The following is a 106,175-nucleotide window of genomic DNA, read 5'->3' as shown; positions in this document are numbered from 1 at the left end:
GTGAGGCTACTAATTAAAGCAGACGTGTATATGTATATATGTATTGTACTCCTATTATACGTATATATTATATGCATATATGTATGCACAATCTCTGCATTATTGTCTTTCATTGTGCTTTAGGAGGTTTATTTTCTTATTCCACTTTAAATTTCCTATTCATAGAAAGACAATACTGTAAGAACAACATCAATAGTTTCACCTCTAAAGTTGAGACACAGAGAAGCTGACTTGGCCAAGGTCACACACAGAAAATCAAGTCGTGAAGAGCATACAAGTAAAATATTTGAAATGGTTTTCATTTAAGCCTGAGGTTCCAGTTTCTTCCAGGACAGAAAAGTGGTCGGTACTATGAAACAACCTGAAAAATTTTGTACGTCTAGTACAATAAATTGGTACAGCAGAACATCAGTCTTGAAAAGATGACCTTGCAGACTTAACAGACTTTGTATAACTCTTTGGTTTACTTAACTTTTTGCATGCATTTACATTGGTTTTCCTGTAAACCTAGACCTTCATAACAAGACATTCTTAAGGATAAATTTTCTGTATCCAAGCTTTAGGGGGCAAATGACCATACTCACTTACGGTTTTGGCAAAAGCATTGTCTCAGTGGGTGTAACTCAGAGGGTGTAACTGTCTTCTGCTAAAATGGCTGCAGCTGGCTTTTCTCTGGGCAGATTAATAGACATTTCTTTTCTGAATGCTCTATAAAAATGTGGTCTTATGTCTATAAGAGAGAGGGGAAAAAAATCACTCTGTTCTGTACCGTTTTCTCCCCTGGTGTCATGCTCTGGCTGAAAGACAGTCTCAGTGAAGACTGGAGACATGTCTCATGGCAGATCTTGCTCATGAGAGCTGCAAAACTAGGTTTCTCTGTATTGCTGTAACTATTTCATTGAGGATCCCTCCTGCGTGCTTTATGGAAACTGAGCTCTGGCAGACGAGCTGCTCATAATTAGCATTTCAGAAGGGAAGGCTTATGGTATCTTTCCAAGTCTCCTCAAGAAGTCAAAATATTTTATGTTTGCCACCACTATTTTATGTTTCTAGGGAAGAAAATCTCAAAACCGCTGATGAAACAAATTTAGTTGCAGACCTTTTAAAAATCTGATGAAAACTCAGGGATGAAGAGAAATCTGTAATTACTACGTGTACCACTCAGAAATGGAGAGTTCTGGGAAACTCTGGTTTACAGAGAAGACATTTCTGTGTCTAGTTGCCCTGGAAACTGTTAAAAATCCACAGAGAAGATTATTAAAGAGAGCTGAGGATGAGGTAGTTAGCTACATGCTTCTTCCTTGGCGTTGTTCTGCCAAGCAGCCATAAAACAGTAATTGCTTAGCAGAGTTTATAATCATTTAAGGAACAGATTTCTCCCATTACCTGTTCAGCTCCTTACATTTAGATGCCCAAAAGCACCCCATGGCTCTCTGACACACCTATACAACTGGATGGAATACATACCTAGTAGGAGTTTCACTATGAAGTAGAAAACTCTTAGTAGATGGGTATCACGTCTAAGGAGGTTGGTCAATGGGTCATGGTATGTAATGCTGTCATGTAGGGCTGAACAATGCTCCCCCTGTAGAGCACTGGTAAAGAAAATTACTAAATACATTTCCACAGACCATCCTTCTTTTTTTGATGCATGACTGAAGATGACCAGGGAGAGGAATCACATCCTCCACTAGCTATCATTTTCCTCTCCAAAATACTAGTGCACATCAATGTTACTCCTGAACTGTCCATGCTGGGAAAATGCAGTGTTAACATTTTATTAAAACAGCCTTTAAAGTAACAATATTAACCATGGTTTTACATGCAGATGATAGGGAAGAAAAACAAAAAAGCAAAAAGCTCTGTTTACCCTTTGTGGGTTGGAGATATATGGATGGCTAGGCATGTAACATTTTGTTCATATTGATCTTGTCATGATGTCAAGTTATCTCATGTGAAGTGACTGGAAATACTGCCTGACAGAACTCTTAGTAAAGCTAAGATACATACCATGTGGTTTCTTAATTAGCAGTTACAGTGAAAGCTTAGTATCTTAAAATCCACATAGTACTAGCCATTCTTCATCAGGAATTTGAACTGGGCTTTCATTTTGTAGCTATTAATATAGAAAAGTTATTAGCTCAGCTAATCTAAACCTTAGAGAAGTGTCTTTCACTTTAATGATTACTAAAGAAAGAGCTGTCTGGTTTGATGACTGACAAACTTCAAAGACATAAGTACTCAAATGAGAGTACTCAAACGAGAGATTGAACAGCCTTATTCTTTCAATTACAAGCAGTGAAGCAGCCAACAAGCCAAACTAGGCTCTCCTTATATATTGTTGTGGAGACAAACAGGAGAGTGCTGCTGAATACACTCCAAAGAATTTTCAGTAAAAAGCCAAGCTTGTCACCATACCTTGTCTAAAAGTTAACATCTAGACTTCCACTAGGTTATATTGGTTTCCTAATTGTATAATTCTAGGTCAAAATCACTTGACATGGATTACCTGACACTTATAACAGTCCCTCAATGCTTCTGTCATGTAAGTATCCTGGAACACTAATGCAAGGCTGAACTCATAATTTCAGGCACACTGTGCAGACAGTGAAACAATTGGAAATCATTTTTATGTCAGGTATGAGTTTCCGTGCTTCATGTTAAACAAGAATTGAGCTTTAAAGATAGTTATGCCTTCTTGTAAATAAGATGGAAGAAAATGGTTTGAAGTAGTGGATGCCCACAGGGTGATACACTGATTGCACTCAATATGTGATGACTAATTACCACAACAGTACTTGTGATACTTCAATTGCATCCTCCAACAGGATGGTGTCACTCTGAGAAAAATGGAATAAAATAGTGAATACACAGCTGTAAGTAACATTGTTAGCAACTGATTGAGCAGAGTAATTTTTCATTGTTGTTTTCCTAAGCTTTTTTCTGCTGATACTTTGCTACGCAACATATTTTATTTACGAAAAGCCAAACACAAGGACCTATGAGTTTCCACAGACCTGTGCACTTTTGTCACAGGCTGGCACTGCACATACTTTGCATTAAGAGAATTAATCTCATTACATTTATTAATCAAGACTTTAGGTGTCATTCTGAGATAGTACACTGACATTTATTACACAGTAGTAGACAGTCCTCTTTTTGATGGGATTATCTTAAAAAGTATTTCAGTTGGCTTTGGTGTAATTATTCTGTGGCTTCCCAGCTTGCTGCTGTTAGTGTACCTGGAGAAAGATACATCTCTGCATTCTTGTTTGAGTAAAAATAACTACTTAACAATGTATACAATTTTAATGCAAAACTACATTATAAAAAAGACTGTATTTGTTCTTTCTGGTTTGTTTTAGATTTTGACTATTCACTACAAAACCAATTTAAATAGTTATCTAAAGGATTCTCTTTCTCCAGCAATTCAGAACAATTTTTTTATTATTTATTCCCCAAGATAAATCAACATCTGAAATAGCTCAGATGTACTACAGCTTTCATATATAAAACTGTTATCATCTCAAAAAAGTTCGCTTTCTTTGGAGAACAAATAAATAATACCAATTTCCAAGGTGAAAAGAAAAAAAAAAAGCCCTCTGCAGAACTAGAAAGAATTTTTAAGGTGTTGTGTGAATAATCACAAAACAAGCTGGAGACTATTTACATCAAGTAAAATCTCTTATGAGCTATTTCATAAAGTAACATAAATACCCTTTAATATAGTCACTTGGAAATAGCATACCAAAATAACTCCGGGTACTTAAGCAAAACAGATGAAATATAATGAGCAACTCCAAATCAAAATATGTTGATGTTATCTCAAAAACTCAGTGTGTCTCTGGAAGATATTATGCTGCATACAAAATGAATTCTTAATGCTAACAGAGACAGAGGAAAACTAACTTTGGAATATTAGCCCACACTTGGATGCAGTTTGTGCATTTTTTCCGAATTCTTATAGAAAAAAGTTTTAGTGTCTGGAGTTTGTCATGCTGCTCCCACGTATTTACAAGTGAATGAGGACAGTCACTGCTTTCTGCTTTTATTGTGCTACATAGCTTAGAGTACTGCATGTCTCTCCAAAATCCTGTGCTTTTTCTCGAAATCCTGCCTTAATCATCCTGGTTATTATTCAGTGCTTAGATAAGAATATGGACAAAGGCAAATTTTCACCAATAACACCACCACAAGCAGGAAGGCTCAAGATTCTCTTTCCTCTGTTCATTCCTGAAAAGGATGCCCCACGAGTCACTGCAAAAATCTCCCCAGCCTGCAAGCGTGGGTCTCTCCGGGGAGATCCACCATCTCATGTAAAAGTGTCAATTTCTGTACAACCGTCAATAATCCTTAAAGCCATTCCTATCTTGTATGGGTAGATTTTTCAAGACACGCCCAACTTAGTAACACGAGTCCCATCAGCTTCCCCATGCAATTGTTCTCCACATCATGCTGGTGCTTGTGAAAGTTCTACCCCAGCTACTGGAAGGCCAGCTTTACAGCACAGCTTAACCTCTCTCGGGACTCTTGGTACAGGACACATTCAGCTCTGCTGTGTTCTTTTTCTCCTCAGAGATGACAATGAAGCACCTAGTAAAATAGATTAAATTTTGCAGCAGTTCTGCTGCTGTGTTTCTAATCATGAGAGTTGTTTTGTGCCTTGGCTGGATGCTGGATAGAATGAAAGTATTTTCAACTTCCTGTAAGACAACCAGCCTCTGCCAGGGTGGCTCACAATCCCAGACTTGTATTAGATGGGTGATTATTGTTGAGTTTCCAGTTGAATAGCACAGCACAGTCTCTTGTATCATTATAGCTACACAGGGACTGGGAAATATTACTCTTCAATACTACTGTGATCAACATCCATACAGGTACAGGTGCAGATACAGGATTTAATATAAAATTCTGCTTAGAGCTACCTTTGTTTAGCGCGCTCTCACACTCTCAGTATGAAACCACAAATACTTTACAGTTCACACAAACCACAAATGCAACTCTCTGTGAAAAGTGGGGTGCACATGAGAAATTATAAAGCTCTAAACCCATAACGTTGAACCTGGGACATTCCAGCAGACTGCCCTGCAACCCACCTCAGACAGAAAGAGCAGAGTCATGTATGATTTTTCAATGTTGGGACATTTGTGAAAGCCAGAATGGTAAATATCTTTACACTTGATATTTCAGGGCCCTGATAATACCTATTTTCATAACTAAGTATGGGGTTTTGAGATAACAGTATTAATATTTGTTTAAATTATTACAGCGTGAGGTTGCCAAGCAAGGAAGCACTGGGCATTATCACAAATCCTTAAAAAAGAGAGCGATTAAGTGTACTTGCTTTTTCTTTTTGCAATAGAAAAATAAAGCCTCTCTAGCTGTCAGCAGTGCTATTTTCTGATGCCAAAGCTATCTCTCCAAAATCCTTTCAATATGCAAAAGCAAACCTCTCCTCTCTCTATTAAAACATATGAATATGTGAGTGTCTCAGATCTCAGATTACAACTCAGTGAGTGGCTTCAGATCATGAACACACTCAGAACTTAACTGAGGACAAAACTATAGGTTTGCCATTTGTGCAAGCAAACTATTTGCTCCGTTGCTCATGGACTGCCCTAGTAGTAAACACTGTAATTTATTTGAATTGCACATTTAGAAATTAGTTGAGATTTTGTCCTTTTCCATTTACGTTGCCCTTTTTCTGCCTTTGTATGGATCTGACAACATTCTTTTGTCTGAAGATCCTATTATTTCTGAGCTTGATTCTGCCTCCCATAATACTCATTATAAAATTTAAGACAGTACACAAAAGTTCAGGTGAGTACACAGTTCATACATTCTGCCTGTATGCATTAAGAAACAACTCAGTTTGCATTAAAAAAAGATGCGTTGCCTTTAATAACTCTCATTTGTTTTAGAGTATTTAACAATACTTTTGTCAAATGACTATATTCACACCACAAATTCAACTAATAAAAATAAAAGACAGTTTGCTATTCTGAGAGGTAAGACCTAGAAGGTAGTGTCATCTTTGGAGAAAGTAAGCTAAAATTTATCTTAAAAGATGGCTAAAGCTAAGAAAAGCTAGGGAAAAAACCTAAAAGCAATGGAAACAAAACCTAAATGTCCTTTTCTGTATGATTCCTAAAGGCCCCATTCTAAAGACTAACCACGTACCTATCCAGATAAGAAACTGAGACAAAAAATAGTGAATGAAAACCAGACATCTTCTGTAGTTTGGAGAAAGACAATGTTGTTATTCAGCATCAATTATGCAGACAGAACTATAATCCAAATAAATAGTTTGATATTTTCAGATATAATGGTAAAATGTAACTGCTGAAATTTTGCAGGTATAAGAAGAGCTGTGCTACAGCATATTCAAAAGTAATCTAGAGCACCCTCATCTCTAACAGGAGGTGTGTGCCAAGAGCAGACTTGCACCCTGGCCCCTGAAAATGGGATACGTACCTGTAATTCATGCCTACTATAAAAGGCAGTATGTGCCTATGTAATTCTGTGAACATGTATGTGAGAGTGTGCAGGCGAATTCAAACTTCTGAGATTAACAGGTGCTTAGAAATTTGCAGGTACTTACTAACATTTTATGGATGTCTAGTGTTGTTGTTCCCTGCTGTATTGTCACTCTTATCTTGAACACGTAGTTGGCTGATTGCTGTTTAACTGTTACTAATAAATCAATAAACCACCTCCAACTTGATTTGATTTAAACCACATAGCTGAAGAGTTTTTTCCATGTGTGTTGGGTTTGTGTGGCAAGGTTTTGGTAGCGGGGGGGGCTACAGGGGTGGCTTCTGTGAGAAGCTGCTAGAAGCTCCCCCTGTGTCTGACAGAGCCAATGCCAGCCGGCTCCAAGACGGACCCGCCGCTGGCCAAGGCCAAGCCAATCAGCGCCTCTGTGATAACATATTTAAGAAGGAAAAAAAAAAAACAAGAGAGAGCTTTTGCAGCCAGAGAGAGGAGTGAGAAGATGTAAGAAACTTTGCAGACACCAAGGTCAGTGCAGAAGGAGGGGGAGGAGGAGCTCCAGGCGCCGGAGCAGAGATCCCCCTGCAGCCCATGGTGAAGGCCATGGTGAAGCAGGCTGTCCCCCTGCAGCCCGTGGAGGAAGGATGAGGGGGTGTAGAGATTCCACCTGCAGCCTGTGGAGGACCCCACGCCAGAGCAGGTGGAGGCACCTGAAGGAGGCTGTGGCCCGTGGGAAGCCCACGTTGGAGCAAGTTCCTGGCCGGACCGGTGGACCTGTGAAGAGGGGAGCCCACGCCAGGGCAGGTTTGCTGGCAGGACTTGTGACCTCGTGGGGGAGCCACGCTGGAGCAGTTTGCTCCTGGAGGTCTGCACCCCGTGAGAGGGACTCCATGCTGGAGCAGGGGAACGATGAGAGGAGTCCTTCCCCTGAGGATGAAGAAGCGGCAGAAACACCGTGAGATGAACTGACCGTAACCCCCATTCCCCGTCCCCCTGTGCCGCTGAGGGGGGAAGGTTGAAACCGGGAGTGAAGTTGAGCCTGGGAAGATGGGAGGGGTGGGGGGAGGTGTTTTAAGAGTTGATTTTATTTTCCATTCCTCTACTCTGTTTTGCCTAGTAATAAATTAGATTAATTCCCTCTCTAAGTTCAGTCTGTTTTGCTCATGACGATAATTAGTGAGTGATCTCTCCCTGTCCTTATCTCGACCCACAAGCATTTCGTTATGCCTTTTCTCCCCTGTTTAGTGAATGAGGGGAGTGAGAGAGCGGCTCTGGTGGGCACCTCGCCTCCAGCCAGGGTCAACCCACCACACCATGTGACAATCATGAGGGAATAAATCACAAAGAGGGAATAAATGCTCTTTTTTCTAATACAAGAATACAGAGATATCAAATGAAGGTACCAAAAGACAGAGTCAAGACAAAAAAAGGAGTTACTTCTTCAAACATTGTGTAAAGTCATCTAAGAACTATTTGCCAAAACATGTACTGGATGCTAAATGGGTTAAAAACTGATTGAAAGAAATTTATGGGAAAAAATGGCTATTAAATACAATAGATGCATCTTCTGAACTACAGATTATTGAATATACTGAATATATTCGGTATACTGAATTATCACACAGGAGAAGTAACACTACATGCTTGCTCTGATTTTGGGGTTTTTTGCCAGGCATTCACCAGTAGCCACTTGTAGGAAAAAAGATATTGGACTAGATAGACCTTTGGTCTGAGCAGTTATCTGTTGTTTCTCTCTCTATTGAAGGATTTTTTTTTTCTCTACTAAAAACTAGTTCAGGATTACTTCTGCCATGTTGCTTAAGTACTGCACATAAATCTTTTTGTATCCCATAATAAATACCAAGGACACACTGAATTTCCACAAAACCGCAAGTACCAAACTTTATAAACCAGTATGAGTCAAACTAAATAAAATTCCACTCGTTACTCTAATGGAGTTCCAAAGTCCCCCCAAAGCCCAGAAACATTGGCACAGTGTACAATTTATGTAACGATTCTGTGGAAAACCCTTAGAAGTGCTGGAGTAATGTTCTATTTTTCCCGTACCACAGGAATGATCCACAAAACAATATAAAATCAATTCTCAAGTCAATGAATTTTTATCCAGACAAAACAAAGAAGAGGAGATGCCCATAACTTGGCTTCCTTTACTCTCCTGGGAAGTCTTATACTATCAGCGCACGTTAAGAGAGGAACAAGAAATGGCCCCCATTTGCCTAAGGATTTAGATTAAAAGCTACAGCCAAGCAGTACATGAGACCCATTCCTATGTGGAATTGGAAATCACTTGCTTCAAAGTCCTCTCCCTTTTCCCCCTCTCTCTAGCAAATATTTTTCATAAGAAATAACAGATTTTTTCACAGCACAGTTTTCTTCCAAAGCTGAACTTTAGAATCACAAATAAGTAGACATCATATCCAAGAAACACAGTTTTAGGCCTATAAAAAAAACTTTTCAATATTACTCTAAGCTAAATCACGGCAACATCCTAATCTTTCCTAAGAAAGATATAATAACACAGCTCAACTCCACTTCAAAAGCAAGTATTTACAGAGCAGTTCAGTGATAACGCAGCACTTCTGCAAAATAACTGAGGACTCCATTGCGAGCTTTTTTCTTGGGAACTGCAATTAACTGTTAAAATACTCCACTCTATCAGAATGTGAGGATATTTACCCTCTTCCAAAGACTTACACATGCTGATGTCAAGACCATGTATTCTAGAAAATCTCAGAGCTTGAAATAAATTTCACAGGGAGATAATACTGTCACCGGACTAACTTTTTGTTACAGTGAGGGCATACGGCAAGTGACTGAAAGTGATCTTACCTTCACATGCGGTATATGGAAGGGGTGATTGAGGTAAGAAGGATCGAACTGGACTAGAATCTACTGGCAATATCTATTAATCTACCACCATCTTTTTAGAAAATAAATTCTGGAGACATTGTGTCAAAGATAGTTTAATGCCAGTATCTTACAAAACAACATTAAAAACATTTTTAAATCTCAACATAAGTATTGATTCTATTCACATTTTTATTGAATGACATTTATTCATTTTGATTCCTTTCTCCTCCTGTCCTCATTTTCAAATAGGATTTAAACAGTCATTTTTCTAGAGAATGTCAATATGAGATCCGTTTACAAAAGTTTCTCGGATCACCCACAGTATTTAAGTAGTAATGCTGTATGATGAGTTCCTATCCCTTCTTTTGCCAGTTTGACCACTAATAGTTGAAACAGTAATGCAGTACCTTATAAAGTCACAAAAATAATTTGCAGGATTTTTTTGTGTATTTTAAGGAAACTCCAGAAGTATTAACGTACTTTGTCTTTTCCAAAAAGAATTCAGCCTTTCATGCCATTTTCTCTACTATTCCATCTGGACTCTTGGTTTATTACATCATCGTCTTTTTGGAGATCACAGATGTGATTTTTAGGAGGGAAAACAATTCTCCAATGAAGAGAAGCTGAGGCTCTGATCCTGAAAACATATATACACTTCATACCGCAACCAAGAATGTTCCCCTCCTTGAGAACCTTAGATGACTAACGTAATGTAGTCTTTTGTAGGCAGCTATTGAATCTTTTGTTTACTGCACAGTATACACAAGTAAATAATGTTTTACAGGTGTGTATTTTCAAATTCTTAATTATGTCTAGTCACTAAATGTGATAGTCAAAAATTATCCCTGAACAGATGCATTCTGACTCTAATGCAATCTAGGCCAGATTCTGAGACTTGTATTGCCCTTTTTTCACATAACTGTGTGCTGACACCAAAATAACAAGTGAACCTTAAGGCCTTCAAAAAAGCCCAGGCCACCATTTACCCACGCTTGTATTGCCATTAACCTCTCATCTGCTGACCCATGTAAATTTGGCAACTTGTCTTTTCTTTAACTTACGCTGAGTACTCAAACATTTTACCTGTATATGTATGAACAGAAGAAAAGTAGGGGGAATGAATACGGAGTGATACTAAAATTTAAAAATATGTATCTTTGATGATTTACTGACACTCCTTTCATATAAGTGTGCTGGTTTTGGCTGGGACAGAGTTAGTTTTCTTCATACTAGCTGGTACAGGGATACATTTTGGATTTGCGCAGAGAACAGTGTTGCTAACACAGGGATGTTTTTGTTATCCCTGAGCAGTGCTCACACAGAGCCAAGGCCTTTGCTGCCTCTCACCCCACCCCACCAGCGAGAGGCTGGGGGTGCACAAGGAGTTGGGAGGGGACACAGCCGGGACAGCTGACCCCAACTGACCCAAGGGATATTCCATACCATATGACGTCATGCTCAGCATGTAAAGCTGGGGGAAGAAGAGGGAAGGGGGGGGACATTCGGAGTGATGGCGTTTGTCTTCCCAAGTCCCCGTCAGGCGTGATGGAGCCCTGCTTTCCTGGGGATGGCTGAACACCTGCCTGCCCATGGGAAGTGGGGAATAAATCCCTTGCTTTGCTTTGCTGGTGTGCGCGGCTTTTGCTTTACCTATTAAACTGCCTGTATCTCAAGCCACGAGTTTTCTCACTTTTACTCTTCTGATTCTCTCGCCTGTCCCCTTGGTGGGGAGGAGTGAGAGAGTGGCTGCGTGGGGCTTATTTGCCGTCTGGGGTTAAACCACGACAATAAGGCACATTAACAAGTAAGCTGTACTGCCACTAAAACTGATGCATTACCTTAAGAAATCTGATTCAAAGGCAAAGAAGATTACACTGTTACAATGTATACTTCATGTTGTCAGCATGACATTATAATTTAATTAACAGGCAAACATATTTTGCCTCCTCAGCAATTATTTTTTAAAATCTGTGTCATACATGATAAAGATGATTGTGTGAATGACTTTATCAACAATTTATATAAAAGCTTCCCAAATCTAAACATTTCCTTCAGACCTTTTCAAGAAATTGGCACTTAAAGTATATGCATAATAATACATTTTGACTACATTAAAAAAATATTAAGTAATAAAAGTCAATCTGCCATAGTTCCAAAGTTTCCTGAATAGGCTTAAAATGCATCTCCAGTAGTCTGTGCTACTTTAGTGTTAAATAATGAGGTAGCACATTGTTCCAAAATTGTTCTGAATTATGTAAACCATTTGCTACGTGCTGTTTGGATTTCATTTTTTGTTTAGAGCTGTTTGGTAAAGCAGTACTTTCCATCTTCCCTGGCCTCCTGGTTTTGCTCTTCTTTTGTGGAAGCTTATTACTATCAGGTTTTCTTTTACCTTTTGCTTTTTCCTCTTCCTCTTGTTCTTCCTCCTCTCCTTCATCCTCTTCTTCCTCCTCTCCCACATCCCCTTCCTCCTCTTCTCCTTCTTCTCCCTCTTCCCCTTCGTGTTCCTCCTCTCCCTCTTCCCCTTTTTCTTCTTCTCCCTCTTCCCCTTCTTCTTCCTCCCCTCCCTCTTCCTCCTCTCCCTCTTCTTCCTCCACTCTCTCTTCTCCCTCTTCTTCCTCCACTCCCTCTTCTCCCTCCACTTCCTCTTCTCCCTCTCCTTCTTCCGCTCCCTCTTCTCCCTCTTCTTCGTCCACTCCCTCTTCTTCTTCCTCCCCTTCTCCCTCATCGTCTTCCACCTCTTCTCCCTCTTCTTCTTCCTCCCCTTCTCCCTCATCGTCTTCCACCTCTTCTCCCTCTTCTTCTTCCTCCCCCTCTCCCTCATCTTCTTCCACCTCTTCTCCCTCTTCTTCATCTTCTCCTTCTTCTTCCCCTTCCTCTTCTTCATTTTCCCACTCCTCTTCCTCGTTTTCATCTTCTTCCCCCTCCTCCCCTTTTGCTTCTGCCTCTGCTCCTTCCTCTCCCTCCTCCTCATCCTCTCTTTCCTCTTTCACTTCATCCTCCCCCTCTTCTCCTTCTTCTTCCACTCCACACTCTCCCACCTTCCTAGGCCTATTGGCATCTTCCTCTTCCCGTTCTTCAGATACCTCATCTTCTTCCATTCCTGCCAATGATTCTTCTAACTCCTCCTCTTCACCTTCGTCTTTTTCATTCTCCCTTTCTTTGTTTCCTTCTTCACTTTCTTTTTCATCTTCTCCTTCCTCTTCTGCCTCTATCTCTTTTTCTTCCTCCCCCTCTCTATCTTCACCTCCTTCCTCATTCTCATCTCTTCCCTCACTTTTAACCTGTTCCTCCTTTTCTTTTTCAGTGTCTTCCTCTTTCACATACTCCTCCTCCTCCATATCCTTGTCTTCTCCCTCACTCAGCATTTCTTCTTCCTCCATCAACCTGCCTTCCTCATCTCCTTGCTCTTTGCCATCTTCCTGATTAATCTCTTCAATCTCTTCTGCACCCTCATTCTCACCATCTTGTTCAGCCTGTGATTTCTCTCTTTCATTTTCTTCCTCATTATCTTTTTCCTCTTCGTCTTCATCTTGTTCTACTGAACCTTCATATCTGTCTTTTTTAACCTCACTCTCTTCTTCTTCCTTCCCTAGTTCACCTTCACTGTCAACTGTTTCATCTAGTTTTTCTTTTCCACTTTCACCCTTTCCACTGCCTTCACTCTCCTGCTCTTGAATAGATGCCTCCTCATTCTTAATTTCTAACTGCCTGTCTTCATCAGATTTGGCTTCAGAGTTTGTTTCTTCCTCATTCAGACTTTTTATATCAGTCTCTTCTACACATTCTTTCTCGCTGTTTGTAGCTTCCTCAGTCTCACTGTCTTCTTTTTCTAAGTCCAAATCTTCCACGTTTTCTGCTGTTTTCATTGCCTTCTGGACTTCTCTGCCTTCACAGTAGTCCTCCTCTTTTTCCCTACTCTTACGTCCATATTTTGCAAGACCATTACTGCTTTCCTCAGATGAAGATGATGACATAGTTACAGCTATTTGTTTTAAAAATTGATCCTTTTTTTTAAAAACCCTTTGCTTGTCACTACTTTCTTTTCCTCTGATGCATATTCTTTCACATTTATCAGATTTTTCAACAACATCCTCTATTTTGTTTCGACCTTCTACTGCTTCTTGACTTCTTTGCTTTTTAACAGGATTGTATTTTTGTACAATTAATGAATCAGTCTTGGGCCTGGATGCAGAAGGAAGTACATCTATTTTAAGGGATTGCTTTGATTTAACAGCTTTTGACTTTTTATTGGAAGAATTTGTTTTTTCAGTCAGAACTTGTTTTTCAGCAGGAAGATTATAAGGTACCTCCTCTCTGACAAATTCAGGATTTTCCACATATTCTTTTTCCCTTTTCACTAATCTGCATTTGTCCCTAGTAATTTGTTGAACATCACTTTTGAAAGTACTAACACTTTGTACATTCTCAGATTTACCTTTCATTGTATTTTTTTTGGCCACAGGCTTCCCTACAAAGGCACTACTTTTTTCTAAATCTTGTCCCGGTGATTCTGAAAGTGAAGACAGCTTTTGTAAAGAGCCAGAGTCTAATTTTGAGCCCTCCTTCATGAAATCAGAATCCTTGTTTTTCAGCCCACCCTTACCATCTCTTTTCAGTTTCACATTTTTTTTGTTCTTCTATTCCACATGAGAAGCAGAAAATTAAAGAGAAAGAAGGAAAGCATTAAGAACAAATGACAGCAAAAGAAAAAGGTTACAAAAACATCTGAACAAGAAAAGAAGCAATTTGTATGAGAGGTCTGAAAGACAGCATAAAAGGTAGAGTCTTTCACATGAAATGAATTTACAAATGCACATATTAGAAGAAGGAAACATTCTGTTGATAAATGTACTACTACTCCTTTTTCACTATCCAAGCACACAAAGTGAATGCAAGAAGAACTGTGCAGCCAGTATCTGTCCCATAAGCAAGAGCACATGCAATGTGTGAGGCTGTATGAATGGAAGGAAAGAACTGCAGTTCTCTTACACCTTCCTCCATCTTTCCCCTTAGGAAATCATCTGATGCACTCACTGTTATGCTTTTTCTAAGAAGTCTGAAAATCTGTTGTCTTTCTGCTTTAAATTTTACACTTATTAAACAAATTCTGTAGAATATTTTTTAAAATATAAAATTATAATGAAATATACCAAAATGCTGAAATGCTGGGATCACTTTAGGAGTGAAATAGAAAAATAATACAAAAGTATTTTAATTTCATAATTAAAAACAGTATTATTGCTCCTTTATATATACTCCATGGTGAATTTCTGTAAATAAAATATTTACTTACATTGTGTCCCAAAAGTCAATTAAAATATTTCAATATCAACAAACCAGTAGAAATGTGTGTTACCAGCATAAGTTACAAAGTATATATGATAGTCTTTTGTTCTTTAAACTGGTGAAGTATTATATGCTCTCATCTCCAGCTATGCTGGCTATGGGGAGTTCTATGTGCATGCACAAACTCTCTCTGACTTCCGTCAGCTTCTTAGAATTTTACCTCGAGGATAATGAGAAAATTAGCAGGAGGAGGCCTATAAAATTTGCTTAGCTTTTTTAAAACTCAAAGCAAAACAATGAAGTACAAGGATAATAAAGAATTATAGAACATTTAAACATCAGTATTAATTATACATGTGTGTGTGTATATATATAATTAGTTACAGTACCTTTTGTTTCTGGAGTGGTGATAACTGTAAGGACTGGTCACTGGGATTCAATTTCATTGCATGTGTCTGCAAAGAATAAGATCTGTATTAAAAAAAAATAAATATAACTAGTAGTGAAAGCAGCATCAAAGCCCAGTTCTACCAAACAGAGCTATTATAAGTTATATGAACATTTTAATACCATTGCACAGTCAGGTTGAGACAAATCTTTATGATCACTCGACTCACCTATTTCACTTCCACTCCCTCTAAACTGTCTGCAGAGACTGAAAGGTACGTGCCCTCTCTTACAGCCCGCAAGCGCATTTTAGATCCACCTTCCACTCACCGTGAAGCTGTGGCTACAAATGTTAACACCCTACTCCCTTAGCATCACACCCTTCAACTTAACATTCAGTTTGATACCACAGCCTTGAAAGAACATTATCAAGGAAACGTTATACAGCCAAAATTTTCATTGGAATCTAATGCCTTTATCTCTTCTACATAAAACAAAAAAAAAAGAAAAGGCAAGGCAATGTAGAATACTACGAGTTTGGCAAGTATAGTCAGATTTTGGTTATTCCTTCCCTTATACTTGAAATAACAAGATAATGTTCTCTGCTGGTGTTTGTTAACTGCTTATGGTTTAACCACCATATTCTTTTTCAACACAGTGAGCAAGGACAGCTCTGGTTTCTGACTCCCAAGAATATGTATCATCAATATGATATTAAAGGTTTTTCCTCCTCTTGTCACACTTGTCAATAAGATGTATGTTGCCACAGTTTAGAAAAATTGAAACAACTATGCTGTAACAGATTACTCTCATTCAGATTCAAGAAGAGCAATCATTTTTCTTTGTATTTTGACAAGTCTGCCTGACAGACTTTTTTGAAATTTACTGTTTCATTGTGACAAATGTTTTAAAATTGATTCACAATGGGTACAAAAAAAAAAGGAGAAGGAAGTCTAGCACAAAAAGTGTGCAATATATTATAAATAATGCCTCAATAAATTAATGAAGGCCATGTTGTGCATCATATCTAAAACAATTTTTTTCCTTGTATATGAAAACAAAGTTTTATAACTGTTAAATAAATGGTATGGACAAACAGATTGTTAAATTACTAAGTACTGTTAAGTACAAACAAGTAATAATTCCTGTAAAATGTGCAATCCCTCCAGCATAACTGACAACATATCCTGAGCTGAGTCCACAGTGAGTTGCTCATTTGTTTCCATTCCACTGAAGTTAAAAAAAGACAAAAACCAACTCTCTTTCCAGTGCACTGCGTTAAGGCCAGGACATTGACCTATCTGCTGAGAGAGAGAACAAAATGTTTTGAAAAGGTGCACAAGTGACATGGTGAACATATTTTTTAAATAAAAGAAAAACAGAGGAACTTGCTTGGGGATCACCAAAAAATCAAAATGTCTGCATTTTGGTCTTCCCTTTAAATGATCGACCTGTACTAAAAAAGCTCTTCTAGGAACAGGAAAAGACAGGTCTCCGCTTCATTTCCTGAAGTTCTCTCTCTTGGAAATCATCAAGATGAGGAAGGTCAGAGATAGAGATGACGATGTAGTATCCTTTCCCTTCTGATATTTTCATATATATATGCTAAAGCATGCAGAGGGGCTGTGCTACTTGGACTGTTTCAATCTCATACTACGTTACTTGGAAAATGTAAACAAACTTTAGCACTGGATAATGATGACATGAAATGCATGCTCATTTAACAGTACGTCAGTATTTCTTGATGCCACATACGATGTTCTTGGCTAGCCAGGAGTTCTGTACTAGAACTTGAAACATGGTTTAGCTGCTTTGTTCTTCCCCTCCATAAAAATGATTGAATCACAGATTTATTAGTGGAATATATTACCATATTTAGGATGTCACTTGTATCTCCAAGGTTTCTGTCATTATTTTCATCATCTGAATCTTCTTCTGCAGAGCCTTCACCAGGTTTATCTTTCTGATGATTCTTTTCTTTAAGGTAAAATACGGGAAGGTAAACAAATACCATAGGAAAAAGCAATATATAGCAAACAGAACACTCCACTCTTGTAAAACAGATTATCTCTATTTTGCTGACATAGTAGTGAAGTCCTGAGAGTCCTCATTCCCCCAGCCTAAGACACAGCAGAAACACTTCCACCCCCTTTTCATCAGCATTAACAAGCTGAGCAATCTGACCTTAGTGCACTGTAGATCTCTGACCATTTTTGCAGGTTTTCAAAGCATAAATATTACATGGAGCAAAACTTCTTTTGGATAATATCTTTAATAATAGTGTACCAATTAGACTAAATTAGCTGCAGTCATATTATCTACATTGCACATTATCTGTGTAATGGATGGAGAGACAGTGAGTTTAACTTCAATGCAGCATCATTAAAATGTACCTACATCATTTTCAGGTTCACATCACGTTCATCAGGTATATGACTACTTTCATATGGCACAAAACCTGAGGTTTTAGGCCTCAGAAGACTCCAAAGGCAATTGAAATTTCACTGCATTGCCTTCCTGGAACCAGAAATGCTAATGGACATGCTGGCAGCTTTACAAATAATCATCTTAATTCTAACTGAATTAATTACTTTCAAATTGGATTTAACTGTCAAATAAATCTGAGCTAACTTTTACACAGATCACTGCATTTTGTACTCTTCAGCATTGCTCTGCCCAGGAAATCACTCATGCTCAGGAACCCAGATGAAGTCCAGAACTGCTCTAGAGAAACTGTGCAAACGTCCAGCACTGTATCAGTATCATTTTTATCCAGGCTTCTGCATTAGCTGGAATATTGCAAATCCTTGTTATCTTAGATAACAGAGTGAAGAGTACTTTTGCATTTCCAAGTGAAGAAGAAAGTTCCTATAAGAATTAGTAGAGCTCTTTTCTTATCCAAGGTCTGTTGTAGGCCTGTCTCTTTATGACTGTTCCTAATCAACATTTTTTCTGTAATTCTCTTTTTTTGTGAAAATGGAGAAAGTGGTTACTAATCTTATGGTATTTTTGTGAAGTCATATTTCTACAGGCTCGAGGAACCTCTGGTACAATTCAGAAGTTGTTTTTCTTTTACTCAACCCTCCTCTAAATATTTAAGCCTGTTTTCCAAACATGAACCAAATGTGAGGCAATTTCTCGTACACGCTTCTCAACTTTCACGTCTGTATTCTGCTAGACCTTCTTGAGGTAAGACTGAACTTAAACCTTCTTTTATGTTCAAACTGAGCATTTGTTTATGAACGATCAGAGCCAAATTACATAATTCTCAGAAAACAGCAACAAAATGTGGGGACACTTCACCTTTTTCATGGTGTCTATCCTTCATAGGTTCAGCTTTAGGAAGACTTCTTGCAGAAAAACAAAGTGGGCTAGTGTTGCTTGTCACAGGCAATGAAGATCTTAGGAAGCCTTCTCCCAGTGGAGGTAGGGTTCGCGCCATTCGAATAAACTGTTCTGGTGACTTTTCCTTTAGAAGATTAAGAACAAAATATTGAGAATAAGAGTAGAAGAATAAATTGCAAGCAACCTCTCATACTTAACAGTGGCACTTTCCTTTAGCTGATGATACAGTGTTGTAACACTGTATGCAAAGCATAAAAAAAATTTCTTGAATATTTTAATAATTTATACAAAATGGAAAGATACAGTGGGATATTTTAGGTAGTTTCTACACAATAATCTCAAGCAGTCTTAAAATATAGACAAAGGAGTGAGTCCAGAGAAGGGCCACGAAGCTGATCAGAGGGCTGGAGCACCTCTCCTGTGAGGACAGGCTGAGAGAGCTGGGGTTGTTCAGCCTGGAGAAGAGAAGGCTCCGGGGGAGACCTTACAGCAGCCTTCCAGTACCTGAAGGGGCCTACAGGAAAGCTGGAGAGGGACTGGTTACAAGGGCATGGAGTGATAGGACAAGGGGCAATGGCCTTAACCTGAAAGAGTGGAGATTTAGATTAGATATCAGGAAGAAATTCTTCCCTGTGAGGGTGGTGAGGCACTGGCACAGGTTGCCCAGAGAACTTGTGGATGCCCCATCCCTGGAAGTGTTCAAGGCCAGGTTGGATGGGGCTTTGGGCAACCTGGTCTAGTGGAGGGTGTCCCTGCCCATAGCAGGGGGTTAGAACTACATGGTCTTTAAGGTCCCTTCCAACCCAAACTGTTCTATGATTCTAAGATTCTATGATAAAAAGAATTTTGATTTTTATTTAAAATGAAAATACTAGTTCCTCAAATAACATTGAGTTACTTAATCCACAGCATCAATATATTTTTACAAAATAAACGTGGTTTTGTGGTACAGTTAGTTTTCAGACAGATAAGTGAAATGATCCAACTCATTGTGTTGCTAAAGAAATCACATGGAATGTGTAGTGGAGATAAAGGGGAAGAAACTACTATTTTTAGTAGCTACAGGGTCTTAGGATCATTTTAAGCTGATTGTGAAACTTTCCCCTTTGACATTTTATAAACTGTGAACTTGTTTAATCTACTGAAGGACTCAAAGGGAACACCGTAGAGTCAGGTTCTTTCTCTTAATATTTCTAATATATTTTTAAAGATAAAAGGAACATTTAAGAATTAAAAAAATACAAAACCAATTTGAGTCTTTCTCATAGAAATAAGCAAGTAAAATACCTATCTTTTACCTCCATCAATTTTGCGACCAGATTAGACATTCATTCTTCTTTTTTAATACATTAAAACAAAAGACACATTTTAAGGAGATATATTTATCTGCTGGGTATATGCTTTGATTTTAGTTTAAAAAGTTATGTTGTTTCCTAAAACAAGTATGGCAACTCTAAACAGCTCTGAATTTACCCTCTCTCGACGTCGCATGCGTGCAGATGTTAGTTGTAAGGTGTTTGTTAGTAGTGAGTCTCCACTCATTTTAGAGATAGTAGTAGTCAAACGGCTCTCATATAAATCTTCTAAGACTATTTCTTCAGATCCTTTAGGTCTTGGAGCAGCAAAAACTAGCATGTGACAACCACCACAAGCAACCTATGGCACCAAAAAAAGGTCTGCTTATTTCATTTGTAAATATCAATACAAGGATCTGATTTTCTTACAAGCATCTCTAGGGACTTAGATTATAAGAAAAACATAATAAAAGAGTCATTAAATTGCTTCAAATTTAGCTCCTAATGACAACAGCAAGATAAAAATACATAATTACAATTATTAATGACTAGTGATCTATGTTCATTTCTGCTTACTTAAATACAACATACTTGAACAGAACAAAAGATAGCTCTATCAAATTATTGATACAGAAGAAAGCAAAGATATGTCCCACTGATTTTGAAGGGACTGGAGCTAATTATTTTGATGCAAGTCAAAATGTGGGCAATATTGATAACTTCAGTGATAAAAAACCTAGATATTTTATCGCAAAATCCACAAAATGTAATGCAAAGTCCTACACCCACCAATAGACAAAGTATAATTGCATAAAGATCAGAGGTTTCACTTTCTAAAAAGTTTAAATCCATTACCACTTCTGCTAAAACTTCCTGAAACTCTAAATCCAGTAAACAAACAGAAATGAGCCACAGACTTTTGTCCCAAATTTTGCTCAATCCTGAGTCATGTTTGCATTTTTGATGCTGGCAATTTGTGGTATTTATTTCTTAAACACCTCAGGAAATATATGAAAACAATGACCTTAAAAGAAAACAGTATTTCTCCATTCTCATCCCATTTGGATTCAAAATGGCAAGTCCTCAAATTTTCTTAAGATTTAACAAATATCCCACTGTACAAATAGTAGTTAAAATTAAAAAGATGTCACTCTGGTGTTTTCAGAACAGATATTAGTTTCTCCCCTACTGCCAACAATCTAAGAGCAACAAATATTTAATTTTATAGGCTACTATCAGCTCTAAGGACCAAAACACTATAGCATAACACTACTGAATAAAGCCCTAAAAAGCAGTCTATATGTGTAGTCCAAGTCAAGTACATTCCAAACTAAATGAACAGCGTGATAAGTAAATATAATTTCCTTTTTCTTTCAATTTGTCTTGCCCACTAATTAAATGTTGTAGAAAAAAAAAATTCTATAATGAGATTTCAACTCTCATTAATAACATGTTTCATAAAAATATAAACATTTTGATGTCTAAGAAGGATGAACAAAAGTTTTACCAAAAGGACCGTGAACCTCAAGAAATTATAACACAGAGTGGGATCAAACTGATTTGTAAAATTCTCTTCTCCAAGTCCTAACTTGCCATGTCGCCCATCTCCAAAAGTAAACATGAGTCCATTCTCTGTATATAGAAAAAAAAGGAAGGATGTTATTAATAACAAAGATTCAGTACAAAAACAGGACAAAACCATTACAAACAAAGTAACAGGCCCTGCAAGTAAGGAATATTTTAATTTATGAGCAATATTATAATTTATAAGCAATATATTGAGGATGACCGAGCACTGGGACAGGCTGCCCAGAGAGGCTGTGGAGTCTCCTTCTCTGGAGAGATTCAAAACCCACCTGGACGTGATCCTGTGCAACCTGCTCTAGGTGATCCTGCTCTAGCAGGGGGGTTGGACTAGCTGATCTCCAGAGGTCCCTTCCAACTCCTACCATTCTGTGATTCTGTGATTTCTCTTTCAAAAGCAAAAGCTGAACAATTATTTTCAGATTTTCAACTGGTGAATAAGATCAAAAAGTATGTATTTTTTTCAGACAAAATACTGCTGGAGATTAGAGTTAGTCTAGACAATTTCGGGAAAAAAAAAACAACCAACAAAAAAACCCACTAAGATTGAAACTGCATAGCAAAACAAAGGCTTCTAAACAAGAATACTTGTTAGCACAGCATGATTATTTTACAATATAATAGTCACTGGAAGTGCGTTTCAGAATTTTTCACTTACATACCTGCAATTACAGCAGTATGATTTTCCCCACAGGTAATGTTACATATTTTATGCCTCCTCAAGTGTTTCACAGACTTTGGTACTGAAGTTTCAAAAATAAAAGTACCATGTCCCAGCTGCCCATACTGTCCAAGTCCAAAAGTATATACATCTGTCTCTGAAAATGTACAGGTAAAGTTAAAACAAATACACTGATATATATATTATAACCTGTTTTCTATTAGCCAAGTGAAAATCAAATGACATCAGCATCAAAAAGTAATGTTTTATCAATTAAAAAATGTACCAACTAATCAATTAAATGTATCAATTAATAACAAAATAAAACAAAATAAAAAACAGGTAATGAAGCACTAAAACCTATACAGAGAAGAATTTTGAATGGTCCAATATGCAATGTGTTTTTTAACATAACTGCAAAATAATCCACTGATCACATGTACACAAAATATCTGCTAACAAAATTTTATGGGAATTTATATACAGCAATTAATTCCAGACCACAATGTTTACATATCTGTGCATTTTTATGTATGATAGTCTCATCTTAATTTCTGGTGACCTGCATGTACAGTGTATGACCCTAAATTTAATAAACCAGGCCTCTTTAAACCAATACTAATTTGTAAGAAGAGACTGGAACAATAACAGAATAGGTTTCAGTATTCTGTTCAGCTACCAAATCAGCCCTGCATTAAATACAGAGAACACTATAATTGTGTTATCTTGTGACAGAATAATCATCTTTCCACATTTACATTTTGTCAATTTAATGGATTGTCTGTGCCAGGAAAAAGAATGAGAGCTTCTCCAAAGCAATAAAGATTCTTGGTGTGTCCATCCCTGGCACTCCATCACAACAGGGGAAGACTACGAAGCTTGGAAATCTTGATGAGATCATGCTTGAAAAGGGAAATTCAAAGACTAAGTGTTTTTTTGGGAAGAGGAGAAGTTTTCCTGGAATTTTATTCCCTGTCCTTCTTCCTTCTGCATGCAGGCAACAAAGGAAAAGCTAGAGAAGTACCAGTTAAAACTTGAAAGATTGTTATGAAACCCTGTGAAAGATTGAGAAGGACAAAAAATATTCTATGTCAAGCAAAAAGAACTGAGACTGGGAGCAATATATCATTACATCACTGTCATGAACATGGTGCAGGGAGCGTGCCTGCTCCTGCTGCACAGATGCCATCCGGTCAAAAATCTCACCACCTTCTAAAGCAAGAGAGGAATGGGTATCCACAGCCAAACGTGTGGAACAACAATTGATGGAGAATCTTTGCTTTTTGAGCACTTCTTTGTGTCAAGGAAACAAGGTCACTAGAATAGCAAAGTAAGTTTCAGTGCCACAAAAGTAGTTTATACTGTGTGACCAAATTCTCGAGCAGCCACAAACTGGAGAAATATTAAAACCAAATTCTACTACCATTCTCCCAAACTAATCCTGCACTACTGTTAGGGAAAGAGAAAGCAGAGAACAGACCAGAGTCCATATTACTGCCACAGTACACTTACTAACTTATATTGAACTTTCTGATTTCAGAACCATGATGAAATACTGTAACGCTACGTATGGCAATGTTCTTTCTAGGAAAGGGTTTCCCTTTCTACCCCTTTTAAATTGTTCCATATTAACATGTCATGAATTCACACCATAAAAAACCCCCAATCGTCTCACACTTTTTCAGATTGTAGATAAAAAAATTGAGTGAAGCTGGGTTTTTTTACTAAAATGTAATAGTAAAGCTCCCTCTGCTGGAAATTTCAGTGAAAGAAAGCAGCATTTCTGTAACATTTAGAGTTTCTGCATAAGAATCAAGGAACTACTCCTGAAGACAGGAACTTTCTCTAAGAGAACCAAAGTCTCATTTTCATTTTAATAAATGGCTTTCTCAGGAGGGCTTATTCCATAAATTCTCTTTGGAAGTGCTACAATATTTGTCTTAACATTTATTTGGAAACTGGCAGATCTTGTACTTTTCAAATTATATGGCCATATCTGATTAACATAAATATTTTGAGTGAGTTTTTTCACATTATCTTTAATCCTAGCTTGGAACGTGCAATGCCCTTTGCATTCATGTTTAGAGGTAGATGTTCTCAAATGCTAACTTTAAAAGTATGGGGAACTATTGTCTTTCCTCTGTTTCTACTGACAATGAGGAGAAGGGGCCAATCCAAAACCAGGTTAGAGTCCCTGTATAAGATGAATGATTTCTTTTACTGACCCTGTAGACCAGGGGCACCTAAATTTTGCTCCTCCTGCTTACTGGTCAATTATCAAGGCACAGGAAGAAAATTTGCACCTTTCTTAAATGATTCACCACTCTGGTGCAGAAGTGAGGCCCTCACCTCAGGAATAATCTCATTTACCAGAAATGAAGTATTTCCTCCAACCTGTGTTTACAAATACATGGAAAGAGAAGTCTATGGCAAAGCAACTTCATCATTAGTGATAAATGGCAGAGGTGAATTTCATTGTTCTGAACTTTGAATTTGCCTACAGCATGAATCCAAAAGGGGACACTGCCTCACTATCACCTTCTTCCGACTGTCCTCAGTCCCAGTAAGGATATGGTTGGATGAAGTAAATGAAACGCACTGCCAGTAAACGGGTAGATGCTCTCTCTTTAGTTCCCACTCGCAGTGTCTGCTGTCTACCCAGCTACATGCTGAGCCAGCTCAGCTCAGCAAGCCAGGTTTGGGGGGTTTTTTTGCTGATATAGTTTCCTGTGGAATGGTCAAGACAGCACCAGAGTGGTACAAGGGGAGAGGAAAGACATATGGCCAGAGCAGCACGAGGGAAGCAGCACTACCTCCAATGCATCAGTGGATCAGGAAGAAGGCTCAGCCATGTTAACAGCACCCAGAGGAAACTGAACAAAAGCCCTGCCTTGGCTTCGAGGAGGGAACAGCAGCCCATGAGAAGGGGCCTTGAAGGATGAAGAGAAATGGTTTCAGAGCTTGCACAGAAGCCAAGTGACCTCCAGCACTTGAGTGCTGGGATTGCTTCCTATTTACTTCCTACATTTTCTTTTTTGGATGGACAGGCATATTTCCTTGTAACTGTCTATCTTCCACCTTTGCAGGCATCTTCTGGAATATATAACAGCTCTTTAACCTCCAGAACCATTGTCATTATAAATAAAATAGTCCTAGGCAAAAATCTGTATACCTTTCAGATTTTTTTTCACACATGCTATTTGCTGAAAGAACTGAGGTAACTACAAGTGTGTTTTTAAGATTCATGCATTCCTTGCTATGTATTTAAGGCTGTAGACAAAGTTAAAAATCCACAGAAGAAAATCAGAAACAGACAGGTATGCTTACATCTCTCCACACAGATTAATCTCCCTTGAACATCATTATAATAATAATAATTATTATTACTACTACTACGACTATTATGTCAATGGGCTATTCATTCTTACTATAGCTTTATTTTTAAACAGTTTATGCTGAAAAATGTTACTGTAAAAATAAGCTGTCGATACAACACTCAGTTTTACCAGAGCTAGTAATTGGATTTGGGGATTTCAGTATAAATAGTATACAGACTGAAGAATTCGGAAGGCAGAGCCACCCTGCAGGAAGACCTGGATAGGCTGGAAGGGTCAGCTAACAAGAACCTTACGAAGTTCAGCAAGGACAAGTGTAAGGTCTTGCACCTGGGAAAACATAATCCAGGAGTGCAGCACAGACTGGGATCTACCTGGCTGGGGAGCAGCTCTGTGGAGAGAGACGTGGGGGTCCCAGGGGACAAGCAGCTCAATGTGAGTTAACAGAGTGCTGCTGCTGCAGCAAAGAAAGCCAACAGGATGCTAGGTTACATCAACAAGGACATCACCAGCAGAGATAAAGAAGTCATTATCCCACTCTACTCAGCACTTGCCAGGCCACACTTGGAATACTGTGTCCCCGCTACGCAAAAAAGACATGAACAGGCTGAAGAGGGTCCAGAGAAGGGCCACAGAAACGATCAAAGGACTGGGAAGCCTGCCATATGAGGAAAGGCTGAGAGAACTGGGTTCGTTCAGCCTTGAGAAAAGGCGGCTATGGAGAGACCTCATCATCATGTTCCAGTACTTAAAGGGTGGCTACAAAGAAGACAGAGACTCCCTTCTTACAAGGAGTCACATGGAAAAGATGAGGGGTAATGAGTGCAAGTTACTTCTGGGGAGATTCCAACTGACACAAGAGGAAAATTTTTCACAATGAGAACCAATTGCTGTTGGAATGATCTCCCCAGGGAAGTGGTGGACTCCCCAATATTGGACCCAGGGTGCTGGGCCATCTTGTCTATACAGTGCTTTTGTCTAGATGGAGCTTTTGCCAAGAAAGGTTGGACCAGATAATCCTTGAGGTCCCTTCCAACCTGGTATTCTATGATTCTAAGAAGAATGGTTTGAAAAATCTAGATAATTCTATATGGTTTGAACAGTCAGTTCTTTCATGAAAAGGCAGAGCTTTTTCATCCTTTTCATTCTCTGTCAAAAGGGTATCTTGACTTTCTTTTCTTTTTAAAAGACCTTGAGACAGAAGATGAAAAATCCAACATTTTACATACTAACGCACTTATGTGCTGTATTTTTATGTCAAACGATTTATTCTTGAAGGACTGCTTCACTTTTTCCTTTTGAAGTGATATCTTTGCTTTCCTTCCCTTCAAAGAATAAAAGGAGGTAATACCTCTCCTATGAAGACAGGCTGAGAGAGTTGGGGTTGTTCAGCCTGGAGAAGAGAAGGCTCAAGGGAGACCTTATAGTATTCTATGATTCTATGATCCTTTTATAGAGAGGATTATTCCCAGAGGATCTGTCACCATCTGAAAAAATGGAAGTTATTAAGGCTACTCCCAATCATCTCTTTCATCTCCAATTTTTAGATTCACTAGTTATTGTTATTCTACTTTTTTAAAAGCGTTATTGAAAAAGTACACAAATTGGGATTGTTGTGTTCTCATGCTTCTTTTGAAAGTGGTGATACCAATAGCTTTCATTTTCAGTAGGAAGCATTTGCAAGTATTGTGGGTAGTGGATGCATTTTTTTTAGTCTCTGAGAGAAGTCACCTGGGATGAGGGTATGACCTTCTTGAACTGGCTGATCGACTGTCATGAAATGAATAGATTTGTGCTGCTACAGTGAGAGAAAGCTTTTGCATGATAGAACTTTTAACTTCAATTCTGTTTATTCTCTAGAACAACTGCAAATATTAAAGGCAGAAGTAACAATAAGACTTTTAAAGAAGATGATTTCCAATACCATATTCAACATTTCTAAAACTTTGTATCTTTAAAAAATTTTTTTCCTAATCATTGCTCTGAACATTTTTTTTTTTTTCTCTGGGGAAAAAAATTAGTTTCCCATTTTGGAGTTTCAGAGAAAAAAAATGAATTATTTTAATATGCACTTTCTACCATTTACTCTGATACTTGCTGGAGAGATTCCAAGCAGTAGTTTGATTTAATAACCCAGATAACAGTGGTTCTTACCATACAAAATTGCCAATAGAATAGATAAGACAGTCATAAAAAAGAAATCAAATGAAATGCTTTGGAATAGACTAATTATGTATGAGAGTCAGGAAGAAACTTGCCTCGTACTCAGTAAGATAACTGGATTATGCTTTCTTCTAATTTGATAAACCCTAAGTAGAACTGATGACAAGAAATGAGCCAAGATGTGCAACAGCTTTTCCATACGACATTTTCTCCTATCCTGTTCCTATGTTAAATGAGATAGATGAAACAGGGGAATATACAAGTCAGACACTCACTTCGTATTTTTTAAGACTGAAATGACACACACTGAAAAACTGGAAAGACCCTGAAAAGATAAAAACCGCATCAGTATATATTGTGTTACTAAAGCCAAACAGCACCCACTTTCATGGAAGACAATCAAATTCAGAGCTTCTTCAAAATTGTACTATGTTCTTAATTTAGGTAAAGGGCGTAAAAGTGGTATAAATATTTCTGCTCCTCTTTAAAGATATATCCCTCATCAGAATTCTTAATTTGCGGTCATGCTACTTCATTTCAAGATGCAATATACACTTCAGTACTGATTTCAAGTTAAGTTTCTGGTGCAAAGCCTATAATGCATATACACTACGCTCACTTTTTAAATGATTACAGTGTCAAAATCTATCTCTTTTCCCATTTTTCCCCCAAGTATTTTCCCCAAATTTTGTTTTCAGTCAGAAAAATTTCTGTATGTCAGCACTCCTGATGAAGTATCTTTCACTTGAGACAGTATTTCCATTATCCTCTACTCTTTTGTTCAAAGTGTCTTAGGCACAAGTTTGTGCCTGTAGCCTTTTTAATAACACATGAATTACATTAAAAAACATCTATCTGACCTTTCACTCTCATCACAACAACTATTATTCTTTAGGAAAATTTATTTTGTTGGAGAATATTAGTTTCCTCTTCTCTTGGCTCAACTGGATCTTCTAGTACTCAGCATTTTGACCATTGACTGCCAGCTAATCTAGCACTGAATTTCTTATTTGCCTTCTACTACAAAATCTATCTCCATAGGCAAGTAAATCTTACGTACTAAGGCACTGGCTTACTATGGTGTTTTCTTCACTGTATTTGTTTTTTGGCCTTTATATTTTGCCTCTTTGTTCTGTCTCTTGTAAAGATTTCACTATAATGCTGATGTTATCCAGGTCTACATCTTCCTACTAAATCTCTGCAACAGTCATTTGTTATAAGAAAATTTTATCACATGAAATACCATTAAAAGAAAATATCTATTGGTTGACTTCAGATTTATGGTGAAAAAAATAATCAATAATGATAATCAAATTCTTTCTGCAGAAATTAACTTTATAACCCATTAAAAAGTGCTACTATTTATACATTTGCTGACCCCAAATTTATGGTAATTCTTTTCCTAATAATGATAATCTGATTTCATGTAAAGAAATTTATTTTATCACCTAGAATATTGCCAGGGTAAGACTGTATGTTGGTGGAAGAAGAGAGACAAAGGCATTGAAACGTAGACAAATGTTTGCATTATTTCCTGGATTGGCTACTGTTATTTCCACCTCATAGTTTTCCCAAAGGAGTTTTAACCTACCCAGAATCTTGCAGCTTGATTCATCATTACACATAACCTTTCCCAGCACATCGTTTCCACCTTCACTGTCTCCAGTGGCTTGCAGTACAATACCACATCATATTACTTACAATTTCAGTTAGATTTTCAATTTATAATTTAGAAAAACCTTGAAGGCACTCCACCAGATTGACAAGAGATGACTTTAGCATTTTCAAAATACAGGATTTAAGGACTGATATCTATACATACTTTTTTTTTTTTTTACAGTTTTTGCATTTTGGTAGGAGATTAATTACATGCATATTATACAACTGTGGAATTCATTACAAGCCAAAGCTGATATTTTTTAAATCTGTGGGCAAAGTCAAACTCCCCTTTCCTGCTTCTATACCACTATAGTTCGGGACAGGACTTGTGGAAATAAATAGCTAGCAACGCTTTGCATACATCTCTTTGAAAAGCTAATTTACCATTGGGACACAACTATTTAATAGTACAATAATATACAACATATTTCATCTTCCAAGTACTATACATACAACCCTGCAGACTAATATATAACAGTTGTATTTGCTGATTTTTATAACTTGTACGATAAGTTGAATGTCTGTATCTGTAATAGTTTTATACATATGTTAAAGATTCTACTCAAAGTCACAGGAAAATTCTGTATCACAAAAGAGGTATTTAATCCATTTAGACATCTAGTAGATTGTGCATCTCCATCACTATTAACAGCTACTTGAAAAGTGACTTCCTAAATACCTTCCCAAATATTCAGGGTCATTTAAATTTACTACAGAATGGAAGCTTTCCTCTAAAATTTCCCCACCCGCACTCCCCAATACCACTTTCGAGCACCTCAGAGGAAAGAAACATCGATCATCAGTGTTGCACTGGGAGGCGCTAGCTTGTTACAATCCCAGTAAGGAAGGCACTCAGACTCTGTCAAGTATTTCTTAAAATGCTATTTATTGGAGCTAAGACTATAAAGAAAAAGAAGATAGCACCAATAATCTTACATCCCTTCAGATGCTGGGAATACTGAGCTGAGTGGAATTGAAGAGGCCTCCAGCCAGGCACAGCATGCTACGCAGATCCCATCCGTGGAAGGTTACCCCATTTTGGTCATTGGAGCTCTTATAGGATTTTCTTACAGGCAAAGCATATCTATTCATCATTGATGCTGTCAAATAAACAGGACATTCACATGGGAACTTGCTGCTGAAATTTTAGACAAAGGCAAGGACACGTGGGTGGTGTAACCACTGGTACCAAGCAGGAGCTGCCTGCGAGTTCCTCTGTTACAATGAGCTGGCAAAGTGTATCCTGCAGCAAAGGGCGATGCACAGCACAAGCCTGAATGTCAAACGATACACACAGCACAGCACGGTGCAGCCATGCACTTCGGTTAACTGTTACGTGGATGTCTACCTCCTTGATGTACAATAGCCTTCCAGTTAGGATCACTACAGCATCTGTCATTTCAGTGGGATGTAAATTCTTAGTTTACTGATTAAGTAACAGGGCTGTAAAAAAAGCCAGTTAAATCGCATACCTGTCAGCACCACTGTGTGTTCTCCACCACAAGCAACCTTATTAACCTTTTCCATAATTCCCAGTACAGGTTGTGGGACTCTATTGTTCTTCAGCTGTTCAGGCAATAATCCCAGTTTCCCATTCTCAGGTTCTCCAAAAGTATAGAGCTCACCATCTCCTGTGAAAATACAGAACAGAGCAGGATTTCCAGCATGCACTCAGAAGCAAAGCTGCATTGTCATGACTGCTGCAGACACAAATCAGTAAGATAGAAAAGTGTATGAACATTACAGGATAATTGCACATATTTGTATAATGTTCACACAGCGGTGCAAAGCAGTCTGCTTTGATGGGACAAGAAGGGGCTAAATTTTAGCCCCTCTCCAAGATAAGAACTGCAAAAGTTACCCTGCAAGGAATCTGGCCAAGGGAAAAATAAAACCATATACATCCTGCTTCTGAGAGATTATAATTCCCTCTGTAATTTGTATTTATGTCAAATGAAGTTACTTGTAAGAATCTCAATTAAATCATTTTGCATGTAATTTTGATGGAAAAATCCATACTTTCTTTTGTAAGATATAGAGAGAAAAAGAAAAAAGCAGAGTAAATGACATGAAACTGTGTGTGATCTGGACAGCAAGAAGAGCGCTATATATCCAACAACAGGAATACAGCAGTGGTTCCACAGCAAGAACTCCACCAGAATTAAGTTAAAAAAAAATTTGGGTAATTCATTTTACTTTGAAGTTTCCTTTATTTTATCGTTTCCAATCATTCCCTTTGCTTTTTTTCACTGCTATGTAACTCTGAATTACCATTCGAGACAGCATTCTGTATATCTTTCTACCACAGTTAAAAACGGAACATGTCAAACATATTTTCCATTGCTATATTTACAATTTATCTACATTTATCTTTTTCTTTTACATTTACCAACTTCTTTTACATTTACCTACATTTTACATTTATCTACTTTTTTTTTTTTTTTTAACAATTTATCTACACCTACATTTCTGATTCTCTGAGCTAAGGGGCCCCCAACTATGCTAATAGGTCAGAGTGAGGTTTAGGTAGAAAACATTTCCTTACTGCCAGGAAAGGTTCAAGTTAATAGCTGAATGTTCTCCACTCCTGAAAAGATTATCTGTGGAGTAGAGTCCTCACAGCAATTTGTGGCCCACAATCTGAATTTGAAATTACTTACAAAAAAATCACCATACACTATTATGTAAGAAAAAGTTTGGGTTTTAATCCCAGTTGGATAGAACAAAGCACAAGGATAAACAAAACTCTCACATGGAGCTAGTCCAAGATAAAGAAATGTTTATCCTAGTATAGGAGCTGTCTGCTCAAGGGAATTCAAAGGGAGAGCTACTGTTACATAATCAACATAATAACAAACCCCAGACCTATACTCCATTATTAAAGCTCAGTTATCAGGAGCACCCATCTACAATGTTTTTGGAAACACGCAGATTTGTACTTCAGTACAAAATGTACTTTTACTTTCAGAGGGATACACTCAGTGTTTTCAGAGGGCTACATTTAATGTTCACAAATTTACTTTTACAGCATTTAGAGGCATTACTATTGCATGATGCACAAGTATCTGAGAGATTCTTATTCAAAAGTGATTAATTCCTTGCCAACATGAAAATTGGATTAACCTTAGAAATGCTGGTTTTCCCCACAGACAATGAAAACAGATGAACACAAAGAAAGTTTCAAAGCTGAAGCCTTATTTAGGTGTTCAGGACTGACCATTAGAGAATTCCATCCCCTTCTCCATTGAACATAGGCAGACCATAAGAAAACAAGCTTATTACTAGTTTTCTTTTAGTCTTTGTGAATATTCCCCCATTTGCATTGCTCCTACATGTGTTGCTTTTTCCTCGCACTTTGTCAGCCACAACTTCAAATTTGGGAATTTAAGGAGAATGGCAATGACAAAAAAAATAAGCCTAGACAGAAATAGGAAATATGGAAGAGCTAAAAGTAAACCTATGAATAAAAATGTAAAGTGGAAAAAATGAAGCTACATATGCATTCTAAAAAGCAAATGAGATTAGTCAAATTATTAAAAACAAGTTAATGAAAATTGAAGAATATGACTCAAAACTGAAATTTGTTAAAACTTGGGCATATCAAGTCAAGACAGGTAAGGAATTTTATCTTTTTGAATTTTTAATTCTGATGATGAGAAAGTCAAAACTGGTATCAGTAAGAAATGTGTCATTTTTATTGAATCTTCCCGAGCTTTACTCTGGCAATACGCTCATTTAAAATTTCCTTTTGCATGAATAAAAACTGAGCAAGAATTTCAGACTGCAAACCCACATTTTCATTTTGTGTAACTATGGGACAACTAAGTTAGTAATACATTTTCACTTAAGTCCTCTGTTAAATCCAATAGATAAATTAGATTCAAAATGTTTTTTCTGGAAAACTCTTTTGCCAGCAATATATATATTTATTTTTTTTTTCCTTTGTGGCACTTGGGTCTTGATTACTTTGTGCTAAAGAGTGACGACAGCAGTGGGTGCATAGAACAGAACAGCACAGACTGGTGTTGCCAGGATCCTCCATCAGAAGGGCTTTGATTCATTCTGAAAGCCCTTAAACTAGTATGTCTTTTAATAAAGCAGTGCTGCTCCTCCCATCCTCTTAGAGGAAGTAATTCAGGAGCAGTCATGCTCATCTGTGATGTATGTTACCTTTGGTATCAACGCTCTACAATAAGCAAAAAATCCCATCTAAATTATCATATATTTTCTTCAAAGAAAGCCTGAGAATAGGTTTTCAATTAATTTTAACTATAGGGAGAATCTGAAGTATGTCTCTTATTTTATGGTAAAGTTCAGGACTAAAAAAAAAAAAAAGAAAAAGAAATTATGCATTTTTTAAGATACCTCAGCTTCAAATTTATTTAAATGCATAAATTTATCAATTAACTTGAAAATTCTGAAAAAAAAAAGTATGACATACTCAAAGAGCAAAAACTGTAAAAAGGACTTTTTTTCATAAAAGCCGAATTCCTGCTTTAAGTGGAAAATGGGTCCTAAGCCTCAACATAAAGTTGCAACCCAGCACTTCCACCAAAGACTTAGAACCTAACTTTGATGGCACGGTATTTATTTGTAAAGCTTACAAGACCTAAGAAATTTAGCCTCCGCCTGAGTCAAAGAAACCTCAGACTATTTTATATGGTTTCTATATTTTCCAAGATCACTTCTGCCTCTCACAAGAGCACAGATTCTTCAAGTACCATGCTCCTGGGCCACTAAGGTTAGGAACTGGACTTACTATCTTTACTGAATGCTCTAACCGCACAGAGAGGCAATCAGGGAACGACAATACTACAGTCTTACTCAATGTCAACCTTCCTGCAGGGTTTCACAGGGCTCAGGCTATTAAGAGTAGCCACCCACAATCTATTCACAGAGCTACATTCTCTTCAGCAAGGCAATGAAACAGGAGAGCAGCTGTATTTCCCAACTATCATCATCAGAGGTGTAACCCTGTCCTTGTTTTTCCTATCATTCTGACATTTTCTTTCCTGCACACACAAACTACACCAATAATATTGTAACACTTCATTTACCTGCATGTATCTGTGCAGAAATACCTTTGTTGCATTCTTCTACACTTCTTTTCTAAGACGTGTTTTGCAGTCATTTCCATCTGTCTGTGTTTTTTAAGAAACAGCAAATGATCTCAGCTGCAGAAAAGAATATTTAATTTCTAAACTATGGACTGTGTTTAGGCTTTTCTGTTCAATTCGATTTTCTGTTTTAATTTTGATCTTTATTCTTATACGTATGTGCAGCAATACTCTGAACAGGCTGATGCTTTGCAGTTATTTGCAGCATCATCAATTTTCTATTCTAAACCAGTAGTCCAATTAACAACAAAAAAGTCAACTGCAATGTGAGGCTTTCTGTAAGTAAAACATTCCACTAGCAAAAAGAGATTTTATTAGGGATTCTAAGTGGAAAGAACAAAGAAAAAAACCCAAAACCAAAAAGAACCCTGTATTTTCTGGAAGGTAAGTATAGTTTTAATACTCTTGTATCTGCCATATATTTCTAGAAACAAGCTGATAAACCCCCAAAAGCACTTGGAAATTAACTACTTATGCAGTTCTCTTCAAAGAGACCAGCACTTCTTTTTAAACACTACTGCACTGCAAATATTAATCCAATCACAATCTAATTAATAGGATTAGAGATTCAAATGGCCAAGCTTCCACTGACTTCCCAAACTAATCAAGTTTATTACTTTTTTTCAACTTAATAATCCAGCTAACAAAGATAAACCCATTTATTAAAGCAATTTTTGAATACATTACACATCCCTTTAAAGCAAATAGTAGTCTAAAAACTATGAAGAATAGATATCAAGCATAAAAAGAATCCAGTCAAACACAGATAAAGTTAGAGTACAGTATATGTGCAGTACATCTGCATTTTAAGGACATTCTGTTCACAATGGAACCTGGTTATTTCATTTTCTCCTCTCATATGAGTCACATTCTCATGTGTTGAACTTTGCCTAGTGTGGCACATTTTCTGTATCACTAAACTCTAGGTCACAGAAGCATGTCAAGGAAATGGGCAAGCAAATGGAAAACTACCTTTGCCCCTCAAAGGCAAATGGGTATACTGCAGATGAGAGAGGATAGGAGACCTGGCTGGTGGCAAGTGAGGGCAGTAGACAAAAGAAAGGGATGACTATGATCACTTAAATAAATGATGAGAAAAAAAAAAAAGTAGTATTTATTCAAGACCAAATTGTTTGAAACTACCTGAAATACTGAAATTCTGAGCATGGAAGTGTTTGTGGAATGGATGATCTTTAAAACTAGTCCTTAAAAATAATGACAAAGTACATTAAAAAAAGGCATTCAAAGAACCTGCAAAGCTCTCGATGAAAAGACATCTTCTCAGTGATAATCTGTCTTGACCTTGCTTATAGTAACAGTTCAGGCAGGGGAAACACCAGAAAAGGTCTAATATATTCAATTCCTTTCTGGCTCCAGGAATGTAATTCCACTGTAGACACAAGAGTAGCAGTGAGATACATCGGCTTTTCCAGCTATCCATCTCCACAGCAGACAAATGAGCTAGATACACTTGCCAAGCTTAATGCTTTCTGAAAGGTTGACCCCTCTTGAGTGAGTGTGGTCAAAGACTAATCAAGTAAAGATCTTTACATGGACTCAAAATCATTGTTACACTCTTTCAGCTCTTTCTTCCTCTGGTGCTTTGAGACATGCCTCTAATATAGGGACCTAATGTCCCAAGACTGCAAAAAAAAAAGGAAAGGAAACATATACTGGGAAAAAGTCCTAAAGAGAGCTGGAAACTATAATCTAAAAGCTTCTTTCAGTGGAACTCTTTGAAGAATGCACAGTGAGAGGAAAAGGGAACAAACAGTCATCTTTCAAACATGAAGTGAGTAACCACACTAGCTTCCTAATTTGCATATGGAAATGAGCTATCCATTGCCTGTGCTTGTGCCTAGTCTAAATTTCAGAAGTGATTTTTATTAAAAATAGTTCAAGGAATATTCTGTTCTTCTACTCTACGACTACTTTTGGCGTCAGTGGGGCCCACATGTACATGGTAGAACACAGGTGACTGACATGTTTAGTAGTTGAATTATTGTCTGCAAAGAAGACATTCTAAAAAGCAAAAGTAAGAAAGGTGACAAATCATCTTTTTGGAACTACCAGATTTGAGAAACTTTGGGCATAGGGGGAGGGTTGTAGAAGTACAAATTCAGATGACTGAATGCCATACAATTTCCATAAAATGTGCTTTTTATCTACTAAAAGTTTGCGTCGGGATTCTACTCTAGTTTTCGTTGATATTGCACTTGGCTTTATAGCAGTTAAACACCTTAAAGACAAATGCCTACTAAAAATTCTTTTATAAAACCAGCTGTTTCAAAGAAATAACAACTTTAGTTTAAAAAAAAAAAAAAAGCTGGAATCCATACTTAACCACTTTTTTTCTCAATAGTCTCTTAATAATGAACATCCTGCCCTGGAGAGGGCACTCTGTGACCACACTATGTATTATTGTATCGTCATTTCACAGCCTTTTAGTTTTAATCCAGATATGCCTGTGATCCTAACAGTTTGCTTAGTCAGTATACAGCTTCTGTCAAATGTAAATATATTAAGAAAGGGAATCATATGGTGCCATGCTCATCAGTTCAGCCTGGCAACATGTGTAAGTCCTATATCCTGCAACTATGTTTTATTATTAAAGATAGTGTATTTTGTGATGCTTTTTTATGTACAAGTCATGTTTTAAAAGTCAAAATGTAGTAATTCTATAGTATTCTAATAACCGATAAGTTACAGGTGTTGAAAGCTTTCTATTAACAGTGTTTCTCCCATTTCTTCCATAGCAACAGCAACCACAATCTAAAAAATTTTCTCTGGTATACTTTATTGATGTTGAGGGAATTAATAAAGATTATACACTCACCTGAATAGTTCAAATTTCACTTCTGGAAATACAAACCCACTTTCTTTTCCAGATATTTCCTCCAATATATTAAAAATAACACTAATCAATCTGAATTCTAGTATACAAGATAAAATCATGCAATAAAAATACATGGAAAACTCCCTGTGCAAGCCAAACTTTTAAACATATTTCAAGGCATAATTCAACGACTAACTGGCAATTTGGGGGAAAAAAACCCTATCCCTGTAATATGAATATTCCAAATACTCCATAATTATCTAGTTTGCTATGTTCTACCACCCCTTAGAGGCAAAATACTGAGGATACAAAACACTGTTCTGGTCTAGCATGTCCTTCAGGCAAGTGTTTTGCATAACTGAAAAAAGAATCTTGATAATACAAACAGAATCAGCTTTTTAAAGCAAAATCTTTTAACAACATAGTACCTTGACTTCCTTCCTAACTAGGCTGGAAGACAAATAAGATAACTACATTTGTACTCAGACTCAGCTTGCGGAACTTCCAAATCCATAATTTAATGGCTAACTTCATACTTAAAATAATGTGTGACTATGGTACACTTAGATTAAATGCATAAGCTTTGTTTTTAAACACTGTCTGGATATACACTGACACTAGTGCAACAGAAGATGAATTCAGTAAAAGTACCTGGATGTCCAACATTAAATTTCTATGGTAGTTAAAGTATCAGTCAAATAAAGTGTCAGCAAGGGCTCAAAGGAAAATGATAAAAAAAAATTTCACCATTCACCACAAAAGAGGCCATCCGCATGTCAGTAGTTTCAGTGAGACAGACTGAAGCCCAATTTGTGCAGGATTTGCAGATACCAAGGCTGAAAATTAAGATTTTCCATCTCACACCCAGGTCTATTTAAATAGTAATGGGTTCAACAACACCCCATTTTCACAGGTGATAACCAGTTCATCTTCTTACTAATATTTTAAGAGGCTCCATCTCTCTTACCCAGCTGCTACCCTAATCCTTTTTTCTCATCCCCCTCCATCAAAAGTTTCCACTTCCTTAGAGCACCTGGCACACTCTGTTCTCTTCTTGCTCTTAGATGCTTGTCCTCAACCCTTCTTCTAATGTGAGCTTTTGTCACATCCTACTGCAGTCTTGTCAGAACTACAGCACTAGGCTCTAAGGCAGAAATACACACCTCCTTACTATATCCTTGAAGTAAGGATCTTTTTATTTTTATTTTTTCCATTTATTTCAAGTTCAGGAAGCTGTAGATTTCCTAACAGGTGCTGAGCTCCTGATTAGTCAGAGGCACTTCATTCATTTACTGTAATAAGGCATCTGTAATAAAAGTTGTGCACTACCAGCATAACACCTAATTAGTATTTGTCCACCATAGGAAGCTCTCATCCAGTTAATAGCATATTCCCAGAGAGCTATATAGATATTGCATGTGGAAAAGTAACATTTATCAAGTAACCTGAGAAAAGTATCTGATGGAATAGTTCCTGGGTACCCATTAAAAGCTTTACAATCAAAACTATTGATCCTTTGAAATCTTCAATTACCCTGAGGGGACTAAACTGTATAGCTTAATAAAATAAATCTGTATGGCTGAGAGCAATTCATGGCTTCTCATATATAATACCATCAGTACTGACTGATAAATTCACCCATATTGGCGTTACTAAAAAATGAGTGGCATCATCACTTTGGAAACCAACACAGAGGTGGGAAGAGAGAGGTAGAAAGCAACAGGGAGGTGGGCTGGTTTGGAGATCAGATGCCGACTCACTGTAGCATATGCTTCTCCTTATATTGTATACTGCCTGTTTAACTGACTTCAAAACTTAACATTTAAGACATAACATCAAATTCGACAACAATCTTGCACTGCTAGAAAATTAGATTAATTTTTCCTCAAAATATAGTAAATCTATTCAGTATTTACATTTCTAGAGAAGATGAAGATGATTATTTGATCATCACAAAAAATGAATAATCTGAAGAACAGCTGGATTATTGAAACCATAATATTAATCCACACCATTTGTCATAACCTTCATGAAAATAGTGTGGCAAGATAGTAATTCTTTCTAATATACTTGCACAACAATATGCAAATACAGAAAATTAACTGCAGTTTTATCTCACAGTATTGTTAATTCAACAATAATAATATACAATTATATAGTGGATTACATACAAGTTTCACAAATAAATTAATTAGGACCACATTTTAGAGAACCTGTCTCTGATAAAATCTCCCAACGTGATACAAAACTACATCGATAACAACTGTGGCATATCTCATTTCAAAAGCAATGAATGCCTCATCAGCTACCTTTACAAAGACAACAATTTGAGAACCACTGACTTGTCTCCATGAACCTCTATTACCATTCTCTTACCTGTTATCAAGGCAGAGTGATAATATCCACAGGATACAGAGGAAACAGGTTTTCCAACATTCACTTGACAAGGGACACTGACACAGGCTTCATCAGCCAAGCCAATCTGACCCTCCGAATTGTCGCCCCACACAAAAAGCTGCCCATCCTCTAAAATGAAGAGATAGATAGTTAACAGATTCAAAACCAAAACTAATGAAAAGTTCATCTACCTATTTAAGAGCATTTCATAAACTCTGTGTATGATACTAGTAAATGTCACAATCTCAGGGACATAAAATAGTATTTAGGACAATGCAATAAAACAGTCTGAAGCAAGAGGGTATCCCTTAAGCTTTTCAAAAGAGACACAGAACACTTAGTCATCAACTGATGTTAGACCATAAATAGCAACAGGAAAAGTACTATGTAAAAACATTCCTTCAAAAAGAGGAAGATTGAGTGTAAAAGACAATTCAGTTGCCAGAGGTAAATATCAAAATATTACGGTGAATTTAAGGCATCTTCTCATTTCTAGAACCAAGTCACCACTTTCTCATTCTTCCAAATGTATTCTCGGCTCTGACTTTGGTACACATCCCACTTATCTTTCAGTTCTCTTCACAGGTGATTATATTGCCCAGCTTCAGTTTGTTTTCCTTAAACTATCACAACACCTGTCCCAAGTTTATTAAGACCAGTCTCTGTTGACACAAAAACCAATGGCAGCAGTAAAAACCAAAAAAAGGTAGAGATCAACATGAAAAATCTCTACAGTTTCCTAGAAGAGATGAGGTCTCTCTGCATATTTCTTATTGGTGGGAAATAAGTTGTAAATGAAAAAAGGTATCATCTACAGTGCTACTGAGATGCTGTTGGGAACTAAAATCATTCAAAGTTGACTTACAAATCTCAGGAGAATGTTAGCAACTGTCCCCAAAAAGTACAAACCAAACAAGCAGGCCAGCATCTCTCTTATGCTCTCTGTCACATTCTGAAATGACGGCCTCAGTAACTTATCCTAAACATGTACAGAAACAGCTGCTCTATAGCAAAACTTGAGAAATTACACCGTAGGGTAAAGGACCACCCATCCAATGGCTGAAATTATTAGAACTGTGGACTTCAACATGTCACAATTGTATAATTTTGCCATTAGAGAATTAGGTCATAGGTTAGGCCTCTCAGAATTAGTAAGGACACAGTCATGTAGCCTGTACCAGTACACCAAAACAGTTGCAGTTAGAAGTGGAATTAGAGAAACTTACGTTTTCATAAAATATATATTTTGTAGCTGGCTTCCCCAGAAATGAATTGAAGATTTTTCCCATTTTGAGGGTATTCATACTGTCTCTCCTTTGCAAGGATTGCTACTAAACTAGTACAGGTTGGGCTCCCATTGCAGGCCATCGCTCAGGGACAAGGTCTACTTTCACAAACATTGTAGGAAGTTAATGAGACTGCCACCCCTTACCAGATTTTGTTGAAATAGGCAACTGGCTGTCAAAAAATTACTGTGGTTACTAGAGAAAGAAGACAAGGAGGCATAGAGAATATACCCACATATGCAGACAGAATGTTGGAAGAAATGTTTCCCTGGAACACCAGGCTGGACACACATGAATAGATTTTAGTAGCGGTTGCTCTTACCAGTTACTGCTGCTGAGGTGTATGATCCAGCTGCTAGCTGTTTGATCTTGTGCTGGTTGGTAAAAAAACTAATTAAATGAAATGTGGTCCTTTCCTCTGTGTCACCTAATCCCAACTGACCTTCACTGTTACCTCCAGCAGCATACACATTTCCTTTTTCTGCATACAGAAAAGCACATGTAATACACAGAATGAAGACATTCTCATCAGTGGCAAAAAGTCAAAGAAACTGGAGCAAGTAATTTAATTTTCGATGGAAAAACATTACTGAAAAGTTGGTGTCTACTGCCCTGAAATATCTTCAAGTTGACATTAGCAGTTTCTGTTGTAGCTAGCAAGGAGGCTTTCCTGCACACGCTTGGATCACAACTTTCTAAAGGCCCTACATGTACTTTGACTGTGATTCCTAACATTTTGGAGGCTGATCTAAAAAGTATATATAATTTGAAGTTCTGCAAGAGTTCTGAGGAAATGACTACTAGTAGCCCTGGCAGCCAGAAGCAGCTCCTTCCCCAAATAATGTATGTTTTAAGATAAAGCAGGAGGAAAATGGTGAATGATGTCACAGGGAAGAAAACTGAAGTTGTATTAGTACATAAATTAAAGAGATACATAACTTGATAGTTTTGAGTACTGTGAATGAAATATATTTTTCCTTAGGTTTTTATTAGAAATAGTTTACCTATTTTAATATTTAAATCACTTTCAATTTAATTAACTAGGTCTTTATTTTGTTTTAGAATCTTAAAATTGAAGTTAATGCTGGTGATTGATATCTTCAACTTAGGAGAACTTTAAGATTTATATTTTTAATTTTAGTATGTTTCACATCTAAAGTGCACATCTATGATGAAAAAGATAAGGCCTGTTAATAACAGAAATCCAGACACAAATGTGATAAGCAACTGACATACAATTTATAAATGGTCCTTGCTATATAAACGGCCACAAATTATCCAGCTGGCGTGTACCCTAAAAGTGACTAATATTTATCCTGTGCAGTCTTGCATACTCAACTGTTATTAAAATGTTCAGTTTTATTCTAATAGTCTTATTTACAGTGCTCAGGGTCTCCACATATATAAACCTCCTAATAATCAAACAATCCTCTTTATAACATTACTGCAAGCTAAAGGATTGAAACCACAAAGACGGCTATTCTCTTACATAAATTTTAGAAGCATGACAAGAATCTGCATCAATTCTCTGTATACTGTCTAAAAATTCATTTTTTAGTTTAAATTTACAGTTTATTTATTTATAGCTTAATAAAGCAACTTGTCATTGAAATAGCAGACTACCTTGTCTAACCAAAATGCAACAAAATTTGAAGACTTGAAAACATTCAGTTCTACTATATTTACTCAAATATATAACTTCACACTAATAAAGATAAATTATTTGTCAAAGGTAAAATTGAGTACATATATATAAAAAATACTAATATACATTTACAGGGCTTAAATGAAATATTGATAATTGTTAACCACACCACAAATGCCAGCAAGAAATTTTTTCATCTCTCCATTGCTAGCAAACTCCCATATAACATTATTTTATAAATGCACTGGCTCAGAATAAATCAAGCATTCAAAGAATTGGATATCAAAACCAGTTCTACCAGTTCATCTATTTGTCCTTCCTCAACACTCCTGGGGTTCCTAATGTAATTTTGCATGAAAGCAAAGGAAGAAATCTATCTTTAATAAGTATATTAATATAGGTTACATACCTGTGTAAACTAAAGTGTGGTTTCTTCCACAAACAGCAAGTTTTGTTTTTTCTGGTTTTAAAGCTATGAATTAAAGCCAAAGGGGGGGAAAGTTACAAACAAGCTGATAGCTGGTTCAACAAAAAAAGTTCTGTGCTCTAGAGGAAGCTCTGATTTTTTTCATATTTTTACCAACAGAATGATTACAAGATTTGTTGCCCATTTGAACCCAGCACATGACTTATTAAATCAGGATTCCCCCAAGACAAGAAAACAGATATAGACCTTAAAAACTTACAGCTGACACTCAGGTTAATTTGATGATGGCTACTTCATCCCAATGCCACATTCCCCAGAATTTACCATTTATGGGACATGCCTCAAAGAATGTATGAAGTTGCAGGACAAAATCCATGCTTAAAGCTGTCTTCTGTTCTCATTAACAGTACTATGCTTAACACCCTCTTATACTTTTCCCACTATCTTAAACCTGTAAAATCATACCATTCTTTTGTGTTATCATCCCTATCTTCCTTCGTTATGCACAGCTACTTTTTTTGCTAGACTTTTGCTCTGCGCTGCCCTCTTATTGATCACTAAACTCAACGGCTAAGGATAGTCCTATCTGGACTAGTGGCTAAAAGAATAGATTTTGCATATACCATCCGGTCTCAATTTCAGCTCATTTACCACCCACCCAATGCATGTACTTCTCTGCAGTCTGGTCACTGTGAAAGTCTGGGAATGTATGCAAGAGGAGTCAAAAGTTATTTTGGTGGGAAAGAGCGAATACAGAGGTGCCTTTTCTCCCATGACAAGTGCACTCCATTTCAGAAACAGAGGAAAAAAATCTCAACGACTTTTCCATCCTCTCTCCAATTACTGATCGTTGCCAACAATTGATCTTCTCCCAGCCATGCCCATGTGCCCTATACAATGCTCTTAAAACAGTCCTTCCAAATCAACTTTCATCAGCTCCATAACATTCAGATTAAAGTCCCTTCTACTTTCTACCAAGTCACTGAATAGATCTATCTACTTAAGCATGAGCTGTCTCTGATCTATCACACAGACACAAACATAAATTCTCCAAGTTCAGGTTCCTGCCTATCCTATCTGACACCTACCACCAGGCTGGAACCACAACACTTACAATGTTGACTTCTTCCTACAATCTTAATCTGCTGCTTTGTACCCCAAAACTCTGCCTCCAACTTCAGAGATGATCTTAATCAGCTCTTCAGAAGCCTGTGCTCCCTAACCTTCCTCCCACTTAGGTTAATCAATTGTACTTGATGAGCCATGCAATATTTACAACATTGCTGGCAATTTTTCATAACCAATTTCATTAGTATCTAGTCAAGTCCCAGAAGGTATTTTCTCAGGAAACATGCAGCCACAACCATTTGGCCCCAAGCAGTAACTGAAATGTGTCCTTACAGCTCCATTCCCAAAGCCAAGTGATGACTGAAAAGCTAGTGAGAAAAGCTCCATCACTTTCTCCTGCTGCCTGCTGCCAAGAGAAGAAAGATACCCCCCTTGTGACTTTTTTTTCAATGGATGCCAGGTCTGGTTTGAATTGTTGTCATCTTCTCTTCATCTTTTATTCTCCATTGTAATTTGAAAGTAAAACCAAAACTTGACACCCAATCCATTTAAGCCAAGGTAAGAATCAATCTCTCACATGGCTGACAAGATGTGAACCTGAGAGTAGCTGCATTCTCCCTCTGAAGTGAAATAGCGAGAGGAGCAGATAAAGGACAGTAGAATAAACTAAATCAGGAAGAAAAGAGTTTGAACAAGCTGGATAATTTGTTTTTAACAATAAGCTAACAGATCGATCTGCTGGCAGAAAGGATGAGGATAAACATTTAATGGTGAAAAGAAATGTGTTAATGGGATAGATCTGACTTGACATAAGTAAGGAGACAGGGAAAGAAGTATTGACTTAGTATCATTTGACAAGATAAAACCGGCTAGGAAAAATCAAAAAGATAAAAGTACAATGAAAACACGTTTTACAACATATGAAGGAATATGGACATTTATCTTACTACTTCATACAAATATATTAACATTTATGCCCCTTCGGGCACTTCTTACACCTGCTAAAAATGTAGCAGTACTTGTAGAAAGTTCCTGATAGTTTTTTGGGGTTTTTTTTCATTTATAAAGGTGCTAAGACAACAGTGATACAAAGGTTACACAATGCTGTTGGAACTCTGCTTTCTAACACATAGACAACACTGCAGACCAAGCACCTGATTAATGTCTTTGCAGTTACAATGAAGATGTGGTTTGTCAGAAAAGGCAAATATTACATAAAATGAAAGCTCTCAGAAAAGACAGGATTCTATGTATCTGAAGTAATCTTCAGATGTAAAAGGACCCAGAATCTGGAACTAATGGAAAACCAGCCAGGGATCCTTTTAAGCTACCTTTATGAGCTTGTGTAGTAATATGCTACACATGATGAGTAAAGAAGGCAGAATCAGTTATTTTGGAACTGCATCTTACGAAGTACCTTTTCACAAGGGTGTCCTTCCAAAAAGACCAAAAAAAAGAAAAATTAAACAAACCTTTAACACATGTTGGTTTGCTGACAGTGTTCTTTGATCCTAGTCCTAATTGGCCCCAGTTGTTACTGCCGAACATGTACAGTTTACCATTCCCTGCAAAAAAACGTAGAGTCAGAATCCATACAAGCGTTTGAATACCTCATACAAAACAAGATGGTCATTCACACATTACACTATTTATTACTTCCTTTTTAATGTAAGGTTTGAGATTAGGCAATTCAGTACTTAAGTATAAACAATAATTAACGTCCTTGTGATTTTTCAGTACAAAAGTAGTAATTACATTATTTAAGTAAGAAATCTCCAGCCAGAAGAAGGGACAAAAAGCAGAACAAACATCCTCTCCTTTAATTACAGCACAGATAAAGTGCTCTTCAGAAAATAAAATGTTGTACTCTTGGACACAACCTGCAGTTCAGAAACCACAGTATCTATAGGCCTACTTACAAAATAACAGTACATTTAAGTGAGCATCCACAGCTTTTACTCCAAAGACAGGAATGAATAATGCAACAATAGTTAATACAAATTTGTAATATTCAGCTTATTTTATTGTTTAGGGGGGCTATTTCTTTTACTGCAAAATGTGTTCTCTTAAAATGATTTACAAATTTGTACTTCTACAGCACATAGGTTTTGATAAATTTTCAAATGTGTTCATAGATGGTATTAATTTGTTACTCTGCATATAAAGGAGGAATGCATAAAACCACCATGCAGTCAGGGAGTTTTGTAAACCTAAATGCAAACATTAGATTACAAATCTTCAACAGGAGCAATGCTAGAATCATATTTCAGAGACTGGTATGATATGTCACTGAACTTGCAGGTTTGACCATTACACACAATGAACTGTTGTAATTCCAAATAACCAGTGTTTTTTTAAGAGGATGGTATATGAACACATGAAACATTTGTCATCAGGCACACAAATTAGACAGTCAAAACTGACTACTGACAATACCTTAAAATGAATTCATTTAATTTCATTTCAGTTTTTAAACTATTACCTTTTGTAAAGCTGTGAAGTTCACACCCAAAGAGAAAAACCATGTTCCAACAGAAATCTTTGCAAAACCATACAAACTGGTTTCTCAAAAAAAACCCAAACCTTTTGCAACTGTTAAAAGGGGTTTGTTTACTTTTGATGAAGGTCTGCAGAGCTTTGTGAGTTAGACTCCATCACAAGGCTGTCACGGAAATAAACTTTGTCATCCTAGTCATCAACAATTATCCCATGATCACAATGCATAACAGCAATTCCACATAATAATGCCAAAATATTATGGCTGTTTGCATTTCAGTAGTGTAGGTTACCAGTGGAGGTTCTGAATGTGATTTATGAAGACTGTGAAATATGATACTGAAATGTTTAAAATATAACAAAAATACTTAGTCTGTTAAAAAAAATTCCCTTTATTTTCTTAAATATAACCACATAGTTAAAAAACCCCAACAAACGACCAACAAATAAAAATAACTAGTATCTAAAGTCCCAATCAAATTGTTAGATTTGACAATTTTTGGAACATGGGGCTAAGTGTCAATATTATGTCCTTCCAAGAATGTTGGAAGGGAAGGAAGTCTCAGGTCAAGTCTACACTCATGGTGTTTTACTAATAGCATTTATATCACCATCCTAATTTTGATAATGCAATCACATCAAAAAACATGCAGAGCTATCTCTCACTGAGAACAAAGCGCACCCTAACAGAAAGAATTTTTATTAGCAAATGGCATCCTATATTGGTATCTGCTTCCTTGTATCCTTGGTCTATACTTTTTAACTGCCTTTATAAGACAGTAGTAGTCCTGTCAGAATGTGATGCCAAGCTGCCATAATTCAATTTAAGCACATTCTCTTTTATCCATTCAAAATTCCAACAGGTCATGCTTTTCATCCTATAATCTGCTGTTCCTTGTATCAGTCTTTAAATTCTCAGGCATTGCTTTCTAAGTCAAGGAGCTTAATAGACGAGAGGAATTTTTTTACATTCTTTTACAACTGAGTGACAGCCTTTTATAATTTCAGGCTTCCAACACTTAGCAGTATAACAGAAAATAAGAAAACTGGGAAGCAGACAGAGAATGAAAAATAATATGCGCTACAGAGAAACCTAAAATAATGCCTGTAATGAAGCAACATTTCTGGGTCTGTATAGCAAATCAGGTTTTGGAATAGACATGACACAATCTAAGCTGGCCAGGAAACAATACAGAATTTTGCACACAGAAGGCCCTATTTTCTTAATTGCATACTGAGACATCTCCAGTCATCACCACAGATGCACTGAAGTAAGAAGTAATTCAAGAACAGACAAATAGGCAAGGATCATATTTCAAAACTTTGCAAACTCAGATTGCTCGTCTTTTTTTTTTTCTCTTTGGTGCTGACATACATAGACTGTGGCCCTCTGACATCTGGAACTGCTGGCAGAAGAGAGGGCCAGCAGAGTAAGATTATGACTCTGGGCAGCAGAAGGGAAGCAACAGGACATAAAGAAAGGCACTACTCGGACTGTTTTGGTGATGTAAACATAGTTCCAACACCAGTCTCCATCTTCATCCTGGCGCAAGACTGGAGTGTTTCTCCAAAGTATGTAAGCATTGGCTTATCACCAGCAGATGTTTCACCACCAGTAATTTGGAGCTATTAGGGAAGCCACAAGATGCTTACATCTTTAGGAACAGAAGATTTTGTGAAAGACTTCAGGAAAAGAGTGTCTCCTATCCAGTACTCTTCTCATAAGAGCAGCTGCTATCACAACTGTGGTTCCTGGGAACCCCATTGGTTATGTGCTCCCCTGGTTTATGAAGCACTACTAAAGGCATTCAGTCAGCAGCTGGAAAGTACCAGCTGAAATCCTCAACATGCTCCATGGCAACAGCAGACAGTCAAGTCTTCACATATGTTTAAAGGTACATTTTACATATTCCCCCCATTGCTTTCTAAATTATATTAGTGTGGGAGGGAAATAACATGGAGAGACCACGTACATACCTTGAGCATTTGTTACAAGATTCTATTAAGAAGCTGTTTCTGAAGAAAAGGTAAAAGGTAATATTTTGGACAGAGTATCATATGCCAGGCAGCATGATTTTTTATTTGTGGCATTCTGTGAATAAACTATGTTAACAGTTCATTTAAAATTCATTTGCAATTTATATGCATCTCACGAAAATGGGAATGACATCAATTTTGTTAGGCAAGTCACGATATTCTCAAAATAAAAGCTTTATTGAGCAACAAGAACAGTCACACTTAGGACGTTTAGCATCACAGAAACAAAACCAGCACAGTATGTTGCTTACTCCTAGACATATCAAAGATCAACACAAGCATGTACTAATCTTTCTTGTTTTCCCTTTGCAGTTGATGCAAAAGATACTGTGCCACATTCTGATGGACTGCTGGTAGGCAGGAAGAATAGAAGGAATCTGGTGTCCAAAGACCTGGAGAGATTCCAAAGGCTCTTTGGTGTAAATTGTTAAATGTTTAATGCCTTAGAAAACTCAAAATTATGAGCATACTATCTTGCTGTGGTTCCATATGCACCTCTTATCACTCCTACTTTTACACTTGAGAGTTTTTTCTTTCCTTCTACCTTCTTGCATTGGGGCTTCGATTCTCTCCAGGGCTCTGAGTTCAGAAAATGTGTCTTCCGTCATCACCTTTTTTCTCTTTGTGAACAGGATCAGACTCTTTGATCAAATGTGAGCAAGCTGCCTTGGATACTCTAATCAATGCAAGTGAACAATAAGACAGCTGTTAACTTTAAGAGTTTTGCAGAAAAGAAAATTAATAGAAAGGTATTGGGAGCAGATTCTTAAAAATATGCGTAACATCACTTACTTCACACCAGCTCCCAACAGGATGGATAAATTGCTCTCCAAAGCCTGCAGTTATAGAAGATGCTGGGAGTGGACTGTCAGCATTCTTGGGCCAAAAAATACAGAAACAGGGTAAGAAACATTATTAAACATATGACAAGTGATGCTGGAAGACATACTGCTCATGACTGTGTTAAAGAACTAAAGAAGACAACTGCTTAAAAAAATTCCTGCCTGAACATTTTAATGAAGATTGTGCTAAAGAGCAAATAAAGAAACACAAATTTCTATCCTGAACTCCAAAACTGAAGAAGGAAACATTTCTCCGATTAGATCAGCAAGCCAACTCAAAGACAGCAAGTAACTATCACTGGTCCTTTCTATTCCAACATACAGCCACAGTATGTAAATAAAATTGTGGACTCTAACTCCTGACCTAGAAAGCAAAAAAATTGGAGTGTTTTATATTTACTTTACATTTTTCTCCCTAAAAGCAATATGGGAATATTGATGCTGCACTAGATGAAAGAAGTATTTGAAAATTTCTGAATATTTTGCTTGAATGCTAAATATTAGTTCCTGTGCATTTTCTTCATTTGCATTCAGTCAAGATTCAGTGCTAGATGTACCTGTCTCTCCTGCCCAAAACCAGCTTTAAACAATGTTTTGTATCAGCTTGGGTGATTATTTTACTTATGATAGTTAAGACATGTTAGTGTAAAACTGATATATTTCAATTAGATTTGAATCTACCTCATATTCCCACTGTCCCCTCCATACATAGGTCTCACTACCCCTTCCAGGGGGTGGGAAAAAAAAGAAGGGGGGCAATGTTGTGACCTGTAAGTAAAGACTGAAAATAAAATGAAGCATGCATTAACACACACCTGCTTGAAATACTTCTCCTTCCTCAGTGATGTTTGTCCTTTATCTCTTCCAGGTCAGGTTCAGATGGATTTCGAGAAGCTCCTGGTTTCCCACAAGGTCTGTACCCTTCTCAATACACTCATTATCAGCATACGCTTCTGGAGCTTTTATTCCAGGTGTTACTGCAGTTCAATGTCATTCACCAAGGGCCGTAATTCCACTGTATCATCCAACTCCATCTAACAGCAGAAATGCGAGGTGCACACGGGCAATGCACAAGTGTGAAGAACAAATGAGGGACAAAGGTTTTCTGTTTCCCTTCTTCACTTTTTTGTACGACTCCTGCCGTTTCTCTACCTTTGCTCGTTGTTGATCAGTATTTTACATTCACTTTTGTCTCTACTTTACAACGTCCAGAAAATTTTTTGGTACCAAAGAAATTTTGTCCTCATGCTTCTACAGTTCCCTCTCCTCAAAAGCTTTGAGAAAATAAAGATCTGATTGTCTAGAAGTTTCCCTGGTGATGTATCTGCACACTACAACAGCAAAGGCCAGCTACAGAGACATTTTTGAAACATGCTGCATATATTAAAATACCAAGGAGAAGAGGAGATAGAGAAACAGTGCTGCACGCAAACCTATGCAAGTTGACTTCTTCAAAAGCTTTATCTAAGTGGCCACTATTACAGTGGCATGGGAATTAGCAGATTGTTGCTGATTAGGGTAACAGTGCTGGCACAGGCACACACTGGGGGAACTCAAGGAGGCAATTTAAATTGACTAGTCTAAACTGAGAGTTATACTAGTGTTATTTCAAACTAAGCGTGGGCATACAAAAGGATATATAAAAAAAAATTTCAAAAGGAAAATTTCACAGTGCCCCAAGTTACATTCTGATTAATTTTATGCAACAGGCAATTTAACGGAACTGGTTCAATCCACGAAAAAGTGTCAAGTTTTGTTCAGAATAAACTATTCATCGATAATTCATCTTCTCTGAAGTTAGGTTTGAAAAATTAATTGTATAAATTCACCTCAAGACGTCTGCAGTCTTGAAATATATACTCTTTTTTTATCATGCCTGGAATAGTTCATTCTAAAAATCCAGCATCTTCAACTTTGCTTGGGGACATGGAATCATAGAATGGTTTGGGTTGGAAGGAACCTCAGAGATCATCTAGTTCCAACCCCCCTTGCCATGGGCAGGGACACCCTCCACTAGACCAGGTTGCCCAAAGCCCCATCCAGCCTGGCCTTGAACACTTCCAGGGATGGGGCATCCACAGCTTCTCTGGGCAACCTGTTCCGGTACCTCACCACCCTCAGAATTTCTTCCTGATATCTAAATCTAAATCTACCCTCCTTCACCTTAAAGCCAGTACTGCTTGAAAACAGTCCCTCTCCAGCTTTCCTGTAGGGCCCTTTTAGGCACTGGAAGGCTGCTATAAGGTCTCCCCAGAGACTCTGGACTCCCCTGGACTCTCCCCAGGCTGAACAACCCCAACTCTCTCAGCCTGTCTTCATAGGAGAGGTGCTCCAGCCCTCTGATCAGCTTCGTGGCCCTCCCCTGGACCCGCTCCAACATAGGAAGAAGCCCTCAAGAAACCATTCAATGAGTAATAACCAATTGGGCACTGATGAAGAATAAATACATTCCAATAAAAAAAAGTCCTGAAATACGCATATAAATTTTATAACAACAAAGTCTTATTATCTATCCACAGTTGACTGTCAATACAATTGACACAAATGCTCATCAACAAAAGAATAGTCCCTTCCATGTAATATAAATTGAACAAATTCTTCAATAAGTATTGTTTCCATCATTTCAAAGACATGAAAATAAACATTAATACTGTTCATCTAAGCTTCTTTGAATGCTTTTGCAATTTATTTCCGATTTTAATAGGATTTTCTGAAGTTTTTTCAGTTGCTCTTTTGAGGGTTATTTTCAGTTGACAGTTAACAGTAATTCAAGTCTTCGTTTCAGAGATACAATTTTATGTTGTTGTTTCAGGCAGATTCCTAATGAACTTGTTGACTGTGTTCAACAGACACTGTTTACTTCCATGATACAAATCTCTATATTTAAGATTACCTACTAAACATTGTCAGATTCACAAGAAACGTTCAAGCTGAACAAAGTCATGCTTACTTTAAATCTTGTGTAATACATTCAGTTATTACAGATTCAATTACGATGGTTCTTGGGCATATCTTGTGAAAACCTTCAGTGACCTCACACTAACTTCAAAGGCATCTGACAGTTCCCACAGAACAGTCCTCTCTTCTCTCCACAACCTCATTTGATACATTACCTCAGGATTCAAATAAGAATCATAACTTTCCAAGCTGTCCAAATATATAACCTTTTATCATATACTCTATTTCCAATACTGACCTGTAACAATAGCGGTATGTTCATCTCCACATGATATAAGTACAGGCTTGTCATTTTTGAACCAGAACTTGCTAGGAATATCTTCTGCAAATCTGCTTTTTCCAAATGTGAAAACAGCACCTGAGTCTAAAACACAAAAAGACAATGTCAATTTTAGTGAAAATAAATTTTGCCTCACACATTTTGAAACAGTCATTTCCTATTAATTCAATTGCACATTTTAGTTTCCTATCTTCTTTTTTTTAAAAAAAAAAACAACCTCAGAAGCATTTTCTTCTATTCTGTTTCACCAAGACCACTTCATTTTCAGGTTCATATTTTAGTCCTTCTGATTCTTCTTAGCCTCCATGAATTTCCTAATAGAATAGGTACTGTTGCTGGTATATTGTGTTCTGAGGATACAATAATTTAAAGTACACTAACGTACTTCATCACTACCCTCTAAGAAAAGCTACTACGTGTGTAAAAGAAAGAATAAAGAATTCAGAATAACTGTCCCAGAAAGTAAAATAAAAGGCTCATCCTGAAAGCAGGTCGAGACAAAGAGTTCTCACATACGTTTATACTTGAATTCAAACAGGTTTTCCAAATCGGATTAGAGAGAGACACATACACTGTAAAGAGATGACAGCTTCCAAACTGACCACTCTTCCTCACCCATCCGAAAAGACACATGTGCTCTAAAAATGGCCCCCTAAAATCAAAACTCTCAGCCTTCAAAACATGGGTTGGCACAACTATTTTAATTGTAAGACCATGATTTAAAAAAAACTAAACAAAACCACTCCAAAATAAAGTCCAGACAGCTCGTCTGCCCTTGTAATCTGCCTAGTTTTCTCAATTCTCACCACTTTCAAAAGTGTCAGCAGTGCTGTTTTAAAACACAGAATGTTAACTATTTATTCATCTTTTGGTTAAACATATGGCTTGACACAGAAAATGTTAATTCTACAGGAAAAGAAATTAACTTAGAAGTTAAATAATATGCCAAAAGCCATGCAAACAATGTGGCAAAACACAATTAGACCTCCTATTTTGAGATATCAAACCATCTGCTTTAAGCATAGAATAATTTTTTGGAAGACAAAGCAGAAATTAAACCTTTTCCTTGCAGACTTTTTGTTAACATGCAAGCTATGACAACACACACACAGTAACACTAGACTGCTTCTGTAAAATTACATATAATTTGATAGTAACATTGAAACATCTTTGTATACTCACTTTCAATGAAAATAATCAATAGTCTGTACCCAAGCTCCAAACCCCAAATTTACAGTATGAAACTATAAATTTGATATTCATTTTGAATTAATACTTTAATGCAAAAGTTTCCCGTATTTGCAAATGACGTTATTTTATGCATCAGGTTCAGCAGCCATGTATAAAATTGTATTTACTACCTCTCTACATGTGTTTCACTTTCACAGTTTTATTAATACAAGGTTTCTGCAGACGAATTCAAGCCTTTTAAAGAAAGAGTTGAGTTTTTCCTCATTTTACATAGACACACCTACAACCGTAGACATGCTAAAAGGCATCTGAAAACCCTGTTTCAAGCTTTAATCTCCAGCCAGCCAGGCTGCACATCTGAACATGCTTACAGTGATCTCTCTGGCACTCGTACCAAAGTAGAGCTCTCTGGTTCATCTCTTTTTCTTTCAGAAGCACTAACATGAAAATATATACGTATTCTCGATTCAACGTATACAAAAAGCAGACAATTTCATTCACAAATGTCCTTCGTATCTCATTTATTTCACAACTGAAACCTAAGACGTCAGTTTGGAAATTAAATCCCACAGAACACAAATGAGGTTTTTGCTGTCTCAGCACCGAGCAATTGTTTAAAAATTACCTTAGGTCAAACCACAGACCAGAACTCATTTATTAACTGACAAAACCTGTCTGTTTAACGCCACACCATTACACCACGCCGGTGACAATAGCAAGGTTGCCCCCGTCTAATCTCTGACGTCAGCGTACGTATTTCTCCCCAGACGCCGGAAGACACCGGCCCGAGCCAGCGGCCAGCGGCCCGCAGCCCAACGCCGCGCCGCCGGAGGGAGCCGGGGGCGGCCGCCAAGTGCAGAGCGGGGCGACCAGGGGCCGCGGCCGCACGCCGGGGCCGGGAGGCGGCCGTTGGGGGCCGCTGATGGCGCCCAGCGCCGCCGTGGTAGGGGAAGCGGGCAGGGACCGCCACAAGCGGACGAGGTCCCCCCGACCCGAAGCTCCGTCCCCTGTGAGAGGCCAGCACCACTCACCGGGCACGGGCAGCTCGTCCTCCTGGGCGGGCTCGGCCATGGCAGCTGGCGGCGGACGGCCGCCCCCACGCCCCATGCACAGCGGCGCCGGGCTGCCGGAAGTAAACACAGGCCCTGCCACGGGCAACGGCCATAGAGAGCGGCGCAGCGCTCGCTGACGAGGCCAGCCGCCGGCAGGAAGCCCGGCCTAGCGAGTGAGCGGGGCGGGGGAGCGCCCCCTGGCGGCGGGGCGGTCACCGGCGGCTTGCCGTTCCCGCCCCGCGATGCCGAAGCTCCCCTGAGGTGGCGGCGGTCTCTCCGTCCCTCCCAGTCTATGGGCAGCACAAGCCGGCCGCTGCACGCCAGGCGGGGCTCACGGGTGCCGAAAGGAGGGAAGAATCACCTCTCTTGAAGGCGCCTTGCGAGTGTCGTCTCCAGCAGAGCTTTGCTTTCCTGGCACCGTCCCCGCCTCCCTGGGCATCGTTTCTGTCTCCCTCCCCTGAAGGTTGTCCCTGCCTCCGGCTCCCAAAGCAGCCATCTCGCACCGGGGAGATGAGCCTTGAGCTCTCTGCTGAGCCGGGCCGGGCTCCCGATATCTCTGCTTGCTCTGCTGAGAGAGTGAAGGGGCTGCCCTGCCTCGGCAGGGTGAACAGAACGTAACTCAGAAACTTTTATTTTGTCACTGCTGGGATTCTGCTGTCCTAAAAGACAAGTTTCCTCTGTTTGATGGTCTCTCTTTCACCAGGATGTCCGTGTAAAATCTTCTGATGGGGTGCACGAGAAGACATTCAATCAGCCACCCAGCCAGGGGCGCGTAGCTAAGTGGTGGCAGCGGTACAGACCCCGCTGGAATAAGTCCAGGGGCCTGTTGCCGTTTAACCATAGTTAATGTGCTGTCCCAAACTCCCACTGGAGCTTTTCCCAACCCCAGAAAAATCTATCGTCGTTTATGGATTTCCATTTTCTTGCTGTTCCTGTGTGTTTCAGATATGCCAGGTCATCCGTCGCCGAAAGAAAAAGGTCTTGCTTTCAGGATGATGTACTGCAATAGAGGCTGCAGCGGGCAGCCTGGACAACCAATTTAAGCCTTGTTTTATGCAGAGTTTAATCAATACAGCTGTTGGTGCATAAGATGAGGTATCCATACAAGTACACACAAAGAAGGGTGGCCATGTTTTCAAAAGGGAACAGAAAGTGTGATTTTTGCCCCTACTGAGGCAGGGATTTCACCTCTTTGAACCCCAATATTCCGCCGATGCTTTCTGCCCTAACTGCTTCTGCAAGCAAGGGGATATCCAGCAAAAGCCATTCAAAATAAAACTGAACAAACATTGTTCCACAAAGTGACACCTGAAATTGTAGTTACCAGATGCTGTGGTTGCCAAGAATATAAATGGGTTATGAAACAATTAGGAAGATTCATGGGAAGAAGGTGTCTGCAGCAGGGTTTTGGTTTCTGTCACTGTGGGATCCTACTTGAGGATCAACATCTGGTTGGGAGAGATGGGAACCACCTCAAAAAGTGGGACACATGTATCTCTGCCGGTAGGGTGGCTGACCTCGTAAGGAGGTCTTGGAGCAGGGAATGACGATGTTTTCCAGGCATCTCAGAGTTGGTGTGGTGTGAGGGGTCCTGAACAAATCCCACCAAAAGCTATCACCCTGCACGACTTTTTCGTGGCAGTCTCTCTGCCTGGGCAAGTCAAACTTTTTTTTCTGTGTGTTTTAATTATATGATCCTCACATTGCAATTTCAACATATCATCTTCTCTGACAGATACACCATCACCTCGATTTACACAAGTACTTTTCGCCTTACACAGAGGACGAAATGAGAAAGTAATGGTCATATTTCAAAACCACCTACAGTCCAGGTGGCATAAAGTCTTATCTGACAATTATTTTTGAAGGTAGAAATTTAAATGAAATCACTTCATTATTTAGCAATTGACTGACATCAGATCATACAGCAACCAATTTAACCTGAGAAGGTATGCAGGCCACAATATTTAAGTTTCTGAGCTGTTTAACGCTACCATGGCGCAATTGAAAACCTTGTCCAGAAAAACCCCAGGAAAATATAAATTTCTTAGTGTAGCTCTTCTCCATGTGCCCTGAGGGCATGAATAAGTCTTAATGGCCCACCCCTGTGGTGCCAGGACCCTCATTTCAGCTCAGTGCGGGGCCATCAGTCCCTGCCCCATCCCTGAGGGAGCTGCCCCGCTCCTGCTGCGCCCTGACAAATCTTCTTTTGCCTTTTTCTGCTGGAACGTCCTCCTGTACAAATATTTAACAAACATGACATTGCTATGAAATGGTATTGACACAGGTATGATATGATGGGCCCACCGAGAAGAGCACAAAGTGTGAGTGGTGCAATGGGCCCCGTGAGAAATCTTTATCTTTAGAGTATGACCAAAGAAAAGCTTCAGTGTCAGCCCCCACCTGGCCCAGCCCCAGCTGGGACAACCGAAGCAAGGACTTTGGTTCTTGGTTTTCCATCGTTTGCAGAGCGGCACGGCTCGTTCTTTGCTTCTTATTGTTTCTCTTAACTTTATTTGTGGGACTGAGAGAAGTCTAGCGTGAATGGAAGATGCTGTTGAACGTGAGGAACTTCTTCGGTATTGCAAAACTAACAGGGAGCAGCAAGCTGCTGCTGCGACAGTTTTGGTAAGCTTACCCTTTAGTTTTGTCTGGCATTCAGTGACATTTAGTCAGAAACCTGGAGACAAAAGCAGCTGAATCCTGTGAAGGAGTGAGTGTTTCAGAGAAAGGCGCTTTTTTTCCCCACATTTTTAGTGCCCTTTTGCTTCCCAAGGCAGCAAGCTCTGCCTCCTTGGGAGGCTAGAGGATTTTCCCTTCTTAAGTTTGTGAAATGCTGTTAATTCTTTCTATTTAGAGATTTAGCAGCAAAGTCAAGAAAGAATGTTTCTTCTTGAGGTCAGTGTACGCTGCAGGTACTGTAATCAATAAATATATGAATAAAGTACAGGAAATTCTTAGGCATTTAGACAATTTACATGGCCAGCACTGGGCGGGGGGGGGAGGGAAATTCTCTCCTTGAAGCTGCAAGGTGAATCTCCACTTTGGTATTTTTTTGTCTCTATATACACTGGAGGCATGCAGGAAGAGCATGATGTGATCCAAGGTTCAAAGTTAACCAGGTAGACCTGGCTCTGTGACCTGGCATTGGGTTCTTTCTTCAGCCATGCCTGTCCTCCGTGCCTTCAGAAAAGTACCTGTACTGTACAAGCAATAAGCTGCTTCTCATGCTTGTCACATCTCCAGAATCAGGTTAAAATTAAAGACTTGAAACTTAATTCCACATCTTCCTATGTTTTAATGTCAGTGTCAATAAAAATAGTATTAACAGCGTTATGTAACAAATGATTAGTGCTAGAAAACAATATACAGGAATTTCACATGCATAGGAATCCTAATATGCAATAAGTCACTTTCATTTATCGTTTCTACATTACATTAGATGAAAACCAAATGTTTTCCAAGCTCTGTGATTTATTTGCTACAGTTTTAGCCTGGGTGATAATTTTTTTATGGATTTTGGCTTTTCACTGCTGGCAATCTGTGGGAACTTTCTCTGGTTAGCAGAGATGATAGAAAAGCAAGTTTGGAAGACATCTGCAGTAAAGCTGATTTTCCAATAAAGTCATCCAATTTGTTAGGCTCCCCACATAATGTTGTTTGTTATTTTTAGGGGCTTTTTAACATTATATCATAACGTTGGCATAAGCTATTACCACTGTCTGAGTGTTAAAATTTAAGCACACCATGGCTGATGCTGCAGGATAACCTAATATCTATCAGTCTGTGCTAATAGTCCAAAGTAATTGTTGTCCCTGCTCGGAAAGGAATAAGCCTACTGCTTGACCTTGCAATTCAGCCTGTTACATTTTAACTTTGGTATGTTGTCTCATGCTCCCTTCTCTGGAATTTATTTGTCCACTTCTGCCTCTCTTTCAAAGGATGTGAACCACAGGGAAGGGAACACATTTCTTGAAGGTCATAGCAATAAACCAGAATCATTATGGGAACACAGAGGTCAGGAGCAGACCTCTAGTCCAATTTTCTGCTTGTAGCCTGACAACAGCTTATGAGGTCAGCTATGTCTTTGCTTAGCCACATCTTGAACATCTCCAAGGATGGTAATTCCAAATCCTCTCTGGGTAACCAATTTTAGTGCTTCACTGTCTACCAGTGCAGAAAGTAGTGGTGGGTATTTCTCAGTCTACTTCTCAATCGTGCCAAGTGGTAAAGCAAGACCAATGAACAGAAGTTCCTGCTTGGCAGGTTGAGATTAGACAGTCTCTGACTACTTGGATGGAATTGTAGGCTGCAATTAGAAACTCAAGGAGCAGCACCAAAGCTGCTCTGGAAACAGTGCAGCGAAGGAGAGTACAGTGACCAAGCAGCAAGCAATTGCATAGATTTTAAAACAGAACAAGTAATTTTAATTTTTTTTGTTCCTTCAAACTGGATAGAGTAGCAAATTCCTGTTCTGAAAAATAACAAAAATAAAAAAGTCACAGTTATGAAACTAATTTCCTTCAGAATATACACATTGAACTTAGAGCCAATCCCTTGATTAGCCAATCAGCTAAAAGCCTTGGTATTCCAGGCTGGATTTCAGTAGTTTACCTTGGTAGGCTGTTTTTCATGCTATGGTAGAAGCTACCTGGCCCATGAATGCCCAGCCTCTCTTATAATGTCAGGTATATTCTGTTCTGCAGCTGTTGAATATAGAAGTACAGGAAAAACTTTTGCTAGCTCTGTAACACTCACTTCAAATTCAAAAATGGGGCATTTGGATGCTTCCTCACTGTTTCTAGGTTGTTTACCTCAGGTTGGAGGCAAGCATGGGGACAGAAGGATAACACTGATAGCAAAATAGGTAACTTTATTTTACTAATGATTGTAATGCTATGAACATTATGGCTTGGAAATGCGTGTTATTATTTTAAATGGTACTGCCACAAATAATTTATTACTTAAGTCACACATACAGTTTAGATTGTATTTCACTTAAGAATCAATTTTCAGAGACACTCTAAGAAAATACACAGGCAACATTACTCTAAACAAGAAGTCCACTCCTTTATCTACATGGTGTTACAGAAAAGTCCAGCCTTCTGCAATTTGGGGACCTGTGCAGAGACCGGACTCTGATGGTGCACATTGATGGGAATTTTTGTGGTGCTTTGTGCTTACCTTAGTGGTGGATCCTCTGGCAGTCTGCGTAATCTCTGGAGCACATTGCCCTGATATATGACAGCATATCAAGACTGCTTATCAGGGAGTGTAGTGACAGGACAAGGGGTAATGGGTTTAAACTAAAAGAGGGTAGATCTAGATTAGATATTGGGAAGAAATTCTTTACTGTGAGGGTGGTGAGGCACTGGAACAGGTTGCCCAGAGAAGCTGTGGATGCCCCATCCCTGGAAGTGTTCAAGGCCAGGTTGGATGGGGCTTTGGGCACCGTGGTCTAATGGAGGGTGTCCCTGCCCGCAGCAGGGGGGTTGGAACTAGATGGTCTTTGAGGTCCCTTCCAACCCAAACCATTCTAATGATTCTATGATATACTGAGTTCCATCAATGTTAATCTGCAGGGCATGTGCATGGGCTACTTCATATATTCTTTGTGCTTTGGCTGTTACACATAATCCTTTTCACTGTGAAAAAAGTCTTCTTAGTAATGACAGTGGTATAATGTGTATCTAAAGCATTTTTAAGGTGTCCAGAAGGAACACACATAGCATTTAGATATCTTCAGTTGAAGAAAAAATTCTGTTACATGTTGTCCAGTTTATGCTGTGATGTCAAACAGACAGTAATAATGGGTGGTACCATTCCCTTAAGAGCTGCTCTCTTTTTCCAGTTTCAGTTGGAGCCTAAGCTACAAAATTCTGCAGAAAAAGTCTTTCCCTCCAGATTTAACTAATATAACACCAAAATCTTTAGAAGTCATAATAGGCCTATCCACTACCAGGGCTTTTATTCATTGGAATTAACAGAAGAATTAACAGGAATTATTTCTCTTTTCCCCTGAATTTTCCTAGCTGTGGGCTCCAGGGCTTGGCAACTGGCAGGTGCTCTAACTGAGCCTGGCCTCAAAAGTGAGCTAAAGAGAAGCCTGCTTGGAAATGCAAAAGCAGTAGCTGCACTCAGTCCATTTGTTTGCATTGCTTTGGGCTCTATTCTGTCAGATCAGCCTAAGAATGCTGCCTTTTATTATAAAGACATGTTTAGCTTGTACCCATCCAAACCTTAGCAAGAGTACGGTGCGAGCTCTGTTGTGCTAAGGAGGGCTGTAGATACAGTGCCAGAAAAGGGGCTAAGCTACCACTCGCCCTTCTTAATCTTAAACCTGTGAAAATATGGGCTTGGACATGACTTTCATTAAGACACCTCGTCTAAGCTGGAGGTAATTTGATCATGTAACTTCTGTGCATGATTATCAACATCCAATTCCGTGTGATTCTGAAGTCATAAATCTGGCTGGAGGCCAGAAAACACTGAATAAATACACGGCACATGCCCAGAACGTCTCTTGTATGGTAGAAGAAGGACCAAAGCTCATGGCTATTTTGTTGGGGTTTTTTATTCTCTTCCCCAGTGTAATCAAGAGATTTCATACACATTTATAGAAATGTCACCATTTGTATTGGTGAAGGTGGAACATGGCAAGTGTCTACTCATCCACAAAGCATGAAGGAGTGAGAAAGAGCACCAAAATGAGTTCCCCGTATTCTGTGCCCCAAAAAGGCAGCTTTGCAGTCTGCACGTAAGTCATTTCACCAAGCCTTGAAGGGCCCTGTGCATTTGGGTTTATTTCATTAGGCAGCATGAAGTCATATGCATATCACAAGGCAAAAGAAACTACATTTAAAGTACAGTTTATAATATAATGTGAGACACTGTTACAGTGGTGATCAGTACAGTGCATAGTGGCATGTTGTGTCTGTTTGACAGTAATTAACACAGTCCATCAAGCTGATCCAGCTGGGTCAAATGAGGGGAGTGGGAGAGATTTCAGCTGCTTGCTTATTGGCTTTAGCATGAGTACAATTCAGTGTCAAATGACAAAAAGTGTGTAATTTTTGCTCTTTTGACACAGGTATGGGCCACCAGTTCAAATGAATGTTCATCTGAAAGGTCGTGATCTCCTTACTCTACAGAACTACACAGCGGATGAACTGAAGTATTTGCTATGGATGGCCTCAGATTTGAAACAAAGGATAAAGCACAAAGGAGAGGTAAAATGCTTTAACTGTCATTTAGGTCACTCAGATGTTGAAATAAATGCTGTTCTGAAAAGTATTGGGAATGCGCTATTGTCTTGTGCTAAACAGCATTGCCTGAGCTCTTAAATACTGTAAATCATGTGCTACAAATCAAAGAGCCTTCCTGTAAAGTGTTCAGAGGTATTCTGTAAATACTTCAGAGGACTTTGCAAGTTAAAAGGTTAAACAGCTTTGCACAGCTAACTCCCTGTTATCAGCTAACTCCATCCATCTACACACGGTGTACATACAGCACGAAATGTAGGAAATGAAGGCCACTTCTCTGCATGCGATTAAATTAGTATCAGAGTTCTCTTTAATGCTACCTCAAATTGAGTGCCAAAAATGAGGTTGCTTTTTGCCCCTAGAATTACTTCTTTCCCTTTAACCTTTCCACTGCTAATAAATTCCTTGGACGACAGGAGAACAAAGCTACAGCTAAAAAAACACCTGGGTAATTTTTCTAATGCTGAATTAAAATGTGAAAGAAGTATTTCACACTGTAAAGTGTATAATGACTATAAAATTGAAATGCCTTCAATTTTCATGTTCCAGTATTTGCCTTTGATGCAAGGCAAATCTTTGGCCATGATTTTTGAGAAGAGAAGCACAAGGACAAGATTATCTGCAGAAACAGGTAGGTCTGAGAAATGGCGCATTCAGATTTTATATGAAATTGTATACTGTGAGTATGTACTGAAAAACACTGCATAATTTTGTATTTAGCAATTGCTACTCAGGAGAAACCTAAAGTTTGAAAGCAAAAATAGGAAAAGAATGGTAGCTAATTGTGTTTCACCTTTCATATTAATGTCGCAACCACATCCTTTTGGCCACTGAAATTTAACCAGATCATTCCAAAACACGATAGATCAGAAATAAAATAACAGTCAGAAGTAAGCATTTCTGGTGTAATCTCCTAGTTGTACTGGCAAGATGCACATTTCCGAACATCTGTTTTAGTAAGCATCACAAATATAATTCTGTGCAAGCTCTAATAAATATTTTTCTAATGTATTATGCATTACTGTTGCCACATTTCAGAGTATGTGTTTAGGCTGGGAATCGTAGTAATGCCTTGATATAAATTAGGGAAAAATAATTAACATGATTACCTACAGGGGAAGATAACTTGATGGAGACTCCAGCATATTAGCCTAATAAGATCAGGCACTGGGACATTATTCTTTTAGCATACAGTTCTGCAAACACATACATATCTATTTTTACATGGTAGTGGTTCTGAAGCCAATGGGATCGCTGAAATAAATCATTCATGTGCTTGCATGTTAGCAAGGAATAACTGAATTGGTGACTGTCTTATGGGTATATTTTTACACATAAAGGAAGGAGAAGCCTGCCCTTCTCACATTTAAGTTGACCCAGTGTCCCTTAGGCTGTCTTCTCCCTGGTGAAGGGACAGGAAACTTGTTGAGTATTCACATTTCTTTACAAAGTTTAAAGGAGAAGGTAAAAATAATGGAAGAAGCAGATATGATATCTGCAAGCATTTCTGAATTTGCCTTGTATTCTCTGGCACAGCCATTTACCTGCTGATCCGGCTTTTTAGGTAGACTTGTGGCTTTCTGTTTAAAAGATAAACAGAAAAGTTAAAAGATAAAGATAAGCAGGACTTACAAATGGGGTTCTCTTGTGCATTCCCTCTCTGTGAAGACCATCCACCTTTTAATTCCAAAGTTTTTAGTCCATTTTCTAGTTGCCTGCCATACTGCTACATGGGCAGGTAATGACAAATTCTCCGAGTCTGTTTATCCTTCATGCTTCTATATTCAGAGGGAAGCACTATTTAGTTCTTGGCTTTTGAAGGTTATGGAAGGGGGAAGCTCAGGAAAGTTCAAATGAATTAACTTAAGGATGGGAGTTAATGCACATAAATTCATCCAAGAGGGATTAAACTCCAGTGAAATAAAACCAATTTATTTCTGAGTGAGAGCTTCCACAAGGGAGTATAATGCAGTTTAACTTCTGTGCATTAACTTCACACCTTCAGTTAATTGGTCTTAAGTCCCCTAAGCCTAAGACTTTGTTTCAAAGGCAGACTCAAGTTTTTTCTGTCCATGGAAACTTTATATATTTCAGCTGCTTTTTACCATGCATGACTTATCATTTGGAATTTCTAACTCAAAACAAATGTGGGGTCACATGTGTTCCTTTTAGCTAAATAAGCTAATTTAATACCAATTTTCTAATGTCCAGTGAAAGTGGACATTGAAGTAGATTGGAGTGTTTATTTATAAAATACCCAAACCATCTCAAATAGCATTTTCCATGAGTTGTACCTTCAATACATTGAAAGAGGTCACTTGTGGGCAAGGTTATGGTGATGAGATTAATCTAAACAAACTTTGCAACTCAGGAACAACTAGATGAAAATCAATGGGTTTCATTATAAAGGAGTAGAGACTTGGAAAGCACTGGTTACAAAATCTGGTCTGTGCAGAGTCTAGGAGATTGTTGCCATATATTAATACCATAGCAGTCTTTTCAGGAGTTCAGCTGTTCCTATGCCTATAAAGAACATCACTATTGAAAAATAAATAAACAGAATCACAGAATGGTTGAGCTTGGAAGGGACCTCTGGTCCAATGTCTCTGCTCAAGCAGGGTCATCTAAAGCCAGTTGCCCAGGACCGTGTCCAGAAGGCTTTTAAATAGCTCCAAGCATGGAGACTCCACAACCTCCTGAGGCAACCTATGCCAGTCATCAGTCACCCTTTCAGTAAAAAAATGTTTCCTGATGTTCAGAAGGAACCTCCTGTATTTCAGTTTGTGCCCACTGCACCACTGAAAAGAACCTGGCTCCATCCTCTTTGCACCCTCCCTTTAGGTATTTATATACATTAGTAAGATTGCCTCTGAGCCTTCTCTCATCTAGGCTATGCAGTCCCAGGTCTCTCAGCCTTTCCTTATATGAGAGATGCTCCAGTCCCTTAGTCATCTTCGTAGCCCTTTGTTGATGTGGACATACTGACTGTCTCCAATATGTCCATGTCTCATACTGAGGAGCCCAGAACAAGGACACTCCAGGTGTGGCCTCACCAGTGCTGAATAAAGGGGAAGGATCAACTTGCTCCACCTGCTGGCAATAATTTGTCTAGTGCAGCCCATGAAACCATTCGCCACCTTGGCCGGAAAGGCACCTTACTGGCTCATGTTCAACTGGGTGTCCACCAGGACCCCCAGGTCCTTTTCTGCCAAACTGCTTCCCAGCTGGGTGGCCCCATGGTGCATGGGGTTGTTCTTCCTCAGGTGCAAGACTTAGCATTTCTCCTTGCTGAACTTCATGGGGTTCCTGTCAGCCCATTTCTTCAGCCTGTCAAGGTGTCTCTGGACAGCAACAAAACCCTCTGCTGTATCAGCCACTCCTCCCAGTTCTGTGTCATCAGCAAACTTGCTGAGAGCACACCCATCATCCAGATCATTAATGAAGATGTTAAACAGTACTGGGCCCAGTATTGACCCCAAGGGTACACTCCTAGTCACTGGCCTCCAACTAGACTTTACACCACTGATCAGCACTCTCTGGACCCCACCATTCAGCCAGTTTTCAACCCACCTCACTGCTCATCCAGCCTGTACATCAGCAGTTTGTCTATGAGGATCTTATGGGAGACAGTGTCAAGAGCCAAAATGAAGTCCAGGTAAACAATACTCGCAGCTCTCCCCTCTACCAGGTCAGTCATTTCATCATAGAAGTTTACCAAGTTGGTCAAGCATGACTTCCACTCGATGAAGCTAGGCTGACTACTGATGATTTTATTGTCCTTAATGTGCCTGGAAATGGTGTCCAGGATTAGCTGCTCCATCACCTTCCCAGAGATTGAGGTGAAGCTGACCGGCCTGTAATTCTCCTGGTCCTCCTTCTTGCCCTTCTTGAAGATAAGGCTGACATTTGCTTTCCTTCAGTCTTTGGGCACATCTCCCAGTCACCATGATCAATCAAAGATTATCAAAACATTAATGCATTGTAAGACAACAGTTGACATTTGTGGCTTGTCCAACGTACTATGCCTCTAAACTGTTTTATTCCGATGACATTGCAACTGTACTGAATAACGTGCAGCTCCTTGTGGTATAAATCATTGGCCTTTACTCAAACAAATATAGTCTTGTCCTAATGCATATTTCTGAAGCCCATATTGTTTTACCATTTCTAAGAGTAGTAGTGATGTTGTAAGTTTAATGAAGGACAACAAGTAACTTCAATAGGGTATTGGCAAAGTAAATCCAGTTTTGTGGAGCCTACTAGATTTATTGCTATCACTGGCTATTATATTGGAAAATGTGACATCTCTGCTATTGTACTGGAAGATGTCATCTGACTGCAGTCAGAATCCCATACCCATTCTGCATAAAATATTGTGTACATTTTGAAAACAAAGATATTCTGCACGCTCATATAGTACTTGTAAAATAAACATCCTCCAGCATGGCATAAAGGTGAATGCCTGTGGTGGGTTGACCCTGGCTAGGGGCCAGGTGCCCACCAGAGCCACTCTATCACTTCCCCTCCTTCACTAGACAGGGGAGAAAAGGTATAACAAAAAGCTTATGGGTCGAGATAAGGACAGGGAGAGATCACTCACTAATTGTCATCACGAGCAAAACAGACCGAACTTAGAGAGGGAATTCATCTAATTTATTACCAAGCAAAACAGAGTAGAGGAATGAGAAATAAAATCAAATCTTAAAACACCTCCCCCCACCCCTCCCATCTTCCTGGGCTCAACTTCACTCCCGGCTTCAACCTCCCCCCCTCAGCGGCACAGGGGGACGGGGAATGGGGGTTATGGTCAGTTCATCACACGGTGTTTCTGCCGCTTCTTCATGCTCAGGGGGAGGACTCCTCTCATCGTTCCCCTGCTCCAGCATGGAGTCCCTCTCACGGGAGACAGTCCTTCACAAACTTCTCCAATGTGAGTCTCTCCCACAGGCTGCAGTCCTTCACGAACTGCTCCAGTGTGGGCCTCTCCCATGGGGTGCAGACCTTCAGGAGCAAACTGCTCCAGCGTGGGTCCCCCACGGGGTCACAAGTCTTGCCAGCAAACCTGCCCTGGCGTGGGCTCCTCTCTCCATGGATCCACAGGTCCTGCCAGGAGCTTGCTCCAGCGTGGGCTTCCCACAGGCCACAGCCTCCTTCAGGTGCCTCCACCTGCTCCGGTGTGGGGTCCTCCACGGGCTGCAGGTGGAATCTCTACACCCCCTCATCCTTCCTCCACGGGCTGCAGGGGGACAGCCTGCTTCACCATGGTCTTCACCACGGGCTGCAGGGGGATCTTTGCTCTGGTGTCTGGAGCACCTCCTCCCCCTCCATCTTCACTGACCTTGGTGTCTGCAGAGTTTCTTACATCTTCTCACTCCTCCCTCCGGCTGCAAAAGCTCTCCCTAGCTTGTTTTTTTCCCTTCTTAAATATGTTATCACAGAGGCACTGATGGACTCAGCCTTGGCCAGCGGCGGGTCCATCTTGGAGCCGGCTGGCATTGGCTCTGTCAGACACAGGGGGAGCTTCTAGCAGTTTCTCACAGAAGCCACCCCTGTAGCCCCCCCGCTACCAAAACCTTGCCACACAAACCCAACACAGTGCCCTGGTTTCGTCATAGCTTTGGTGTAAAATATTCTGATCGTCGCTGATACACTTAAAATATACAACTGCAGTTATATTTTAGTGAACAAATTATAAATAAATCCAACCATTTCACAGATGCTGAATGGAGACAATATGTCACAAGGTAGAAATGGAGAGGAAACAGTACAGGCAGAAAAGCTCTGTATACCTTCTTTCATTGTGCACTGGAATATACAAGGTCTTAACAGCTTTACAGAAGTTCACTGCCACTAGCTTTAGTGGAATTACTCCCAACTCATTCCTCTTACACAGCAGGGTGAGAGGAACATGATGTCCATGCCTGAAGACCACTACATACAGTCACAGAAATAATTGCATCACTTTGTATGTTCTAATGTAGTGGGGGTGGTATTACATAGCAGGAATAGAGGGTCTGGGTTTGGTTGGAATGGCTAGTATTATTTAGCTTGGCCATGTTACAGAGGGGACAAGAGTACTGTTTTAGCTTACTCTCCACTTAGAGGGGTAGCTTTAAAATACTGCTTATCAGTTTTTAGGTTTCTACTTTAGGAATATTCCTGTAATCCTTGCCTAGAAGAGCTCTTTGTTATCAGTCTAAACTGGAAAATACTTTCTAGATGATAAATCGTGGCAGGCAGTGAGGAAACTAACAAATCCAAATCCAGATGTCCTGAAATATAAAAAAGGATCCTTCCTTTGAGTTTGAGAAGGTGACTGTGTATGTCTCCTGGTGATGGTGGGGCAGCCCCACAACTGTGTATCTGCGTGAACCAGAGGATTCACTTTGACTCACTTTTACCCAAAGTAGCAGGGACGGTCTGGAATGGAGATTTAACCCAGGTCTGTACAACTACCAGCACTTGTGTCCTACATGAAAGAATTTGCATAAGTGGGCTCAGTAATGTGCCACAGCCTGAGGTATAAAACTGTCCATTTTTGAAAACTAGCAGTAGTGAGAAGTGTAGACATGAGATAATAATCTATTCTGGCTCTGCAGTATGAACACTTAACACAGTTTGTTGAAGATACCAAGATTCATATAAACACTTAGCATGTGGCTTTGGATATGACCAGCTTGTGACAATGAACAGGATTAGACCTTCCAGTTTAACACAGCACTCCAGCGTGTACTTATTTGCATATCCTCAAAAGTCATCATTTTTTTCTTTCTGCTAGTAGTCTGGATGAAAGAAACTGAATCAAAGATTCTTTCTCTGCAATGATTGTGGTGGGTTGACCCTGGCTGGATATCAGGTACCCACCAAAGCCACTCTGTCACTCCCCTCCTCAGCTGGACAGGGGAGAGAAAATGTAATGAAAAGCTCCTGGGTCAAGATAAGGACATGGAGAGATCACTCACCAATTCCCATCACGGACAAACCAGACTCGACTCAGGGAAATTACTTAAATCAGAGTAGGGTAATGAGAAATAAAACCAAATCTTAAAAGCATGTTCCCCCCAGTCCTCCCTTCTTCCCAGGCTCAACTTCACTCCTGATTTCTCTCCCTCCTCCCCATGAGCAGCACAGGGGGACGGGGAATGGGGGTTATGGTCAGTTCATCACACGGTGTCTCTGCCTCTCCTTCCTCCTCAGGGGGAGGACTCCTCACACTCTTCCCTGCTCCAGTGTGGGGTCCCTCCCACAGGACACAGTCCTCCATGAACTTCTCCAATGTGAGTCCTTCCCACAGGCTACAGTTCTTCACAAACTGCTCCAGTGTGGGTCTCTCCCACGAGGTGCAGACCTTCAGGAGCAGACTGCTCCAGCGTGGGTCCCCCACGGGGTCACAAGTCCTGCCAGCAAACCTGCTCTGGTTTGCTGGCTGCTCTGGGCTGCAGGGGGACAGCCTGCTTCACCATGGTCTTCTCCATGGGCTGCAGAGGGGTCTCTGCTCCAGTGCCTGAAGCACCTCCTGCCCCTCCTTCTTCACTGACCTTGGTGTCTGCAGAGTTGTTCCTCTCACATATTCTCACTCCTTTCTCTGGCTGCAATTGCTCTTGGTATTGTGTATGATTTTCCCCCTTCTTAACTATGTTATCCCAGAGGCGCTACCATCGTCACTGATGGGCTCAGCCTTGGCCAGCGGCGGGTCCATCTTGGAGCCGGCTGGCATTGGCTCTGTCAGACACAGGGGAAGCTTCTAGCAGCTTCTCACAGAAGCCACCCCTGTAGCCCCCCTGCTACCAAAACCTTGCCACGCAAACCCAATACAACTATATACAAAGCTAGAGCACAGAGCTCCTGCATTTCCAGATGGAAAGTTTTGGATGAAAATATGTTCCCAGGCCCTGCACAGATGGCCAGTTCACGAGCAGCAAGCCCAACGCATTAGGACTCTGCTATGTACACAGACTCCAGGTGGTAGTTTCAACTGGGCTGCCTGACATCTAGCAATTCTAAATAAATGGCCAGATTCCTTCTTCTCTACCTGGGTATCACTTACAGAAAAGAGAACATGTCTGTGGGAGCCTGCCTGGACTGTGAAACATCTACCAAAGTGTATGCATTTAGAAGCCTAAAATGCAGAGCTGTTGTATTGTGTGGAACTTGCAGGGATAAATCACTGACATGAGTGTATATGACTTTGAAAAAAACCACAAGAAGCTGGACGGGAAACATTACTACAAATGACATTTTATCCTTGAGGTCTTGACTTAAAAACTTGCATTGAATAGATAGGCTGTAATGTCTAGGCAACAGTTTGCATACATATTCCTATAAATACAGTGTTTGTGTCTCAGCTGCAGAGAGGAGGTGAAAGTATTTGAGGAAACCTAAACATTTTTTCTGCCTTAATACAAAAATGCTTCTGAATAACCAAGAAAGGAGAGCAAAGCAACCAGCAAATATATAGTACTTTAACAGCAAAAAGTAGTGGTAGAATAAGTGAAGCTTCAGTCTTAAAAGTTTACTGTGTCTGACTCTAATCTTGTTGAGGTTTGGAGCAATCCTTAATGATGACAAAGGGAAAGTAAAACCAGGCCCGTTCAATAAAATGAGTATACACTGGCTGGACAGAGCAGAGATTTGCCCTCCAGGCTGGGTCTGGAGCAGCATTATTTTTAATCTGACTTTTAAAGGAAATTGAGGCAGTCAAAAGGCAATGATTTGCCAGTATTATTTTTATCTCTTGCATTTTAAAGTCTAGAGACTGGCTGAACTGATGGAAAGTGGAAGACCTCACCTCAACCTTGCTGCCTGCATGGGATGGAAGTTAATAAGGGCTGCTCTGTGTTAGGGGCCCAGTTGTGGGCCCCAGGCCTGATGCCTGAACCTAGTTGCTTGGTTTTATCTGTGAAAGGTTTCAGTGTTCACTCCTGGTTTAATCCTTCTTTGAAGAGTAGCTGTGGGATCAACTTTTTAATCTTTTGACAAGCCTGTACAAATATCATATTGAAGCTGCAGTCCTGGTGATGTCTGCAGTGCCATCTAATGGCTACAAACAGCCCAAGCAGCTTCTAACCTTTTTTTCTTTCTTTTTTTTCTTCTTTCCTCTTTTTTTCTCTCTTTTTGTTTGTTTGGTTTTTTTTTTTTAACAGCACGAAATTTGTTAGCACCTCCGAGAGATCGCAGTTTGGTAGAGAAGTGGGGGTCTCTGCTTTCCTGTGCTGTATGCAGCCTTTCTCTTCCTGGCAATAAAAATAAGATGGTCTTCCTTCTAGATTTTTATCACCATAAAAGGCTTACTCCCCTGCAGTGTTGTCTTGACAAAGTTGGTTTGTCCACACCGAGATTCTCTGGAAATTGACTCCATCATGGACAGGGCAAGATCTCCCTGAGAATTTCACTACTAGAAGGGAGTTGTTCTTACGCAGAAAATCTTCCCCAGTGCACAGAAAATGCCTTACAGGGCTACCTACAGCCCAGTCCAAATCCTACACTTGGTACGTCCACAACTGTAGGACCCTGTGTCCTGTGCTAGGCTTTATGCTAAACCATTTGTGACAGTTCATAAAACAGCCCACCTCAGGCTCCGTCTCCCAATATGTGGCCACGATGGACTTTACACTAAGATTCAGGAGGCTTTAGGCTGAAACCAGGCAAAGGCATGGAGACTCAAGCGCTGGTGAAAAAAGCTGCTTTCCTCCCTGTGTCAGCTGGTTGCTTGCGGTAGCTTTCTAGTGGTGGTGCAATGGAAATAAGGCAGGACAGAACCTGAGAGTTGCCCTTAGGATGTAATTTGTCTTTATCCAAAATAACGTCCAGACACCTTTTAAGTTCCCCATAGTGTTTTATATTCTTCAATGATGCTCAGGTCTTTCCATGGTTTTCTGTTCAGGAATGGATTTCATTCTTCAGACCTAACCCATTCAGTTCCTTGGCTTACCTTGTAAATTCCTAACTATTGCAGGGTGGAGGGATGCTGGCAGTGCCCAAGATCTTTCCTTTTCTTTCTGTCACATTATAATTTCAACTTTTTATAGTGTATGGGGAGACTTAGGGCTTTCTATGTGAGTGAATATACTTGAAGCTTCTTGCAAGGATGTGGAATTACACCTAGTGACTCAGATAGCCCTTCTAGGATGCTAAGTCCCTTGAAGGGGAAATTCAGCATGATGAGTAGATTACCTAGCTCTTAACAGGGAGCCACGGTGATGCTTTTGGCAATATATAGCCTTACTCCTTGAATGACTGTTCCTATGAACACAGATCAGAACTCATGCCTAAGGATTTCAGCAAAGCATCATATTTGAGTTGTTTTATTCCAAAATACATTTGTGTCTTGTGTGTCAGATTTTAAGTGTTTGAAACATGTGGATGTCCTGCAGAGTTTTACTTTTATTGCTGTAAATATTTTTTACATTAAGAAGATTTTGAATCTTGGCTTTAAATACGAGGTACTGGTGTTTAATTTCTGTTTTATTTGTCCTCACTGTAGGATTTGCTCTTCTTGGAGGACATCCTTCCTTCCTTACAATACAAGACATACATCTGGGCACTAATGAGAGTCTCACAGATACAGCAAGGTTGGTAAAATGTCACTTGATTGATCACTATGTTTTTCTAGTTGATCAGGCTGAAACCTGTCTCACAGAATTTTGGAAGCTAATATTTTCTTTCTGGAAAATGTCAGAAGGTACTCCAAATTTCTTAAATCTTTACAGATCAGCTCACAGAATCTGTAGTTCAGTACACCATCATTCCATCCACTTTAGCTCTCCAAAACATCACACAACAAGAAATATTTTATCAAATTTGGCTTACAGAGTGTTAATGAGAGCGACAGTCACACAAACAGAAACATTTTATGAACCTCAGTAGTATAGCTCCACTGATGACAGCACATACAGTCAAACAAGAGTAGAACCTTCTGGTTCTGTTGCTGCTCATGGAGCTAGAAGTACAGCTGACTGGCAAATCAAAAAGCAAAGACTTTATTTATCCTAGTTAGGCCAGCTGCTGGTGGGTCTTAGCCTACCTGCAGTGACAAGGTGACACTGAAGGCCACTCTGATCCCCCTATTTCAGCAGCACCAAACTTGACCAACACTTTGCAGCCAGTTTCTGATTTCATGTGCCCTCCTCCACAGGTGTACCACTGTCAGGACTGCTGTGGAGGCCGGGCTATGGCTTTGTTCTCTTACTGGCACCCTTGGAAGATCTTAGTCATGCCCAGTCCCACATGCATGCAGGCATGGGTTGCCAGCAGCCTATGCCCATTGCCATAGCAGGGAGGAAATGAGCTCAAGGTTTTTCTCCATTGAATTCCCTCTGATGTTGCAGAAAGTAGGCAGAACATGAGGTTCTCTTTTGCAGGTGCTCTTGCTGTTTTGCATAGCACTCCATGTATTAAAGACTCATCCAACCTCAGTATTGTGCAGCTGGTCGATTCAGTCAGGCTCAGCTGTTGGAAGGCTAGTAGTGTCTGAAAGGTCCTTTTTGTTCTGGGGGAAGATATGCAGTGTCAAGTTCGTCAGGCTCAGTTCAAAATACGCATTCAGCCAGCTGAGGTTCCATTGCCTCTGCTGTGTACCACAGTTTTCACAGTCAGTGGGAGAGATTTTTTGAGAACTATGTTGCTGTTCTCTCTCTGATGAAATCCAAGGAAAATGTAAGAAACAGGCTAAACATTTGAACATTTTAAGTTTTCCTTTCTTCCCTTTAACTACTGAAGTGGAAGACATGGGTGTTGATAGTAGAAAGTCAAAATTTCAGTCTCTTGAGGCTTGAAAGTACTTAGCTCTCACTCCCTGATAGATATGTAATTCTGCCAATATCAAAGTATGCTGCAACTATAGCGTTCAGATGTTTCCACAAAAGTGTGTCCCAGTGCCTTGGTTCAGTAACTACAAGTTTAAAAGATTCAAAAATAATGTAAACTTATGGGCCTATGAAGGGAATGGATTAGTCTGAGACTTAACAAGTCTGAGACTTTTTCAAGTCATAGATAGCTCACTATGTCTGTTAAAGGTGAATGGGAAACATATCAAAGGTAAATCCCCCACACTGATGTAAACTATTATTATTCTCCAAGCCTCTTGCCTTTTCTTCCATTCTCACTGGGCCACTGTAAGCAACGAGCCTCTCAGCAGAGAATGGGGAGGAGGAGAGGATGCTGACAGGAGGGAGATGGGAGGCTGATGCTGAGAGACTGGGGCTGGAGAGACAGAACCTGACATGGTGAGCAGAGATACCGGCATGCCAGGCTGGAAAGACAAAGATCAGCTATTTACATCAGCTTAAAGGAACTGAAATTGAGAAGGGATAGAACACAACAGAGCAGTGGAGAATGAATGAAAAAGTGCAGAGATTTCACATTTGGGAAGGAATGACTTCAGGCTCCGAGAAAAAATTATGTGGAAAGATTGCAGTGCCACCCAAGGTGGCAGGTGAAGCCAAAGGAAGGGTTAATTTACCAGGGTCGATATGAAATTGCATTGTGGCACTTGTGAATGGGAAGGGAAGGACAAATGGTGAGACTCTTCAGAGCAGTATGTCAGGGTGCCATGTGAGCTGGTGGCTCCCTGGGGACTAGGGAGACTCGGGTGCCAGGGGCTCCCCCTGGGTCAGGCAGGGCAGGGCTGCTTCAGCCAGCACCCATCCCACTGCCCCCAGCCAGGGGGCAGGGCAGCCGGCGGCAGCCACAGCCCAGGGCATTGGGCACCTCTGTGGGGATGGCCATGGGCCAAGGCCAGGCTGGGACATCAGCCTGCAGGTGGGGGTCCAGGTCAGGATCAGCATGGGCATGGTTACAAAGCAACAAGAGATGTGACTCCCAAGAGAAGGGGGTTGGTGCTCATGGAGGCTCCTCACAGTGCCGTCTAGGCACCTCCTCTCCCCCCTAACATCAGAGTGATGAGAGGTAGCCCTCAGGTGCACTATTGCAGAGTTGGCCCCACCACCCAAATCTCCAGGAAGGGGACAGATGCGGTCAGGGCCCTTACGCAGTGGTCCACTGCAATAAAGTCTCCAAGCACCATCCCACTGGGTGTGCAGGACTGTCATCTGGAGGCTCTCTGCCATTCAGATACCAACCCTGCAGCAAATCCAGGTGTGTTCTGATACACAAATGGACATGCTTTGTATAGGCCAGTTTTCATTTCTTCATCTTCCTAAACGGGATAATAAAGGGTCATTAAATCTTTGGTTTGCAGTCTTTTGAATGACCTTTTGTTTGCACAAGCAAAAGGGAAAAAAGACAGTAAGCTACAAGAAGTATAGCAGAAAGTAGAAGTAAACAAATGTTCCAGCCATTCTGGAGGAGTGCCCATTCTGTGGAGAAAACTTCTACAATACCCACTTCCCATGCAAGCCTTCAGCCTCCCCTTTCTTTGTCTCTGCTCACTCTTCCAGGTCCCTATTTATGACCCTGACCTGGGGATTTTGCTCCTCTGCTGAGTCACAGCACTCACCTGCTACAATGGAGTGAGGGCTTTCCCAAGTCTTTACAGAGCCCCACGTGCTCTGCTTCACTCCTGCTCCCATTAGTGCAATTATTATTGACTTTGCATAATCAAGGCTGAGCAGTTTACCCAAAAGAACAACCTGAGTATTAATTCCTTGGCATTTCTTGTGAATGAACCTCATTCAGCTAATGTAAGAATAAAAAAAGAATGCCTGTAGTAGACCCAGAGGGAATTTCAAATATTTACAGCAGTGCGTCTAGGGCTCCGAAGGCCTTAGAAGTACTTGAGATTGAGACTTCAAGCAAAAGGGCCACAGATCTGTAAAAGTCCCCAGTTTTTATTAGAATTGCTGCAGGTAAGGGTTGGAAGCATTTCTGCTGTGAACATATTTTTAGTGACTTATTACCTGGTCATAATACAATTCTTCCATGCTTCACAAGACATTTACATTTACGCTGACACAGTAGCAAAAAGTTAACACCCATTATGGATCTCTAAGCCTTTCAATGCTGTTTAGCATGTCTGATATATTACGTGAAATGAAATATAAGTACGGTATCTGTATTTTCCTCTGTAGAGCAGTTCCATTGTGCACCACTATAGCTCAGTTGCCATAAGGTTCAATGACAGCACTGAAGAGCTCATAGGATGATTTTACCAGTCCACTGGCATTATTAGGGGATGAATCTCTGCATCTGTGGGGAATGGGTTTGAATGGGTTTACTTCTCACCGCTTACTGAGAACACATCCACCATATGCCCCTGTAAGACTGTGAATGACAATGAAGTAGTCTTGTCAGAAATTTAAACGTTTTGAGTGGATATATATTTTCAAAACACAAACAAAACTAGCTTGGATAGCAATATTCTACCCAAAATATATGCAAATGCCCCATTTTCAAATTCAGAGATCAGCCACAACAAAAAGGCATACTTTTATTTGTATTTACTTCTGGATTCCTCAGAGGATACAGTTGAGTAAAAATTTCCAGCTTTTCTCTGTAGAAATAAAAGTTATTTTTAAAAGATATGCAGCATTCCAATACACTCATATATTTCCAGTCTCTGGGATTTCAAAGGTTATAGGCTCACAATCTTGCAAAAAGAATGGAAAGAGAAAAAGGCCTGTAGTTAGTGATAACATAGGAACCTTGAATGAAAAGTCACCTAGTGAGCCTGTGCTTACTCCCCCTCACCTTCCAAAACTTCACCTTTGCTAAAGACTATTATCTAGCCATGTCTTTTTTCCTATGCAATCCCAGCCTTACATGGTTTCCTTTAAATTGATTTGATTACAGGAGACTTCATCTCCTGAGGTGAGGTCTTTTTTTTTGTCTTTTTTTTTTTTCTTTTCTGAGTTCAATTGAATAAACTCAATTTCCACCTGGGTTTCCTACTATAAGATATAACATCTAGAAATGCTGGCAGAAGGACTGTCTGATGTCTTGCTGGTAAGTGTGTGATAAGCCCAGTATCTACTTTCAACAGATTAAGGAAGAAAATCCAGCAGTTTTCACTAGTTAGTAATTGATCATGACTGAATTTCCTCTAATGGCATACCCTGTAAAGGAACCATCTTCTTTAAATTCTTTATCAGTTGTGTTGAGTAGGAATAAGCCAGCAATGTGCCCTTGTGGCCAAGAAGGCCAATGGTATCCTGGGGTGCATTAGGAAGAGTGTGGCCAGCAGGTCAAGGGAGGTTATCCTCCCCCTCTACTCTGCCCTGGTGAGGCCACATCTGGAGTCCTGTGTCCAGTTCTGGGCTCCCCAGGTCAAGAGAGACAGGGAACTACTGGAGAGAGTCCAGCGGAGGGCTACAAAGGTGATGAGGGGACTGGAGCATCTCTCGTATGGGGAAAGGCTGAGAGAGCTGGGGCTGTTTAGCCTGGAGAAGAGAAGACTGAGAGGGGATCTCATCAACACTTATAAATATCTAAAGGGTGGGTGTCAAGAGGATGGGGCCTTTTCAGTGGTGCCCAGTGACAGGACAATGGGAAATTTCCCAGTGTGATTGCCTCTTTTCCTTGACTGGTGTGACTGGCTATGTCTTGTTTAGGGTGGACACCTTTTAGATGGGTAACAAAAGGGACCATGCATCCCATCCCTGATGACTAGTTCAGAACAGAACAGGTTTTCCAGTCACATGCTTCAAGCTAGAAAAAACACACACACAGAGGAAAAGAAACTCGTGAGCTAAGAAGAAATAATGGCACAAACAGCAACTGTTCCAATACCTTGCAATCAGTAAATACCTTGTTCAGTTCCTCCCTTCACTCGTAGCTGCTATCGGCCGTCTTTTCTTCAAAGAGCTCTACGGGGAATCTTGTAACATTTTATAAGAGTTTTGCTTGTGTGAGGAATGTCTGGTGTCAGTAGGAAATATTTGATGCTTACTTCATCTGGAGATTTGTCTTTGTAAAGGCCATGGCATTAACAGCCATATTTCCACAAGAGGAGATACCAGAAGTCTTCGTGGCTAATCAGGAAGATAGATATTGCAAGGATTTTTCATACTCTTCTATTCAGTCTCCTGCTTGGTTTGTTTTAAGGTCCTGCTAGAGATGACATGAAAACACACAAAACGCTACTTCAAAGTCAGGCTTCAGGGCCTGATTAAAACACAGAAATGCAGAGAAATGCAGAGCTCCACTCCGTATTTAATTTATTTAAAGAATTCAGAGCATAGCAAATATACTATGCTAATCCACTATGCTAATCTCTGAGTCTTTCAAACTTTGGCAAATGAGGTTAAGGCCAGAGTGCTACAGTGACTCCCTCTACCTGTATACCAAGTTTCAAATTTGGACATTACTTATAACACTGATACCATGTGTGTCGGTACAGAGGTGTGTAGGTAGGAGAAAGAACAGGCTGGTGTTGTTGGCCTCCTGTTTCTGCATTCATTACAATCAGTAATTGTGGGAATCTAAGACAGACCTGTATTCCTAGTCCTCACAAAGGTCAGGCCACCATACAGAGACACTGTAATATTCAGTCAATGCTACATTTGTTCTTTGCTAAAAGACTCAAGAAATCTTATACCTTATCTCTTCTGAAGTGATCAAATTCTTCAAATGTTATGGTATCACGCAGTCTCTTATCTTAGTTCAAATACCTTAACAGTTATTGATGTTACATCTGTAGCTACAATCAAACGCTAGAGAGAAAAAAACCACAAAATATAGCAGCAGTTTTCATTTACTTACTATAGTTTGTTAATAAGTGAAACTGCTTACTTATTAGCAGCTTGTTAAATGTCTACATTTAAGTGTGTTATGCAGGCATGATAAATTATTCAGATAGCTGAAAAAATTAAACTCATTACCACTTCTCTTTAATATTTATCTGTTGCATGCTGAAGAGTGCAACAGAGATATATTTATTATGTTTGACTTGGGTATGTTCTGCCATCCTCTAGGGTGCTGTCCAGCATGACAAATGCAATCTTGGCTCGAGTTTATAAGCATAACGATCTGGACCTAATGACGAAAGAAGCCACGATCCCAATAATCAATGGGTTGTCTGATTTATACCATCCTCTCCAGATTTTAGCTGATTACCTAACTCTTCAGGTAATAATATAATCCCCATTTAATAACAATTTTGTTTGCTAAGTCTTGGTCTTGGTAAGTATTTGGGGAAGTCATGTTCGAACCCATTTATTCCTAGGATTTTCTAAGTGGTAATTACATGTCACTTGTTATTTAAAGAGATCTTCATTCAGCAACATAATTAAGGACCTGTTTAATTTAAAACAATTACCTAGTCCTATCAGCTGTAGTGGGACCGAAGTTAAGCATTAAATTAATTACTTCATTGGAATTAGGCTGCAATTCAAAAAATGTGCAGGGGGCTTTACATATTAAGATAAAGATGAGATGTTGGCTCAACCAAAGCCAGTGGAAGCTTTTCCACTGACTTAAAAAACCTCAGTAATTCATTCTTGATTCTACCCTAACCTGTGAACAGTTTAAAAGGAATTGCTATCCATATATTAGGAAATTGGTTGAACAAATTTGTCTTGAAAAGCCAGTTAATGCTACCAGTGCAAATGCCTAGTGTTCAGGCACTTAAACTTATTTAAACTTTCGTCACATCAAAGAATAGTTAAAAAAGATCATATTTTGTAATTTAATCTAATTAAATAGTTGATTTGATAGCAGAATAATGTTTTACACAGAGAAAACCGGATGTTTATCTGTGAACAGGACTGTGCTGTTTTACAATCAATTGAGGAACTGGCTTATAAAAAAGATTATTATACTGCAGTGCTGGTTGACAACTATGATGAACTACTCTGACCTTGTTTACTTTCTGAATGAATAAAAATCACACTGCTTGAAAAAGGGAAGGCAGAATAATTTCCTGATTCATTCAGCTGTGTTTCTCAGCTGTCGAAGACTTTGCTATGGGACATTCAGTATATGGAAAAATTCTAGTGAGAATAATATTAAATTATTCATGCCTTAAATTTTAAATACTGAAAGACTCATATGTTTAGTGAAAATTACTTTTTCCTTACTTCGATTAGTATTTTTGGTAAAATTTTCAATACTTAATGTGAAGAGACCAGCAAAAATTGATGAACTTGAGATTAAAATGCTTTACATACCTCAGGATAAGGTACATTTGTGAGATCACATTGAGCCAGCCTCAATGAACTGTTCAAATTACATAAGACAGTAAGCTGTAATGAGAATGTCATCAATCATTAAATGTCATAATTTTCTTTAAACACTGTGCAACTGTAAACCAGGTGAATATTATCATTGTGTTTTGCGGGGGTTCTGTCTTGCAAACACCTTAGTTATTAGCATTTTATCACTTGTGAATAGCAGGCTTCAAGAGTAATCTGTGACTCATAGTCTATACAGCTATCGATATCTCTGCCCCTAAACCTGGTTTTATCCAGGCCACTGATTACGGCACCAAAGTTCAGGCTGCTGTTGCCCTGTACTCCATCTCTGGTCAATGAAGAGATACCACCGAGCATCTCAATCACCCTCTAGAGATGCAGCTCTTTCTCCACTGATCTTAGAGGGAAAACTGTGGAGATCAGCGGAATGAGTACATGCTCCGTTGATCATCCTCTGCTCCTCCTCCATTGTGTCCTTGTATAGGGCAGCCATGGTAGAAGCTCGAAGTGAACATGAGCCCACAGGCTGGATTATTCCTTGGTTTGAATACCAGGCAGCAGCAACAGCAGGTGGGTGTCCTTGTTGCATCAAGCACTGGGGAGGACGTCTTTGGAAAGAGAGTCCCTGCCCATTTCACATGATGAGGAAACAGGACCATAACGGTTGGTGGTCAAACAAAAGCAATATTTGACGTGGAGAGGTATCATGACAAAGCGAACACTTACAGACATGTCAAGGAATGGCTCAGCTTTCGGACAGCCTGGGAAGCTTTTCAAAAATTGCATCACCTTCCCAGTCAGCCTGATAGGCAGAGCACTGTTTCCTCCAGCTGTGCCCATCTCTCCCCCAGTCTTTCCAGCGTATTCCTCAGCCCAGAGTTTGTCAGGAGCTCTTTAGAGGGCAGCTGGGTGGCCACCCCACTTTGCCAAGGGCATGCTGCACTACTGGTTTCTGACCCACTTTCCACTCTTGCTTTCTTACCCGGGAGGAAGGGGCAGGCAGCGGGGAGCTCTCAGCAGCACACTCTGTGTGTTGGCACTGCCTGCTTTTTCCCTTTCTGACCTGCCCGTCTGCTGCCTTTTCTCCTCTCTGCGCTGTACACTGAGGTGGAGAAGACTGGTCTTACAGCCAGTAGCATCTAATAAAATGGCATTTTAATCATATAATGAACTTTACCAGGTCACAGAAGTAGGATTAACACTTGAAGAAGTGTGAGCCGCAGGGTCTAGTTGTTATTTACCACAATCAAGCTTTTCATGGGATTTTTGGCAGGGTAAAAAGACGTTATCTGAGTATTGCCTTCAAGAAGATTAATATAGGAATGTTGACTAGTACCACTGATTCTTTAAATGAATTGGAAGTTCATATATAACATTTGGACTGCTTTCCTGCAATGCAAAGGCAATTTATTTGATTTATATATACATGCAAACTACAATAGTGGCACAGACTGCTAGCCTTATATTTAAATGTAACTACAGATTTTGTGCAGCTTATTTCTCTTTAAAAATGTCTCTCCCTTATCTCTGTAAATATTTTCCTGCCTGGATCTGCTCCTCCCTGCTGTCAGTACATACCCAAAATGTACTTCCTTTTTTTTCCTCTTCTTTTTTCTCCTGCTGCATTTGCCAGTGGAGCACTACATGCTCTCTGTCCCTCTTCATACTTAGCACATTTTTATTTTTCCATTTTCTACATCCTATTAATTTTGTCACGTGCCTTCTCGAATCCTCGTCAAGCACTTTCTTTTTGGTCTGAAACTGCCTAATTTCCTGGTCTGTTTTGTCAGAATGTGTTCTTGCTTATGGCTTCTGATTCCCTTTTCACAGGTGCATTTTAGTGTGGTTATTTTAGTATAGTCCACTGCATTCCCCAAACAATGCGGCTTGTTTATTTTCAGGGCTGTCAGTTCTCGTTCTGTATTCAGGGTGTTCTTGTCAGATCACGAAGTGTGCTCCTGTCATGAATACTGGGCTGAGATTCTTCAGGTTAAACATCCTCTTGCCCAGTGTCTTCTTCCTCAGCAACCTGGAACCCCTCACATGTTTGATGTCTAAGCTGGCTCTGCCCTTTAATACTGTGGTCAGGATTAATGTCTTCTATTATGCTAAGAGGGATGTTTTTCTTAGCATACATGCTACCCTCTTTCTTAAAAGTTGGGCTGAGCGGAGTTTGCTCTTGAGTTATAACCCACTAGAAATGTTTGTAAACATTATGCAACCCGATTTTGAGGGTTTAGGGATTTGGCCTTTAAACACTATGAATTTGTGTGCTGGTACTGTGCACACGCAGAGCCACTTTACTTCTCCATCTGTGTTGAAGGCGTGTAACAGCCACTTGCTGAGTCCACCCGGTGCCTCTCAGTCTCCTGGGCAGAAGCTGTGGCTCACAACTTCTGCTCTGCTAAGCTTGGCTGGAGGGCAGCATCACACAATTTGTATTCCAGGGATGAACTGAGTATTGACATTGATTCAATTGATATTACTGTCACTGGCCAAATCGGCTAACTTGTAGTTGACTGCAGGATGGCCAGACTGGTAATTAGAGTGGATCCATATGCCACTAGCTTTTTATGTCACTGGTCTGAAGGGAAATTTCTTTTTCAGAAAGAAATGGTTGGCATAAGAAATATATCAGTGATTGCTTTTTAAATAGCATAACAAATTACAGCGTTGCCCAGCTTGAAGAGGGCTGCCATGTATCCTCAGCTTCTCCTCATGTCGTGGTTTTGCCCCAGCTGGTAGCTCAGCCCCACACAGCCACTAGCTTACTCCCCCCACAGTGGGATGGGGGAGGGAAGCAGAAGAGTAAAAGCAAGAAAACTCGTGGGTTGAGATACAGACAGTTTAAAAAGTAAAGCAAAAGCCAGGCATGCAAGGAAAGCAAAACAAGGAATTACATTCACCACTTCCCATGGGCGGGCAGATGTTCAGCCATCCCCAGGACAACTAACGGGGACTTGGGAAGACAAAGGCTGTCGCTCCGAACATCCCCCCCTTCCTTCTTCTTCCCCCAGCTTTATATGCTGAGCATGATGTCATATGGTATGGAATATCTCTTGGGTTGGTTGAGGTCAGCTGTCTCGGCTGTGTCCCCTCCCAACTCCTTGTGCACCCCCAGCCTGCTCGCTGGTGGAGTGGGGTGAGAGGCAGCAAAGGCCTTGGCTCTGTGTGAGCACTGCTCAGGGATAACAAAAACATCCCTGTGTTATCAACACTGCTCTCTGCACAAATCCAAGACACAGCCCCATACCAGCTACTATGGAGAAAATCAACTCCGTCCCAGCCAAACCCAGCACAGACCCAAAGAGCTTAAATTATTATAGTCTTCAAATTCATTACCATCATCATTATTCTAATAATTAGAAATCCCAACTAAGATCTGGATTGATAGATAGAACTGATTGATAGAATATACTGTTTCAATAACCATGACAAAAAACAATGTGGGAGTAAGAAAGATAACTGGCCCAGCGTCTCCCTTCAACTCAGTTTGAGAGCCAATAGATCCAAGTTTGCCCAGTTACTCATTTACTGGATTGCACTGTCTCCCAAAGGGCAAAAGCTTTGACTAGTCCCCTGCTTTCCATTTTAAATTTTGACAGATTATTGATTCATTATTCAAAAGCTTGTTTTAATTGAGAGCCGTTATGACTTTTGTGGTCAAACATTTCAGAAGTAATCTATAATGGTGTCAGAGTTTCAGCCTAGCTGGAAGCAAGTCCAGGCAGAGGCACACACAAATGTCCCTAATTAGTTAAACCCGTCTTCTCTAAACATACAACAGTGCTAAATCACTGAGCATGCTTATTTTTTTCCCAGGGTTTGAAACACTGATACACTGCAACCATGGATAAGAACAGAATGAAACATTGTAAAAGCAGCAGAAAAAGTTGACTGTAAAATTGACATTAATTATTTAGCAGGGATTTTTCACAGGAATAGCAAAGCAAAGTTTTGTGGCACTACAACAGCAATCACTAGTTTGCCAAAGAGGCATTCATAAGGGAGAAGGGCTCTAGACTTTCTAAGTATGTTATTTTTTGTATGGCTTTACTAGGAGTATAAATATTTTGAAGTCACATTCCAAATGTAAAGGGAAACTGCAGAACACCCAAGCAGGTAAAAAGTGTACATCAATATAACAGAGTTTGGAAAAACTGGGGAGGAACGTAAGGGGAGAAATATCTTCAGAGGCTCCGGCGATCAGCACGTATTGTAAAGGTTCTGGTTTAAACTAGAGTGTTACCATTTTGGCGTGACACTTTTAGCAGGATTTTCTCTGTCCAGTTTTATAAGCACATACTATAAAACGGGGGCGGGGTGGGGGTGGAGTACATCTCGTATACAGTAGCTTTTGTATTGCTTCAAAGCTTTCTGGTTGTGACCAAGACAATCATCTCATCTTTCTTGGAAGCTGAGGATGGATGCATATAAGCAGTACAGTCACAGTCACAGTGAGCTGGCTTTAGATGAAGAGGTTTGAGTTTCAGCAGCAGCGTACCAGTGGCAGCATAAAGCTTAGCACAGGATCTAAAATAGGCTCCCCTAGCACACACACAGCTTGATTCTGCCTTGTCTACGACTTCGTCCATTAGCTAAATGTCTTCATTAAGATTAGCTCAGCTATGTCCACTCTCCACAGTAGTCACTGCAGATGTGGCTTTGCGATTTCCAGTGCACATTGAGGGTCGTTATACAGACATCTCCAGTAGTTCATATTTTATGTGTAACAGCTAGTAGCTTGGGAAAACAGGGAAAGGTATTTGGAATGCACTGTGCTTCTTTTAATGCAGAGTAGCAGCTGGTAATAAGGTGGAAGTTATTTAACATAGCAGTATATTTGTGACTCACTAGTCAGTGCTTTGAGCACTACAGGCTGCGATGTCTATTTTTAAACAGTAAGATCAAAAGAACTCAGGGCTGTCTCATTTGCTCCTGGCTGTGGGTTCATGTCTCAGCTATCACTAAGCCCTAGCTGGAAACAACCCCTTAAATAAATACCTTAGTTTGGCCTTCTCCTTGGAGCACCATTGCTAGGAGATATGGAAGATCTTGGAAAGATCCTTAGAGACCTGCAGAGCTGTTATACTGAAATAACTTCCATGTCCACAAAGTCCTGATTTGCTCTCCTGTAAATGTCCTTGCATCAAACCTCTGCCAATGAGCCTGCTGCTAACAAACTTCAAATGAAAAAGCAATAGTTTTACAATACCATAGTTTTAGCCCTTAAACTGTAGGCAGCCTATCAGGTTTAGATTTCAATGGCATTTTGTGTCATTCAATATTTCAAGTGCTACTATTTTTGACTCAAAATTGTGGTCACTGGCAGAAATGCCAATAACGTTGTTCTGGAACAACTTCACAACTGTTTGTTCAGAAGAAGCTGCTGCCAGGAGAGGACGGGGTAGTCCCAGCCCTTTTCCTGTTCAGTCTTTTGGCATTTTTGCTGCGACTGCCTACAAGGTTGCCAGTTAGCAGAGCTCTACAATGTGGATGCTTCTCCTCTCTGACAAGCATTGAATCATGTCACACACAGTGTTGAAACACTGTCTGGCTTCCAGCTACTACAATGCAATTGTAGCACGGGCCAGTTTTGAACTAAGAATAAAAGGCTCTCCATCGTGCCTTTAGTCTTTTGAGTCACGAGGTGGAGCTGTACAGAGCAGGCATGTAGAAGTATTTGGTTATGTCTTTGCAAACTTTCTGGTATCAACTTAAGTACCTATAAACACGCATATTTAAAATGAGGCTTGCTAAAGGGCCTCAAATTGTCCTGCTCTGGAAATACGAAACTCCTGTTACTCTTGTTCCTCCTCAGGCCTTATCTGTTGGTGGCTGAGGGCCAGAGTAGCTGCACGTGTACAGGCTGTAAGTGCCATCAGGCAAAGCTGCAGTTAACGCCGTAATGCTGTTTCAAGTTCGGGTAATCCACACTTTAAAAAAATCTCTGCACTCTTTGGCTGTGCAAACCTTGCAGGCCGTGAGTGTCACAGCTGCTTTCAAAGTATTGCTCTTTGCTGTCCTGTACAGCTGTGACGGTTAAAACGCACTCTAAGGGCATGGCTGCTGCCATGGCCGCAGGGAACATCGTGTAGAGACAACCAAGCCAGGGCAAACCTAGGTAAGGATATTTTCAGAGTTTGGGGGAAAGCTGGAAGGAGAGCTATCCTAGGCATTAGGACTGCCTCTAAATTAAGAATTTCTACCATTCACTGACATTTATGAGCACCAACCCATGGCTGTACAGTTTTGGTGCTAAAGTTACTGCGTGTCTGGTGCTGTGTCTCCCAGTCTGGGCCTCACCATATGGCATATGTGTCAACGTGTCCTTCACTGGAGACGGCTGCAGCACTTGGGTATTCATGTAAGACACGGGGGGCTTTCCCTCCCTGACCATCTTGTAGCTGCAGTAAGTTCGATTAAAGGTATGGTTCCATGCAGCTAGCATTTGAAGGTAGCCAGCTTTCCTTGCACCAGACTCATCTGATCAATCCCTCCTACCTAGGGCATCAGCTTGCTCAGCTCACCTGGAAGATAACCCCAGGGCTGTCCAATTCATTTGGCAGGAGCACTATGGCGGGCTGAACGGGCTCACTATCACCTGGATTGGGGATGGAAACAATGTCCTCCACTCCATCATGATGAGTGCTGCAAAGCTGGGAATGCACCTGCGTGTTGCGACTCCCAAGGTAAGAAAGCCCTGCGCATGGAGTAAGGAAGGCAAACTTTGCCCATTCTTGTCTCAGCCACTTGGGTACTTCCCTCAGCTAGTGGTGTTTGCATGTATCTTGAGTGCCAGCTTTCAGAACCAAGGTTTGGAATCCTGATTCAGCTATTTTGATGAAAGGCAGGAGTAATTCTACTGAGTCCAACTTCAGAAGGGCTGAGGGGAATTCACGACTGCAGTATAAATCACGGAGGATGATAATTCGATTTGAGAAGGTGTTACAAAGTCATCCAATGCCCTCTCCCACACAAAAAAATTTGGAAGTTGTTTCAGATTGGTGGAAGTATTGCATCTTGGTTGGTTCAGATTGGTGATGCAGCTTTTTTAGAATGCTGCATTGTAATACAATATAAAATATCAAACAAAGAACCAGTTTAAACCAAAAAAATGAATGATGTATGGGCATTTTGTTCTGTAATTGTCGAAATACATTTTTCTTACCTTATCAGAACACTTTCCACCAGTTTATCTCCAAAATAAACTTTCAACAAAATCAACATAATTTGCTCTATTTTTACAGTTCTGAAAGACATTCTTCTTCCCATGGCAAATGGTTCAATCAGTATTTTTCTAACCAGTGTTAATACTCAGTAAAGATCTTATATATGTTCCATAATATGTTACCTATCATCTCTTTTGGCAGGGCTTTGAACCAGACCTCAGAATAACTAAAATAACTGAACAGTACTCCAAAGAGGTAGGAGCCTAAGAAATAGCCTTGTACAGTAATATAAATAAAGTTTATTTTCATTATGAATGAAAAGTTGAAGTTCCTTGTCTTCCTGATCTTCTTTATTTTATTCACATTAGTATGGTACCAAGTTACTTCTCACAACAGATCCTTTGGAAGCTGCAGACGGTGCCAATGTCTTAGTTACAGATACATGGATAAGTATGGGACAAGAAGAGGAAAAGAAAGAAAGACTAAAGGCATTTCAAGGTTATCAGATTACAATGCAGGTAAAAATTGAGATTTAGTTTTTCACTGATGCTTTCACAGTTTGCATTTATAAGAATCAACATCAGCAAAGCATGGGTTTGGTATTTTTTTGAGTGGGGCTGTGGAACAACCACATGCAAACCTCTCTCCAGCTTGGAAAACTCACAAAGATAACAAAGTTTGAATTATCTTGTACACTTCATATGGCTTGGCCTCTTTCACAGCTTCCCAGTGAGATCTAACTCCAGAACATGTGCAGGAGAGCTAACCCTTTACCTCTTTATGACCTAAAAACTATTTCTAACTTTGCATTTCCTCTTTGCTACCAGAAATGATCCCTTATATTTTATTTAGAATGAGCAGCTCACAGATTAACTCTTAAATTCCTGGGCAGCATTTGGGGCAATTTTGTGTATATCTATTAATGAATAAAGCATTAAATATATGTCTTTAAAATCATCTAGTTGAAATCCTTATCAGCACAAAATCAAATTGGAGAAAATGTAAAGTCATAAACCTATTAATTGTCTGAGGTAACAAGGACATTTTACTTGCTGATAGAATTACTGCTTTAATTGACCATATTTTAACATAAGTTCAGAAAATACTATTAATGAGTATGTCTCTGAACTGGCCTAAAATGCTTTAATTCATTGTTCATTGGTATTAGATCAATATATTATGAATGACAATATTGAAAGAAAAAAAATATAGCCTTGTAAATCATGGTTTAGTATGTTCTTGTTGCAATTATCGATAGTATTATATTACTGCATGGCATTCAAATAAAGAATGCACTTTATTGATCCACTAGGTCACTGGAGTTTTTACTCCCCTACTAAAGCCAGAGTAATAAGAGTAAATATTTGACTTTTGTGAAGTCAGCGCTGAACTCTTACTGACTTAAATGGGGATATTCCCATCTTATTCACAGATGAGGAATTCTTTTGAAGTCAGTGGAATTCTTCTGAGTTCATCATCCAAGGAACTAGAGTGGGAGCTAATATAAAATGTGTTAACCTTTTTACTAGTTAAAGATTTTATTCATGTCCTCACATATTTATTTATTTTTATATGCTTTTTGATCTACAGACTGCAAAATCTGCTGCTTCCAACTGGACTTTTTTACATTGTTTACCCAGAAAACCTGAAGAAGTTGATGATGAAGTATTTTATTCTCCACAGTCACTGGTTTTCCAGGAGGCTGAAAACAGAAAATGGACAATTATGGTAAAAAAGATGATAGCAGTAGTTAGAAGTTAGGGTCAGCTTCTGTTCTGCCTTATACTACAGGCTTGGATTCAGCTTGGTTCCTCAATAAATAGTAAATGTTAATACATATGTTTCAAATGCACCCCACAGCACATCACAATTTTGACTATAGGCAACATATATATGTAGCACAAATACTTCTCAGCACAAATGTGACCTATTTTGACGATAATCTGCTGTTGCTTGACCCAGTTTTTATCACTGAGTGAAATCTACAGTATAAACTGTAATATTTTGGTATTTAAATCACTGGGTTTACTCTAATGATTAACTCAGCTGCTCAATTTTAAAACACTTTAAATGCTGAGGTCCCAGGGACTGGTCTGAGAAACTACAATTTCCCAAACACCTAAAGCTGGAGATTCTGCAGTTTTCTCTCGGGAAAAACTGCCAGTGACACCAATGGGAACTTTCCCTGAGAAAGTGCTGCAAGAGCAAAGCTGTGAAGGACCCTGAAAAGTTATGGTGTGGGTAATACTGCGTGATCCTTGGGAATCATGAGAGGACACTTGGCATTTAACATAAACCATAACTCCCTTCTCAGCATTCCTAGAATTTCAGAAAATTGCTGCCAGATCTCAGTACCCTGTTATTTATTGTCAGCTTTAGAACCATCGTGTTGGCAAAAGCTAGCGAAAACTTTTAGAGGTGAAAAAAAAGCAGAAATGGCATTGTCATGGCTCTCAGATGAACTCTAGATGTGCTCTGAGTGAATAAGCGGTTATTGTATTTACCAAAAACTCAGATTTTGCACACAGTCAAAATTATTAACAAATTTCTGTTAAATTCATACTTTTGGCCTTAAAATTGTGAAAAGTGCTCATATCTTTTAATTTTGCAATGTTTCTAATTGCCCTAAATATTATTTTTTAAAAAGAAAATAAACCCTTTACTTTGGGTTCCAGCTGCACATTTTTTAGGGGGTAAAAAAAATGTCATATTTGTATTTTATTGAGCTGTAAAAATAACGAATGCATGGGTCTTGTTTGTATATTATTTTCTACCACTTTCAGCTCAGACAGCAAACTGAAAAATAAATTATTTGCTCAGCTGTAGTTCCAAACAGGGCTGAGCGCAGCTACAACCTGGGTAGCAGTGAGGGACTGCACAGCTGTAGGTTCAGCCCCCACTGCGTGCCTGCGGCTACCCGTCACGCTGAGCAGTGCTGAAGGGAAAGGAAGGACAGGCGACAAGACCGCGACCCCTGGAGAACCCTTGTAAATCCAGTTCTGGGCCAAAATAACAATTTGCAGTCAGACATTGCTGTGAAATCACAACAATGTGAACCAGGTAATGCCTTGTCAAAGCCAAGTTACGTACGCAGGTGTGGGGAGGACGGCAGAGCTGCTGCAACACCGTTGTATTCAGCTGCCATTCCCATTACTCTCATTTCACAGCCATACCTAAGGTTTGTTGGAGTACTAGGGGAGGGCAGGAGGGGTAGACGACACATTGTTAACCTCAGTGAGGTTGTTCCGTGTTTTACCACAGAAAGTATAGCTGAACTGGGATGAATTTCAAAGTCCCTGATCTAGTACAGCTCTCACTGATGCTAACGGAAGTTCTGCTGAAATCCACCAGCAAGCCCATGTGCTGTTTGGGTACCCACAGCGTCTCCTAGCAGTAGCTGAGGGTACAATATAACACGCCAAAAAGGCCTCAGCATTTGATCTAAATGCTTTGTCTGAATTTCTCCTAGGCCGTCCATTAATATATTTTGGCCGCACTGAGAAAACCTGTCAGCTACAATACAGAACATCCGAACTGATTTTCAGCTCTTGCCCGATTCATCATCAGAAATTCTAGCACATAAATCTAAGTGTGCAGTTTTTGTCAGGACAATAATTTTCAACACAAGACTTTAGAGCTGGAAAACATTTTCCCCTTATTTATTTTTATGGAGTATCTGTTTCCAATGTGATTGGATTTTTTTCTTTTCTTCCTCCTCTAGGCTGTCATGGTTTCCCTGCTGACAGATTACTCACCACAGCTACAAAAGCCTACATTTTGATGCTTGGATTCCTGCCAAGAGAAAAATATTCCTCATCAGCAGAATATTCTGGTCCACAAATACATAGATCTTCTTTGGAAAGGATCAAGGCAATGAATAATTCTTTAATAAAACCATATAGTTACCTGTATAATATTGCGTTAGATTCGTGAAAATGTTCAACACAATAAATACCGTTGCAAAAGCTGCTTTTCATCTTGATGCTCTGAGTTGAGTACCCTTTCTAGTGATCAGCATCACAGAAAATGCTCTAAGGTTGTACTTTAATGATTGGCTCTACCGGCATCATAGGCATAGCATAGTCTACACATAGCTGTGTTGGAACTCGTATAATGTAATATGACAGACATAAACTTCTCCCTAAACCTGTCCATTTAATTGCTGATCTCAAGAAGTGTGCAGAGAGAAGCAGTGCTTCAGTTTGCCTTGGTTGCCTATGCTTCCTGGGCACTCTGGCTCCTGTTTCTGTCCTCTAGCCAGCCCCCAAATCCCACTCCTGTTTGACACCAAAAATATAGAGACCTTGTGAGCATTATCTTCCTCCATGACATTCCTGTAGGCTGGCACAGGAGGGTATTGCTGCAGAATTGGAACAGAGCAGCTTCCACAGAGTTGGATGCGGCAGAGAGAGACAGCTGGAAGGCTTTGTTCATCTCCCCTAGACCTGCACTCCCTACACACAATTTTGGCTAAAGAAGCCAGTTTTCTATTTCATTTTTTCTAAGCAAAAATGAGGGGCACCATATGATGGAACTGTATACAGCTTCTTTGCGGAAAGAATTTGCTGCATCTTGTCTGGCACTGTAACGTGGTGTACGTTTCAGCTAATCCTTCTCAGTAGTAAACTGATTCATGACATTAGTAGTTTTTACGATGGCTGGATGTGTGCATTTAGTATTTCAGGTAAAGCTTTGAGTACTATTAAAAATGACCCTCTTTGTTGTTTCTGATTAGTTTCAAGAATCTGTTGATTTTTTTTCTGCTGTAATACTGGAACAATGTCTGTGATTTTTTTAAAAATTCTGCAAATGGGTTTTCATTTTCTGACCAGCTGCAAAACATTATTTAATTCCTTTCAAAATTTGAGTTCACTGCTGGGCCATGCAGATCACTGAAACGAAAATAAAAATACATTTGTTTATCTACCCACTTAGGATTGATTCATTGTTTTTGCAGGCATTTGTGTGTATCTCATTAAAATTAACACTTTCCATTACAACATGACAAGGGTTTCAATAATTCAGTGATCATTTACACTTCAGCAGAGATCTAGCTGCGTCAATGATGGAGGAATAGGGTATGTGCTAGAAATCAATGTTTTACTTCCCAATTTAGTATGTGGAGGAAACTGTATGTGATACAGTCCATTTCTGGCTGTATTAGGTCCTGCTTTGCAAATTAGGTTCCAGTTCAGCAAGGTACTTAAAAGTAGGGTTGGTCTTCTTGGAGCTAATGAGTGATTCAAGTGCTTAGAATTGTGGATATCCTCACTAACCTGATTTTAGTGCTATCTGAGAGTAAGACAACTCATTTTGCTAGTCCTTTCCTAAAAACCACATTAATATCAGTTTTATTGTGTTGATTAATGTACTATCAGTGAAGTCAGGCAGATTTATAATAATGAAGCTGTACTGTTAAATGTTTCACGGTGAACAGATTAACAATTATCTGCTACTCTTGCTTCTCTGTGCTCTGATTAGAGCTAACGTGCATCTAGGTATTCGCAGAGGCTTTTTATACTTAGGAATCTGAGCAGGATGCCAGACATCTGAATCCCCTTGATGTTTTTAAAACACACGCATAGATCTGCTGCATAGCACGTGAGCAATGGAGTCCAACATTTCCAGGGGGGTAATTTCATATGGTTCTATTCCTCTGTGAACATATACGGCAAAGGATGATCGTCCTTGCTCTGCTTTGCACAAACCGCTCACACCATCGGCTATTCCGATGCTTTGTGGAAGTACTGGGTGGACTTAATGCGCATGTGCATTGCGCGGAAGCACTGAGCATACTACACATTTCTGCACGTGCAATACCCAGTCTGCGTGCCGTGTGCTGGGAGCCAGGCGCATCCCAGCGGGGCCGATTTACCGAACGTGTGCAGGCTGTCTGCACAGTGCGCGCAGAGCAGATCTGACACTTCCTAGAGGCGTTGGGTTGGTACCAAATAGACATGTATGTTCCTGTCCCGGGGACCCAGAAACATGGTGCCCTGAAGGGCTTCTGTTCTGCCTGAACTCCACCGCCTCCCTGCCCAGCAGAACAGCACTGTGAGGCTTAATCCACTGGAGCAGGTTAAGCATCCTGGGATTGCCGGGTGGTCGCTGTGGTGGTGTGCAAGACAGTATTATTATGCCATCCAGACTCCTCATGAATTCATTACTTGAATTCACAAGTGATGATTGCAAATGTGGTGAGTGAAGGAAACGGCAATAATGTAGAAAGATTTTCGAGGGGAAAAAATAGTCATCAGCATTCAAAGGGCTTAAAACAAATGCAGAACAGGTAGCAGTCACTAATAGCTTACAGTGTTGTTCATTACATTTATTATGCCTTAATCAGTAGAAGTGCTGCTTTCATTGCTGAGTGCACTTGAAGGATAAGGTGTTTTCTCTGTCTTTTTACAGAGAGGCTCCTGCCTGGCTCCCGATAGCCCAGACCTTCCTTCCACAAAAGCCTCGCTCCTCTGTTTGACCTAGAGAACAGTCCTGAGCCACTTCGGGTCTATCAAGTCTTACCCAGGTCTGACTCATTAATAACCCCTGGTCTGATATCTCACCTTCACCCATTTGCAGTGCTGTGTTCTGGTCCCTCTCCAGGGCCATGCACCGGTGGGGGCAGCTGCCAGCCTAATCCGTCACCTGCTCAGAGGCATAAAGGGAGGACTGACCCCCCCCACCCTGTTCGTCCTCACCGCGGGCTGGTTGTGTGCGCGCTACCGCCTGTACAGCCACATCCAGACCTCACAGGCAGACAGGCACCGCGGTTGTGCCGTGTCCCAAGGGGGTATGTGCACGCTCACTTCGGTGCCCAAAGCCCAGCCGCGGCTCCAGAGCTAGTACTAAATCTGGCTTTGATACAACCGGGGTAAGGCTGATGCCAGCTGAGGCCCCGGGGCAGGGGCAGGGGCCCAGAGGCACTCTAATGTCATTTTAGACAGCTGAGGGTCTCAGAGATGTCTGCACAGGCCCAGCAGATGTGACACAGGACAGATGGGGCACTTGGAGCAGAAACTGGTGGCCAGCAAGGACATCCTACGGCATCTCAAATGGCCCCAGGTCTTGTGCCTCGGCACCCTATCCACTCCCTCAGCATCTGCATGGGCCGTTAGAGGATTACTCCTCTTCTACGCCTAGAGTTAGAAATGCAGTATTGCTTATTAGCAATTTACGCGCCATGTAAGCACATGTTCTGCAGCTCATTACCAGCAGTGGTGGGATTCTTTGGTTACCCTTACATGATCTTCTGAAAGTGATTTAACATTAATTAGAGATTCAGTAGAGAAAGAGGGGCAATCTATAATTTTCTCTGTAATTTTTTCAGGGAGTAAGAACAACATTTTTTCCCTGTGTACTACAAAGCTAAGTGACAGCACAGTAACTACAGCAGGTGAGAGGCCTGCAGAAAGACTTTACAAATAATTTATGTCTCTAAGAATATGAGGAACAGTAATTTAGGAAGGACTGAGTGAGGATCCTGGACAATCAGGTGGGAATGAAGAAAAGTAAGAATTCTCAAACAGAATTGAACATTTACACCAGCTTGCATCCGGAATGACACTGGGAAAAAATCTACAGAAGATTTACTTGCTTTCTGGTAGCAGAAGCAGTCTCCTCTGAGAAGCTGAGTTGCGACAAGGGAAATACAGAAAAACAGATTTCACACAAAGGGAAAGGTTTCTTCTTTCTTCTGGGTCTCCCATTACTCAGTTAATCACTTGGTTAAAGTATTGAGCAAATAAACAGTGCTTTTTTTGATTATTTTGCCATGGCTATTTAACCAGCTGCCTTTCAAATGCAGAGCCCAGAATTTCTGGGTCTTGCTCAGGGTTATGTGTACAGAGACACTTCATAAGCCACAATAAACATTTTATTCAGCCCAGCACTTTCTGTCATGACTAATGGGATACAGCTATTTGCAAGGCTATTTGATTCTTACACAATCTTGTTACCAACTCTTTGAAGAAATCCCAAACCTTTGTGGCCTCTGTAAATGCTGATGATCCCTTCCACGCATATGTGTGTAGAGGATTTTTCTCTAGGGGCAAGCAATCTGAGGTGACTCCATTCAGAGAGCAGAACTTTCACAACCGCAGTCAAAGCACTGCCTGACCCTGCCAAATCCCTTGGAAAGCTCCTTGTGGTCTGCGCTATATGTTAGAGGACTTTTGAATTCTGCTGCTCTCTAATGGGCCTGTTTTAAAGGGATTGGCACCCGTGCAAAGTAAGCTCCAACACAAGCGTAATATATCTAGAAAGAGGGACGAGCGTCAAAATTGCAAACTTTGCTGATCCAACTTACTTAGTTTAGTCAAGACTTCAGTCCAAATGTGAGGAACAGCAGCAATAGCTGGAGAAGAGCACTGACGAGCGGGCAGGGCAGATGCAGGTCACGCTTAGTGATTTAAGCACAAAATAATGTTCATTGGAGGGAGAAAGCTGAACTACTCACACAGGTTATGAGACTTCACAGGTCCCCCTCCAGCTCATCGCCAGCAAGTTCAACGGTGTCGCACCCGGCTCACTTCTGTCCTCTCCAGCATCCTCATCTGAAACACTCGCCCACTGTCTGAATGTGAGGTGGATGTTCTCCATGGGACATGCCATAATCCCACTCCTGGACAACTTGGACTAGTGACCACGGAGGAGCATGCCATGGCTGCCTTGCTGCTCCCATGCCCTGGTTCCCCGCCGGTGGGACGCAGGGCATATGGGCTGGGGTGTGTGGTCGGTTGGCTATCCCAGCCCAGGGACGTGGGAACCCCCCCATGCCCCCAGGTCCGGCACACAGGATCCACAACCCCTCTGCACGCCCCAGTGTGCGGCACCCCTTTCTGAAGATAAAAGACCAGGCTGATCACAGTAACACCAACAGTGATGTTAAAATACCTGTTTTGCGGTGGCCCACGCAGCAGAGAAAGCCATCTGGCAGAAACCAGGTTCTGTCTGGGGCATGAAACGGAGGCCATGGCCTTCCCCATCCTGCTTCCCGTGCTGTGCCCCAGCTGAATGCAGCCTGGCCGGCGTGTTTACTGTGCTGAAGGGTTATGTCCGACAAACTGCAGGCCACTACTCCCCGGGTGCTCCGCCAGAGAGACCGCTCATGGCTGGCTGTCATTCTTACTCAGGTAACGAAGACAGAAAAGCTGTGAGAACCTGAAATGAGACACGTTAGTGTGCACACAGAAAAACGACACTGATTCCGAGTACAGGCAGCTGCACAAAAGCCTTTGCTCAGGTGTCCCCATAGGGCTGTAGAAGACCCAGGTTAGAAATGCAGGTGCCAGAGTGCTCTCCTCACAGGCCACCCCCTGCCAGAGCAGCCTCCCGTGGTGTGAGGATGGGATCTGCACCCCTCTGGCCGCCCGGGAGGCTCTCCTGCATGCTGGGGGCACGCTCACCCGTGGGTGGGCTTCAGCCGCAGCAAAGCCCTTGCGGCTTTCTGCCAACCGCTCAAGGGCAGCTCGCACTGTTCCCACGAGCGGGCTGATCCGCGCCCTGCACCCTGCTGCACCGCCGGAAGGCCGGGCTGCCCCGGGACCCCCTGCCCAGCGCTGTGGGGCTGAGCCCCCACCCCACCGCAGCCTCAGCAGGGGGAGGTTTGCACCCATCCTGCGATCCTGCCGGTGCGGGGCACCCCAAGGACGGCGCCCCACTGATGGTGCGTTGCACGTTCCCCAGGCAGACTAGAATATTTTGAAATTGATATCATTTGAAGGATATTTGCTTACTTTGGGAATTTAACTAATTGAAAAGAAACGTCTCCCAGCGCCACAGAATCCCTGCATGAATCACCAGCAGGCTTTCAAGACCCACTCCGCAGCTCAGGTTTCTGACTTAAATCCCAGAGCAGTTTTGGGGGATTTCTGAGGAGCAGACACTAGAGGGGGAATGACACGTGCACCTCTCTGGGGGGGTTCCCCTGCTTCGGGGCAGCCCTGGGGGCTTCTCCTCCTGGACACAGCCACCTCCGGAGGGAGCAGGGGCAGGAACCATGGTGGGGTTTGAAGCACTTTAAACTCAGACTGACTTCAAGCAGTAAAATGTCTTAATCCCAATCCAGCAATTACAGAACACACCTCATGTGGTGATTTATACATATGCCTTGTAGGCATATAATCCTATAATGCAGAGCTGCTGATGGTATGATCTACAAAGGAAAAAGAGAGAGCTTTCAAATCCCCCTGTCTTACTCCTCTGTGCTGTGACACGACTGGGTCTTTCTTAAATCCATTTGTAACCCTGAATTCTCTGTGTTTTGCGTAATTACAATGCCCCGTGTTTTACTTTAAATTGCTTACATGTTCTTGCAATAGGAGGAACTTTGAAAAGTGTAGCCAAGTAATTTGATTTTGAGAAGTGCTGTGGAGGAGACAAGAGTAGACGCATATAATTTGTCTCCTACCAGCTTTATGAGAGTCTCTCCCTCAGGAAAGGTAACAATTCCGTCCAGAAATAATTCCATTAGACATGAAATATCAGAGCCGTGAATCACTGGGCATTTCAGAGCATCACTTCACAGCAGGAGAGCATCTGAAAACTGCACCAGAGACAGGAGTTTAATTCTTATTGTAGCACTAGGGAGCAAAATGCAATCAAAAACAGCTATAGGAAGTTGCAGTACAGCAGAACTATCTATTTTACTAGTTACCTTCCTGGGAAAAGGAAACCGGAAGATTATAGTTATTCTTCCAGCAATACTGTTGATTTGGTCAGGGTAGTAACTATGATTCACAAGACTGCAATTAAGGGCTCAGGAAAACATGTTAAATAAATTCCTCTGAAAGACTGTATTATAGTGACCATGCACACATTGCTTTTAGGTATCCATATAGCAGGATAATAACTGGTTCTGCCAAGGAAAAGCTTTTCTGGTGTTCTGAGAGGGCAGTGAGACCAATCTGCATCAGAGGTTTATAAAGGCAGAATGGATTCTGAATTGTGGGGGCAGTCAGTTATCACCAGTTTGAAGGTTTTAGCTCTGACTACATCAGAAAGTCACCCGTTCCTTGTTCCCGTCTCTGCAGCTAGGCATAACACCACTATTTCACAGAATCACAATGTTACAGAATCACAGAATCGCAGAGTCGCAGAATCGCAGAATCACAGATCACAGAATGGTAGGGGTTGGAAGGGACCTCTGGAGATCATCTAGTCCAACCCCCCTGCTAGAGCAGGATCACCTAGAGCAGGTTGCACAGGATCACGTCCAGGTGGGGTTTGAATCTCTCCAGAGAAGGAGACTCCACAGCCTCTCTGGGCAGCCTGTCCCAGTGCTCGGTCACCCTCACAGTGAAGAAGTTTTTCCTCATATTCAGATGGAACCTCCTGTGTTCCCGTTTGTTCCCATTGCCCCTTGTCCTATCACTGGGCACCACTGAAAAGTCTGAGCCCACCCTCTTGACACCCACCCTTTAGATATTTATAAGTGTCAATAAGATCCCCTCTCAGTCTTCTCTTCTCCAGGCTAAACAGTCCCAGCTCTCTCAGCCTTTCCTCATACGAGAGATGCCCCAGTCCCCTCATCACCTTTGTAGCCTTTGTAGATGACTATGGGAGCTTCCCTCTCACAAAGGTGGTCCTGTGAGATCGTCACTAGTTACGCAGGGCAGTTGTTTTACCTGTGACTTTTAGGAGTTGCCCCATTTTGCAATGGGATAAAGCTGTTTCCCAGTGCCTGCTGCTAATGCTCAGGACCACGATGGGTTTTCTTACTCTTCTCCATCACTGAGGTGGACAGAAGAAGGAGAACAAACTTTTTTTTTCCTAAACATCATACATTGCAAGTGACAATAATTGGGGCCCTGTTGAGTTCCAGGCTAATTTATGGACATGGGACCTGACCTTCAGGAGAAATAAATTCACAGAAATTGCATGGACCTCAAACACTCAGTATCTCTGAAAGCTAGCACATACTACCTGTCTGCAGATTACTGCTGCCTGTGTAAAACAGGTGTCAAAGGCTATTATAAAAAGTAAAGAAGGCCCTTGTAGCTGGCAGCATGTCAGGGTTGTTATGCCAAAGTCTAGGCAGCTAAAAAAGGTCATCTGCAGAGTATTGGTCTTACACGGCTTAACTGGATTAGCCTTTACATCCTAAATGTCTGGGCTGTCTCCAAAAGAGGTAGTGAGTGCCTTTCCTTGAAGCAGTCCTCTTTTTCAACCAAATGATGGAGAGCCATTGTTCACAGAGCTGCCTGCATGTCTAATACCACGATGAAGATGGAGAACGTGTATTACAGTGGCTGCTTTGCAGAAGCAAACACGGGGACAAGCTTAAGCACATGCTTAAGGAGGAGGATGCGCTTAACCACGAAACCTCTGCAAAAACTGGTGGCAGTTTGTTCAGCTGCAGTTGTGACACTCAGTATCAAAACACTTTGCCAAGTCAGTTTTTCATGATAGAGCTCCGTCTTTCTTTAGGAAACATTTTACTAGTCTCCAAGTTTTTTCAGCAGGCTGCTGAAGAGAATATGTGTCCTTTAACCCAGGTGTTTACCTGGTGAGGGGACAGAGAGCCGAGAGCCTAACAAACTCTGGGGATCCTCCGTCCCGAGCATCCGAGTCCATGGCTGCCTGACACCCTGGGCTCCTGCTCCGGCCATCCTGGAGCCAACTCCAGTGTTTGGCACTGAGGTGCTTGTCAGGGGCTGTCCTGTAGCCAGGATCTTTCTGGTTTTCAGAGACTGTCAGCACTCACAGAATTATCAAAATCATCTGCGAAAGGGACTGACTGTTCCTCCTCTGTCCATTCCCATCTCTCAGTCCCAGAATCCCAATGCATCTCTCAGCTTCCCAGGACCCAGGAGTGTAATACAATGTGGAACAAAGGCCTCAAATGAGAGATTTTTTTAAGGAAAAAAAACCCCACAAACGCAACAACTCTTAAATAATGAATACAATGTGTTGCTCTATTTATGTCATATATTGTCTGTAACCACAAAGTAAGAGAAAGTGATCCTACATTTATCTGAGATGGAAAATTTTGGAACAGAATGAGAGCTGCCGGAGATGTCTGGGTCTACAGAGAAATGTCTGCACAGCAAAGAGGTAGATGTCCAGTTTGGCAGAAGACCTTGCTAAAATCATTCATGATGTATTTCCTGCATCTGCCTCGAACCATCAGGAGGCCTTCAGCATGTCCTTTGTAATTTCCCATCCTTTTTCTTCTTAAACTTCAGTCTCTGCATCAGCATTGGCATTGTGATATCAGGTGAAATCGAAGAGGGATGCCCTTCCGGTCTCTGAATGCCGTTTTGCATTCAGAGTGGTTGGTGGTCATCAGCAAGTGACATGAGCCAGTCCAACCATTTATTTAAACATTCCTGTGCACTAATCCACACAAAGCTACGTGCAGTGTGATCTATCATGCGTGTGCATAAGCATAGGAAAAAAGGACAATCTTGAGAATTGTGCTGAGATGATGTATGTCCTTGCTAGAAATGTGTTGAGTTTGTAAAGGCTGGACAAAAATAAATAAGAGGGGGAGAACTCACTGGTTCCCACCTGCCTCCTAACAAATAAATCACAAAGGCTCTTCATGCCTCCCTTGAGATACTTATTGGCTCTGCTTTCCCTCCCCAGCCTCAATGAAAGGGGCTTTTCTTCTGCTTGAACTGACCTTTGGCAAACATTTCCCTTTCAATTAAGATCTGAAATGTCCTTGCGGGCTGCTGTTGCTGGAGACAGCGGGGAGAAGGCTCTCTGAAGCCACTCACACAAGAGTCAGGAAAGAGAATAATTGCCTGAATTCATAAGGTTAATTCCAGTCTAGACGAAGGGAGAGAGAAGTCATCTAGAGGTCTCCATTGGAGAACAACATGTTTGTCTTTCTAGACTCTCTGGACTCCCCGTGCTGGCTGCTTACTATATACTATGAATATTTCTCTCATGGACTGTTGAGCAATTGCTGTGTGAGCACTAGGCTTGCTGTCCTCATGTCATTATCAGTTTTACAGCCCAGCGTGAGCCTCCCAGGAACGGGGCTTTGAATGTGGCTTGACCTGGCTCACTGGAGTAAATGGGGAGCCTCCTGCAGACGGCAGGCTGGGCGTGGGTGTTCGGCACTGGGGAAGTTGTTGCCTGAGAGAACTAAAGAAAATTTATTAAAAACATGCATCAAAAACTTGCTGCATGCAAGCTTAAAGCTGAAGCAGTCACTTAATATACAGTCTCAATAAAAAGGGCCAGGATGACTAGAAGAGGTAAAAGGAAAACATCAGATTAATGACTGCAGGAACTTCAGAGCATGTTCCTGTCCAGCCTAAGTTCTCCAGATTTTGCAAATTCTTGCTAAGGGGCCAATAGTGCAGGCATATTTCTGACTGGAGACTGACTAGGTGACATGCTGTGAAACGCTTGGGTTTTCACAGCACAGTTACCGGGGTTTTGTGGCACTGCCGTGTCAAGTCAGCTGTATTAACAATGGCGTCACTGTGAGGATGGTTGAAGGATACGATCTAAGCTTGGGTTGTGAAAAGAAATAATATCCTTCGAGACAAGGCTTTTGCCACACAACTAAAATTCTCTCATACGCTCCTGTGCAAGGGTAAGTGAAATGGGAGGAACAGTGGCCCTGTGCTCACGCATTTCTTGGTGGGTGGCACACATGCTACGTGCCATCTCTTCTTTCCCAACTACCAGTCCATATCTTCCTTAGGTCCTAAGCCTCCAAACTGGCTTTGGTGCCATCAGTTTTACACCCTTGCTGAAATCTTTTCTTTCTTTGGCTTTGGCAGTTCTGCCCTTCTTAAGATCTCTTTCTTTTTCTCTGGTTATTCCTTTAATCCTTCTTGTCAATGGCTTCCTCTGTTCTTCTCCTTTCTCCCTTTGAAAAGAGAATCTCATAGTACATTGGTCATGTTAGCATCCCGACTACATACTCTTATGTGCTTGCAAGAGTGACTCATTAACTTGGAAGTCACGTCATTGGGCTAAAACTATAATATGCTTTGCATCTTACTCCCGTTCCCTTAGTCATCACCATTCTCCTTGACCTCAGTGGTCTTTCATTGACCTCTCTCCTTGTCTTTCAGGTCCACTGTAAGGTGAATTCCCACAGCCCGAGTTACTTGCTGTGCCCAACATGGTGTTCATCGTAGTCCACTGTGATGGAAATTTATGACTCCTTCCTCCTGCTGGCCTTCCTAGTATCAAAACCACTTAAACCTAATGCATGTGCACTGATAAAGTGATTTCTTCCTTTATCCCTTTCTGCTGCTGTCTTCCTTATAATCACATTGAGCACAAATATTCTCTGTTCCTTTTCCAGGCTTCTAACTGTTTATTTACTTTACTGCCTTGTTGATTTGCATCCTCGGCTATGCCAGAAATTCTAGCCTCATGTGCCTGGATATCTAGTTTCCCACTGAGTATACGCATGCTTTCTTCATCGCAGAAGGAAGGCCCTTCCGATAGTAGTCTTTAAAACCTGCACCTGATCATTTTGCTAGGCGTTTTTTATTATGTTGCTCACGCAACAGTGCCAATTAAGCATGATTGTGCAAGCAGCCAAGGAAATAAAAAACACCTATTCCGTGTGCTTTTTTGCCCACACATTTACATGCGTGTGACTGCACTATCCATAGATATTGCATGATCTATTTGAACAGGACCAAAGTATGTGAGGGAGGCGGTGTGAGTAGATGTGTAAAGAGCTGGACTGTGACTTAGGAGCCCGGCCTTGATGCCAGCTCTGCCACTGCTTTGGCATGCTCTGAAAAGTCATCTGCTTGTGCCTCAGTTTCCCCATCTTTGAAAGAAGAATAATTTTGCTTACCCTGTTCACCAAGTGCTTTGAGACCAAGTGATAAAATATGCTATGTAATAACCATACAGTGTTGTTTTTCCTGTCCCATTCTTTCTCGTTACATGTCACACCAACTGGTTTCATCTGCTGCTAAATTAGACCGTGGGCATCTGAAGGTATCCTACATTTTACACAGTATGATGGCAGAGGCGTTGCAGTGCTCCCTAACTTTCAGGTACTAATGCGGCACAAACAATAATTACATTAAAAGCAGCTCTCCTGCAGCTATGGACAGTGCTACAAAGGGGAATGCCAAGTGTCTGCACTATATAATGGGGATCTAAAGCAAATTCTTGTGACATTTCATAGTCTGACGGTCGCCTGAAAGAGACCCCATATGGGATGTAAATTGCATGTGTTGCTGCCATATGCTTGGGGAAGCAAGATCCATTTGTTCTTTTAGAATAGAGAAGCCTGCTGAATTCAAACCAGAAGTCAGATACACATCATGTTCATCCCAGCTTGTGTTAGGGCTGTAGCAGTTCTTCATTCTTTTGCTTTCATGTGCTGCATAAAGCTCTATTTGGTGTAGCTAAGCTTCTATCACAGGGAATCTGTAAATTATTTTTGAAGGGATGTATCACATCCTGGTTGAAAACTGTATTTTCACTCCAAGGAAAAAAAAAAAATAATAAGCTCCCCCATATAACATGTGAAACCAAATTTAGGCATAAGCCTGACTCCATGAATTTCCTGTCTTCATGAGTGTTCCAGTCACTTACATGAGGGATGAATTGGCCTGGGATGCACATTAGTACACTGGATTGCTATTTGAAAGCTAAGAAGTTTCTGTTTAACCTTTTCAAGATTTTTATCCTTGTCTAGTAATTCACAGGAAAGATAGATAGAATGGGTAGGGAGCGTTGTCTTAGTTTTCTCTGTTCTCTGTTTCTCTGTTCTGACACCATGTAATTTTTAGGGATTCTTGGTCCTTATTTGAGACCTGTAGCAGTTTTACAGCTATGCATAAATACAAGCAAGAGCAACTGGGGAGGCACTGAAACTGCCAGGCCGAACATCTCCATTAGTAAGATGCACAAGATGCTGATCTTACCTGACCCCTGCTGAAATTCTAAAAACAAGGGAATTTTTGCTTAAGCAATTGTGTTCTGAAAAGAACAGTATGATAGTTTAGGCCCTTAACAGTGTCTGTGATTTCCTAATAGCATCTTTCTCACTTTGGTTTTTTTTCTTTGGCCCTCAGCCTTAAGAATCATAAAGCAGAAACAGCATGATCCCGAGAGGATATTTTCCTTCAGGAAAGATAATGCCAGGCTGTCAGATTTAAATTTTTTGCAAGATCCATGTACTGGATCAGAAGAAAATGGTTTTGCTTCCAAAATACCCGTTATATGGGTGTCATCTGAGGTTAGGGGGTTTGCAACCACTCAGCAGCTGCATCGAAGAAGATGCCTCAGGGCAGATGCCTCTCACCTGACTTCAGACATCTACGCTGCTGATACTGGGGCACGAGTTCGCCGTGCCAGCTCCCCTTGTAGGCTGGGGATAGAAACAGGCATTTCCGAGAGAGACACATTGCATCCTGATGTGGATATCCAAAGCAGTCCAAGAGGTAACACGTCTGAGACCCAGCCGTCGCTTTCTCCTAGCCGTAAATAGGGTATACGTGACCACCCCACGTACGGACATCTCCAGTGAGAGGAGTCCCTCTCACAGTGTCTCAGTTTGGGCTTCTGAAGTTAATGGCTGCTTTGAAAATGTGTGCGAATGACTTTCCTCAGGTCAAGAAGTAGATCTGCAACCCAGCCCCGAGTAAAGGTTAAGACAACTCAGTTCGTACACTAGTCACATCCCTGTCTCTGACTCTGCCTACCATGCTCCCATCTCTTTCATCGCTTATTTTTTGATAATGTGACCAAATGAACACTTTTACTGTGAACGTTTGAAAGAGCCACTCGCTGTCTTTCATTTGCATACTGATAAAAGTCATAAACTATGAAATAGGCTAGTCTTATATCACCCATGTTTCTGCTTTCCTGCAGGGATTTGAATATATCTCCTGTGAAGTAATTTTAGGCAGTTTACCCACCTCTAGGCAAGGGCAAAGCATTCTCTAACCTACATATGGACCACTAACAGAGAGCATTACACTCACCAAAGCATTTAAGAGAGAGAAAAGACAAAGCAAGCCAAGACTGTGAAAAAAGTCCCTGGAAGAGAAAAAGAAAAAGGAAAAAAAAAATAAAACAGAACAATAAATTAGAAAAGAAAAAGCAACTAGGGTGGATTAAAAGGGAGTTTTCCAGGGCTGCTGCTGAATGGAGCTTTTGTGGCACTTGGATGCTGTGGTACAGAGCAGAGACCTCAGGCCACGTCGTTTGCTGCGTCCCTTTGGTCCCATTTCTGTGGCATGGTCAGCATTGCTGTCTGTCTCACGACTGCACCAAAAGTAGGGGCAGTCAGAAACCAAACATCCCATCCTCAGGAAAGCTGCAGGGCTTCAAAATGTGGTTTCATTCTGATTCATAAGTAAAAGTGACAGTCATGGATTTTTTTTCGTAGAGGGAAATGATCAAACACTAAGGATGAATTGTTTCCTTTGGACTTACTCAATTAGACTTCATTTTGCATTTATGTAAAATAGCAGCATAACATAAAAGCTGTAGCAAAAAGGTAAGAACAGAATATTTCAACATCTCCTGTAAACATGTTAATGAAAGCCATATGCACCATTAAAAAATTTCAGTTTTGTCAAACCAGCATTTTCCACTGGAAAAAAAAAAATCCCTCTAAAAAACCTCTGCCTTGTCTTTCCAATACATTCACCTACTGGTTAAAATTAGGTATCAACCAATCAAAAATATGTATCCGTCATGCTCCTCTTTCGATTTCCTTTCTGGAAGAAAGAAGGTCATCTAGTGATTTATGGCGGCCTGTGAAGACCAATGGACTTTTTTTCCGATTGAGACCAGCCTGAAGATTTTTCATCTCTGTGTCATATCAGGATTCAGGCTTCAGGGACAAAAAGGAAAGTTGGTAGGAGAGTGAGCAGGGAGGGACCGCAAAACAGCCATGCTGGATGGTTGCAGATGAGTAAAGTTTGACCTCACTATTTAAAACCAGACCAAGCCGAACATCAAATATTTGTATAACATCATCACTTGTCATTA

General features: G+C 40.4%; 2 protein-coding genes across 6 annotated transcripts; one reads left to right on the top strand and one right to left on the bottom strand.

Moving 5' to 3' along the window:
- Positions 1-10,855: 10,855 nt before the first annotated feature.
- RPGR (retinitis pigmentosa GTPase regulator) lies at positions 10,856-54,871 on the bottom strand. Of its 4 annotated transcripts, XM_054813715.1 has the most exons (16): positions 52,429-52,555; positions 50,048-50,266; positions 49,183-49,266; positions 48,935-49,066; positions 45,330-45,422; positions 42,772-42,834; positions 41,040-41,198; positions 39,411-39,560; positions 30,554-30,712; positions 21,926-22,081; positions 21,187-21,311; positions 19,858-20,040; positions 18,343-18,508; positions 16,910-17,016; positions 15,042-15,107; positions 10,856-14,003 (listed from the first exon to the last, which is right to left on the bottom strand). In XM_054813715.1, the coding sequence occupies exons 4-16, from the start codon at positions 48,996-48,998 to the stop codon at positions 11,562-11,564; spliced, it is 3,933 nt and encodes a 1,310-aa protein (XP_054669690.1). In that variant the 5' UTR covers positions 48,999-49,066; positions 49,183-49,266; positions 50,048-50,266; positions 52,429-52,555; the 3' UTR covers positions 10,856-11,561. The 4 variants fall into 4 exon arrangements, with proteins under 4 accessions (XP_054669690.1, XP_054669689.1, XP_054669691.1 ...); XM_054813714.1 differs by lacking the exons at positions 48,935-49,066; positions 49,183-49,266; positions 50,048-50,266 and adding an exon at positions 54,693-54,871 and having other exon boundaries at positions 52,429-52,554; XM_054813716.1 differs by lacking the exons at positions 48,935-49,066; positions 49,183-49,266.
- Positions 54,872-57,264: 2,393 nt separating this feature from the next.
- OTC (ornithine transcarbamylase) lies at positions 57,265-91,014 on the top strand. Of its 2 annotated transcripts, XM_054813725.1 has the most exons (11): positions 57,265-57,342; positions 58,240-58,308; positions 61,802-61,942; positions 62,525-62,606; positions 72,459-72,546; positions 78,844-78,997; positions 86,631-86,753; positions 87,435-87,488; positions 87,602-87,751; positions 88,824-88,961; positions 90,955-91,014. In XM_054813725.1, the coding sequence occupies exons 1-11, from the start codon at positions 57,265-57,267 to the stop codon at positions 91,012-91,014; spliced, it is 1,137 nt and encodes a 378-aa protein (XP_054669700.1). The 2 variants fall into 2 exon arrangements, with proteins under 2 accessions (XP_054669700.1, XP_054669701.1); XM_054813726.1 differs by lacking the exon at positions 58,240-58,308 and having other exon boundaries at positions 57,265-57,341; positions 61,804-61,942.
- Positions 91,015-106,175: the final 15,161 nt, after the last annotated feature.

The sequence above is a fragment of the Grus americana genome, chromosome 1 (genome assembly GCF_028858705.1).
Source record: "Grus americana isolate bGruAme1 chromosome 1, bGruAme1.mat, whole genome shotgun sequence".
NCBI lineage: Eukaryota > Metazoa > Chordata > Aves > Gruiformes > Gruidae > Grus > Grus americana.
The sequence above is the reverse complement of the archived record's forward strand: the minus strand, read 5'-3'. Positions and strand labels throughout refer to the sequence as shown.

Excerpts from the sequence above, each read along its gene's own strand:
- OTC (XM_054813725.1), top strand. The coding sequence starts at position 57,265 with ATGCTGTTGAACGTGAGGAACTTCTTCGGTATTGCAAAACTAACAGGG. Across the intron at positions 62,607-72,458 it reads AAGATTATCTGCAGAAACAG|GATTTGCTCTTCTTGGAGGA; the intron begins GTAGGTCTGAGA and ends TCCTCACTGTAG. Across the intron at positions 72,547-78,843 it reads AGTCTCACAGATACAGCAAG|GGTGCTGTCCAGCATGACAA; the intron begins GTTGGTAAAATG and ends GCCATCCTCTAG.
- RPGR (XM_054813714.1), bottom strand. The coding sequence starts at position 54,768 with ATGGGGCGTGGGGGCGGCCGTCCGCCGCCAGCTGCCATGGCCGAGCCC. Across the intron at positions 18,509-19,857 it reads GCATGCGACGTCGAGAGAGG|GAAAAGTCACCAGAACAGTT; the intron begins GTAAATTCAGAG and ends AATCTTCTAAAG. Across the intron at positions 14,004-15,041 it reads CACCACTCCAGAAACAAAAG|AAGAACAAAAAAAATGTGAA; the intron begins GTACTGTAACTA and ends CATGTGGAATAG.